This window comes from Strongylocentrotus purpuratus, unplaced genomic scaffold (assembly GCF_000002235.5).
Source record: "Strongylocentrotus purpuratus isolate Spur 01 unplaced genomic scaffold, Spur_5.0 spur5_scaffold_13, whole genome shotgun sequence".
Lineage (NCBI taxonomy): Eukaryota > Metazoa > Echinodermata > Echinoidea > Camarodonta > Strongylocentrotidae > Strongylocentrotus > Strongylocentrotus purpuratus.
This window is the reverse complement of record NW_022145598.1, coordinates 12530899-12666226: the sequence shown is the minus strand read 5'-3', so window position 1 is coordinate 12666226 and position 135328 is coordinate 12530899. Positions and strand designations below refer to the sequence as shown.

General features: G+C 37.3%; 4 protein-coding genes across 6 annotated transcripts; 2 read left to right on the top strand and 2 right to left on the bottom strand.

Annotated features, from left to right (window-relative positions):
* Positions 1 to 1039: 1039 nt before the first annotated feature.
* On the top strand, positions 1040 to 7662 carry LOC100893762 (peptidyl-prolyl cis-trans isomerase FKBP1A). Its single transcript, XM_003731163.3, has 5 exons — positions 1040 to 1211; positions 3792 to 3839; positions 4140 to 4252; positions 6228 to 6301; positions 6932 to 7662. Exons 1-5 carry the CDS (start codon positions 1175 to 1177, stop codon positions 6990 to 6992), a joined length of 333 nt encoding a protein of 110 aa, XP_003731211.1. The 5' UTR covers positions 1040 to 1174; the 3' UTR covers positions 6993 to 7662.
* A 12747-nt stretch (positions 7663 to 20409) lies between these two features.
* Positions 20410 to 36084, bottom strand: LOC762680 (N-acetylglucosamine-6-phosphate deacetylase). 3 transcript variants are annotated; one of them, XM_030982929.1, is made up of 10 exons: positions 35932 to 36080; positions 32734 to 32835; positions 31620 to 31658; positions 30913 to 31079; positions 29452 to 29618; positions 28181 to 28309; positions 27383 to 27490; positions 22428 to 22546; positions 21417 to 21573; positions 20410 to 20541 (listed from the first exon to the last, which is right to left on the bottom strand). In XM_030982929.1, exons 1-10 carry the CDS (start codon positions 36035 to 36037, stop codon positions 20415 to 20417), a joined length of 1221 nt encoding a protein of 406 aa, XP_030838789.1. In that variant the 5' UTR covers positions 36038 to 36080; the 3' UTR covers positions 20410 to 20414. The 3 variants fall into 3 exon arrangements, with proteins under 3 accessions (XP_030838789.1, XP_030838791.1, XP_030838790.1); XM_030982931.1 differs by lacking the exon at positions 20410 to 20541 and adding an exon at positions 26905 to 27001 and having other exon boundaries at positions 21461 to 21573; positions 35932 to 36083; XM_030982930.1 differs by lacking the exons at positions 20410 to 20541; positions 21417 to 21573; positions 22428 to 22546 and adding an exon at positions 26624 to 27001 and having other exon boundaries at positions 35932 to 36084.
* A 6977-nt stretch (positions 36085 to 43061) lies between these two features.
* On the top strand, positions 43062 to 73423 carry LOC577178 (fibropellin-1-like). Its single transcript, XM_030983520.1, has 38 exons — positions 43062 to 43227; positions 44885 to 45061; positions 45851 to 46111; positions 47730 to 47921; positions 49110 to 49388; positions 49752 to 49895; positions 50325 to 50522; positions 51269 to 51445; positions 51820 to 51933; positions 52238 to 52351; positions 52946 to 53059; positions 55091 to 55204; positions 55749 to 55862; positions 56592 to 56705; positions 57002 to 57115; positions 57485 to 57598; positions 57912 to 58025; positions 58445 to 58558; positions 58853 to 58966; positions 59286 to 59399; positions 60312 to 60425; positions 61167 to 61280; positions 62539 to 62652; positions 63214 to 63327; positions 63903 to 64016; positions 64300 to 64413; positions 64628 to 64741; positions 65115 to 65228; positions 65449 to 65562; positions 66407 to 66520; positions 66814 to 66927; positions 67943 to 68056; positions 68224 to 68337; positions 68538 to 68651; positions 69719 to 69832; positions 71219 to 71242; positions 72066 to 72147; positions 72612 to 73423. Exons 1-38 carry the CDS (start codon positions 43146 to 43148, stop codon positions 72799 to 72801), a joined length of 4884 nt encoding a protein of 1627 aa, XP_030839380.1. The 5' UTR covers positions 43062 to 43145; the 3' UTR covers positions 72802 to 73423.
* Positions 73424 to 74062: 639 nt separating this feature from the next.
* Positions 74063 to 115959, bottom strand: LOC577118 (transcription factor AP-2-alpha). The gene is made up of 6 exons (XM_030983519.1): positions 115918 to 115959; positions 115461 to 115569; positions 100970 to 101171; positions 92912 to 93030; positions 79856 to 79997; positions 74063 to 79241 (listed from the first exon to the last, which is right to left on the bottom strand). Exons 1-6 carry the CDS (start codon positions 115957 to 115959, stop codon positions 78905 to 78907), a joined length of 951 nt encoding a protein of 316 aa, XP_030839379.1. The 3' UTR covers positions 74063 to 78904.
* Between the last annotated feature and the right edge of the window lie 19369 nt (positions 115960 to 135328).

Sequence of the window (135328 nt, the reverse complement as noted above, 5' to 3'; positions counted from 1 at the left end):
CTTCAGCATGGCTGCCATTACGGCGCTATAGTATTTTAGTTCCTGCCATGCAGGTACCCATTTACCTCACCTGGGTCGAGTGTGGCAAACGTAGATTAATGTCTTGCCAAAGGACATTAGTGCCACGGCGCGACTCGAACCGCGGACCTTGTGATCGACAGTCCGGTGAAATATCCACTCGACCACGACACCTCTACTTTGTTCTGTGAGTTGAGAGGAGTGATATATTAAGAAAACTATCTGCTGAGGCCACTGGATATACAAACCATTAATGAATTCTGCCTGATTTCTGGAAGGGAGGCCTACCAGTATATCGCATAATCTAAATACATGTACAACTTCAGTGTATTTTCATTCAGATTATTAAGCCAAAGTATGGTTTGACATAATGAATAAAGTGAACATGCTATGATGAAAAATATAAATTGTGTCTCGACCGATTGATTGTAGAAAACCTTCTTGTTGTTTTCGTTTATGAACATGCTATCAAAGACTAAAATACTAAAAGACAAAACTCATTCAGTGAGAGGGAGAGAGAGAAAGAGGGGGGGGGGGGTGCGAGGGGTGGAAGCAGCAAACTTGAAAATGTGTTGCCGGTACAACTTGTTAAAAGGCTGATTATTGATTGAGCTTTCAAAGAAAAAAATGGAGAAAAAAAAAATTAGAAAGAGAGAGAGAGAGAGAGAGAGAGAGAAAAAATAACATGTACAAGAGTAGATTTTAAGAAACGATCATTTGTCCAAAAGGTAATCCACATTACTCTCTAAAATATATTTTTCTAATTCAATATAGACTGGGTATTACTATTAGGGGGAGGGGGCATAAAACATTTTAGTTTACTCGTACAGTCATTCCTACTATGCTTCATCTTGATCACCTAAAGTTGCATTTTTGCGCCCTTCTCTTTTACCCTGCCCTTCAAACCCGGGCTCCCATCCTGATCCACTGATATATACATGCAATGTGTTGTAGTTCCATTCTGAAGTGCAAATTTAGCTGTTTTAGCTATTTTTTATTTTGAACAAAATCCGTATTGTAAGATTTTGCTAAGTCTGGAAGCAAGACTATATAACCTTGTTTTTGTGTCGCTAATTTTGTGTGCGATTGACTTCAAAATATATCATCTTTGGGGGGCTTTTGGAGCATATTTTACACTTCAAGGGGTAAATAAACCATGGGCGTTGAGGTTGAAACAATATCACAAGGAGATGGTAAGTTTAAATCGAATATGTGTGCTCAAGTTACTGCGGTACAGCAGCACAAATGTTTATAATGGTCCCACGTGTGGTTTTTCGTGTTTGTGATGGTCGGGTACAGTCGAGTCTGAAACTGTGATCTGATCTTGGAAAGTAAAATGATGCTGATGACACTGAGGCGCTTGTTCAGAAACCTATCTAAAATGTGTCCCGTAACTCTGGCTGCCGAGATACTACTAAAACATACCCAAAATGAAGTAATTATTCATTAAATGTCCAAATAAAGATCATGAGTCAAAAGTCGTTATGAATACCTCAATAGATCTAAAGTTAGGTCTGTTTCGTGTCAAATTTCTTGTTATTTTTGGAGCATTTTTCGGATATACACTTTTTCACAGGTTTCACAGCAAACCGCTGCACAATCATACTGATGGTGGGTGTGGGCGGATGTGCGCCTGTGTGAAGTTATTTACTGTAATGTCTCAGATCCTCATATACGGTAGATAACTTCACACAGGCACGCACCCGCCCTCAACCCACCATCGGTATGCACTGCACTGCCGTGAAACCTGTGAAAAGAGTGTAGGTCTATACTAATATCAATGCTTTTCTGAAAAAAATCTCCTTTTCTCACATTCTTTCTCTCTTTACCTTTTCTTATCTTATCCTATGCCTGAGACAATTATGATGTAGATCTACCCTAACTCTTCCCCTATTGATTTTATCGGTTACAGGAGCGCCTCTGTGCGATGTGTCTCAATTTAGTGTTTCTGTGTTTATGAGTGGTCTAGGCACCGTGCGTTACAAAATAAAAAGATCAATGCGCACGCACGCCGAGTAGCCGAGAAGCCTGTTTCAAATCGGGGGCAAAGCTAGTTTTCATGCATCGAAACCGGGCTGACCAGATTGAACTATAAAAAAAAAAAAAAAAAAAAAAGCAGAAACACGAAGTTGAAAACCATCCAGAGAGACTCTGAATAAATTGCGTTACTTATTAATTAATTATTTCATTACAAATCTTTCTTCTCAGTTTAGACTTTAACTGATTTTCTTATCAAATTGAAGATATTTATGGCGTATATATTCATTACTGAATGAACGCCACTAAACATTTACCAACAACAACAACATTGATTTTGAATCACACTTTTCATGTCTTTGTCTGTTATTTCATTTAATATGTTACCTTTTAATCTAAAGTTTAATTTTCTTCTTCCTAATTTATTCATATACATTTTTGATATATACCTTCATGCTTGTTTTTTTAATTTGATGTGCAAGCTCTTTAATTAAATTTAATTTTGTTGTTTCATTTTCATTCATATATATGACACTTTTTATACTGACTTTCTGTCAATGTGTGTACATCAACATGTATTGTTATGTTATTCCTTTTTGTGTATTATGACCTTTCTCTCTTCACTTTGGTTTGTATATGTCATGTTTAAGTAGTTTTTCCTACGTATTTATATTCAGATTGGTGTCTGTATGATCTGTTTTATGTTTGTAACACAGACTTGCTGAAAAGGAGTCTTTTTAGGCTGATGTAGGCCTAAGTTTTACTGTAATTAAATAAATTCAATTCAATTCAATTCAAAAGTGTTTGTTCTTTCATAAGTCATTGAAATTAAGCATTATGGTAATTTGATTCCTTTCATTTTAATCTTCTTTTAACAAATTCTTCCTCCCTACATGTATATCATTTCTTTTCTTGTAAACCTTTAGAATCTATTTTCCTTTTTGATTAATCTAGGTCTGAAATCAGAGACCTCTAGGCTCTATTGAAAATAAGATGTTTTATTTATTTTTATGTCTAACACTAGACATAGATTTATATTCCTTTTTAATCCCTTGACTCTTCTCATTCTCATTCTTCTTTATTTCGACTTAAAAGACCAGTTATGGTCATGCGATTGCATTGTGAAAGAAACGTTGTGGAATCGATCAGAAAAGGTTGATCATCTAGCATACAAGTATTAGTGTATACTGCAAGATTCTGGAATCATCAAAATGATAAGAAATTTGGCTCAGTCTTTGTAAAGTTACAAGCACTGTACACAGAAAGATGTATATAGGACTATACGCACACGAGCGACACATGCTTTTATCTCTCACAGGCCTATAGATAAACTAATCTACCAAATATATCAATTAGTAGGCGGTTTCCCGGCAAAATTGTTATCATCATGTATTAGTCAAAACTTATTCTTCACATGATTGGTAATAAGAGCTTCCATTTCATTTTTTTTTAAATTGGGGCGTTTCCAATACTGGTCTTTATACCTCTAATCTGCTGTAGATTTTCCTTTATTTTTTAAATCTCAGTTTATATTGTGTTGTTTTTGCATTATCTTCTTTGATATTTCTTCTTAATATGCTCCTTTTATAAAAGCATGCATTTGAACTGATTTTAACATCAATTATTTATATAATTTGTTGTGGAACGTGCAGTTCTCACTCTCCTTTCCATATAAACAGTTTTTACTTTATTTCCACTTCCAGTGTCGTTATACTCTCTCTGGCCTTAACATGTACACATACAAAATGTAAAACCGTATAATATTAATCGTTTTTTTTTCTTTCTCCCATTTACAGGGGTTACACGGCCAAAGAAAGGACAAATTTGTGTTATACATTACGTGGGTAAGTTGTTGACAGTATGGAAAAATATATCTAACAACCTAAACATTTTTTTTAATGAAGAAAACAATATACACATATGCTGCAATGAACTAATTGTTTATAGATTGGTATAATACAATGACTTGTAAAACTATTTTTAAAATATTGATGTGAGATATGACACACAGAATGTAATTTTGTTCAAAAAGGGAAACAGACATAAAACGGCAAGGTTTTGATCAATCCATTGTACGTCAGTCATTTATTTGTGAAATATTGATGTTGAATATGACACACACAATGTCAATTTTGTTCAAACAGGGAAACTGACGTCAAGTGGCAAGGTGTTTGATCAATCCATTGTACGTCAGCCACTCAAGTTCACTCTAGGAATGGGTGAGGTTGTGAAAGGAATGGATGAAGGCATCGCTCAGGTATGGATGAAACAATTACTTAAAGGGATAGTTGAGTTCTTATTTTAGACCGTGAATGTCTTCAAAGTGCATGGTCAATTGCACTTATTCTTATTTATGACATTTCTAGTGCCCTTTTATGACCTAAAATTGCTATGAATAATAATAATATTTAATTTTTATATAGCGCTTAATACAAATGTCTCTAAGCGCTTTACAAATATACTATTACCCCGGTCATTGGATTCAGTGCTTGCCCCCACACTCTGTGTGCACAATCTCCACTCCCTGGGGAGCATTCCAGCCGGGCGTTACTTGACGCTCACAAGCTGTTTGACCAACAATGACGGTCGCATCCTACCGGTAATTTAGACTCCAAAATGTGTCAAATTTAGCCTATACGATCATACGGATTTAGCTCCACTTTAAAAAAATACAGTGACCGTTAATTAATTAATTTTTTATATATAAAAAACCATGGGCCGGCTGGTTGTGCGTGATATAACCAACACAGTGTCGTGGTCGAGTGGTTTAAGGCGCTTGACTGGAGATGCGAAGGTCGAGGGTTCTAATCCCGACACGGCACTAATATCCTGTGGCAAGATATTAACCTGCACTTGCTACTCTCCACCCAGGTGTTAAATGGGTACTCGGTAGGATGCGACCGTCATTGTTGGTCAAACAGCTTGTGAGCGTCAAGTAACGCCTGGCTGGAATGCTCCCCAGGGAGTGGAGATTGTGCACACAGTGTGTGCGGGCAAGCACTGAATCCAATGACCGGGGTAATAGTATAATTGTACAGCGCTTAGAGACATTTGTATTAAGCGCTATATAAAAATTAAATATTATTATTATTATTATTATTATTATTAAAAGCCAACATCGGCATTGGCTGAAATACAACGTAAAAGGCGCTATTTCGTTTTCTAACAGCTTTTTAAAATTATTGTAGTGGTGGTACACAAATATTAGAAATGGTTATATTAATGGATATTTTGGCCCTCTCTGAAACGATTTTGACCAAACAAAGATGATTTTGTCATTTGGATATTATGTTCTTTCAAATTTGACACTCAGTTTTTCATTATCTCACAAAAAAATTATTTTGTGTAGCACCCTCTGCAACAGAACTCAACTATCCCTTTAATACATTATGATGTTCAATGTTAGGTTAATGAAAAATAAATGAGATTCATGAATTGATCAAAATGGTGAAATAAATGTGGGAGTATATATATATATATATAAACCCTTCATACACAGTTTATGACATACCGGTACATTTTTTTTTCCGGCACAGGCGCATGATCAGAATGACCACATTTGTTCATAGAATGGGGATTCCAAAGGGAGTATTCAATATTTTATTTTTGATCAATGAAATCCTGTTCAGTGATTGGTCAACAGAGCATCATGTGACCAAACATAACATTTCTATGATGTAACCGTGACGTCATCCATGGTATAGTGCACTATACCATAGCACTTTACCATGGAGGACGACATATATATATATATATATATATATATGTGATCGATCAAGATCAATGTGATATCGGTCGCGGTACTGTCGTCTGTGCTGCTCTCACTGACTCTACGCTACTATTATTATTATTATTATTTTTAAGAAGGTTGGTTTGAAAAATAAAAAACGAATTGAATTGAAATATAAAACAAATATATCATGCACTATTTCAAGTCACTAGCTAAAATTATCGATTCCTCGGCGACAGAAATGGCACTATTTTCTTCAGGGCTACGGCCCTCAGAAAATAGTGCTATTCCTGCCACCTTGATCCATAATTTCAACTAGAGCCTCTCAGTGCATGGTATATTTGTTTACTTTGACATTAATTTCACAAGTACAGAAGTTCTTAGTTTTTCATTCAATGAGTGAAACAGAAAGAAAAAAATGTGATAATGTTTCATCTTGTCCGTCAGTTGATCTTTGTGTGCTAATTATGTAAAATCATGTAATAATTCCTTTTCTTTGTAGATGAGTGTAGGAGAGAAGGCAAATCTGAAGTGCTCTCCTGATTATGGCTATGGTGCAATGGGCTATCCTGGAGTATATCCTTTCACATATGAACGAAATAAAGTAATATTGTCCTGTGACCTCATTATGCGTTTGAAAGTTTAACCTTTAATGTACACCTACGTGTAGGTAGAAAAGTTATACAGTCAACCCTACTTTACTGACCACCTGTCTACAAAGACCATATTTTTTTGTTTCCCTTGAAAATGGTTTCTCATTGACCACATGTACTAAAGGAACCTGTTCAAAGACCACCAGTCTTCAAAAAGCCATTTTTGTGTTTCCCTTGGGCGGTCGCTATAGACAGGTTTGACTGTACTTAATTGATTTGGTGTCATTCCCAAAAAACTAAAAGGTAAAAAACAAAAATAAACATAAATAAAACACATTTCAGATAGATAGAGAGAAAGTCAACATCAGATTGAGATGATAATAAACATGAAAAAATAATACAATGTCATTTAGTTAACGATCGAGGGAGAATTGTCAAAGGTTCTGAGGTGAGAGGAAAGCAAGGGTCAAACAAAATGAATGATTAAGTTTACAAGACAACAGGTCTGCAAGATTTTCCATTATACAATGAATAGAGTTTGGCACAAACAATTGTCAAGCAAAAGATGTTTTTAAACCCTTTTTATCAAAAATATTCCTTGACTACCGAGCACGATACCAGGCAACGCAGAGCTGACGTTTGAGGTTGAACTGTTGAGGATAGAGTGCAAGTGATTCTCTGCTGGATGGAATACAATATATGTGACTGGGATGTCATCCTACCCCACTGTTTGCCATCCATCAGAAGTGCAAGTCAGGGAAATATTCTTATTTTTCATCAATGTTATGTAAATTATACACGATGGCACCTGAATATTCATATATGCAAGGAGAATGACGAATAGAAGAAATGTGATGAACTGACATAGTGTGGCGTAAAGGCCCAAAGCCTTAGTTTGATAGAGAAAGAAAAGATTAACGACTAGATCAGCAAGCAAAAAAAAAGAGGATACCGGTAATCTTATGTGTAGATTGATCCATTGTATTATCTTATTTTTTTAATATTTAGTCTTTGATCTGATCATTTAAACTATGTAAAACCTTTGCCAATATCAACTTTTGACCAATGGCCACATTGTCTGAGTATCCAACACAATAACATTCAATTTCAAACATGTATCTGTATTCAATTGATGCTACTTTTTAACCAGAAACTTTCGCAGCAGGAAACTTGTAAATGGTTAAAGATGGCCCTTTTGCACGTCAAGAACAACATTTTGTCATTTTGACCCAAAATATAGTGTTGTCTCAATTGTGATTCAATTATTTTGCGGCATGAAATTTTCCAATCCACTCTTGAAATTATTGAACATTTAATGCACGCAAAAGTTTCTGGAAAGAACACCAAAAAAAAAAAAAAAAAAATTCAACATGAGCACACGCACAAATTGAAAACCATCTTTAGGTTACAATATACTTGCCATTATTGTACCTGATTAATCTATGTTGTCTATTGTGTCTGTGGACATGATGTTCGTTAGGCCTTTATGAGTTAGAAAGTCAAATGACAGATTCATTTTTTATATTTGACAAATTTCTCTTCATTACAAATACAAGGTTAATGTTCAAGGGGTTGGTTTCATGATACCTATTACAGACTGTTCCATCTTTTACGACCTTTCTTTGTTATAGTGATGTATGGACAAATAACATTTATCATAACTACTCGTTAATAATTTAAACAGTTATAAGAACAGTTTGTATGCTTGTATAATACTTTTATATATCAACACCAAGAAGAACTGATCAGTAAAAGAAAGGAGTTTTAAAATGAATTTTCAGTTTTCAATTTTTCACTGCCAATAGACTAACTTGACTTGCAGTTGCCTTGAGATGGCATTCTAAGTAATGTATGACAGGTTTGGTGTCGCGGTAAATGTCCTGTCGAGGGAGTTGTTGCTCGTATTGGCAAAGATGGTTTTGTGAAACAGTTAGCGGACAATTCGAGCGTCAGCGTAGAGATGTTGTTGATCTTGTACTTCTGATGGTTTTTGTGAAACCACCCCCAGTATGACAATCAAAAAGAATAGCCAATGAACCTGCTTTTATTGTTTTGATTGTAATGGAAACACAGAAACACGTTTAGACTTTTTAAATGCTTACATTAAGCTGTTGATCTTTAAAAAAATATTTTTACATACTGATCTGATCATGGCAACTTACTTGATTGCACAACTCATTTTTATGTCTTTTTAAAGAATATATTTCTGTAGTTTTTGAGAAATTATCCAAAAGTATTCAATTATAGAAATAATGATCACTTTTTTTTGATGCATTTTTCAATTATTTCACTGACCACCAAATGGACAAAACGTTTTGTGAAGAATGTTACCTCCAATCACCACATACGTAGTCAGAAGGAAAACTTGCAACTGGAAAATCCTACTGGTATTATGAAACTTATCCATACTTAATATTGCACAATACACTTTTGTCAGATTCGCTTACAATTTACATATCTTAGTAATGGAGGCTGGAGAATGAATATCGGATGAAGGGGATTTAAACAGCACTACCTCTAGTGAAGTATCATATGAACTTATCAAATGTATTCACATCATAGCAATGCACAAACAAATTCATAATGATTTCTTTACCCATTATTTCTACATTTTGTTCTCATCCATGTTTTGCACAAAAGTGCGGATACCTCCACGCATCTATCAATTCTTTGCATTTTCAATGCAAAAGAATAACTAGAAAAGGTAAAACAACCAAAAAACCTCAAAAACTAAACAACAAAAGCCCAAAGGAGTTTGAATGCATTGATTCTAAAAGAAAAATAGGAGAAGAAAAAGAAAGAAGAAAAAGAAAGAAGAAAAAGAAAGAAGGAGAAGAAATGATTGCCACTTCTTTCAAGTACAAAGTATTCATATGTTTGTCAAAAAGAATGTCAAATTTTAAAGTAGATTATGTACTATTTGGTCAAAAGAGATTGAAACAAAAATCATGCTGCATATCAACTTTTAATAAAAATTATCTTATTGGTGAAGCTAATTGATTATATGTAGAGCCATTTGCTTTCTCAAGCTTGATGAATTGTAACATTAATTGGGATATGATGTTTATGTGCATGTACATGTATACCAACAGTCCGAAAAAAATTCATAAAAAAAGATAGAAAAGAAGAAAGTTGAAAAAATGTCCGGCCAAGAAACCATGCAGCAACAAACAAGATCGACAGCCCACTAGAGTATTAAAGGCATCGTTTAACAATGTTAAATCTGAGAGGCACGGCCCTACGTGACATCACTGTCTGTAATATGGGGTAATATTGAAGCTCTAAAAAAATCGTGCTTCAAAATGATCAAGAAGTGCCTCAAAAAAGGAATAATCTTTGAGTGACCGGTTTTACCATTCTTGTTTTCCCCACTAGACTGTAGTGTTGTGAAAACCGTTTGGCAAACGCAAAATTTAATTTTGATTTCCACTCATAAATATGAGACAGACAGGCGATCAGCTTATAAAAGTCATGGGGTTCCTGACTGACCTAAAGGTTTATAATTATCATTGCAGCATGAGCTAAATCCAGGATTTTGTTCAGAATCTGAGACAAAGTTACCGGATCCCTTTAAAACAAAACGTAAGGAATGCATGAGGGTATTAGGAAAGGGTCGATCTCTTGTGCTGCTGGTTGCTTGGGCCATTGATTTAGTGCGTCCTGCTTTCTGTAATATAAACTGGGGGTGTTTCATGAAGCTGTTCGTAAAGTTACGCATGACTTTACGAACGACTGAATATGAAGTGCCAGATAGGATGCCCCAAATTTGTCCTGATGTTTTCACAAAGTGTGACTATATTTCCAATAACCTCAATTAAATTATGGCAAAACATACACTTTGTATTAAAAAATGCTTGTTATAATAAGAATGTTAAGCTACATCTGCACAGTTCAACTTTATTTGATGCAGTTAAGAAATGATTGAGCATCCCATTTGACTTTTCATATATAAGTCGTTCGTAAAGTCATGCGTAACTTTACGAACAGCTTTATGAGTACATGCATTCCATATGCACCTCATGACCTCATACTGACCTTTCTTGATAAATAACAAACCCTCTAATAATACAATCGTTAAATGATTTCAACAATTCATTTCAGGTTTCTCAGATGTCGATACGTTGTGCCTTTAATAAAATTGAGATAGTTAAGGGCATCTTTTTAAAGGAGGAGAGGGATACCATCTGAAATTGATTCTAGACTTTGTAAATATTGTAAATAGATATATGCATGGTAAATGGTAAGAACCGGTTTTTCAAACCTGAATTTAAAAGAAATAGCAGAGTGGATGTGGTGTAAGAAATTGTTACTTTTCTTTTTTAAAATTGTAAAGATTTAAAAAAAAAGTCTATACAATCAAATGTAAGATTGGTTTCATCATGAAATTAGACATTATTTGTTGAAATTCCTGAAATAGAATAAACTAAAATGATTGTAGCAGTGCTGTAGTGATACAAAATGTCATATAAAACCTGTTTTTTGCTAAATAAATTTCATAGACATTGGATCCCTGTTAGTATGCTATGGACCATTTTTAATGCAATGTAATGGCGACCCATTGACAGAAATACATGTATCAAGAAATTCCAGAGGGTCATAAACTTTTGCAAATGACTGTATTCCAATACATGGATAAACAGAGTAATCAGGATCCTTCGTTGCTAGCAGTTTTTTTCTTCTTCTTCAAACCATGAATTGTCATTTATTTACTTGTAAAATGGATCTTCTCTTTCTGTATTTGTTTTATTTGGACAATTCATCATGCCATGTCTGAGTAGAGCTGCTTAATTCTATTATGACTGCATGCCTGTGTGCTTGTTACATGTAGCCCTGCCTATATATTTTGTTTATGGGTAGAGCATTTATGACAATACACTTTCATGTAACTCTGCATGTGTCAAATCTGTTGGGACCGCAGAAAATAGTTTGACTTAATATGCAAAATACGACTGAGGAAGTGTAAATATCACACGCTTTGCATTGTTTGGACATACAAATATTATTTGACTTTGAGAAAATTTGATCGATGCAATTTTGATTTATCCAGAGTTTAACTGTATAGTGCATTTAAATGATTTTTTATCATTTGTAATTATACACAGGCTCTTGAAAATTATTGGAGCAATGCATCATAGATAGGACTAGGCAACTTAGCTTTATTTTGAAAGAGATAATCAATAAGTAGTTAAATACTTGAAGGTTAATCTCAGGTTTTAAATTACTATTATTATTATAATTATTATTATTATTATTATTATTATTGTCATTTTTGTTGTTATTTGGCCAAGATAAAATCAAGAAAACAGTAATTACAAAATGATAGTGTGGTTTGAAGTGAGTCCCGTGGATGCCGGGAAAAGAAAAAGATTAACTAAATAAATGTAACCCAAAGTCTCCTTTTCTGATCCATGTGACTTTACATGATGTCTTGAAATAATAATTCATACAAACACGCTCAAATTGTATTTTAAATTTCTACTGTAAACTTAATAAGTTCATAATTATGTCAAATATTTATCGTTATTGTATATATTTACATTTACTGCTTTATGTGTATCAATTTCAATATAATTGTGATAGAAATCTCTTTTCAGTTTTAATGACTGCGAAGATTTTGAAAATCAATGAACCATATCAAATAAAATAAAATAAAATCAAAAATAAAAATTTCCTGTATACTTAAACTTCATGTGTAATTTATGCATAGACCATTGTACATGTACAGTGTATTGATAACTTGCATCAAGTTATAGTCTTACAGTATAATGCATGCATGAATATATTCTATACAATACCTAGTCCAGATTCTGTCCGTAATTATATGTTTGTTATTCTTTAATCATCTATGTCCTCCCCCCTAACATGCATCCCGCACAGATCGCGCGACCCCAGAAAAAACAACCGTAGAGGTAGAATGAGAGGCAAAGATTGCGTTAAGGGTGTGTTAAGGGTGTGTTAAGGGTGTGTTATTTTCGGCTCAGCTGATTGGGCGCGCAACACGGAAACAGTCTAGGCATTGGACTATACAGGGTGTATCAATAAAATGTATACCCAACTTTGGTAGCTCCTAATGAAAAAGTCATAACCAATATGCCGACTTTGGAATTGCTTTCATGATGAAGAGTAATTTGTTTTCTGTCCAATGATATCCTTTTCATAATATTTCTGAAATGGGTATAACTATTAGTTCCTCTTTACAACAAAAGTTGAAAAGTCATAACCAATGTGACTTTGGAATTGCTTTCATGATGAAGAGTAACTTTAATATGTTTTGTCCAACGATACCCTTTTCATAATATTTCTGAAATGGGATTAGTTCTCTCTTTACAACAAAATATGCTTCAAGGTCACTAGGTTATAACTTTTTAATTAGAAGCTACCAAAGTTGGGTAGACTTTTTTTGATATGCACTGTACAATACCTTGTATTCATGAGTGTCACTCAGTTGTCATTACCTCTGCCAAGTCAGGTTCCAATATTTATAGATTCATTCTAAACTTAAAGGAAATCTAACCTTGATAGCAAACTATATTCCATACAGCCAGCAGAATTACATGCACATGTCATTCATTGTATAGATAACCACTGCTGACAAAAAACTCATTGCCATTTCCGATTGTATATGTGCTAGTTTGAGCTGTAATTTGTAAAAAACTTTTCACTGTCGTACATTTATGTCAATGTTCATTATATTGATGGTGAAATGATGAGTTTTAAAAAAAAAGAGTGAGAGATTGCTAAAGCTAGGATAAAATATAAAGAGGTGGATCAACTTGATTGTTTATCTTCACTGTATCAATGAATAAAACAGAGAGAATAAAAGAGACCTGCATAATGTATGTACATTATCTTTCAGGTTACAATTCTGATTCTCTTTATCTCTTCAGCACAGCTATCCCCTTTCATTGCTCTATTTTCCATCTCCAGTCATTTTTAACATAATTTTTGTATGTAGGAATTATTAAGTTTTATAAAGGATTACCACGCCTTCAATCTTAGCTTCTGTGGCAATCCTTCTTTATGATTAATTAAAATTAGTATGACAATGCAAGTATTTAATGTTGGTGATGTATTTATTATAGAATTTGTTTATCAGGATGTATGTTGTAATTAGTTTGTTACTTTGGAAAAGGACCATGAAGAAAAATAAACAAATCAATATAAAAAAATGTAGATTGATCTATTCATCTCATTTTATTTTTCATCTAAGATCATTAGTATGTGTACATTAATATAATGTAATTCATTAATGGCACAGGCATTAGCTTTTATATGTCAGAAATATCTTGTATATATGTAAACAGGAATATCATTAACGGAGGTACCGGTAAATTGATCTTTGGCAAGTTATGCAACAAATGCCTTCGCACAAATTGTTTATTGCGTACATGTAAGTGTCTACAAAGTGATAGATGGAAGAAGAAGAAAAATTCTAAGAAAAAAAAAGACAGTTTAGGTCAAAATATATATTTTTTTAGTGGAAGAAAAATATGACACTTTTAAGTTAAAATATGTTGTGGTACAGATATGTCCATGATATAAAATAAACCTTTGAGAAAAAAAGGAAAAATCAAGTCAATTAATATTTCAATGTTAAATTAAAGAAGATTGTAAAGGTCCTTGTTGCCTGTCTGCAGTCTTGTTTGATTGTGTGACTACATACAAAGTTTTCTTTATTGTTTTTAAGAAATTTTGGTATCCTGCAGTTTTGAGGTGGCAGTAATGTATCATTTTCACTTTGTCATTTGGTTGTATGACATTTTCTCTTGCGATAACTGCTCTGTGGTCAGTGTCCTATGCTAACCCCGTTTCTGACTTTATCCCTGGGCCAAACACTATTCCTAACCCTAACCCTAATCCTAATTCTAATCTAAATCCCAAGGGCAACCCTAATCCTAACCCTAATCCTAATCCTAATCTAAATCCCAAGTGCAACCCTAACACTAACCCTGTACTCTTTAAGGAATAAGGCCTGAAGCAATTGTCATCGGAGCAATTATAGGTGCTGTGGTCGAGTGGTTAAGTCGCCGGACTGTCGATCACAAGGTCCGCGGTTCGAGACCCGCCGCGGCACTAATGTTCTTTGGCAAGACATTGATCTACATTTGCCACACTCAACCCAGGTGATGTAAATGGTTACCTGGCAGGAATTAATTCTTTGAAATGCTAGAGCGCCGCAATGGCAGCACAGCTTAAGCCGGGGTAATAATCTTCAAGTTTGGAAGCACTATAGTGATTCTAATAAGCGCTATATAAAAATTGAGTAGTATTATTAATATTATCATCAGAGCAAATGTTGGATTACTTCTCATTTATCAAATCAGACTGTTTGTAAATGATAATGCACTGCCTGTTTGAAAAACAATTATTGAACTTATTTAAGTATGTGATATGTGTAACTTTATGGGGGACTGGCATCATTATGTCTTTAATCCATTGTACAATGTCTCTGCTTTTACTATGTAAATAATTATTATTTTAGGAATAAATTTATAACCTAAAATTGTCTACATCTACCCGTGGATTTTGTTCTCTGTAGTCTGAAAGTGTGCAGTTAAAGATGATGAAATATTGTACATGTATATGTATACTTTCTATGATCTAGGGACGTACGTACATATGATGATATTGATAATAATATACAAGATTAGTAAGGTGCAAATATACATAGCGCTTAGAGACTTTGGTGGTAAGCGCTTTATAAGTAACTTTTTCCCTTGCAAAGGATATTATAGTCACCAGTGTATACCGGTAGTGAATTTCAAATGTCCCAAATTTAAAACTTTCTTATTTTCTATCTGTTCTCTAAACTTTCATAAATAAGTGTCTGCAATCCTTCTGCTTTCATCCATATATCTTGATATCAGATTGCTATTACTGTCACAGAGCTGCCAACCATTCCATTTTTACCGAAATTACTCTGTTTTTTCCTCCAATTACGGTAGTACGTTTTTTCTTCATAAAATATGTTTTTTAAATAATTTTGTTCTTTTTTTTACATACCGCACGTCAAACGACTGCCCTACAATGTTATTTTGATCACAAATTCAATAGAAAACTATCGTTAAAACACACTTGAAGAGAAAAATATTTTCTCAAAAAGAATGAAACGCTGATAATACGAAAATAACAACAAAATACCTACTTGCAAATAAACTATAGGTCCTAACATGAAAAAAATACAGCATGAGGAATGGACATTTCTGCATTGGAAGTTTGTCGTGCGTGGTTGTAAGTTTCGTTTCAATGGATTCCTTTCTTTGCTTGAAATTCCTTTTTTTTTGCCTTCATGGTTCCTTTTTTTGGTGGTACAAGGTTGGCAGCTCTGCATATAGCTTGATATCAGTTTAGTATTACTCTAAAGCCGGGGTAATAATGAATGCGCCTCGGAATAGAATTTCTAGATAGACGGCGCTATAGAAATGCCTATTATTATTATTACAGATCAAAATCAAACACTACCAGACTAAAATATGAATATACAATATTGAGTTTATTGAAATTTTACAAAGCATAGTGAATAATGTTTCAAACTCCAGACACAATTACTTTCCATTTGTTCAATATTTCTGCAAACCTTGGCATTTAAAGGGGAAGTCCACCCTGAAATTAAGTTAGTTTTAATAGGAGTAGAAAAATGAGAGAAACAAGTCAGTGAAAGTTTGAGCAAATTCCGATTAAAAATAAGGAAGTTAGGATGTTTGAAGTTGTGATCAATCAAACACAAATTGGCAACTCTATGACGTATCATGCGAGCTCAACTTCCATTTGCTCAGTACTAAAAAAATCTAAAATTTTCATTTTCCCTCAAGAAAAATTTCAACCATACATGCACCCTAAATATAATAATTGCAAATATGTTTCTATACTCCCCCTGCAAGGAACAAATATATATTCCGTCATCAATAACGAAGAAAACATGATTTTATGGAATATTATGCACAAAGCAAAGGAAGGAGAGCTCGTATAATAAGTCACAGAGTTGCCAATTTGTATTTGATTGATCACAACTTCAATAATTCATAACTTTCTTATTTTCATTCAGAATTTGCTCAAACTTTCACTCACCTGATTTTCTTATTATTCTGCCTCTATCGAAACAAACTTATTTTGGGGGTGGACTTTCTCTTTAAAATCCTAATAATGAAAAATAAATGTACATACAAAAATGCAAAGTGAAAAACTTTCATTTTAAATGCCATCACATACAATGCCATATTTGGTAATTCTTGGTAATCTGTTTATTTTATGATTGTTGCAATAAGCAAAATAAAAAAATAGCTTCCCATACATTTCTTGATACTTAAAGCCCCACTCTGCACTAGTTTGGCCAGGAGGGATTAGACCTCTCTGCAAGATCACTGACAGGTGGTTATCTCATCAAATCAGCTCTCAATTAACAAAAGAGGATCATGGGGGACCAATGGTCACCGATTAGTTATTGTTTGCTACATGTACTGTATATAGAGGGCGCAAGTAGCTATAAGTAGTGCAGTGGGGCTTAAAATACACTACCAATGGCTGCACTTCCAAAGAGTATAATAGAATCCCTGCCTCAGTACCAACATCCTTGGGCAAGGCATTAATCTACACTTTCCGCACTCGACCCAGGTGAAGTAAATGGGGACCAGATTTGATAAAATTCCTTGAATGCTTTTTATAGTGCCTCATCACTTGGCTTTGCTAAAGCCAGGGTAAAAAGTTGATACTTTGTATCAAGCGCACTAGAGTTTATTTATGTAGTAGCTGCACTACACAAAGGCATCTAATGTTAGTTTTATTTACCCAAGTTACAATCCAACATGTACATCAACTTATATCGAGGTTATGTCAAACAAAACTCAATGGTAACAAGTAATTTTCCAAAGCAATATGTGATTTTATCACCAATACATATTTTCATCCCAGTTCATATTCAGCTTGGCTTGAAAAGGTTTCTGAACATTAAATTGGAAGAAAAAAAAAACAATACAGTAAATAGGCCTACGTGGGCGTGTTTCTCAAAGATCATACGTCAAACTGAACTCTAAGTTGGACTTAAACATTATGGATAGCCATTTGCAGCCTTAAAATAAAATATACTCAAAAGCAAAAATTCAAGTATTTCAGACTTTTTATCAATTCCACATCAAGAACATGAAATCTCCTTGATAAAAGAAAATATGAATGATTTGAATCAACCTTTGATGCCTTTCAAAATAACTTTTACAAAATATTTTCCTAGATGCTAATGGCTTTCCATAATTGTTAAGTCCAACTTAGAGATAAGTTCAACTTGGGATCTTTGTGAAACACCCCCAGGTATGTGAATATTCAGAGGAATGTTTGGCAAAATTATTTGAAGATATTCAGCACTCGTTACACCTACATGTACATGTACATGTACATAGAATGGCAACATATTTTCAAGGCACATAAGTTCACCGTGTGATAATTTTCAAGTAAAACCAGTCTAATACTATTACTACTACTGCTGTACAGTGTGAACTAAACTCGTTATAGCAAGGTCCTTAAAGGTAAAGACCAGTATTGGAAACGCCCCAATTTCAAAAAATGAAATGGAAGCTCTCATTACCAATCATGTGAAAGAATGTTTTGACTAATACATGATGATAAAAAATTTGCCGGGAAACCGCCTACTAATTCATATATTTGGTAAATTTGTTTCTCTCTTGGTCTGTGAGAGATATAGGGTAGTCCCATATACATCTTTCTGTGTATAGTGCTTGTAACTTTACGAAGAATGGGCCAAATTTCTTATCATTTTGATGATTCCAGAACCTTGCAGATGCTAGATGCTAGATGATCAACCTTTTCTGATCGATTCCACAACGTTTCTTTCACAATGCAATCGCATGACCATAACTGGCCTTTACCTTTAGGACCATGGAAATTACCTTGTTATATCAGGAATCATATATCCGGGTAAAAAACACAGAATATAAAGAGCTGGGACCAGCAAAACCACCTTGTTACTGTATAATGCATACCTTGTTACACCAGAGCTCTTGATAATGAATTTCCACTGTAGTATGTAATACATGTAGGTAAAATACACGGGGGCTCGGGGCAAATTAGCCCCCGAAATGCCCAAAAGAGCCCCCGAGAGTCATAAAAGAGCCCTCCAAATTCGCATAGAGTTCGATGCAAAACAAATTAACGAGTTTCATGCAAGCAAGCTTGAGTAGCCTCCCCCCCAAAAAAAAATTGTAGGAAGTATTTTTCTCCCTGAGGTACAGCCTGTTGTAGTTGTGTATACTAAGCTTCAGTACATTTGAAAAGAATCTATGCTTACGAGTGAAAAAAAAATGATACAAAATTAGGTCAAATCAGAAGTCTTGGACCTCTTATATGTTATAATAATAATAATAATAATAATAATAATAATAATATGTCTTGTTTACCCAGGGTAGCCTCATCAGTATGCATACTGTTCTCCCTGAGGGCCCTGCGATCATTTTATTACCCCAGTCATCGGATTCAGGCTTACCCGCACACAATGAATACACATTCTCCACTCCCTGGGGAGCATTCCAGCCAGGCGTCATGTTTACATGCGCACACTTGCGAATCTAAGCACATAACATAATGCATAACATTCTTAATCAAGAGAATTATAAAAAATAATACTGTATACATGTATGTTATTTCTCAAAACTGAGAAGCTTCCAGAGAAAAGTTCGGTTTGGATAAGTTCTACATTAATACACGATGGTGAGCAATTTTACTACAACTAACATTTTCTAACCCCTGTACATTTCAGCAATTCTACTCTTTACCTTCTTAAAACCAGCTACTTACAGTTAAATTTACACAATCAGATATCTGGTTAATTTTGACTTGATTATCGCATATTGGTAGATACATACAAACAATAAACATTCCAAATTGCAAGCCAACAGATTTCATTTTTGGTCTACAACGTAAGGTACATGTATACACAGCTCATTTAAACTTTTACAATCCCACTTTAAGTGTACCAATATTCATTACAGAATATATCAAAAATGCTACTTTTACATCGGGGTTACTTTTTAATTGTCTACGCGTGCACAAGTGGCATTCCAATATAATATACTTTAAAATAAATGTACTTCTTTTGAATTTTGAGAAAAATTTTAAGTAGAATAACCAGCTTCTAAAATAGTCAAAAAAATTATTATATTTAAAGATAAACTTGAGTTCTGGTAAAAAAAGAAAATGAATTCTCACAGAATCAAACGTAACTTGTAAGATTACAAATAAATGTCATGAGCTAAACAATTTTGGAAGAAAATGTATACTGGCTGAGTAATCGGCATAGAAAGATTAAGAAATCAAGGTAAGCTAGCCCCGACACTATTTGTGTAGTCCCATATACATCTTTCTGGGTAGCCTAGTGCTTGTTACTTTACCAAGACTGGGCCAAATTTATTATGATTTTGATGATTCCAGAACCTTGCAGTGCAACCAATACTTAGATGCTACATGATCAACTCTTTCTGATCCATTCCACACCTTTTCTTTCACAATGCAATCGCATTACCAAAACTCATCTTTATCTTTGATATCAGGAAAATTCTAGGTATGTCCCATACGTCATAAAGTATTGTTGAATAATATTATGCAATCATGAACAACAAAAACAGATGAGAATCTGATATTTTATTTGATGTTTTGTCTGAGTTCAGACTCTGGTAGAGCTATCACATTGATAAATTTACCAGAAACAGTGAAATCTTAAATGTAATTGATAATGTATAGGACAAAATAGAATTGGACTTGTCGTACAAGAGTTTGGGTGGTCATAAACGCATACCGGTATATGGCAGCTAAGTGGGTATAGTATTTTGGCATAGATAAGTGAGAAAACCCTCTAGAATAGAATGCAATGATTCAAATAACAAAGAATGATAACTCTCAAATTACTGGAACACTGTAAAAACATTTGGAAAGGATTTTGGGTGGTCATATTAGAACGCACATATGGTAGCTATTAGTGGGTATAGTAGATACGTGAGAAAAACACTCTATAATAGAATGCAATGATTCAAATAACAAAAAACGATAACTCTCAAATTACTGGAACACTATAAAAACATTTGGAAAGGGTTTTCTCACGTTGCACTGTACTTGACATTACCACAGATGAATGTCTTCTTGAGATTGAGATCGATGTCAAAGAGCAGGAGATCGGCTCTCTTTCCAACTTCGATCTGACCTACCCCTTTCAGTTTGGCAATCCTGTGGAAAACAAATATTCAAGATTCAAGATAATTTATTGTCATGTAAAAAATACATAAAATTTGAATTCGGACATTTTATAAAGGTGATATGTACATAAATAAATATATAAATCCAGAACAAAATAATTACATTTCAACATAACATTTAACAATCATCACAATTTCAAGAATTTTAATATGAAGGGATAAGGGAAGAGCATTAAATATCACACCACTTACCGGTACAAGTCTTGAGTCCCTATTTGAAAATGGTATCTAGCTATGTATATATTGACATAAAATCTAGCTACATTTATTGGTATCTATTTATCTATGTTTCATGTACAGTGTATGTATGCATTTATCTGCATTGTACATGTTAACATAGATCAACATGTATCTTTCTATCTGTTCACTCAAATTTCTCTATCCATCCATTCATCCATCTATCCATCCTCATCCATATCCACATACATGCATATTTATCTATCTACCTACATGTACAGTTATCTTTTTATCTATCACTCTATCCATCCATTAATCTATTTATTCATAATCTATCCAAACATCCATCTATTTTTATATATGTCTATATATTTATCTGTCTGCCTATCTATCTATCTTTACCCCTCTTCCTTACCTCACTGGGTTCTATGCTACCATAGCCACAGTTTTGCCTAGTCCCACCTGAAAGACTTTGACGAGAGATCTGAATGTATCTTGACATGAACAGCACGAGCCTGCCATCTATCTATCTGTCTATCTGTCTGTCTGTCTGTCTGTCTGTCTGTCTATCTATCTATATATCTATCTGTCTGTCTATCTGTCTGCCTATCTATCTGTCTATCTACCTAGCTATCTGTCTATCTATTTATCTATCTATTTCACTCTTACCTTGCTGGGTTCTCTGCTACCATAGCCACAGCTTTGCCTAGTCCCACCTGAAAGACTTTAACTAGAGATCTGAAAGCATCTAGACATGAACAGCACGAGCCTGCTAGCGTGGTCGTACCGCTCACCACCAAATATTTACCATCAGGGGATACCTGCACTGTACAGAGGAAGGGAAGATAGAACATGTGTCATAATGGCATCAGGAATATTTGGCACCAATACCCCACTCACACCGCCAAACTGACTTAAAGGTAAAGACCAGTATTGGAAACGCCCCAATTTCAAAAAATGAAATGGAAGCTCTTATTACCAATCATGTGAAAGAATATGTTTTTAATAATACATGTACATGATGATAAAAAAGGTTGACGGGAAACCGCCTACTAATTGATATATTTGGTAAATTATTTGTATCTCTCACCTGTTGAGAGATACAAATGCATGTGTCGCGCACGTGTGTGTAGTCCCATATACATCTTTCTGTGTACAGTGATTCTAACTTTATGAAGACTTGGCCAAATTTCTTATCATTTTGATGATTCCAGAACCTTGCAGTACGTCTATGCTAGATGATCAACCTTTTCTGAACGATTTCACAATGTTTCTTTCACAATGCAATCGCATGACCATAACTGGTCTTTAGCTTTAAAAACCCCTCCATACCAATCAATTCTTGGTCATTCACGGTCATTTAATATTTTGTTTGGCCCGTCATCTACAATGTACGTGACTGTGGTTTTAGTCAATTTGCCACCAAGCGGTGATTAGGTTTAAAGAGTACAAACTACACATTGGACCTCTTAATAACCTTGTATAATTTCACCTCTCGAAATGTCAATGTTACCTCTTTGGTACCGGTAACTAGATTACACATTCCTATCAAATCATCTTGAAAAAATATGTCCCGAACAAATACTTCAAGCAGAAAACATTAGAGTAAAATTGAGCCATTTAGCTTTCATGGTTGAATTTGACTGAATTTTCAGCTGAGTTAGTGGTAGTAATACTTACTTTCTCTGTTGCTGTAGGACATCTTCATGTTAGGGATAGCTTCAGCTGTACAGTCTGAGACGAAGGCTACCTGACTGTAGTGCCTGGCACTGAGCACGTTGGATACAGCTAGTGGATGTCTGGAGAGGAAATAGGAAAACATAAAAACACTGTTAATAACTCAGCGCAGCCATGCCCATCATCATATAAATGATTCATATACATGTAAATGCATGATCTATAATGAATTTAAAGAGATGGTTTATTGATTTCAAACTTGACTGAATTTGGTATCATTGCAATCGAAAAATTACACTGAGTAAAATCATTACATTTGTGTAACTTGTACATTCGAGCGAAATTTATAAAACTTGATTGAACTTGACGAAACATCAACCCACTCAACGCCCCGAAAACATCGTAAGTCAGCTGATTTTTGAAGTGACGTCACAATATGAACAGCAGGCCGCTCAGCTGAAATGATTGACGACGGTGCGAGATGCAGTTTGCGTGCGATTCACATGTATTGCATTGACTCTTGAGTACCGTACCCATTTATACCTAACGCTGTTTACCTTTATCAAAATCCCCTGGAAATATAGATATGGACAAAAACATACTTGAGTATACTCCAGAAGGCTCCTCCATGGCATGGTTTTGGTTCTTAATCTGACGTTAGTCTAGATAAATGGTATATAACTTCGAAAAAGTGAGTGAATATCGTCGATGTAGCATTCAAGTTTCCCGTAGCTAGTAGCTGTGCGTGCGTACTCTGTGCATGATTGTGTGTGCAATACACTGACCTCTATGCGTGCATGACATCTAGCGCAGCTTGCTAGCCAGCCTAGCCCGGCGCTCGAGCAGCGGCTGTGAATCACGAACGGGACTGATCTGTTTCTCTCGGTTTATCAGGTCCTATACTACTTAATTTATCAAAAATGTAAATTAATCAGCCTAATCACACATTTATGTAATGAATATCTGGACAATTCTATGTAAATTTGTCGCCTATTTTACTCCAAAAGAGTCGTTAGGTCAGCATGCAAAATGTCCTTTGCCTTTCCAGATCAGACACATACACGCTGAAGTGCCCTCAGTGGGACACAAAAAAATATACAAATCAAACAAACATTTGTAGAAAGTATCATTTATTCAGTGTATCTAATTAAAAATGCCAAAAATAGAGGAAATATCACCACTGGCGGTAAATATACAAACAACGTTAACCCATATCTGAAAATTGCAATGGGTATCCAACATTTTCCCGAATGTGTGATGTAGGTTGTTCATATTGTGACGTCATCATTTCGCATGTAAAATAACGCCATCAATTCACTTTGTGAGTGGGTTCGGGAAAGGGTAACAACATTGCACTTAATTTATTCCTCACAACAGTGAGGGCTTCAAAAGTATTTTGCTCATGTTGTGTTCTCAGCAATCTGTAGAGGTGTAATTTGCCCACTTTCCACATTTCAATGAACCATCTCTTTAAAGGTACCTTCAGTTTTTGTCTCGCCTGCATAGCAAAAAGCAAGACATAGGCGCCGCTTTTCCGATGACGGCGGTGGCGGCATCGTCAACATCAACAACTTAACCTAAGTTAAGTTTTTGAAATCTTAGTATAATTTTGAAAGTATAAGTTCTCATTCAATGAAACTTGGAATAAAGGGTTATCAAGTATTCCCAATCATGTGAGTAGAATTTCAGGTCACTAAATTAAGGTCAAAGGTCATTTCAGGTCAACCAACTTAGACTCTTTTGTGGCATCAAGCCATCAACATCAAGATTTTGAAATTTTAGCATAATTTCAAAAGTGTTGTTCAAATTCCATGAAACTTGTAAACAAGGGTTATCAAGTATCACAAATCTTTTGACGCAAATTCCAAGTCACAAAGTCCAGGTCAAAAATCATTTTAGGTCAGTATGTGAGGATTATAAAAAAAAAGAAAATCATGTTTTGTTATTTTTTCATATTCCATTAAATTTTTAATCGTGGTACAATTAATAGTAAATAATTCTTCTGATGATTCTTAGTCAATATTCACTTCAAAATGCTGATTATATTCAAAGGATTTCATTTTTTGGGGCCTGCTAATAGGCCACCCTGCCTATAAATTATTGTTCCAACCTCAATTTTTCATCATATCAAATTGTGTAATGCAGGCGAGACCGTCGAGAGCGTTTCTTGTTGTTTCTTGAGAATGTGACATATTAAAGCTTACATCCAAAAATATTCAACAAAGGCCCTAATTCAATCCGTCTACCTTTAATTCTTGAGTTACAAAAAACACAAAAAACATCATATGTTCAAGGAGTCTGAACAATTCAGTTGTTAACTGTACCATATGTATTTACAGAACAGATGGATCCCAACATTTTGCCTGTATTCTTGTGCAATACTGTTTGTATAATAGTCTTTATTATATACCTCACTTAAGAAATCCAGCCATCTGATTGGTCGAAATTGCATTCATAAACTTTAACTATTCCTGTAAAATTCCCGGTAAAATTCCAAACCCATGTAATAGCTTTTAAAAATAGTTCTAAAATCCCAGTAACCATGGTTACCGGGAAAATAGTTCTAAAAATAGTTCTAAAATCCCAGTTACCATGGTTACCGGAAAAATAGTTCAGTCTTGGTAAAATGGTTTGAGCGATCGAGGATACCGTACGTGTGCGAAGAATTGGTTGGTATTTTCATACAAGACAAGACAATTCCAAACAAGACAAAAATGGCTAAAGAAACTCTCCCAAGATTTCAACTTATCAAATGCAAGACTCGCTGACAGCAAGAACAACAAAAAGAGTATGTGAAATTATCCATAAACATGTTCGTTTAGTTGCTGAAAATGCTTAGATCTAGTAGTAGTCAGGGTGTCTGATCGCGCACCCGATGTTGTGTGCTAATTCTTCCCATAGAGATTGCACGCAATGCAGTCTCTATGGGAAGAATTAGCACACAACATCATCGAGATAGAGATTGCACGCAATGCAGTCTCTATGCAGTCTACGTGCATTGCGCGACCATGCAAAAAAAGTCAAGTTTTTTTTTCTTTCAATTCGAGATTCAAACCTTTATCTGATGTGATCCTGAAGGTGATACTCAATAAGTGAGGTGTCATATGAAAGCGCAGGTTTTTCTCCATATTCCCCACAGGGCCGGCCCACCCCTAAAATTGTAAAAATATCTTGCTTAGACTAGAATCTAGATCTAGATCTAGTCTATACTCTCAAAGATACACTCATAAAAAACAACCATGCAGATAAACTAGAGAAAGGCCAAAGTGGTGTCATAAGTTGACTTTTTTTTTTGGCATATAAAAGTATTAATGACTGCTTTATTATTCGAGAAATAGTTGTTTTTATCGTATAAAAACATCTATTTCTCTCAAAGCAGTCATTAATACTATAATGTAGATTTGCTACCAACTTAAAGGTAATACAAAGTTTTGGTATGGGGTCATGAATTTGGTTCAAATGATTATATTGGAAGCATATGCGATCCAACAATATTCATTGATCGTTGTCGCGGTTGAAATCGAGTCTAAAGTTATGAAATTGTAAATAATAAACTCTTCATGTTGTATAGCTCCCTCTCAAGGCCAATAAATTAAATAAGCTATAAAACAATGTTTCTTGACTAAAATCAACCGATTAGCTATTCCTGTTTGAAAATTATATATCACAACTACATATTCTGAAATTTCCATGGTCACAGCTACCATTGTATGGCCGTAGGTGCTATTTGAAATTTATCAAAATTTACCGGGGGCACCGGTAAATGTTTATATTCAATTTTTCTCGAAAGTAGTAGTGTTTTAGGGCTAAATTTTCTAGTGCTTATAATACATCCACAGGGGCATCCAAATATATCAAAATTGTAATGAATCACTATCCAGCCAATTTTCAAAATTTCCCAAAACTTTGTATTACCTTTAATACAAAAAACACAAAAAACATCAAATGTACAAGGAGTCTGAACAATTCAATTGTTAACTCTATGTCTTTACAGAACAGATGAATCCTGACATTTTGCTTATATTCTGGTGGAGTACTGTTTGTATTAGTCTTTAAAGTAGATTTGCTACCAACTTAACTAGTCTTATCATACAGTTTGTGTCACAGCTTATTATTGTTTCTTATTCCTGCATCTGAGTACCGTATTTGCCGGCGATAAGGCCGCAGTGTTTTTGAAAGAAAAAATATCAAAAAGTCGGGGTGCGGCCTTTACGCTACAACAACAAAATTCAGCGGTCAAAACAGCACGTCAATTTGAACATATGGGACTATGAACGGTAGGATGACTAGACAATGGTACATGACAATTCTGGAATAACTCCACACAACTTACCAACAATTTTATGATGCATAGTTGACATGAAGACAAAAAAAAAAAGCATAACTTATTTTTCTAATAAAAATCTGCTGATAGATTTAGATCTAAGTCCGTACCATTGCATCGCCAAAAAATTAAAAGAAGGGACAGACCGTTACTTACGGAGCTAGCAGATGCCGCGCAACGCAACTGCGCAGGTCGAAAACACAATTCCGGATTACACCGCACATCGTGGTAGGTGTATTGTAGGATACCAAATCTGCGTGCGATACATATAAAATCAATGAAGATGTGCTAAATTACGATCATTTTTTAGGTGAACTTCTTGTAAATTTATAAGAATATTGATGAATTTGGTATCACTTTGTAAAAAAATAGAGTGTTCTACGAGAAAATTACAACTATTTTGATTGGTCCATTTTTTTTCTTCTCTCTTTTTTTTTTCCTCTACGAAATGTCAAAGTTGGGGGTGCGGCCTATGCGGCGCTGCGGCCTTATCGCCGGCAAATATGGTATGGTGCCTCTTAAGCTACTAGATTGAAATCTAAGAAATGTATAGAAAGGGCAATTGCAAACATAGTTTAGAGAAGAAAAAATTAAAAAGCCAGATACTTTCTGCACAGAATTATGGAAAACTTACACATGACAGAGGTCGCCGATGATTTCTATTGTGGGCGGAGCAAGATGATGGTATCCTGGCAACAAGGGAAAGCGATCTGTCAATCCAAAATTTACTAAACTTGGATTCCTGTAATGGAAAATTAATTATGCAAAAGTGAATTCTACCTTCGTGGAATATAGACAAGCAGTTCCTGGTTTCCAGGTGGACAAAAAATGAGAACAGTGACATTTACATACCGTTTATTTATTACAAACGTTTTGAAACCCTGCACTATATTTGGCCTGGCTTTAACTGAGCAACCCTGATAAGGGACTCTGGCATTCATGGAATCCATTCCTACCGGGTAACATCACCTGGGTGGAGAGTGTCAAATGTAGATTAATGTCTTGCCAAAGATCATCCCTCCAAAAATAAAACTGGCAATGACCAGGTCCGGTTTGAATCACATGGGTACATGCAACGCAACATTGGCATTAAAAGAATAACTGCACTGCATACCAGAAAATCATACTTGTCCAACATTCAAAAGCAACATTGTATTGATATGCACTGTAATCTCTTATCTCTTTTGAAGGTGCCAAGGCTCAGTGGTAGAGCAGTGGTCTCATAACCGGGAGGTCCAGGATTCAAAACCAAGTCAATACGCTCATGCTCTTAATAGGTAAGGCATTAATCCTCATTATCAAGTCCCTCGGAGAGGATTTAAAGCCGTCAGTCCATCGGTTGAATACTTACAAACATAGACATGCTTTCTTAGCAGTCGGTAAAGCAATCATTGAACATCATCACATCATCTTGCATCAATGAATTATTTACCTGTGATGGAAGTTGCATACATTAAGGAGATGTGTGATATGGAATTGTTGAGATGTGTCGAGTTTCAAAGCACCGAGGATTTCTGTTTCTTTGGCTACCCTGTCGTGGCCGAGGGCAGGAACGATTCCTCTGCAAAGAAAGTTAAATATATATGTTAAATACTGTTAAAGACGTCACTTCACTGCTTTCATGTGCATTGTGTCATAGTTCGCACGCACTTTACCAGAGTTTCTGATAATAAAATGGAATCACAAGTTGTTGTGTTTATAAATCTCTCACAAAAAAGCAGCAAAGTTTTGTCCCACTGGGAACTTACTGCCAGAGACTTAATAGCAAGATGTCTGTCATTGTGTAGATTCCAAATTCATAATGATGGCTATTCCTTCAGGGAGGTTCTTGAAGTGCTGGATGCGCGCATCATGTAAGGTCGTAGTTGTAAAAGTGAACCAAGTCCATTCTCTATGATTAATAACACACATTTATCAGGTAAATAGCCAAAGACCCTCAATTCCCACCGAGAACACATAACTATGGTATCTTTAAATTGGCAAAAATTTGAACTTATTCTAGGTGTTCTGCAAAGATACTTAGCTAAGAACAAATAATACATGGAATAAATAATAAATCATCAAGTATATAGCAAGGAAAATTAAGATTACAGCAGCAAAATCATATTAACAATTATTTTCTCATACACTTAGAATTCATGAGTAGCCATTTATTCCTAAACAGCATTATCTTTTTTTATATGGTTGTATGTCTCAAATAACCTCTAATTCCTGATTGTTAATGCCCTCTTAAATTTTTTGCACAATTGTAATCGTAGTTCAAGTTTTTTTTGGTGAAATACAAGTTAACAAAACATATTTCCCCAGTCCCTTAGATGATCATTAAGTGAACAAAACAAAAATGAACAAACAAAATACATAAATAAAAACACAATGGGTGGTATTCTCAAAAGCGGACTAACTTTAGTCCATTGGGTTAATCCACCGACTAAGTATGGAATGCCAAGTGTCCATATGAATATATTTTTGAATAATTTGATAAGTCCCTAAATTACCATGATAACATAATTATATCATAGTTATATTGTTGTTTATTAATTATGTTATTATATTTTATTTCAATCTAGTGACAGATTAAATTATTTAAAAACATATTCATACGGACACTTGGCATTCCACACTTAGTCGGTGGATTAAACCATGGACTAAAGTTAGTCTGCTTTCGAGAATACCACTAATATGAATATGGGACCGCACACTGACCTTTTTAGGAGTATCTTAGTTCTCTGGTAGTCATCTTGACCATCTACATGGGGACTGATGGTCATCATCTTACAGCTTGGCATGGCATCAAGGAGATGGGTGAACTTATCAATAGGCATCCTCTGCTCACCAGGGGGTAGGCCGCCAAAGTCATTCACTATGGGACCCTGAGAGAGAGAGAGAGAGAGAGAGAAAGAAGAAAGAGAGAAGAGAGAGAGAGAGAGAGAAAGAAGAAAGAGAGAAGAGAGAGAGAGAGAGAGAGAAAGAAGAAAGAGAGAAGAGAGAGAGAGAGAGAGAGAAAGAGAGAGAGAGAGAGAAAGAATCAGTAATAAATGAATATGATGATGATGATGATGACGATGATGATGATGATGGTGGTCTTGTTGGTGATGACGATGTTGACTGACGAAGATCGTGTGATGATAATGATGATGATGATAACAGATGTGCCAACCTTTACATCCAGCTATCAGAGAAGAATCATTCAGAAATCAGGAAGGTTTCTATCCATTCCATACACCGTAATAGGAATAATCTTTCAAAAAATCAGGAAGGCATTTAAATCTGTATGGAGTGACGGATATAAGGAGCCCCAATTTTTTAGGGATCCTTCCGGAAAATCAGGGAGGGGTGGCATCTCTGTGATGATGATGATGATGATGATGATGATGATGATGATGACGATGATGATGGTGATGATGGTGACAATGATGACGTGATGATGACGATGACGATGATGGTGATGGTGATGATGGTGACGATGATGGTGATGATGGTGACGATGATGATGATGACGATGATGACGATGATGACGATGATGATGATGATGATGATGATGATGATGATGATGGTGGTGGTGGTGTTGTTAGTCGTGGTGATGATGTGATGACTGACACAGATGATGATGATGATGATGATGGTGGTGGTGGTGGTGCTGATGATGATGATGGTGGTGGTGTTAGTTGTGGTGATGATGTGATGACTGACACAGATGATGATGATGATGATGATGATGGTGGTGGTGGTGGTGCTGATGATGATGATGGTGGTGGTGTTAGTTGTGGTGATGATGAGATGACTGACAAAGATGATGATGATGATGATGATGATGATGATGATGGTGGTGGTGGTGGAGATGATGATGATGATGGTGGTGGTGTTAGTCGTGGTGATGATAAGATGACTGACAAAGATGATAATGTGATGATGATGACGATGGTATGTGCGCAACATAAATGTAGCTATTATTATAACTTTGTTAGTGTTAAATGAATGGTAGTCATGATCTTTGTAAATTTAGACAATTTTGTCAGACCAGAGCCAGAAAGGTGTTACTTCTGTTTTAAAGTATATACATGTAAATCAACACCCTTCTGGCTCAAAACAATCGATACCATTCTTCCAAAACATGTAACTCTGGATTTTGCTTAAAGAAGATATCAGATTTCAACACCAACATACCTCAGCATGTATGCCTTCACACGTCGATCCCCGATCTGTCTTGCCTACGATACCCTCAAGAATCTTGAGCGTCTCAAAGACTTTGCCGCCCTCTAAGTCCTCAGGAAAGACAGTGGATGCTAGGAAGGATGTGACACCATACTTTGGCAATCTCTGCTGCGTGTACTCTGCGTATAATAGATAGTAAGAATGATTGAATCAGACTTTAATATAAGCAAACCAAAGTCCAAGTCCAAAATATAGTAACATGTATCATTTTGGAGGGGACTATTTTCCATTACGAAAACTGTTTATTGTTAGGTATTTAGTGAAAAAATTGACTGCATTTTCAAATCTAAATCTATAATTCCAAATCCTGATAGAGCTCAAAAACCATATCAACATATATACCTACATGTATAACTATTGTTTGTGTAAATAACATTCCTGGCTAAAACTTTTCCATATTGAAATGAAGATGTCTTCCTTTGCTAAATAAATTCTATCCTAGGACTTACATGTATAAGCTTTGAAGGTGAAGACTTTACCAAGAGTAACATTTTCAAAATTATTGTACATTTATAAAGCCTGTACAAAGTTTATATCTTTCACACTAATATATACCCATGTCAAAATCACATATATTCTTCACAAATGATGATTTGAAAATTAGCATTATGATTAAAAATTCAGTAAATAATAGGATTATGATGCTAAATCAGGCTTACCAGGATGCTGCCAGAACAATAAAAGATCATCTGCTCCACCTGTTGAAAAAAAAAAAAAAAAAGAAGAATTTACGAGATATACAGTATAGATGTTCTTCGGTAGCAACACTTCGGTTCACAATTTATAGTATGATCAGGAATATTACAAAAGAAGGAGAGAAAACACAAAAATTTATTGGGAACACATAGGTAGAACATGGTAGTGGATTTTAAAGAGGGTACCTGTATAAAAAGAGAGAAAAAAAGAAAACATTTCAACAACTTTATTTTTGGGAAATATAGGACACATATTCTGAATCACAATCGTTGTGGAAGATTGTACACAATAACGAAAGAGAATAGAGGAAGAGAATACAAGAATATATGACAGAGAGGAAGGTATGAAGATGACGATGATAGGATAAAACTTATTGAACAAGATGTAATAAGCAGTTTATGAGCACATGAAAATGAAATCATTCGTTCTGGAAACAGAAGTGTAATAAGTTTAAACCTAATCGTTTGAACTTAATTTTGACCCTATGTGAGGATTAATTTGGTGAGCTTTATACGATCAGGAACAGACCTGTTAAAGAGGAGGTAGAGTTCTGGGAAGAGGTGAAAAATAATTGGTGAGCGTTATCATTGTTATTATGCAAGTGTGGGAGAACATCAGATAAACATGTTCCCTGAAAAGCAAGGCTCTTCAAATGCCTTCATATGCCTTCATATTCTAAATATGACATGTAACAGCGTAAAAATCGGGACAGATTTGTATGCCACAAGTTCACGTAGTCCCATATACATCTTTCTGTGTACTGGTGCTGGTAACTTTACCAAGACTGGGTCGAATTTCTGATCATTTTGATGTTTCCAGAACTTTGCAGTACACACCAAAACTTATATGCTAGATGATCAACCTTTTCTGATCGATTCCACACCGTTACTTTCACAATGCAATCGCATGACCAGAACTCAACTTTATCTTTAAATAGCCCTCTACAAGTCTGTAGACTTAATAGTGGGTGTCATCATAGTTAATAGGTTATTCAGGTAAGTCGGTTAACAGATGCATTAGAAAACTCTGCAAAACGATACTTCGAAAAACGTCTCTGAAGCATGATTGAGAAGTTACCTAAGCCATGGTGGTGAATGTCTATGAAGCCTGGAGTGACGATCTCTGCATAGTGTCTATCTACTGCGCCCTTCACCAGATCAGTCTCTTGGTCCAAGATTGCTGTCAAGAACAAAATTCTCATTTATTTTGTCAGGAAATATAAATGCCTTTAAATACTCATTCTACCTAATAAGGGAGTTTACAGATACAACCTGCGCATTGGCAGATAAAGGTCATTTGTACCAAAAAGGTAAAACCCACCAGAGATGAATACTGGATATGTGCTCATGAAAGTTATGTAACATTATTCATTTATGCACCAACGGTACATTCTAAGATACGCAGGTGGAAGTATTCTTTTCAAGAGGGCAAACAAAAGGTATTCATGAAGCACATCTAGGACTTTGGCAGTTATTATTCTAAGATGCTCAAAGTGGAACTTCTCCATGCGTAAAAGATCTGTGGATATTTGGGGTCTTTTGTACCATGTACTATCTGTAAACTCCCTTATAAACCAGGCCAGTGTTTCTCGAAACCGTCATAACTACAAGTTCACCGACATCCCATTGAAACGCGTGTATTAAGTTTAACACGCGTTTCAATGGGATGTCGGTGAACTTGTAGTTATGACGGTTTCGAGTAACGCTGCCCAGTTCACGGTTTGCACATGTCCCAAATGACCTTGAATATCCATAGATCTTCAAAACATGAAGAGGTCCCACTTTGTACATTTTGAAATTATCACTTGTACAGCGATGGAGGTGCTACATAAGTAGCCTTTGTTTTCCCTTTTCAAAGTATACTTCCAGCTGTGTATCATGGAGTGCACTGCTTGTGCATAAATGAATAATGATTACATAACTTTAATGAGCACATATCCAGTATTTGTCTCAGTGTATTTCATAAATTTGTTCTGCAATGACCTTTATCTGCTCATGCTCAGACTGCAACCGTGAACTGGCTTATTAGGCACTTACATTGACAGTCTCGAAAAGACTTCCCTATGTAGCTGTAAATACACCCTTACTTGCTACTTTCCAGGAGTCTGCCATCCCAACTATCAGAAGTTTGCAGCCTCCTGCTGGATTTCGGCTCCTGTAAACTGAGCAGCCATGTTTTTACTTGCACATGCCACTTTTTACTGAGCATACTCTATAACTTCACTGTTCGATATTGACTGCACATGCACCCCATCCCAGAGTAGCTTCCAGAGTAAGCTGCAATAGGGATTATTGCTTCAAGGTTCAAGGGCTAAAGATCAGAGGAGGACGTAATACGAATGGAGCACAAGGAGTGGCAATGTCCGAGATATCAGAGCTATACAATACGAGACTCCACTAAATCATTAAATATAGGCCTACAAGGGGTCTATGCTGTAGCAACCATCTCGGCAGCCGGTGGGTGGGCGGCCGGCTTCTTAGTAGTCACCTTCTTAGAGCTATTCTTCTCAGCCATCTTGATATCATTTAACTTTATCATTTGTTTCCAAAGAAATTTTTGTTTTATTTATTTATTTATTTATTCATGATTTCTTTCAACAGGGTAGTTTCATTCAGTTCCACTGGAAGCCAGTGGATCTGCTTTTCAAGAAAGCCCTGCATAATACAATGACAGTATAAAAACATAAGTATAATAACACAGCAATTAGATATTGTTCTTAATCTCTAGAGAGTAAAGGAGCCGGTTTTCGGCCACTTAAGACAAAATCCTATTTTTTGGACCCTTTACTTCCTATTTATTATCATTTTTTGTTCAAATCATGAAGCAAATATTATTATTATTTAAACAAAACAAGAATCCCAGAAAAAAATCATGAATTGCCATGACAATATTCATTTCAATTTTCATTGTTTCGGAGTCAGTTTTCGGCATAATGTACCAGTTTTCGGCCGCATGTACAAAGTCAATAGGAAGCGCGCGCACGCGCCGTGCGTTTCCGCGCCGTGCGTTTCCGCGCTGATCTATAGCACTAGCGGGCGGAGCAGATATCCCACGCCGGAGCTCCCCGGAGCTCGCCAGGCCGAAAACTAGTACTGCGGTGATCGGATATTGGAATCTGAATTAGACAGAGATATCGTGTGTGCGTTGCGGTGTGCGGCTGCATTAATTTAATACATGCGATGAGATACTTTTGAGCTTGCGACTAGCACAAAATCGGGCTCTAAATCTGAAAAATACTTGAAATAAAGCTCATTTTATGGTACCCATATTTCTTACAGACACGCGTAAGATACTCAATTTTTCAGATTCGGGTAGCGGGACCGCCGATTACATCGCTAAAATGTGATATTTTAGGATATATTTTTCATTGCAAATGTGGTTCTTCAGTGACACTGGCATGGTATGGTATGTGGTATGTGTGGGATATGCGTTATGCTATTATGCGATGTATTTTAGAGGGATTTTACCTTGCATCCAACCAATCGGCCGAAAACTGGAGCTGGCCGATTACCGGCTCCTTTACTCTACATGTGAAATATCAAATTAAACATATAGATCTATCTTTTAAAAATAAGACTATTTGAATCATACAATATCTATTATCATTTTTTTTTTTAATTAAAAAAATACAGAATTATTACAATAACAAAAGCACACCTAAAACAAAACATCTATTACACCTACCGGTAAAACAAATCACCTTTTAAACTATTACACTGACATAACATTAACATTGTCAAAAAGACTCATCATGTAAATCAGTCATGCATGATCTGTTTTTTAAAATAAATATTTAATTAGTGATATTTCAGAAGAATCACGATTTCTCATAAGTTCTGATATGATGAGGACAATGATTATTTTGATTTCACTTCAATTTCAACCCAAGTCTCATGCTGGCATTTTCAACAAGAACAATTGTTTTGTTTTGTTTTGAGTTTGAATTTTGACCTTTAAAAGTTTAATGTCAGAAAGAAAACTTTTTTCTCCAGTGACAGTCCATATTTTTGGACAGTTAAACAGTCAATCACAATATCATATCCCTTCATCCAAGGTCTATTCAAGTGTAAAATTAATTCATAGTTTTGCAGCGTCGATTTTTGTTTGTTTCCTCTTTCTTTTTCTTTTAATTTGAGATAGATAGCGCTTACACAAAATGTAACATGTGGGCACGTACATTGTATATGGTTATACGTGGACACACATTACCAAATGCAAACTCAACGAGCAATTCAAGACATGTTCTTTATAATATATGGATAAAGAAATACATACCTGTGATTTTTCCATCTTCTATGATAATGTGAAGATTCCCTTCTCGTACCTCTCCTCCCGGCAGAGCCAATTGTTTACAGGAAATGCAAGTGAAATCGTCTTCCATTTTCAGGCTGAAGATTTATGGAACGCCATTCAAGTATGATAAAATATATACGAGCAGAAAAGATTAAGTGGCGTGCCATAGCGTAATAACATTCTTTCCTTCATTTTCCCCCGTTAGTGTTCTTGTTCTAATTAATGTTTGGTTCTTCGTCTTCTTTCTTTTTAACCAATTTCTTTCTCACCTTTTCTGCCAGTCTTTTTTTTTTTTTAAATTTAGATTACCGATGTACAAAAATAATGTGCCTACTGTTGTAAATGAACAGACAAAAATTACAAACAACAACATAAACAAAAATCAAATGTCTTGTCTAATCTTTAAGGTCACTGAACGGTAAACCTAATTTTTTACCAGCATGATTTGTATGGAAAACAACTTTTTCTTTAAATTTTGAATAATCCGTTATTATGATCAATACTTGTTATAATGATAATGGTTTCTACCATTCACCCGTTTGTTTTATACTTGTATTGTTTTAACGCGCAGGTGCAGGGCTTAGATAACTAAATCTCTTTATATTACATGTCTAGAACATAATACAATATACAAGTTATAGGCCTACATTATTATTGGCGTGTATTATTCATTTATGAATATTTACGCCGAAATTGTGAAGTTGTGAACAGTCTAAATATATAGATGAATTGATTTTTCTTTTTCTTCTGCAACATACAAAATGTAACAATAATTGTTTTGAACGTGAACACAATATAATAATAGTTGAAATTTTGACATTAAAACACAATGTAACTGATAACTATAGTACGAATAGTACCAAGAATTATATAGATAGATTGATAAAACAAATCAGGAACAAATACAGAGTGAGATTACCGGTATCTCAGTCAGGTAACACTTTAAGGGTTTAAGTTGAGAAGAAATCGTGAGGTTTAATCTCTTCCTACCAGAAAACGACAAATCTTTCTGATCCAATTAAGCAACGCGTGTTATTGCTAAAACAACAGTTTTCCGTTACGCTATAATTAATCTAGTCTAGGTTCTTCTTTAACATCATTAAACTAGGATCGTATTTAAATCATTTGTTGCGTTCTTATCGCCAGCAAACAACTATATTGCCCAGATCACTTATCAACTGGCAATTCGAATAATATGATTAAGATGCCCATTGGCCCCATTCCGCTATTCAGTCCGAAGGGGAGGGTTCGGGAGAGGGGGGGGGGGGGGGGTGGGAGGGGGGGGGGGTGTACACATAGTTTCCAACATGTACACTCTAAGAAAAGAGGGTGCAAAAAAAGGTGCAAAATAAGAGTTTGCACCCTTTACATAAAAATGAACCCTATTGAAGGAAAAGGGGTTCAAAAAAGGGTGCAATATAAGATGTTGCACCCTTCCCACAAAAATGAACCCTAACAACCCAAAAAGGTGCAAAATAAAAGTTTGCATATTGCATGCATATTCATGATTACTTTCCACGTGTTCACATAAAAATACATTTATCATATGATTTGTTAAGCAAATTATGACAATGCACATCAATTTTGTGATTTGTATTTTCCTTCGGCAATCATTAACCAATAGATTATTTTGTCTGATCATGTTACAATTACATTCACGTTTTAGCAATATATATATTGATTATATGATTACTAACCAAGAAACATCATGCATGTTTAATATGTATATGTGTACGAGCAAATGTCACGAGTATTCCTCGATGATGGGTGCAGGATTGCACCTTTTAAAGGGTGAAGGATTGAACCCCTTTAATAAGGTGCTGCTATTGCATCGGTTTGCACCATTAAGGGTACTAACATGTCTCCTGAAAGGTGCATTCTGGCACCCTCCTAAACTAGGGTGCAGGATTTAACCCCTAAAGGTGCTGCTATTGTTGCATCGGTTTGCACCCCTAAAGGTGCAGGATTGAACCATAAAGGGTACTAACATTTCCCCCAAAAGGTTCAATCTGGCACCCTTTTGAAGGGTGCAGGATTGCACCTTTTAAAGGGTGAAGGATTGAACCCCTTTAATAAGGTGCTGCTATTGCATCGGTTTGCACCATTAAGGGTACTAACATGTCTCCTGAAAGGTGCATTCTGGCACCCTCCTAAACTAGGGTGCAGGATTTAACCCCTAAAGGTGCTGCTATTGTTGCATCGGTTTGCACCCCTAAAGGTGCAGGATTGAACCATAAAGGGTACTAACATTTCCCCCAAAAGGTTCAATCTGGCACCCTTTTGAAGGGTGCAGGATAGCACCTTTAAAAAGGGTGCAGGATTTAACCCCTAAAGGTGCTGCTATTGTTGCATTGGTTTGAACCCCTAAAGGTGCATAGTTGCACCATTTTTTCTTAGTGTGTAGGGTCATACAAGCTTTAATTACTGCGCGGCTATATTCCTAATTAAAGCATAACCATTATGAATAAATAATGAAAAGATAATTATGAACAGTTGAATTTTTTTCTTCTATGATGAACATTAATTGTCCGTTTAAGTCCACTACATCGAAAAAGAAAGGAACGAGAAAGAAACAAAGAAGAAGGAAAAGAAAATACAAAAAAGAGAAAGAATTTAAAAAAAAAGAGAAAGAAAAGAACAGAAAAGAAAAAAAAAGGGGGGGGGGCAAGACAAAAATATATTACTGCTTACTCCAAAGCAAATCTAGGAGTGCACACAACAGCGCATTTAGATGCACTATAGATTAAATAGATCCTCAGAAGTATTGTTTAATAAGGCCATCCATATTACACCGGTCGTCGAAAATTTCAATTATTGAACATTAAGCATATCCCTCTCGGCTTATCAAACACGTGTGCTTTTTAAATAGGCTACCCTGTGTTTTTGCCAATATCTAGAGGTTTTAGGATTTTATCAGATGTTTACCAACTTGAAGGGAATAAGTATATCTTCAAATATTATAAGACAAACCTCCGAGCCCGAATCTTATTTAGATATTTTTAGTGATTAATGATAGACTGATCACTTCTTTTCAATTGAGCCATACATTCTAATGCTATAGTCGAATTTCATGTGCTGCCAGTTGCTTCATATGCTAACAACTACTTGGGTACGGGGCCTCACGTCCCCACCCCTCCCCCAGAAAATAGCGGGAAACGAGGGGGAGAGCCGGTGGTGAGGGGTGTAACGGGAGACGGCGAAACAATAAAAATATGAAGCCGGAAGACGCGAGAGCGCCACATTCTCACAGTAAACAATGGCCATGTGAAACTTCTTTTCATCAAACAAGTAAGAACGCCCCTGTGTTACCGGTGACCGCTAATGGTCTAGACCCACGGCTACGCCTCAGCTTGAATAATATAGACCAAGACATGTGACCCACACGCCCCTTCTGCTACCTTTACTAGTCCCTGATCCTCGATTTTTTTTTAGGAGCGGGGGGGGGGGGGGGATCGTCCCCCCGGGAAATGTGAAAAAAGAGAGAAAAAAAATGTATAGCAAATACTGACTGAAGACTGCGACACACTTTTAGGCTCTGGAGAGCCTAAGGGTGCAGCGTTTATACAAATAAAAATGCAAATATCTTCTCACTCGGGAGCTACGCTCCCTCGCAAAATTTCCTTCAAAATGTAGAAAAGTGAAGTGTAAAGAAAGTATATTGCTTGTTTTTATACTACAATTCTTTTAATATACACCAAAACTTCAGAAAACCTGTGAGGGGATAGTCACTTCCGTCACCTTCACCCCTCTCGTTCATTATGCTCCCTCGCACCGGCGTACTGATGGGGGGGGGGGGGGCTTGGGGCAATTGCCCCCCTCCCATAAAAGGTGGTTTATTTCTAATTGGATACCAGTAATTTACAAATGTTGCTGAATGGCATGGTTTTCCCCTGAGCTTTCGGGGGATCTGCCCCCTGGACCCCACCAAGGGCCCTAAAGCGTGTCCCTGGATGCTCATGTGATCGTAATTAAGTGCTTAAAATACCTGAGCTTCTGGGGGCTCCGCGCCCGGTCCCCACTCCACTTAGTGACCTGCACGCCAGTGTCACAAATAAGGTATCAAAAGATGGAAGCCACCAGGAGCCCTAAGGCAGCCCCCTGGATGCTCATCTGACCTTAATGAAATGCCTTAAACCACTGAGCTTGACCCCCGCCGGGGCTTTGCTCTTGGACCCCACGCCAAGTTACGCCCACTTGCTTTGCTCTACCTGATCGTAAATACTTAAGCCCCCCCTCCCCCACTTTGAAAAATGTTCCGCGGTGCCTGCATGTAACATGTAAGAATGGTATTGATGCGGATTTTTTTTCTGCCCCCAACGTTTTTGGTTATTACGCCACTGCTCCCTCGTCCCTCGCATTTCGCCCCCCCCCCCCCCCCCGGTCATGAACAGAAATCGCCGCCCCTGCCTTGATGAAACACCGTTTTTCATATTCCGATTAAGAAATTTGGTCAAATAAAATCGTAAAAACTTTATGACATAACAAAGTGATTACCACTCCTACAGATCGAGATACGAACAAATGAAAAAGATATCCTTCCATAAATTTTCTGACAAATGATCGGGTCTTTAAATATATGTGCCATATCTCGTTTCTTTGCGGGTTGATAAAATTGGTGTTTGACCTTGTTGTTATGGACAAACATGTCAACATTGATTTGTTATCTGGTAGGACTAATACCTACCGTGTTTGGTACACACGCCGATAGCACAAATACACGATTGATATCAGCCAGGGCACTTTACGTAACAAGATTAGCAAGATAACCGAAAAGATTTTAACACACTGCAAATGAAACAAAATAAGGGGTCGTCTTCGTGCTTTATCTTAAGTATATTTGGTGTGTAACATCTGACAGGACATTTGGAAATAGATGCAACGGCGCTTTCAAATTTGTTTGACTATCTTCTGCATAATAGTTGCTTAAAGTGAAAAGGATTTTTATTATGGATGACAAAGCTTCGAGAAGAATGTTTTTAAGGATAGTATAAGAAATTGTTAAGATGGAGGCAAAGGCGAAAATATTTTTGTTCTTTGTGCTTGCTTTTCTCGACAAAGGAAGGGATATCGTCGCATCTGGTATGTATAAACGTGCTTGCTTTGATTTTTAGAAGATACTGTCTTTTTGGAATACTGTATTTTGAAGAAGAAGAAAAATAACCACGACAATCCCCAAATGAGATTGTCATATCAAGTTCTGGATTAAGTATTTGTACTCAGGCTGCACATAACATTCTTATTTCAGTTGAAATATGCAACATTTTCAAGGGTCTTAGAGGTGTCTACAAAGATATGTATGAACTATGACCAATATTGCCATGATCAATGATCACAATTCCCCTCTTTAATATCATCATTATTAAATTGTATACGATGACGGCGTGGATCCTAATCAAATAATTGGTTTTAAGCGTACACGCGACCAGGCATTTATTTTGCCTAACGCGTAATTTGGATAACGACCGGTCATTTATCAAATTCTGATGACTGGTCATTAGTAAAATCATGTAATAAAACATCATTTTATAAAACAAATAAAACATTATCTTATAAAACAAATAATATTTACTTCTATATCACATTCCGAAAGGGTTATAAGACATTTGCATCAAATGATTGTAAATGATATCCATTGGGGATGTTATTAAGTTTCAGCGAGAACAAAAGTTATTCATGTCGCAGGGTTGTGTGCAGCTTTGTTTTTGTCTTGTTTTGTCCTGTCATGTCCTTTTGTATGTCTTGTCCCATCCTGTCTTGTTTATCTTGTCCTGTTATGACTTGTTTTGTCATGTCTTGTCTTATCTTTTTATGTAATTCTCCTGTCCTTTGTGTCCCGTTTTTGTCATTCTTTTTTTTTGGTATTTTCTTTGATTATTTAGATACTTTAAAATGGTTTACGAAGATATGTTATTATATTATATCTACTTTACTGTGATTATTAAGACACTTTAAAATGATTTATGATAATAATGTTCATAGTATATTTATTCTTGGGAACCTACAAAAAAAAGCTATGCTTTTCAGTTGGTTCCTGGTTCATTTAATAATTTTGATCTTACTTTGTCAACTATATTCTTTATTGTGCAAACAATTGTTATATGAAATGAATAAATAAAATCAATCAATCAATCAAAAAAGAAAAACTATGAACGATGACGATAGCCCATGATGATTGTGATTGGCACTCAGTATTCATATCAGACATTCCTATGTTTTAATTAATGTTTAATTAAATCACTATTCTCACACTATTCATTATTGCATTATGAACTTTAAAAACCCTATAGTGTATAAGAATCAGGCCGCCATCCATCTCCAGCCTAACCGCTCACGATGGTGGTCTAAATTACCTCTCTAATTTATTGAAAATATTTCACATTTCTTATCTTATTTGTATGCTTCGTACATGTTTATCGTATGATATAATAGTACATGATTTTCCATTTAATTACTTTTGTAAACATTTTATTCATTGTATTTGTTACTGTTCGAATGTTTGTACTTTGAATTTTGAATTTGTATATGTTTGAACGCAGAAATAAAATCAATCAAACAAACAAACAATATACCTGGGAATCGTATGTCCCTCCATTATTTTCTCCAAGATTATCAATGATCCCCACGTCATTAACTCCCTGCAAATTATTTGTCCTCATCTAATTTCATATGAAGTACTTTGTAACCATGATCCAGTACTGCGAATTATTGTCAATAGAATGCAAATTACGGCACTAATGTCCTTTGGCAAGACATTGATTTACATTTGCCACACTCAACCCAGGTGAGGTAGTTGGGTACCTGGTGTAGGATTATTCCTTGAAATGCGCTGTGCGCTGATATAAAAGGCTGCCGGAGCTAAAGCTAGAGTTTTCATTTTCGAAGCTCTCTGGAACCGCATAGAGATGTTATTTCATAACGTATTATGTGCTATACAATAACTGAACTATTATTATTATTATTATTATTATTATGTTGACTTTACATTGTGAGTACTGTCTCGCTAAAACAGATGATATTTTTGTGTGGAAAATTAAATCTGAAGTAGAATCGAATATCATTTCATAAGTCCTACTTATACCATTAACTTCTTAATGGAATTCACAGGCATCTGTAGTACACCGTCTTCCATTTTACATGGATCCTATGTTATACAAGATGATTACTACGCTCTCTATAACTGTGATCCTGGATACGTCATGGATGACGTCAGTGATACTACTGTTCTCATATGTGACGCCCTCTCGTTAACATGGACCGGAACATTGCCCCAGTGCAATCGTGAGTTTCACCTTTGAATATTTTTCGTTGTCTACTACTTTATACGCACTCATGTAGAATTCCATAAGCAATGCATATTATCTTATACTTAGAAACGTCTTGTTTATATGGCCTATATTAGGGACTTTTAGATTTGCACAACGACATAGTGGACTTCTACGCGTGACGTCCTTATAAGGCACTGTCAGTGCCTTAATTAGGGACTATATTAGGGACTTTTAGATTTGCACAACGACATAGTGGACTGCTACGCGTGACGTAATTATAAGGCACTGGCAGCGCCTTAAAAGGACATCACAGTGCATTATAAGGACGGCACACGTAGCAGTCCACTATGTCGTCGTGCAAATCTAAAAGTCCCTATTACCAGATTACTAGAAAACAAAATTAGTGTGTGTCCTAATACATAGAGGAGTCGTGGTCTAATGGATACGTCGTCGGACTGTGAGTCACTTGGTTTGCGGTTCGATCTCTAGCTGTGACACTAACGTCCTACATTTGCACTCTCCACCCAGGTGAAGTTAATGGTTACCTGGTAGGAATATCTTCAGCCAGTGACACCTTTTTCATTGGCCTGTATTGAAATTTGAAGGAATATTTCCTAAAGAGTGGAGATGGTGCGCGCTTAAAATCAAGTGACCAGGGGAAACAATAATAACATTTTAAATCCCACTTAAAGAAGAAGTTGAGTTCTGGTCATGCGGTTTCATTGTGAAAGAAACGGTGTGGAACCGACCAGAAAAGGTTGATCATCTAGCATATAAGAATTTGTGTGTATTGCAAGGTTCTGGAATCATCAAAATGATAAGAAATTTGGCCAAGTCTTGGTAAAGTTACAAACACTGTACACAGAAAAATGTATATGGGACTACACGAACACGTGGCGTAAAAAGCTGGCCCCCGATTTTTACGATGTTACATGCATGTTTAGAATATGAAGGCATTTGAAGAGCCATGCTTTTCAGGGAACATGTCTTTTCTGATGTTCTTCCACACTTGCATAATAAGAATGAGTAACGCTCACAAATTATTTTTCACTTCTTCCCAGAACTCAACCTTCGCTTTAAGTGTGGTAAAATGTGTTATTAAATCTCTTCTCCTTGTTAGGGAACGGTGCCCATGAGTGCAAGACATTCGGTGATTAATGTTCATGTACATGTACCCAAAATTTTTCGACAATTTATATTTAGAGTTGATCTGTATTAGAAATGTGTTTTTAAAGAAAATAGTATAATGGGTATGCGTTTATTGTACTGATGGATTGATGAATTAAATTGAAGTAATAATCTACTAAGAGTTAGATCACAGCTCAAGAGATGAATCAGGTGGATGAGCATCAGAAAAAGTAAAGTTAAATACGACTTCAAATTGTGCAAGGAGACCTTTTGAAATTAAACCATTTAAATGCAACAATAAAGCATCCTTCAATAATGACTTATGTTACATTTACCCACAAAAATATGCCTATTTTCTCAATTATGACAGCTGAATAAATGGATGTCTGAGCAAAGACACAAAATGCGGATAGGAGCACCAATTTTTAATGTTACTTCTTTCATTGACAATCTTGAGCATTGATTTTGCTTGGCACATCCGTTAGGAATTGTTAGGAATATCTTTTAGTTAATTCTCCTTGTCACGATATTTTCGTTTACAGGGGTAAATTGTCCAGAGCCTCCCGTTCCAAACGATGGCTCGGTATTCGGATCAGGGCGCTACTATGGTGACGTCATCACGTACGCCTGTGACACCAACTACCGTCTCTACGATCCGTCGGTATCGCGGACCTGTTCCGAAGATGGTACATGGTCGGGCGAAAGCCCCGAATGTTTCCGTAAGTAGCATTTTACTGCAACAACGGTGAAAGAGATATAGAAAGATAGATAGATAGATAGAGAGAGAGAGAGAGAGAGAGAGAGAGAGATAGATAGAGAGAGAGAGAGAGAGAGAGAGAGAGAGAGAGAGAGAGATATTTAGGGGGCGGCTTTATGACCCACCGATATGTTGAACGTGTTCCGAACAAGAGACCCCCCCCCCCCCCCCCCAAACCTCTCCAGACTTCACGAGTCGGACACTTAACTTGTCAGTATTATGTATATGGAAACGAATCGGAGTGAGTAGATCAAGAGAAAAGTGGGAGGGGGAGTGGGAGAGACAGTGTGTGTGTGTGTGTGTGTGTGTGTGTGTGAGTATGTGTGTGAGGGAGAGAGAGAGAGAGAGAGAGAGAGAAGGGGGGGGGGTTATCGTTGGATTGAATGACAAGGAAATTAACTGTATTCTCGTATTCTCTGATACTTCGTACTCTTCATACAATGCCAAATCTATCAGTCAAGAAACGAAATGGACAATCGATGAAAAAGAACCTACCTATAAAATGAATATTTATTTCATTCATTGTTTTTCGTCTGAAAACTTTCCTTAAAATCTCATTCAAATATCCAAACTCTATTTGAATTGTGACTTTGCTGCTAAATGAGGCCCAAATGCATCTTTAAATAAATGACATTCCTAATTAGTGCTCGGTCTTCACCTGTTCCATAATGAATAATGATCACGCTAACGAGTTTATATGTTTCGTTGGTATCTCCCTCCCGATCACAATTCTTTGAAAACTCCTAACTAGCTGATCTGAGCAGTCCTGACGTGTGTCCGTCTGGGAGTTGGCAGTACGGTAACAACACCTGTTTCCGAGCCAACAGCGCCTGGAGAACATGGAAGAATGCCCGCGATGTGTGCGCCAGCGGTAGCCCGGTAGGACAGCTGGCCACTGTGGTGGATGAAGACGTGCAGACGTTCTTGGAAGACAAGCTAGGAGAAGTGGCGGGCGTGGCCACTACGCACTGGATTGGGGGCTCTTACGGATACATCTGGTACTGGGATGATTGTAAGTAGTTACGTTAGAGTTGTTTCGAGTGATTCCATGTCATAATAATAATAATACAAATAATGATAATGATAATAATGATGATGATAATGATGATAATAATGAAACAAATAAAATAATGATAACAATAATGATAATATTGGATATTTTGATAGTGGACATATATCCACAGCGCACCTGCCCAAGACGCTCCATTATTACGCCGGCCCTGCTAGGCCACCAGCTTATAAGTGCACACACAATTCAAGGAATTCCTTTACTCCGGTACCCCTTTACCCCGTAGTTGATTAAATTGTAAGATTTTTTTTTTCGGGCATGGAAGAACAAACTTTTACATGATTGCGATCACGAACTTCGTCTCTAAAATTCCTTGGGGTGTTTCACAAAGATCCCAAGTCGAACTTAACTCTAAGTTGGACTTAAAAATCATGGATAGCCATTTTGTAGCCTTAAAATAAAATATATTCAATAGTGAAAATTCAAGTATTTTAGAGTTTTTATAAATTCCACATCAAGAACATGAAATCTCCTTGATAATAGAAATTATAAATGATTTGAATCAACATTTTATGCCTTTTAAAATATCTTTTACAAAATATGTTCATAGATGCTAACGGCTGTTCATGATTCTTAAGTCCAACTTAGAGATAAGTCAACTTAGGATCTTTGTGAAACACCCCTGGTGTCAGGTTTCATGCCAGTCCTTATATATATAGTTATACCGAGATTTATGAAATCATATGGACACGATCAAATTTGAGTGTGGAAAGGACCAGATAAGATTCCAAGCCTTGTATACTGAAATAGAAATCCTGATATTTGAGGTGGTATTTGCTCATCTGATCATGTTCATGATGTAAGACTTAAACAGTGATAATCGAAAATATATTGTGACGTAATTCGATTTTAATGTAAGAGCCGCTGGTTGAACAATAATTGCTATCATGGCCAACAACAACGTAACAGATCTGGAAAATTACCTGCTGCCTTCATTTACAGATCTACTTAATGTCGACAACATAATGGATTGCATTTTTGAAATAAAAAGGAACGAGTTTAATTTGTTGGAAAGAGTTGTTACCTCTTCTTTCCTGATCCTCTTAGTAAACTATTATTTTTTCAGACATAGCGACATAAACGAAAACATTTGTACTCCAAAGGGTACGAGTTTGATGAGTTTCAAATACCAACTTGTTAATGGCTTTTATTTCGCTCCTTCTACTTAAAGAGAAGGTTGAGTTTTGGGAAGAGGTTAAAAATAATCTGTGAGCGATATCATTGAATTATACAGGTGTGAACAAACATGAGATAAAAAATGTTTCCTGAAATGCATGGCTCTTCAAATGCCTTAGTATTCTAAATATGGCATGTAACATACAAATCGGGACGGACTTTTATGCCACATGTTCGTGTAGTCCCATATACATCTTTTTGTGCACAGTGCATGTAACTTTACCAAGACTGGGCCAAATTTCTTATCATTTTGATGATTCCATAACCTTGCAGTACACACCAATAATTATATGCTAGATGATCAACCTTTTCTGATCGATTCCACATCGTTTCTTTCACAATGCAATTGTATGAACAAAACTCAACTTTATCTTTAACCTTGCAGCTGGGCTACCACTAGATTACTTCTCCTGGGCTTGGGAGGAACCCAGTAGTACCAGTGATAACATCCAGTGTGTCTTCTTGAGTAGTCTACCAAATCCTGGTGGTGACAAGGATCATGACTATAATTGGAATGATGACGATTGTTTGGAGAATGAGGTTAGCGGTATCCCCAACTACGTCATCTGCGAGTATGGTAAGTTTGAAAGTTTTCAACTCGGTTACAACGCCAAACGGACTCCGAACATACCGAACCGGCTCCAAACTGAGCAATTCTTTTGAATCCGGACTAATGTAATTTTTGTTGTTTGGTCTGCTGTCGGTTTGGTGTCGGTTTTGGTCGGTATGACTTAGGTCTAACCGACTCCAAACTGAGCATTTCTTTTGAATCCGGACTAATGTAATTTTTGATGTTTTGGACTTCTGTCGCTTTTGGTCGGTATGACTTAGGTCTAACCGACTCCAAACTGAGCAATTCTTTTGAATCCAGACTAATGTAATTTTTGATGTTTTGGTCTGCTTTCGGTTTGGTGTCGGTTTTAGTTGGTATGACTTAGGTCTAACTGACTCCAAACTGATTCTCGGATATTCGGACTATTTGTATACATGTAGTTTGGTGCAGTCTGACGTCGGAGTGTTTAATATCTCGGCTATGTTGCCATGGTGACTGGTTTTATTTTTTATTTTTTATGTCGCACTCAAATCATATTTCTATGCCACCCTATATTCGTGAAGGGGTAATGCTACTATCTCCAAGTATATTTAAAAACTTGCAGTATGAAAATGGTTAGGTAATGAAGGGATTTTTAGTCGACCTGTTCAAGCAATTTAGACCCAGAAATAGGTTCTTAGGCAAAGCTCTTGGACTGCACAATGCAAATCATTTTGTTAATTGTGTCTTTTTTTGTTAATGCTGATCGGGTATCGGCACTCGCGGCACCACTGTGATTTAATTTTGTGGCATGTGAAAGAAAGAATGAACATAAATGTGAGCTAAATATGTTATGACTGAGTACAAATCATAACACATTACAAATAAATTCATATAATCTGAGAGCCACAATTTAGTAGGAAAAAAATGAAATGCCTGGCGCAATGAAAAGATGGTGGAGATTGTGTGTTTGATGCTTTCAAAGAATGCCCATGTACGTATACAGGCAGAATAGTATAAAACACGCTTGCTTACATTATATTTTATCACCTGACGAAGTGTTGCATCGGCGCACGAAACGTCGTAATCTTTTAAATCCCTTGTTGACCATACATTGCGAGACAAACGAATATCATTAGGGATATTTTTTTTCGATAGCATTAATGTCCTTGCCACCTTCTTTATTTCCCTATGCATTCATCTCACATTTATTTCGAACTCCTTTTGTTTCAGACATGGCTTGCTCGTCAATATCTAATCTAATCCTTTCCGCATATCGAAAATACGACTATGACGGAAAATGTGAAGTGTTCGTAACAGACCCACGAAACTGGAACGACGGGAGAGCATTTTGCAGTGGTACATCTGGTCGAGTTGTCGAGATCTATGACGGTGTCAAACAGGATTTCCTGGTCGAGAAAGCAAGAAGTGTGGATAGCTCATCGAGATCGAACTGGTGGATAGGAGCTAAAAGAAAGACAAGCGCAGGAAAGATTTGGCATTGGGTGGATGGTGCGTTGGACAAACGTATTATTTTTGAGCTGATTGTTTGATTTAATTTCAGAAGAAAAAGACAATAATATTAACACTACTACTACCAATACTACTACTACTATTACTGCTTCTACTACTACTACTAATAATAATAACTAGAAAAAGAAGAAGTAGTATCTAGAGGAGGAAGTCCATGTAGTAGTGGTAGCAGTAGTAAAATTAGAAGAAAAAGAAGAAGAAGAAGTAGTAAGAGAAGTGGTCCCAGAACAAACTTTATCTTTCACCCACTTTGTACGTGTTATAAGGGCACTAAGCTTGAATACTTCACTAGTGTTCTTTCAGTTATTAAATCAAGACCACTTTTTGTCGATTCTCCTGCAGGAAGCCCCATCACCAACTTCTATTGGGGCTCGGGCGAACCGAGTAATCCAGACACTGAACAATGCCTTGACCTCCTTAAAACTAGCAACCATAAATGGAATGATGATAGATGTAGCTCAACCGCAGATTACTTATGCCAATATAGTAAGTTCATTCAGAAAGTAAACGTTTACTCATCGGTTAGGTCGATGGCATTTAGATTAGACCCTTTTTACAACGCGAATGAATGTTGGTATATATAACATTTTGAAGCAGGAAGGAGGGAATGGCATGCAGTATAGCTCAGGCCCCAACGCCCGAATCTTGAACACATATTTCATGTATTAATGTTTGAAGAGAAGCCGTGAGAAACGTCAATTTATTCATGTTAATCGTGGCTTTTCTCCTATTGATCTCTTTCTTACGTTTGTAAAAACGACAACAAATCAACCCAAACAATGTTGATAGCCTTGTCCAACACCTGCTGAATATTAGAATGACCTGTTACGTTATTCGAAGATGATTTCTGTATGGGATATACAATGTGGTATTGTCGGAGGTCTTTGTAATCGTATACGTCGATATCTCTTTTAGCTGGTCCCAAAGAACCACAGAGATGCTACGACCCCGGTGAACCAGCGCACGGGACATACGAACCCTCGAACTCTGATTGGCTGTATGGGTCACACGTGACCTACTCCTGTGATGAAGGGTATACCCTCGATGGTAACATCACTCGGATTTATTGTAATCTCAATGGAACATACTCTCCAGGGGTTTCAAAATGTATACGTAAGTCATACATGACATTTTCCATTCTCCCTTACTTTGCAGTTGCAAATATCAAATGAAGTAAATAAAATAAAAAATGGAAGCAGAAAAAGAGGAAGAAGAAAAAGGAGAAGAAGAACAAAAGTCTCATCGTTGAATATTTAAAAACAATCGCACGATCAATACATGATCACGTGATTAATATTCCTTTGGGTACTTGAAATATATCAAGAGGGTTAGGGTAAAAGTAGTTATAATATATATTGGTTTTAGGCTTTACCTTTGACAAAACAATATGGCACGAGATATTTTTTCGTGAAATCTTTCATGTTTGTTTAGGCACAGCATTTATCAGTAAGGATGTATTGAGATGTACTTGCGTCATAATGATGTACATCGATGTCAGGGCCTTTCAGGACCTAGGGCCCTTTTTCATAAAACTTGTTATCAATAAAAATTTGCAATAGCTGTTATAAGCTACTGGAATCGTTGCATCTGATTGGCTGAGAGCGAAATTGATATAAAAATCTGATATTTGTCATTGATAACATGTTTGATGAAACGGGGTCCAGATATCGGCGCTCTACAAATTCCCGGATTGGAAAGCACTGGGTAATATGAAAATTATCTTCATCATTGAAATCCTGATGAAATATTTGTTTTGCCTTTACATTTATTTACAGTCAGTGATATATTGATGTATCTCTCCTTACTATAAAAGATATACTAAAACTGAAATTTTTCTATCCATTTACCAAAATTATTAGCCGTGTCATGCGGAGGTGTGTATCCGTCACTCGACAATTCAACGCCAAATTGTGCCGGATCCGATTTCCGTGACATCGTTTTTTATGTGTGTGATAACGGATACTACCCAGTGGGCGAGATGTCGGCGGTTTGCCAGCCCAACGGATCGTGGAGTCAAGCCAGGGGACAGTGCCAAGGTTTACACTCTTTTGCTTTTTTAAAATAGTTATTAGAAGCAATCAAGAAGATTTAAACCCAAGCCTCACATTTTCAAAATTAAATCATTAAAGTAATAACTACAACATGAGGATGAACAAATATTTATTATACCCTTAATTCACATAAACGAAAGCAATTGGAATAATGTCGGTTAAGGTTCGACGGGTGCGGAATATGTTACACCATGCTTAATAGAATTGACCAAAAGAGTAAAATACAGGGTTACCAAATAATTGCCTTTAAATAGGCTGTTTTTATAATTGCAAATAAAACTCATTAAACCGTGTAGATTGAATATGTTACAAATCTAATTATGTTATTGTAATTTTAAATACATTCTTTTCTTTGCCAGAATTCGATGAGTGTGAGAGTAGCCCTTGTTTGTTTGGCTCTACGTGCTTGGACATGATCAACTATTATCAATGCGACTGTACAGATGGTTATAATGGTACTAATTGTGAATTTGGTAAGTCCAATGTTGTGGTCTAGTGGATAAGTCACCGGACTGTGAACCATAGGTTATTGGCCAGCGGGGATTAGACTTTCCTGCAAGGTCACTGACAGGTGGTTATCTCATCAAATCAGCTCTCAAATCAGCTCTCAATGAACATAATAAAAAGGGGATCATGGGGGACCAACAGGCACCGATTAGGCATTGTTTACTATTTAGCGCCTAGAGACATCGTAGATATACTTAGCGTCATGTAAATCAAATTAATATTATTGTTAATCTGTCATATTCTTTCACCTATCATGTCAATTTTTAACAGAGATTGACGAGTGTTTCAGCAACCCTTGCCAGAACGATGCTACCTGCTATGACGTCATCAATGGATACACGTGTTCGTGTACATCAGGATACGACGGAATACATTGTGAAAATGGTAGGAAGTTCATTGAATAGACCTGCATTTTTACCTCACAACAAAATAAGAAGGTTGCATTTGACACGTTTCGTGCATGTTTTTAGTTCGGTTTATTGAAATTCATTATTATTCTATTGAAGAAAAGAAAACAGTGAAAGAAAAAGGTTGGCAAAATTTTGCTGGAAATTACAAATATTACACAAAGAAATGGACATTTGGGACTACACACCCATGTGGCAGGAAAAACGATCCAAACATTTAAGCTACTTCTCGTTCATATTTCGGATAAGGGCATTCGAAGCTATTATTTCACGACAAAGTGAACAAAATGAGCAGGCTAAGAAATAAAAGTTCATCTTTGATAGCACTTTCCAGAATTCAATCTTCTCTTCAACAAGAAGATAACACCGATACCTAGCAAATAAAATCTGTAAAACAAATGAAAACAAACAGTCCTTTTCAGGACTACACACCCCCAAGAAAGATTACCGAGTCAGAGTTCTTTCAGGACTCCTCAATCATCTCTCTCTCTCTCTCACATGGTGCACCCGCAAGCCTGCTGTATAAAACAAATGCTGTTATAAGCTTTACAATGTCACCTTGATTTTACAGAAATCGACGAATGTTCCAGCAATCCCTGTCAAAACGGTGCCACCTGTTCGGACTTCATCAACATGTATAACTGCACTTGTCTTCCAGGCTATGAGGGAATGAACTGTGAAAATGGTAAATAAACGATTAAAACCTTCACCTTTCCCCCCTTTTTTTTCTCTCTCTCTGACACTGTGACAGTAAAAGGATATGACAGTGTCACTGTTCATAGAAAATTACATATCTATTTCTTTTTTACTTTGATGGCATCAAAGTAATATAATTCTATGGAGCTTCTGTTAATAATGTAAGCATTTACTCTACCTAGTTGAATTAGATTATTCTTAGCCCTACAACAGCACCTCACAGTCTGTCACCTTGTTTATAATACCAACGATTCAGATTTTTTTAATGCTAGGTCAAATAGAGCCTCATTAATGTTATAGATTTAATTTTTAAAGTGCAAGTTTCAAGTTAATTTTTTTTCTTCAAATGTGTACATTTGTACATTGCATACCTACAATTGCGTTTAGCCATGTATAATTTGTTATATCAATAATTATATTATACAATCAAGTTTTGAAGTGCAAGTTTCAAATTATATATTTTTTCTTCACATTTTTATATTTGTACAATTAAAACAAAATTATGCTTAGCCGTATATAATCCGTCATAAATATCACATTGGCTCCTGGAACTGCATCTCTTCGTATGCTACGATCCTCCTTTTCATTTTGTTTCAGAAATTGATGAATGCTCAAGCACTCCTTGTCAGAACGGTGCCACTTGCTCGAACCACGTCGATTCCTACAACTGTACCTGCTCACCTGGGTACGAAGGTATTAATTGTGAATCAGGTGAGTCACTAATATACATCGCATACAAATATTTTTTAAAATCTACGAAAATATATATCTGTAAAATGGTATATACTATAATTCATACATATATTTACATTACTATGACTTCTACTAATGTTTAATAAGGTGTATATAATTTCGAATAAAATATTTTATTTCCAAAATGGTAATGTCTTCTTCATTGGTTCCAAACAAAAGCATGCATTGGACAACAACTTTAAATGGTCTGAAAAACGATCAGTCAGGTGCCTCACACAAAGAAAAGACATGGCCATGTATGCAGATATATTATTAATATCCGTAATAATCAATAACTGCAAAATTCGTCTTCTTTTGAACACTTTCCTAACTTTCACCCAGAAATCAACGAATGTTCAAGTTATCCTTGCCAGAATGGAGCTACCTGTATCGATTTCATCGACTTCTATAATTGCACCTGTCTGGCTGGATATGGCGGTGAACATTGCGAAACTGGTAAGAGGGGGGGGGGGGCAGAGGAAGAGAGAGGGACTAGAGAGAGAGAGAGAGAGAGAGAGAGAGAGAGAGCGAGAGATAGATACATGTAGAAGGTGAGAAATCGAGAAGGGGAAGAGAGTATAACTCTATCAAGGCTCGTTTTTTAACATGTAACTAAATCGCAACTGCGCACAATAAACGTCGTTTGCGAATTCACTGAGCTCTGTGTTTTAAAATACCGAAATGTGAAGCGTATAACACCTATACGTCATCATTAAAAGTTTACAGCGGCATATCTAGACTAGGCTTTATTGTTCACTCTGAATTATATTGAGACTTTGATACAGACAATAAGCCCTTTAAATTTAACCGTCCCTTCCTACCAATGTATGAAATAATCATTTTCCCAAAACTTGCTGATTAACATATTGTCTCAGTTATCTCTACATTTGCCTAGAAGCATAATTATATTCTGCCATTTATGCATATCACTTGTTGGTGCTTACCATTTTCTGCAGAAATCAATGAATGTTCAAGCAATCCTTGTCTAAATGGAGCTGTTTGTAACGACTTTGTTGACTTCTATAACTGTTCATGCCAGGCTGGATATGATGGGGTACAATGTCAAAATGGTGAGAATTTCAATGTATAGTAACAATACAATTTGATTACAAATTCATTGGATATCTGTTATTTGTATTTTGTATATTGTATTATTATATTTGTACATGTGTACACTGCATACACAAAATAATATGTTTAGCCGTATATCATCCGTAATGAATATCACATTGATTCCTGCAACTGCATGTCTTTTGAGGCTACGATCCCCCTTGTCGTTTTGTTTCAGAAATTGATGAATGCTCAAGCAATCCTTGTCAGAATGGTGCATCTTGCTCGGACCACATCGATTCCTACAACTGTACCTGCTTACCTGGGTACGAAGGCATTCATTGTGAATCAGGTGAGTCACTTATACATCGCATACAAATATTTATCAATTAAAATGGCGTCTAATAAGAATATATATGCATCTATCCTATTCACCGAAAAATGATGAGTTGGTCAGATAAGTCTTTCAATTTGTATTTTCACTTAATGATGTTTTTATACTTTGTTTTATATTTCAGAGATTGATGAATGTACAAGCAATCCATGTCAAAATGGAGGCACTTGTAACGACTTCGTTGATTTTTACAACTGTTCATGCCAGGCTGGATATGACGGGCTACAATGTCAAAATGGTGAGAAATTGGACGTAAACTTACATCTCAACATTATTATATTTTGATGGATTTTTTTTTATTTGTTTCTTGAAGACAGCGAGAGAATATCAAAATCTAAGGGGAAAATATCATGTGCCTTTCAAGTTTTCGTCATCTCTTTGGCATGTGATGTATCGGCTGTCGTTGCATTTGTGTTCACCGAAAAATGATGAGTTGGTCAGGAAAGTCTTTCAATTTGTATTCTCACTTAATGATGTTTTTATACTTTGTTTTATATTTCAGAGATTGATGAATGTACAAGCAATCCTTGTCAAAATGGAGGCACTTGTAACGACTTCGTTGATTTTTACAACTGTTCATGCCAGGCTGGATATGACGGGCTACAATGTCAAAATGGTGAGAAATTGGACGTAAACTTACATCTCAACATTATTATATTGTGATGGATATTTGTTGATTTGTTTCTTGAAGACAGAGAGAGAATATCAAAAGGGGTTCATATCATGTGCCTTTCAAGTTTTCTTCATCTCTTTGGCATGCGATGTATCGGCTGTCGTTACATTTATTTTCACCGAAAAATGATGAGCTGGTCAGGAAAATCTTTCAATTTGTATTCTCACTTAATGATGTTTTTATACTTTGTTTTATATTTCAGAGATTGATGAATGTACAAGCAATCCTTGTCAAAATAGAGGTACTTGTAACGACTTCGTTGATTCCTATAACTGTTCATGCCAGGCTGGTTATGACGGGCTACATTGTCAATACGGTGAGAATTTCTATGTTTAGTAACATTTCAATATTATTTCAAAGTCATGGATTTTTTTTCTTAGAGAGAGAGAGAGACAGAAAGAATGGAACTGTAATGGAAAATGCCGTGTGCCTTTCATTTTTTCTTCATTTGTTCATCATGCAATGTATCGGCTCTCGTAGAATTTGTGTGAGCTGATGATGTTGGGCGGATAAATCTGTCAGTTTGTAAAGTGGTACAGAAGTCATTGTTTGGTTGCGGCAAGACTGGTATTCTCACTTGTGTTCACCGCAATGTGATGATGTAGGCCAGATATGTCTTTCAATTTGTATTATCACTTTAATGAAGTTTCTATACCTTGTTTTATTTTTTAGAGATTGATGAATGTTCCAGTAACCCGTGTCTGAACGGAGCTACCTGTACTGACTTTGTTGACTTCTACAACTGTTCATGCCAGGCTGGTTATGACGGTCTAGATTGTCAAAATGGTAAGAATTTGGATATAACATACCTTACATCTCAACATTATTATATAGTGATCGATATTGGTTGATTTGTTTCCTGAGTGTGATAGAGAGATAGGAAGAGATATGAACGTTTAAGTGTTTCTTTATTTCTTTATCATGCAATGTATCGTCTGTTATTGAGCTTGTGTTCACTGTAAAATGAAGATGTAGGTGTGATAAGTCTTTTAATTTGTAAAATGATACTGGATCCGTTGTTTGGTCGCGGCAAGACTGGTATTCTCATGGAATGATGTTTCATGCTTTGTTTTATTTTTCAGAAATTGATGAATGTTCCAGTAATCCGTGTCAAAATGGAGGCACTTGTAACGACTTTGTTGATTCCTATAACTGTTCATGCCAGGCTGGTTATGACGGGCTACATTGTCAAAACGGTAAGAATTTCTATGTACAGTGCGTCCGAAAAAACGAAACCGAGAATTATCGATGTTTTAGAGCAATTTTTTTTTTGTCCCAAAATTTGAAATTTGGCTGATCGATATTTCAGTAAAGTCAGCTTTTTGGGGGTCACCCATTACCACAATTGTTTTTTTATATTTATTTTATTATTATAATTTTTCTGTAATAAAAAAAAAATAAAAAAATAGAGGTTTTTTTTCCTCCAAAACACCCCCCCCCCCCCCCCTGCGTACGCGCCTGGGTCACACTTACATTTTTTTAAATGAGGCTGAAGCCATTATCTTGTCACGGTGAGACTGGATTGTCATTGAATGATGTTTCATACTATGTTTTTTTTTCTTCAGAAATTGATGAATGTTCCAGTAATCCGTGTCAAAATGGAGCTACTTGTACTGACTTTGTTGATTTCTACAACTGTTCTTGTGAGGCTGGCTATGACGGTCTACATTGTCAAAATGGTGAGAATATAGATGTAAAGGTACATTTTAACATCATAATATATACAGACATGTATATTTGTTGATTTGTTTCCTTTCCTTAGTGAGAGAGAAATATAGGGACAGAGAATGAGATATGTAAGTTTCAGTTTTTTCTTCATTTGTTTATATTGCGATAAATTAGCTTTCGAAGAATATGCGTGCACCACAAAATGATGTAGATCACACTTTCATTTTGTAAAATGATACTGAACCCATTCTTTGGTCGCGGTAAGACTGGTATTCTCACTGAGTGATAACTATTTCATGTTGTCATTTCTTTTTTTCTTCTCAGAAATTGATGAATGTTCCAGTAACCCGTGCCTGAATGGAGCTACCTGTACGGCCTTTGTTGATTTCTACAACTGTTCATGCCAGGCTGGTTATGACGGGCTACATTGTCAAAACGGTGAGAATTTCTATGTACAGTGCGTCCCAGAAAAAACGAAACCGAGAAGTATCGATGTTTTAGAGCAAATTTTTTTTTGTCCCAAAATTTGAAAATTTGGCTGATTGATATTTCAGTAAAGTCAGCTTTTTTGGGGTAACCCATTACCACAATTGTTTTTTTTTTAAAATATTTTTGTATTATTACAATTTTTTTTTGTAAAAATAACAACAAAAAAAAAAAATTGAGTTTTTTTCCCCCCCTCCAAAACACACACATACAAACAGTTTGAGGAGGGGGGGGGGGGGACCCCCCCCCCCCCCTGCGTACGCACCTGGGTCAAACTTACATTTTTTAAAATGAGACTGAAGCCATTATCTTGTCACGGTGAGACTGGATTGTCATTGAATGATGTTTCATACTATGTTATTTTTCTTCAGAAATTGATGAATGTTCCAGTAATCCGTGTCAAAACGGAGCTATCTGTACCGACTTTGTTGATTTCTACAACTGTTCTTGTGAGGCTGGCTATGACGGTCTACATTGTCAAAACGGTGAGAATTTCTATGTATAGTAACATTTCAGTATTATTTCAAAGTCATGGATTTTTTCTTAGAGAGAGAGAGAGAGAAAGAAATCAAACCGTAATATTGTAAACGCCGTGTGCTTTTCAGTTTTTCTTCATTTGTTCATCATGCGATGTATCGGCTCTCGTGTAATTTGTGTCCACTGATGATGTAGGTCAGATAAGTCTTTCAATTTGTAAAATGAGCCTTTAGCCATTATTTGGTCGCTGTGAGACTAATTTAATCATTGAATGATGTTTCATGCTTTGTTTTTTTCTTCAGAAATTGATGAATGTTCCAGTAATCCGTGTCAAAATGGAGCTACCTGTACTGACTTTGTTGATTTCTACAACTGTTCATGTGAGGCTGGCTATGACGGTCTACATTGTCAAAATGGTAAGAATATAGATGTAAAGGTACATTTTAACATAATTATATATATATATATAGTTATGGATATTTGTTGATTTGTTTCCTTTCCTTAGTGAGAGAGAAATATAGGGACAGAGAATGAGATATGTAAGTTTCAGTTTTTTCTTCATTTGTTTATATTGCGATAAATTAGCTTTCGAAGAATATGCGTGCACCACAAAATGATATAGATCACACTTTCATTTTGTAAAATGATACTGAACCCATTCTTTGGTCGCGGTAAGACTGGTATTCTCACTGAGTGATAACTATTTCATGTTGTCATTTATTTTCTTCTTCTCAGAAATTGATGAATGTTCCAGTAACCCGTGCCTGAATGGAGCTATCTGTACTGCCTTTGTTGATTTCTACAACTGTTCATGTCATCCTGGTTATGATGGGCTACATTGTCAAAATGGTAAGAATTTGAAGGTAAAATTTCATCTCAACACTATTACAATATCTAGTGATATTTGTTGTTTGGTTTCCTTAGTAAGTGTGAGAGAGAGAGAGAGAGATTTTCTTCACCTGTTAATATTGCGATATATAGGCTCTCGATGAATTTGTCTGCACCAAAACATGATTTAGGTCTCACTTTCCTTTTGTAGAATGATACTGAAGGAATTGTTTGGTCGCGGAAGTCCTGGTATTGAGCATTATCTATTTTTTTTTCTTCTCAGAAATTTAGTGAATGTTCAAGTAGCCCATGCCTGAATGGAGCTACTTGTCTTGAACTTGTTGACTTTTTACAACTGTTCTTGTCATCCTGGTTAGGATGGGTTACAATGTCAATATGTTAAGGATATTGGTGTAAAGTTTAACAACCACGATTATAGTTAGTCGCGACTTTTTGTCAAATATGATCTATATAGATAACAAACCAATCAGTTAACACGTCATCATTAAACAGAGTATAACTTATAGAAGACTGGTAATGCTGAATCCCGTAAAAACCTTGTAATAAATGGTCCTTAATTTCTTAACAGAAATTGATGAATGTACTAGCAATCCCTGTCAAAATGGAGCTACTTGTTACGACTTTCTTGATTTTTATAACTGTTTGTGCCAGGATGGTTTTGACGGGCTACATTGCCAAAATGGTAAGGAAACTATTGTAAGATCATATTCTTAAATTATTACAAAGTCAAGATAGTTTTATTTGGAGACTGTTCTGAGAATAAAGGGGGGAAAAGGCCTCAATATTAGGTTTTCTTTTGTAAATCTTCAATCGCCCATTACACTATCAAATTCAACTACTTTGTATCGTGAACGCCGTCGCATGCATCATTTGTATGGCATTTTATTGAAGTTTTATTGTTTTTCCTTGCAGATATAAATGAATGTATGAGCAACCCCTGCTTTAATGGTGCTACATGCTTTGACTCCATCGATTTCTACAATTGCTCGTGTTCAGCTGGTTATGAAGGCATAAACTGTGAGAATGGTGAGACAGCCACAATTCTGCATTCTTTTATCCTATCGACTCTCTCCCTTTATCTCTATACTCCCACTCTCTGTAATCTAAATGAGTTATAATGATCATAAGACAAAAGCTTTCGGCTATTTTACTATTTTTAATGTATCACAACTGACTTATCTCCCATTGTATCTTTGTCTTTGTCAACATGGAAGGACATTTTTGCTACTCGATTATCCTGAAATTTAGAATATGCTATATCCGGGAACAGGATGGGTTAAGCAGTTATATATTTGTTTTTCTAAACCAAACAGCCAAGCATTCATTTTATCAGAAATAATTTATACCATACTGATAATGCTGAGTTTAACAGAAATAAATGAATGTACTATCAATCCACGTCAAAATGGTGCTATTTGCAATAAATTTGTTAGCTATTACAACTTTTCATGTCTGGGCAGTCATGATGGACTTCATTGTCAAAACAGTGAGCAGATTAAATCTTATAATAATCAGACAGACATGGAGAACTTACTAGTTCTTCATGTTAACCAAGTAACTGGAATCAGTGCAGAAAGGGAAAGAAAGAATACAAAATGAGCGACAAGATTCATGTATTTTCAAACACAGGTAAACCCCTATTAACATATATCCTTTTTAAAACGACACCTCCAACCTTTTCAAAGAATGTTTTCAAGTTTCTTACGCTTCCCGTTAAAAAAAAACTTTAAAAATTCATATTCAGTCAATATTTTGTTCACTTTCTAGATGTGAATGAATGCTGGAGTAACCCATGTCAGAATGGTGCTACTTGTCTGGAGTCGATTGATTTCTACAATTGTTTTTGTGCAGGAGGTTATGAAGGCATAAATTGTGAGATAGGTAAGACACTATCATGATGTCAAAGTGTGTACCTTTGAACTTGCATTTCATATAACCTCTGTAATGGCACAAGAAGAAAGAAAATTAGAGAGAGAGAGAGAGAAATAATGCATGTAGAGGCGTCGTGGACAAGTGGATACGTCGCCGGACTGTCCATCACAAGGTCCGCGGTTCGAATCCCGCCGCGGCACTAATGTCCTTTGGCAAGACATTGATCTACATTTGCCACACTCCACCCAGGCGAAGTAAATTGGTACCGGTAGGAAGGAATTCCTTGAATGCTGTGAGCACCGAAATCGGTAGCCTAGCAGAGCAGGGGTAATATTGAAGCGCTTTGAACACCTTGCAGGGTGGATATGTGCGCTATATAAATATCCAATATTATTATTATTATTATTATGGGATACGCTCCATTATTCCTTGCCAAAATAAATCTCTTTTTTCTTCTCTGTAATGAACATCATTGCAGATGTACACCTAAACTTATCTGTCCTCAGTATGGTACCAGTAAGTTATATCCTCAATCCTGTAAATATGTAGTATAGCCATCACTCCACCTTAACATATTGCTCATTCATATTTCATATTTCGTTGGTGTGTTCAGATATCGACGAATGCTTGAGCAACCCGTGTCATAATGGAGCTACCTGTACAGATTTTGTTGATTTTTACAATTGTTCTTGCCCGCAAGGTTACAATGGAATTCATTGTCAAATTGGTAAATGAAAACGATACCCTTCATATTTCTTTTACACAAGAGAATGTATTTGTCAAACGTAATGAAAACCATTATCTAAAATATGCATGAAAATGGTATATTAAAGGCTGTGAGGTGGGTAAGCATGTGCAAATTTACGTCCCTTCAAAACGTTTTCCACACCGTGGAATGGTAATATAGTATCAACGTATTGCCTACGGGAACTGGATGATCAATGTATATTAAGGCAACGGGAGTGAGATGGTCAACATGTATCTTGCCACTGTGCAATAACGTAATACACACTTCATTGTTTGGGTTAATAGAAGTACTAACTCTATTATCCACTCTATACTGAGGATGCGGAAATATCAATCCACATTTGTTTCTCTAGATCAAAGTTTGATAAAAGGATACCTGTATAAATGTCTTCTTAAAACCAACTGTGCACTGATAACAGCTACCAAACCTTGAGCCAGGGTTATTATGCCGATTTATCAATACCGTCTAGTTTATAAAGCATAACTTTTTCTTTTTTTATATCGTCATTTGTTTCTACAGAAATTGATGAATGCTCTAGTAATCCTTGCCTAAATGGAGCTACCTGTACGGATTTTGTTGACTCCTACAACTGTACCTGCCTCCAAGGGTTTGATGGAATTCATTGTCAAAGTGGTAAGGAATGCAACCGTGATAGAAGTTACTTATTTTCTTCAATCCGATATATTGTATCTAATATCAACTCCGTTACCATATTTGCTACGATCTCGAAGCACTAAATGAATACTTCGAAATAAAAATGACTATTTATTCTGTTCACTAAAAGTGCCACTTTTGCATGATAATGATAGACTTGATCACAGTGTCAATACTCAATACTTAGCAGCTCCTTCAGATAGGAATTGCCCCCAAAAAAGGAAAAATAAAATCGCCGCGTTTTCTTTAAACGTGTGAATGAATGGCAATTGCGAGCACCAATGGTCTTAAGCGATTCCACTTAGCTCTGTGTTATACGATTGGAAATGGAAAACGTAATTATACTAAATGTCTTCACAAAAGACACCACCAACAGCCTTAGTAGTTTACGGCTGCATACCCAAACGAGGCTATAATACAAATTTAACCCGCAGTCATTCAATCACTGGTACTTTCATGACTATCACCTCCTTAATTATTATGCTGTTGATATAGAACATGTTAGTAACAATTCTCGCATAATTATTGTCTATTACGTAGAAATCAACGAATGTTCAAGCAATCCATGTATGAACGGAGGCACCTGTTTCGACGCAGTCGATTTCTACAACTGTACTTGCCAAACTGGATATCACGGTATCAACTGTGAAAGTGGTAAGTCGATGCGTCTGTAGGCCTGCGTCGGTGATTTTTGTGGTGCTTAAGAAAAAAAAGTGTGCAATTAATGTGCTGAATTACTGGTGTATCCACTGATTTTCTTCATGTCCTTGATTATCGTAAGCAATAGTTCGATCGGAATGACGCTTCGTGTTCAACGGGCACTAAGGATTTTAATTATTACGTTTTCCTTACCTTCTACGCTACATTATATTCCATGTTGCTGTCCCTGTGGTTTGTTTCCAATCAGCGGACAGAGCAATGAATTCCCGTGTTCATACGTTTCATGAGGGTGTTATGGCATAGTGGTTCATTCACTTAACTTTAACTTTAGTTCCAGGATTCGAATTCCAGCCTGGCATTAACGTCCTTGTCATTGTCAAGTCTGAATTTGCCACTCTTCACCCAGGTGTGGCTGATGAGCTTTAGCGCTAGTTACGTTGGAGGCTCGGCTATAACCAGGGAAATATTGTTCAAGCTCAATGAGCATTACCATGTTACAGCGTACGTGACATATAAAGCATCCTATACAAAGTAGCCATCATTATTACTACTTTTCTTTTAATTCATAGAAGTCACCGAATGCTCTAGTAATCCTTGTCTGAATGGGGCTACCTGTAATGAATTCGTTGACTTCTTCAACTGTTCTTGCCCGCGAGGTTATGATGGGATCCATTGTCAAAAGGGTATGAAATAACCAACAAACTATCATTAAATTCCCGTTATATTATTATAAACATACTTCTTTCAACTTGCATTTCCATAAAATGAACTATTACTTCTGAAATTCTGTTTTTCTGAATGTAGCGAAGATAATGATTAACAAGGCTGTAGATCTGATAGCATTATGATATGTGTTCTAATCACAATTGAATGAAGATCACTAATGGAGATTGAATTCGTAATATTCTTGTATGTTTTAAAAGATTTCTATCAGACCCTTTCGACTACCGATAATATTCTTTACAGATATAGACGAATGTTTAAGTAATCCTTGTCAAAATGGTGCAACTTGTTCTGACGCAATCGACTTCTACAACTGTTCATGCATTCCTGGATTCGACGGTGTCAACTGTGAAAATGGTAAGTCATTGTTTAGAAGAAAAATGATCCATATTTGATGACAGTGTGGCTAAAGATATTCGTATTTGCCGTTTATCAATCTACTTTCTAACATGTCTAACATGATATGAACGTTGAAAACGAAATATCTCTATTGAAATTCTAAATTCTATTAGCGCCCGTACACATATTTATCTTAAGCTATTTCTAATTAAATGCTCAATCTTTTCTACAGATATAAACGAATGTCTTAGTAATCCTTGTCACAATGGTGCTACCTGCTCGGATGAAACCGACTTCTACAACTGTATATGCATTCCTGGCTTCGACGGTGTCAACTGTGAAAATGGTAAGTCATTATTGAGAATAAAAATGATTCCTATTTTATGACAGTGTGGCCGTGGTTATCCGTTTTTGCCGTGTATTAATCCTCTCTCTAACATGTCTAACGAAATAAGTAATTGAAATTTTAAATTCAATTAGCACTCGTTTAAATGTTTATCTCAAGCTACTTCTTGAGTTTTCTGAATTTTGATTTTCTGAATTTAGCAAAGACTATGATTAAGAAGGCTTTTTATTTGATAGCATTATGATTTGTGTTATAATCACAAACGAATACAAATAACCAATGGAGCTTGTATTCTTAATATTGTTAGGGTCCTGCAATATGTTTCAAAAGATTTCTATCAGATCTTTCGATTACTTGATAATATTTTTTACAGATATAGACGAATGTTTAAGTAATCCTTGTCAAAATGGTGCTAGCTGCTCGGACGCAATCGACTCCTACAACTGTTCATGTATTCCCGGCTTCGACAGTGTCAACTGTGGAAATGGTAAGCTTTTGTTGAGAAGAAAAAGATCCCAATTTCAATGACAGAGGATGTCCGTTTTTGCTGTTTATCAATCCACTTCTAAAATGTCTAACATGATATGAAAGTTGAAAATGAAATATTTCTTTTGAAATTCTAAATTCCATTAGCGCCCGTACATATGTTTATCTCAACCTATTTCTAATTGAATGCTTGATCGTTAACTTAATAATCTTTTCTACAGATATAAACGAATGTCTTAGTGATCCTTGTCACAATAGTGCTACCTGCTCTGATGAAATTGATTTCTACAACTGCTCGTGCATTCCGGGCTTCGGGGGTATACACTGTGAGAATGGTAAGTTAGTGATGCAAAAATGAGAAAATAACGGTGCCTTGTTGTAGATGACTAAAGCTTTGACATATTGTGTAGTTTATCGATGCTCTTATGTTTACATATTTCGTTCTCTTTTCTTACGATGCACCTGTCAAATCGACCAGATCGACGCAGACCGACACCAATCCGAAAATAATAAACAAGATACTACATGAATTAGTGTTGTAAAATTAACAAAAAGAATGCATTAACAATGATACCTTAGTCACACCGCCATACCGACTCAAGACCGATTCCAAACCGACAGATTGTGGCCATTTTGGCTGATGGAATCTTCTTTTGATCGGTAGTTGGTCAGATGTCGGTGTGACTGATGTTTTCTGGGCTAAAATCGATCGGTGTGGCGTTTGGACTGAGGTATAACGCTAAAACTTTGACACCTCAGTCACTGGCATACTTTGAATCATCAGGTCATCGCGTCCGGTCGGGTGGTCACGTTACACGACCTTTTGTAGATTCGCCTTGGGGTTTTCACAACGGGTGGGGTAAATTGGACCAGACCATTTTATGATGAGAGGGGATTACTACACAAACATTTCGTGAGGGGGTATGTTTTCACGAAAGGTTGGGTAACCCTACCACCCGACCAGACGCGATGACCTGATGATTCGAATTAAGCTTTTACACCAACGATGCCGACACAAGATATACACTGACTAGATTGAAAAAAACAATACCTTACCTTTGATGACCAAGAATCGGTCGGTTTTTAATCGCTTTGATGTCGGTTTGGCATTTTGGTTGAGATACTGCGATCACCGTCAATGTCAATGTTCCTACATGTATGTTTCTTTGACTTTTGTAGAAATCGACGAATGTGTTAGTAATCCTTGCTACAACGGAGCTACCTGTATGGAATTTGTTGACTTCTACAACTGTTCATGCCAGGCTGGTTATGATGGGCCTCACTGTGAAAATGGTAAGACATGTACCTTGTTCTATTCCAAAGTTGCATCTATGGGTACATGCTATTTGATCATCTAAATCAGAACACAGAATATCATGGCTTGCGTTAATCACAATTTGTTCCTCGCTATATCACTCAATTTGAATAATTATGTGAAATGTTGAAATTAGATTCCTATTCAACAAAATGATCAATTACAGAGTGTAGGTATTCATTACACACAGTTGACATAGATTCACAATTGCTTTATGTGTATTGATGTGATAATCTTAAGGCATTTGCCGACTTGATATTTTTTTTTACAGATATCAACGAATGTTTAAGTAATCCCTGTCAAAGTGGTGCTACGTGCTCGGACCAAATCAATTTCTACAACTGTTCTTGTATTCCTGGATTTGATGGTATCAATTGTGAAAGTGGTAAGTGTCAAAGTCGTAACAAGCAAATCGAATTTTTAAAGAGACTATTGTGTTCTGGGAGGCGCGATAGCTCAGTCGGTAGAGCAGTGGTCTTTTAACCCGGTGACCCGGTTTCGAAACCAAGGCGATGCGCCAGTGCCCTTTGGTAAGGCATTAATCCTCATCACCAGGTCCCTCGGAGAAGACCCGAATCCGTTGGCCGTCTGGTTGCTTTCTTAGCAGTCAGGTAAATTAACCTCCACCATTCATTCAAAATTGAAGAAAAAAGTGGAGCTATGTCATTCATTTTTTTGTTAGTGTGGAAGAGTATCATAATAAAATATTCCTTAGAAATGGTGGCTCTCCAAATGCCCTTATAATTAAAATATGACAAGTAACAGCTACAGGTTGTGGACCACACTTTCATGCCACATATTTATGTAGTTCCATATACACATCTCTTTGCATAGTGTATGGGACATTGACAAAATCTTGGGCAATTTCGTTTTATTTTGATGTAAAACATCACAGTATACACCGATACATATCTGCTACATGATCGAGCTTTTCCAATCGCTTCCAAACTTTTACTTTAACAATGCAATCGCATAAAACTTACCATATATGTTAACCTTTCCAACTACCATGGTAACAGGGCTCAACGACCAATCAAAATCAAAGTTTCCATGGTAGTTACCATTGATGGCAAAGTTACCATCAATGGTATGTTTTGTGCAACGGGGCCCTCCTGTACTAAATTCTATTCTTGAATTTCTGCTTTGCATTATCATTATATTCTTTTTTTGAAGTACAGTGCCATAAAGACTTTGATCTCTTTTAGAAAGCATACAATGTTTTGTGTTGGCTGAGACTAAGTGGTTGTAACAGCTATGATACAAATATAATCAATTATTCACGACCGGTAAAAATTAATATTTACTTGTACAATCTATTGCCTACTAAAATTAGTACATGAAATTTCACATTTCCAGCCATTCCAAAGTGAATTTACAATTGTTTTCACTAATTTACACAGATATCAACGAATGCTTGAGCAATCCTTGTCACAATGGTGCTACCTGTTCGGATGAAATAGATTTCTACAACTGTACTTGCAAAGCAGGATACCACGGTGTTAACTGTGAAATTGGTAAGTCAACGGTTATTAGAAAGTCAAAAGTATTACATGATGTGTCCATTAGACTTTAGGCAAGCTTAGTGGGGTCATTTCTTGTGATAACATTGCGATATAACATACATGTAATGTTAATGACCGCGCCTGTAAAATCTAACTGTGATATTCTTTTGACTTTGTAGAAATCAACAAATGTTTCAGCAACCCTTGCCAGAATGGAGCTACCTGCACTGATATTGCTGACTTCTACAACTGTTCCTGTACACTTGGCTATGATGGAATTAATTGTGAAAATGGTAAGGCTAGGATTACTGGAATTGAAAAAAATTGCGTGGTTTTATGACTTGTAATTCTCATCATAACTTATTATCTTCGTATGCCTATACTGATTTTCCATCTCAATTTAATATGATTTACTCAACTCCCAATAATAATGCTATAATAAAATGTCAAAATATGATACACATATAAACCTTCCTTCGTTTCTTTCATTTAGAGATTGACGAGTGTCTTAGCAGCCCTTGTCAGAATGGAGGGTCGTGTTCAGACTATATTAATTTATACATTTGCACCTGTCTCGATGGCTACGAGGGGAGTCAGTGTGAACAAGGTAAGAATGACTTTATTTTTCTCCAGAACATTAAATACATTAAAAGCAATATTATCTTCATAGCGCAAAGGTAGATGTTGCCATTGCGTCACTTCCTTTTTTTAAATAGTGACCCTGGAGTCAGGTGTTTAGTACCCATGGTATCTGCCAAGGCATGTCATGCCAGTAACATATCTCCTGATTGTGAGTTACACAGGCTTACTTTACTAATATTTTGTTCTTTTGTAGCTTGATGTCAAACCCCCAAACTATATAAAGGCAGCACATTTCTTTATATTACTTTATTAACCTTCCTGACGAGGACCATGGAATAAAGTGATAGAACATTTGGGAACTCGCAATCGTGACACATATTGGATTTTTCTGTTTGGTCTTGGTACACTGAATACACTTTATAATGTATGTATACCACTGTTCTACCATTATATAGGTTATCATACCAATGCATGCAATATCCCCCTCTCTCTGAAAGCATTACCACAGTTTTACCATGATAACGGACCGGAACATATCGCAAAATCTATCACCACAGATTTTCTTCTTCAAATGGTTTAGGATCACAAATGTATATTTGTAATTTCACAATGTGCACTTAAAGATAAACTTGAGTTCTGGTAAAAAAAGAAATGAATTCTCAAAGAATCTAACGAAACTTAAACTGAATGTTCAAGATTACAAATAAATGTCATGTTTTGGAAGAAATGTATACTGGCTGAGTAATGAGCATAGAAAGATAAGGAAATCAAGGTAGTACTAGCCCCGACACCCTTTGTGTTGTCCCATATACATCTTTCTGTGTACAGTGATTGTTACTTTACCAAGACTGGGCCAAAGTTATGATGATTTTCATGACTCCAGAACCTTGCATTACACACCAATACTTACATGCTATATGATCAACTTTTCTGATCCATTTCACACCTTTTCTTTCACAATGCAATAGCATTACCAGAACTCACCTTTATCTTTACGGTCAGTTAGTTTAAATAGTGATGATATACCTTCGACACAATGAAACATAAGTCTATTATAATAAATTAGTCAACTCATATATTACTATTTTTCAGAAATCGATGAATGTTTGAGCAATCCTTGTCTGAATGGAGCGACATGCAAGGACTCAATCAACATTTACAGCTGTACATGTCCAAAAGGCTACGACGGGATCCACTGCGAAAAAAGTAAGCTGGCAATGGTGATATACAGTGCGTCCCAGAAAAAACGAAACCGAGAATTATCGATGTTTTATTATAACTTAATCACAATTATAATTAATAAATGACACATATTTGTAAAGCTTAGATCCTCCTCTTTCATTTGATGCAACTCATATGATGCATGTTTCAAGTCTTTAGTCTTCTTTGCTCATGGCTGATCGTCAACGAAACGGAGTTAAGTCTTTTATCAACTTTGTCTGTTGCTACGGAAGGCAGCCAGTGAAAACGAAATCGTTTAATTAAATTATGGAAATGCAAGCATTACTTTTAACAAACAGAACTTTGCTATTCCTGGCTCATTTTTTTCTGATTGAGGTATCATATGAAAGAGCAGAGAATGAACTTTTTAGAAATGTGATTTTTGTTTTTCTTTGAAATTCAGATACCGCCCGCCTAATGACTTTTGGGTACCCTATCTTCGAATTGTTTTTAATCACTCAGGCGTGAAATATGCATCGTATGAGTTGCATCAAATGAAAGAGGAGGATCTAAGCTTTACAAATATGTGTCATGTATTAATTATACTTGTGATTAAGCTATGATAAAACATCGATAATTCTCGGTTTCGTTTTTCTGGGACGCACTGTATAGCTTTAGAATGAAAACGTACGTACTGTAAACACAGCTCCAAGCACAGAGTCATCCACACCCCATAATTATACATGAGTATTATGTAAACTGGTAGGGACAGATATTATCTTTAACGAACATTACCCGTGTTTACTGTATATTGCATTACTTCAATAGTGCACTATTCTGAACTAGCATCTCAAGTCACTCGCAATTGGCTTTCAGTTAGATTCATGTGACATTATTATATTTCGAATCCTGTCTTCTGAGATGTGGTATAAACTAAAAGGTTTCATCTACGTGTTTTTTGTTGGGTTATCCACCAGGTAAACATTATAAAGAAGGTTTATACCGGCGTGTTGGCTCAGTCAGTAGAGCGTCCGCCTCACAACCGGGAGGTCGTGGGTTCGAACCCCCGGCCGTGTCATACCAAAAGACGTTAAAAGACGGGAGTTGCTGCTACCTTGTTTGGCGTTCAACAATAAGGGATAGAGCAACGTCGATCTGGCGCTGCTCAGAGGCTGCCGGGCTCACGATCAATTGGGCGAAAAGGATTTGGAGTGGACTTTAAAAGATTATTACTAAAAAAAAAGAGATTATTATATGAATATTTCAGAGAAGAATTTCTAATATAAAGGTGGTATCCAAAGATTATATTCCGACAAACACGTCAATAATTTAAAGCTATACTCAATTGTCATTCTTCTGACTAGCTACATTTGGAAGAGGAAAAACAATCAGAGAATCGTATTACACATAATTTTTTTGTTTGTTTTGCAGAATCATCCGGTGAAAAAGCGAATGGTAAGTTTCAAAACTGTTTTCATTTAAAAGTAGTGAAATATGCCCACATGTGTATTGATTCTATAAGTATAGGTATGATATGAATATGTCAATAACTAAGTGTGAGCTCTTCACAAGGCCAATAAATATCATGTTTAAACCAAAACTGTAAGATCGCTTTATTGAAAAGAAGCAATCATATCACCATCGAAAATAATACATTATTTGGAGTTATGGCCTTCTGTGGGCATTATCATTCCTTTAGCCTCTGTAAATGCTGTCTAAGTACAAACTTGAAAAAATATAAATCAACTGGGTTGTTTTATGGGTAAAATGAGAAGTGAGAGATTTTATGGTATATTATCAATTTTCACATTGTCAGATTGTGTCGAGCTTACCACTTTTCCCTTTAATGTTTAGAGACAATGATTTCACTGACCCAGTTGTTTTAAATCGGTGATAACATTTGCAAGACCCCGACCCAGAATAAGCAGTTTTCTTACTGATTTCGCTTTCCTGGTTATATGAGACCGAATTGTTGAATCATTATTAAAAATGGGTAATTACATGAGTATCTTTATGCTATTTAGAGGTGTTGTGCTATAATAGTAGTTCATTCAATTGACGCTCAATTGAAGGGTTTAGGAGGCCAATCACAGCCGGCACTAATGTCCTTTGGTAAAACTTTAAATTCACTTTCGATCCTAAGTATAAATGGGTACCTAGCAATTACTGGGTTAATATATTTGCAGGGTCCTCTTGAAGAACAGCACTGGTGCTGATGAGGATTCCCTGGATTAACTAAATATTATCAGTATTATCATATTAATATACTTGATGACAGTTGCTCTCATCGCCAGCCTGTCCGTTCTCGGTTTCATCTTGTTGATCGCCATCACTATCGTCACTTGCTGGCTTACACACAGGTGAATATCTTTTCATATTACCCTTATTTTATTTATATTATTGTCATTGGAATGGATAATTATATGGTAGCATTCAACGCATTATATCGATTAGAAATGAGAAGTGTACCCTCTTTACAAAATTCAATTCTTTGAATGATTATTCTTCAATAACGTTTTTCCTTAAATGGGTAAGAGTTAAGTCCTACTATCTATCTGTCTAACTATCTATCTCTACCTCATGGTAGCTGGGAAGCTTGGAGGCTATTTGGGCGACAATGAAATTGACCTTGAGACGCACGTTCTGCATAATTTTCTGTCTTCAGCTATTGTAGTTTTCCTTTCGTTTTCTTTTTATTATTCTAAATATCTACCATCCCTCCTATCAAGCATATTTGTCAAACTGAATAAAATTGAAAATAACATTTAACATGGATCCCATTTTATTTTCACACACTTCTTTTAAACTATGTCCACGAAAACAGACAAAGCAAAGTTACTCCAGACGAACTCGAGCTCGACCCTACCACAAAGAACGAGACGAGGTCGACAGTAGCTTGGGATGATGACGGTGATGGTGGTCGACCAGCGTCACCGATGTCGGTCGTAATGCCAAACGGTGATCTCACGTACATTTTCGATGTCGAGGAAAGCATGTATGAAAAGTGGACCTGAAAACATGAGGAATAATGACAATATCTTTATGTGAGCCGCGCAAGAGAATTCAAATGTTTGTTTATGACGTGGTCGAAGGGGCGCAATTCACCAAGGTGGCTGACGTTTCTTAACAAAATTGCTATCAACCATCTGCAGCTTCTAAATTTCAGACCGTACAATATTATAATTATATGATTTTCACTGGTAGGCACGATGTATTCATATAGCCATTCCACGTAATTCCGTTAACAAAATGCAAGAGGCGATACAAATATACATATAAAATGTCTTGCCGTTCGAATATAAGAATGTATGTGGTGCATCACTTCCTATCCCACACTCCGTGCATCTCGGTGCATCTTGTAAATTGCTGAAGCTTGAAGATTGTAGAAAAGCCAAATACAATATATAGTTTTTTGGAATTATTATTATCATCATTATGTGGGATTATTGTCATGATTCCGGTGTTTTATATCTGGCTGTAAGCTACCTATGAAAGTAATGGGTGAGTAGTTTGGACAAGTAACGGAATTTATGAATACAACTTACATTGTTTAAATCTTTATACAAATGTATTCATCTGTTTGTGATAAGGATAAATAGCAAAACTAAATTTAAATAAACATTTAAAAAATGTTGATTGTTTGCGTATGTTTGTATGTCACAACTGTACTTTTATTTTTGTTTTATAAGTAAACAACGACTGGTCACTTATACATGTGTTTTCTTTTAAATCAGAATTGAAATTATAGGACGAATGACACAAACCATTTGTCCAATGTTATGCACCTCAAGGTCAGTTATTTGTCATCCAGCATTCGAAAGAAAAGAAAAAAAATGTACCAGATAAACCCAACTATTTAAGACATTTATTCGTCTTTACATAATTAGATATTGATAATTAAGATTGCAGCCTCTAAGGAAACCCATAGCTCCACCTCCCTGCCTTCTCTCTCTCTCTCTCTCTCTCTCTCTCTCTCACTCCCTGTGCCTCTTAATGAAATCCTTTATATTCTTGTTCTCTTTAAGTTATCTCCCCCTCTCTCTCTAACTCCCTGTGCTTCTGAATGGATTCCTTTATATTATTGTTCTCTTTATTAAAGTTATTTCCCCCTCTCTCTCTCTCTGTTCTAGCATGTCTGGTTGGTTAAGGATTGTGTAGCTCCTATCCGCATACACATTCCCTATATACAACCTCAGCATCGGTCACACATACACATCAATTCATTTTTGGAAAACAATTCCCTATCGAAATAAACGCAATGGAATCTCTGAGATATTTCGGTTTTCAACTTTTATTTACGATATCTTTCCTCAGATAGGTTTCAACTCATAATAATCTACAGAAAATGTTTACAAACTAATAGACATATCTGTCGCTCAACACAATAATAATGATGCACCTCACATATGGCCATCTGAATACAACAGAGTCAGGCGGGCGATCACCAAATTCACCAGAGTGTCTCTCCGACATCACAAAAGCAAACTCAATGATGACCCCCAAATATGATCAACTCCACCATTTTTTTCTTCAAATTTAGAGACATACAACTTGAGAGCACAAACAATCGAAGATATTAAGTTAACCAACAAAATGAAAGAGCATTATTAAAATTAGCAGAACACAAAGCAGACGCATTCAAATTATTTCGCTGATACCGCCACAGTCCTTGATCATTCAATACATTTCATTGCTCGTGGAGGGATCAGCAAAATAAGACCATCGAATCACTACAATAGGTAGAATACTGATTAGGTTGATGTAATAGTTTGCGCATAAAAGAACAAACTATTGCAGTTGGTAAAACGCAATACTTATTTCAACCAAGAAGAAAAATAAAAGATCAACGTGACAAATAGTTGAAATAAATTCATAAAACCTTCCCATTATTATTTTGTTTCAAAAGAGAATTTCTGATCCACATTGCTGATGAAATCATATGCGAAAGACAATTTGATCGATTGAACTTATTTTGCATTGTTTAAAGTACATGCAAACACAAGGTGAGGCAGGCAAACAATGGCGCAATGCTCATGCACCGATATATAATTATTTCGTGGCATTTTATCATTAAGTAATGGATTAAAAACAATTTTAGATTTGTATGTTATTTATCGTCTCTCCACAACGCTTGCTTTAAAAACGTTTTGGGTTGATTTATAAATAACAAATATCTGAGAAATGACATTAAGCTTTGTGGAATATGTCTTGGCGTTGTTGTGCATATGCTTGTGCAGACATCGAGCATTCAGTTGGCACAGATCATATTAAAACATAAACTTTTAAAAATGTACCACCTTAAATTAATAACACCTTCAAAAGGAGTTGACCACATGTAGAACTAGAAATGAAATAAGACTAAAGTGAGAGCATAGATGAGTGCAAAATGATATCGTTTTGATTATTCTTATGTTGAAAATGGGGAAATTCCTATCACTTGATTTAAGAAAATCTTTTGTCCCGAATTAGACCTGAATATGGAAGTTGCGACTTTGGCTATGTGCGGAAAATGAAAAATAATGCTTGAAGCAAGCGCAAAGTGTGAACTCTATGCTGCTTTATGGCAACTACAGTTCTTTTTTTTTATTGAGAAAAAAAAATCCAACTCAATAAATGGAGAACAACATATGAATAATCTACACGTAAAAACATTTTCTCTCTCATCAACACGTAATCTCATACCGTACAAATCTGCAAAAATGTATTTTTTGTCCTTTTTTCTAAATTCACTACGTCCATTTATCTTTAGAACATTCTCACTGTACATTGTAAATAGAAAATGAGAAATCAAGAACATTCGTATGATATGACTAGGTGTGTACCCGTCATCTGATTCAATCTAAAATCCTAGGTGGTTGAAACTTCATGGCTTGAGAAAATATCTTTAAAAATTATTTTAAAGGAATAAATTGAATTGCAAAAAAAAATAAAGGTTTTCGTCGGAGTCCATACTTAAAGGCAAGACATATATATTTATACGGTCAGTTATTTGTGAGTCGCCACCTGATTTCCTATGATAAAACATTATTCAAATGGAGGTAAACATAAACAACCATTGAGAATTCGAATGATCACCTAATGTTCTTGGTCGGTGGTTAGGACCTTAAATAATTGCCTTAAGAACATGGGTAATAACAAAACATTAAACGTAGCTTTTTTAAACTAAAATACACGTACGTATGCTAAAACGCTTATTATTTTCCACCTATGGGATTTCAAAAACACAATTACTGGCTAAATAAATGACGGTTCATTAAATAAATGAAGAAGTATATTATCGTGAATGTTCAGGACTGATTTGTTTTGTAATTTCTTGTAGTATGGCGTTTATGATATAAATACTGCGATACACCGGCCGCCATTTTTGGAAGTCACGTGACTCGACACATTCATACGGTGGGATGATTCGATACAGTCCTCTCGATTTGCATTCAATGATAAAAACTTTGGCAGTTAACAAGACCATTCACCAGTAGAACAACCATTTCATCCGTAATTATTTATACAAAGTTCTGTCTATCAAACAATGTTTGTTTATATTATTGTCCAGCCATAGAAACAGACACTGGACTAGATATAAAACACAAACAGAACGAACACGACATAAAACAAGAACACAAACTGTATGTTGTTGTGATTAAAAATGAAATAAAATTAAAATTGACTGCCCTCTTTGGTTACAAATTTGTAGTAATTTGTTACGTCACTCACTTCTATTGGAAAGGATTACATGCTTCCTGCATTTCATGTCATTTGAATTTGTATTTGGAAGATATATGAAAGGTCAGTCTATTCTTTTACAGGACGGTTAAATGTGTAAGCCTATTCAGATAGCATAATGGTTGAATATTCGGTGGCACTTATACTACGTTGCCAAAATCATTTCTCGATTGTATCATATTGCATAGACCAAGTAAAATATCCATATCATCTCATAACCTGATAATATTTTATCGAAGTTATGAAGATGATTAACTTTAGAATTATGAAAAGTAGGAGCATCGGCAATACATCGTACTAGGGGACGAAACACAGTTCTCTGTAGTATGGTTGCGTTCACACATTCACAATTTTACGAACGATACGACACGACAAAACCTTCTTCCAACAAGTGTGTTTCCCCCACATATGAACTTTATCCTTATCCACTTCTAACCAAGAAAAATAGATCATTAGCATGCGATTACAAGTTCCACAATAATTGGTGAACTTTGAGAATTATAGAGTTGGATAAGAATTTGTACCTCTCAGAAATTCCAAGGCTTTGCATACCCTGAAAATAGACAAATTTAAAGGTACCATTACGTGCCCTTCATGTGGCCAGTGGTCCTTGTTGAATAACGAATTTGACCGTCTTTAGACAAAGAGGAATTCGTAGGAGGGAAAGAAAGAAAAAATCGGTCTCGTCGCATTTTGTTAACACAAACAGGTTATTGAAACACACGCTTTGCACGACTGTTACTTAAAAAAACACGTTGTTATTTCCACTGATACCTAACACTAAACGTGGGAGCAATGTTCCCATAGCAATCTGAAAATTATGTACATTTCTACACCAGTAAAATAAAAATGATTGTCGCCAGTTTATTGTCAAGAGCTGAAGTTAACATAACATTATTTAAAAAGACACATCTTTGAGTCCAACTTGCTGTTATTGTCTTCTCGTTAATCAAATGGTTTTTGATTTCGCGTCTGTTTTTTCTCTTCTTGTGTATACCTCGTTCATTATAACAATATAAATTCACACTACTTCGACATAATTATCTACTCTTCATGATAAAATCCATAGCATGGTATTTCCTGTTCCCGGTGAATACAACTTTGAAATGCTTATATAAGAGCAAAATGATTGTCACGCTTCTGCAAAATAGTTTGATAATTTCATAAACAATGTAAACACAATCCTGTCATATAACACGAATACAATACTTTCTTTTTTTGGCACATAAATAGGTGGGCAACCACTGGTTTGTACTAACAATTTACCCGAGCGTGTTTTCATGTCACAGATTCACGGATTATTCTCAGTAATGAATTGTATCATATATCTGTTTAAACAAAATCGCTAAGATTTTTCGAGAAATCAACTCAAATGCAATTTCACTACCCTAATAAAATTCATTAGGGTTACGTTATACGTCATATCAATCTTCGAATATTAACTGATGGTGGGCATGGATTCTACGATTGCTTTGAGTTGATTTATCGAAAGTCAATGCGATCGTGTTTACACCTATTTAATTGTTACAGTAATCATAATAAAGCACTTGTAACAAAGTTCTTTTTCTATTTGATCTTTGGGTAGACGTTTGTGAGCATAAAGCTCTCGGTGGGTTGGGTATCTGGACGTGAAATAAGCACAATATGAAAATAAAACTTAAAAACTACCTTGTTTGATTGTCGATATCCTGGTTTAGGTTTCCAGGGTTGAGTTGTTTAAGCGAATTCAGCTAGCAGTGTGCTGTAGCTTTCCAATTAACCCGTACATTCTCAGAGTCCATGAACAACGTAAGATCAGCACATGGTCGAATGGAGCTACGGTGAAGAAGGGCTTAAGCCCGCTAGCGCAACGCATGCTAACACGGAACACCACAGGCAAATAAAACTGCGACCTCCTTCCGCCCCCTTAAATCTTCAGATTTGCACTTGTCCGCGATTGTCTTTGTATTTACTACCATAGGCAAGCCATTAAACGACCACCATAGGAATGACATCTATGTACATTATACCATATCAAATAACCTTTGTACAGGGAGGGTGGGCAGTCAACCAAAAATGAAAAACAACAGCAACAATCTTCTATCTTTTTTCAAAAATCCATCAAACAAATTTCTCTGACATCTTTCATACACTATATATAAACACATTTAATTTTCCTTCTTAATTTTGTTAAATGTAAAATGTATTTAACCCTGCCTCCGAAACTGTTGTAAAAACCACTCAGCACATTGCTGCAAAGAGAAGATAGTCCTTTGAACATCTTTGGCACCGTCAGCTCCTGTGCGCCACTCCAGGTCACGTGACATAGGTGTCCAAATTGTTTCTAAAATGTGTCCACGTCTGGGAAGCGATTGGCCTCTTCGCGATTTCTTTTTTTGTTCGACGGAAAATCCTTCCTCATACAATGTCCTTGCCGCGATTGTCGTTTTTATCGTCGCCTTTCGATGGGCTGCCGTCCATTTTGTTGACGACGTTGCCACCGGAGCTGGGTGCGGTGGGGTGTGGTGGAATACTGTTGGGAAACGCCTTCTCAATGTACTTAAGCATCTCGGTCAGGACATTCTGCAGGGTGGCGAAGGAGGCCGACAGGGCCGGCGTGCCGAAGCCGTGTGAGATGAGGCTAAAGTGCGTGAGACAGCGCTGAATGGACGGCTCAAGGATGGGCTGCGGTCGTGTGTTACCGATGGGTGTACGATCCTGGCATAGCACGTCCTGCAGCTCTTTTGTAATTTGTCTGTGAAAATACAGAAAAGTGATAGAGAAATTTGAAGAAAATGTGATTTTCCCTTCATTCTAATAACTCCTGGTATGAAATGTATGTTTTGTATGACTCGTGGAGTCAACTCAAGAACCATCACAATATTCTGGTAATATATAACGGCTATAATCCATTAAAAAGAAACATTCCCAAGCTAAAACTTTTAGCTTGATCCCTAAAGTGTTTCATAACTGTGGAAAGTATTAGAAAGAAGGAATAAAGATAACATAACCTTGCCAAATTTCTATTCAACAGGAACATTAAACCGACCCTTTGTAATTATGTAAAGACCGTCATTGAAGTGATGTAATCTCGTTGGAAGTGTGTTCTACTACACATATAAAGGAAACTCTTTCTGTAGCCACCTAATTGGAAACTGCATCCAAAATGTAAGAGTACATAAATCTATTTTGGAATTTTAATACTGCAGAGAGATCCAGAATGATACCAGATTGACAAAATCTGTTATTGTGTTGCCCTTCAACATATATCCTAGATGGCATGATCATTGATACCGTAACACCGATATGAAAGCGTTATCACGCGGTATCACGCGGTATCACGTTCGAGGAGCATCCCTTGGAACTTACTTGGCCGCTAGCACCATTTGTCTTCGTGTCTGAATCTCCGAAGGGTCGGAGTGTTGTCTCAGGACGTACTCAGAGACCTGCCGGGCAGGGAATTCTGTCTCGCACACGTAACCGAAATCGCGAGCTAAATGTATCGCCTCGCCTGCAAGGGGGAGACAGAAAAGAGAGGTAGAAACGGTGGTTTAGTCATCACATATATATGAATCCAATGCAAAAACAGGGTATAGTTCCATTGTTGAATAATAGCGAAACCAAAGCGGACTCGCGAGTCTGATCACTCATAAGTGAAGATTAGAGATGAGCTTCAAGAATTGGGTTAGGTTGTCATGAGCGACAACAGATACATGTTTGAAGTCAACAAGAAAATGGGCGGCATCTGTGTTTAGTCTGAATACTTGTCAATATCTGAATGATATAATCGGCAAAGAAAAAATAAATGATCAAAACGATATGAATTGTGGGTTAAGAGGTCTGTTTTATCATTAAACCAATTCTTCTTTACGCACTCTTATTATTGAAATATAAACTTACATTTGAGAAGTTCTCGACTTTTCAGCGGTCAATGTAGTGTTTTAAAGAGACATTCACTGAGAAATAGGGGTTTTCTCTCTGTACGAGTAACTGCTGTTTTTGTCAAGTGATAAATAATCATTATACTACATGTAATATCATTTTTTACTATGACCCATCTTTTGAAATGTACCTGTATCATATTTTGATACCCGTAGATAAATGTAGGCCTATATAATATAAGAAAGGCCATTATGCATGACGTATAGGCCTATACACCAAGGCGATAGATAAATATGATAGAAGGACGGAAGGTAACGTTTAAGATAAAGGTGAGTACTGGAAGTGCAATTGCATTGTGAAAGAAAAGGTGTGGAATGGATCAGAAAAAGTTGACTATGTAAAATGTATTGGTGTGCACTGCAAGGTTCTGGAGTCATCAAAATCATAATAATTTTGGCCCAGTCTTGGTAAAGTAACAAGCACTGTACACAGAAAGATGTACATATTATGGGACTACACAAATGGTGTCGGGGCTAGTACTACCTGATGTTCTTATCTTGCTATGCTCATTACTCAGCCAGTATACATTTTTTCCCAAAATTGTTTGGCACATGACATTTATTTGTAATCTTGAACATTCAGTGTAAGTTTCGTTTGATTCTGTGAGAATTAATTTTTTTTTTTTTTTTTTTTTTACCAGAACTCAAGTTTATCTTTAAGCAGAATTAAAGTACTTGAGGTAAGCGAGAGGATGAACATTTCAGAGAAAAAAAAAGATAGCATCACGATCTTCAAATCTTCTCCATCTCTCTCGCCCATCATAAATAATTCAGGCTTAGACATCTGTATCCTTTTCAGCAAGAGAAGTATTTGACAACCTACTCGCAGTCACCTAGCAATAAAAAGCATGCCTTCATTGCCGGGAATTAGTGTTAATTAAAGCTGGAATTTCATCTTGCTAATGGGTGGCTTTATCGTTGATTTCAATATTAAATCTGAAGCTATAAAGTAGCGGGGACAAATTGCATGAAGAGTGTTTAACTCCTTTTTAGTCTCTCAAAGTATCACCGGTGATAATTCATGCAGGGATTTCATCATGACTAGAAGTTTTATCAACGTAATCCTTCAAAACAGTTTTCTGAAAGAAATCTGGAATGGGATGATTATTGTACGTTGTAAAATGCCATACGCAAATATTACTGGAACACACTTCAAAGATTAGCCTACTTTACGCACGATTTTTAGTGTCCCTGTAATGTCACGCACGAACCACTCAAGATCCATCAATTAGGAATCCTCTACTAAGCATTTCACTTGCATTGTTTCTATGACAACAAATCATGCAACCTTTGCAAACAAAAATAGCATATGAATGAGTTATGCAATTTTGTCATAACATGAGCAGATAATTCTGTAGGATATCGTGATGTAATTGGGTCATGATGCTACGCATTATCCCCGAAAAGTTTGCCATCTTTTGGCATGTCTCCTTTACCTTGCTCGTACATGATTACAATGTAAATTTCATGCGTTAGCAAGGGGGTATCTCCGGGAGGATCTATCTCCTTCTTATCGCGACAACTATGCCCATCCTCCATCATCATATGGACGAGATAGCGGAATGATCCGTCTACGTCGCTCATTGTAAGGACCGAGATCGGAATTATGCATGGGGATATCTCGCTATCTTGGGGAACTGCTAATCGCGCTGTTCCCCCAAGACGCTCCCCATCTTCTCTCCCCCCCTCTCCTCTCTCCCCCTCTCCTCCCTCCCTCCAATGCTCCAATAATGATCACACAGTGAGTGAATGGATTCATCTCATTAATGAGGAATGTGAATTCATTAACAACGAATCCCTGTCATCATTTGTATGTTACTAGTGAGCATATTAGATTTCTTTCTATTTTTAACGGGAGAACAACATTAAATTGCTTTCAAAAATCACTTTTGATAATTTTGGAAGTCGGGTTAAATATCTCTCATTTTATTGCAGGTACACATTTGTGTCTTTTGAAAATGATCTATGTTTCAGAAATATCATACAAATCTGTAGAATAAAATGTGAAACGTACGGACAAAGTTGATGGCAGAGCATATAGAAAAAATGATATTCCTCTTGTATCTTTTTTTTTTTATAACGGTGAGGACGTTTTAATCGTACAATACATTAGGCGATAGAAATCTCGAATAAATATTAAGAAGGATATAGAAACAGTTAAAATGGGGCATATATTAATAAAAGCATCCCTATTCCTTACAATTTTACAATTTTGTCGGCGAATTTCAAGCATATTTTGCACACGTCTTCATGAATAATTCATTGGCCATTAATGGAGGTCTGGCCGAACATTGGCCGGTGTGGCAATCACTGGTCACTGCTAATGGTGGCCTGAGACAATACGAGCTTATAATGAGCTGAATATATATTATTCACGATAGGTAGTGTCCAGTGGCAAGAATGGCTAGCTGGAGAGAATTAGACACAGGGTGCAAGTGCACGTTTCCTTCCCGATTATCTCAGAGGCCGATTAGCGACTCGGAGTCAATTTAAGAGATTTTAATCATGATGGATTGGGTTTTTAACAAGAAAGATTTACATTCTTAGGAGAGATGGAATGAGAATGAAGGGGAGGGAGAGAAGCAGGACGGAAGAGAGTGTGTTTATGTAAGAGAGAAACACACAGAATAGAATACAAGGGAGGGAGAGAGAGAGAGTGTGTGTGTGTGAGAGAGAGAGAGAGAGAGAGAAAGATGCACATTTCCGCGCCTATAAGTTAAAAGTGCGATGTCAGGCAGCATTTTTCTTGAGGGCATTCACCTCTGCTACAGGCTGAATTAGAAAAAAAAATCATGGTAGCTAGTGAAAAGATGTTGTAGCTAGATCACTGAAATTTTTAATACCTAATTCATATTTTCGATAAGTCTATAATTTGAGTCTTGCTTTATCGTAATGTTATTCTAAAGAAAATGGCACGACATTATCGTAGCTACATCATCAAGTACTGATCTTTAATTTCGACATTTACGAGATCTGTAATGCCTTATCTCTAACCGATTTGTCAGCCCATTCGCTTCTCATCCAAAAACAATTGTCAATGAATCTAGAGATCTAGGTCGATGAAGATGACGATTAGATGGTTCAGACAAATCGCTCTAGGATTGTCTCTGTAACACAAGGGCAGTGTTAAAAAGAAGTTGTTTTTAGGAGGATCATGACTTGGATTCAAGTCGACAACTTCGGATTACTACGGATGCTACATCTAATGTGAGCTATCCCCAAACTAACTTAATTTCCCTTGTTAATTCGCCAGAAAAATCAAAGCCATATTTGAGATGAAGTGTAATAAATAATATGAATTCTTGTCCTAATTTGGCAAAAAACTGCATCATCACGGTAGTCCCGTGTTTCTGAGCCTGTTTGCAGAGGGAGGGTTCGCCGGGGTTTCTGCCCCCGGACACACCCGGAACCTTTGGGGAACGTCAACAATTTTCCTTGGCTCCCAATCGAGCAAGCCCCTTCCGAGACTAAACCGCCCTCTGGCGTTAATGACGAAGTGAACTGCAGGAATACGGTTCGCCGGGGAGACTCTGATGGTTTTGTATTAAAGACGTGCTTCTCGCGTCTGGAAAATGTAACAAGTTTGCCTTTTCAATGAAAATGTGTGTACTTAGAAGTCACTGTTTCAAGTACTTGAGCGAGAAAAGTCGCGACCTTCAGCGGATTCTTCAAGAAATGACGTAACAGTCGTGATGAGATGACTGAACGGCCATGATATTCAATGACCACACACTTGTTATTTGCTTTCAAGTTATTTTCATTGAAGACTTGAATAAACTACTGTAATGTTAATCAGTGCTTTTAAGTTATTTTCATTGAAGACTTGAATAAACTACTGTAATGTTAATCAGTGCTTTCAAGTTATTTTCATGGAAGACTTGAATAAACTACTGTAATGTGAATCAGTGCTCCACTGGAAACCTAATTACACGATTTTACCTGTTCCGTTCGCGGAGTTTAATCACTCATATAGCAGCATCGGCATGAAGTCTTGACCTTTAAAGAAGTAGTGTCCTTAAATCATTTTTGTCCTTCTTATCTTGATTAGCTAGTTCAAGCAGTATAGTGAACATATTAAAGCAATTTTCTTCCTGCACACAAGAGGCATATGCTCACAGTTATGAGTCATTCACCACACTATACGCGCGAACACAAGTTATGATTAGTAACCACCAATTCACATTGATTTCCTATTATGTTTTGAAGAAGACTTCTTCTCAACTTGAACAAAATGTCCTCCAGCAAAGATCACAGACTGAGATAAAATGCGAAGTTTACCCGAAACCCCAATTCCGGAATAGTTGTTCTCTTTAAAATACGTATTGCACGAATTTCCAGCTTTTGTCTGACAGAACTTGTACAGGCATTCATTATCAAGCATGTTTGTACATTGGTCTATGAAAATCTGTACTTTATTTTCTGTTAACATTGTACTAGGCTTATATGCATTTATTTAGAGAAGGAACTCAAACAATTGAAGTCTTGACCTTTAAAGAAGTAGTGTCCTTAAATCATTTTTGTCCTTCTTATCTTGATTAGTTTTCTGGTTTAATACGTCAAGTATTTAAACTCAATCAATATTTATACATGCGACTGACATTTAAAAAAGTGTCGGTTTTTACAAGTGTGTGTAAGTGTGTACGTATGTACCTGTTATTCGTATTTTAAGTAACCAACTTATCATCCCAACCATATTAACCAAGCTTCTCCAATCATAATGCAACTATGACTTTCGATAGTAAAAGGTCAACGTGCTATTACAGCTATCCTATCCCATACAAGTGTAAAGTAGAAATTTAAAATACATTTCTCAATTTTCTGCATGATATGAAATGTTGTATTGGAGTTCCAAACAATTGAATGCATTTTCAATGTGTGTACAAACAGGCCGTGTGGGTGGTATAGAATACACAAGGAAATATCATGAAATGTTTAAGAAGACTTCTATATCTGCGTTAACCCTCGATAGTGCAGGCTAATTTTCATCCTCGTTTTTCTCAAATTCACATGTTACCCGAGTCATCACCTCGCTCTTCCATTCATACCATGGACTACTCAAAAGAGTAAGACAATGCAAGAATATTCTGCAATAGGAAAATGTGGAGGTTTAAACCGATAAGACAAAGCTTTCAGAGAAGAGAGAGAGAGAAAGAGAGAGAAAGAGAGAGCCGATGAGAAGATGAAAAGTCAGGTCTGTTGTAATATGGCCCGGAGGGCTGTATGAATATGGAGCATGAAAATCATCCAGGGGGATTGGTGGAAGAAAAAAAATCGACGGGGAAAAAACTTTCGATAATCATAAAATCAGCACACTTGTTATTCTTAGATTTCCCTTTTTCGTTCTTCAACCGATAAGCATTACGACTTCTACAACGATTTCCCCTATTCTTCATCTCTCTCTCTCCCCGTCTCTCTCTCCCTCTCTCGCCGTCTCTTTTCTTACACTTGGCGGATTGACAATACCTTAAGGTTAATCACCGAAGGAACAGGTCAAGCGAATGGGTGTCAGGGCTTGTTAGTACGCCGAAGACAAATAGTTCGCCTGGGGGCAACGGACAAGAAAGCGTCCTACACCACCAACTTCATCATAAATGGCTTGGGTAAGCCGCTTCAAGATGCGAAATGAAGGATGAATTGGGGAATAATTTGTACACGAAGATGATTCCCCCTTTCTCATCCATCATGTTTTCCCCTTCTTTATCCGACTGCATCTTCATTTCTTCGTTTCCTCTTTTTTCCCTCAGTCCAAGAACACTTCGTTAATCCCTTACAAGAGAGCGCGGGCCTAGAAATTCGTGAAACAAAACGCCAAAATTTTGATTTTTAAAAGGCAGTGGGATTGCTTCCGCGTGTAGAGGATGGGACGGGGAATTTAGCCAGAGGCAAAACGAATCTCGGATAATGTGGATCCTCGTACGTTGCTTGTCTTCGTTACCTTGCCACGCAAACGGCTACATGATAAACCTTACGCCCGCTGCGCTCTGCGTTCTAGATATGCGGCGAAGAAGGAGTAGCTGCAGAGATGACGCGCTCCGTCCTAGCTGCTGCAAGCATAGCACCTGCGCCCGGTGGGCAATAGGCGGCCCATGATGCCTTCGAGGGGCTTCGGCTCAAGTTATCTCAAGTCTTAAGATGAGAAGCAAGATTCGAGGGAAAGAAGGAAGGAAAAGGAAGAAGGAGAAACGGAAAGGGATGAAGGAAACAGGAGTGAAGGATAAGCATTAAGCCTTTACTGAAGAGACCAGGATAGTTATGGCGTCGTATTGCGCATGTACCCCCAGGGCTTGAGAGAGAGAGGCACAGAGGCAAGCAAAATGTATATGGCGACAAATGGCAAATTTAAAACAAAATAATACATTATACGGAGGTTTATAAAAACAACTTTGTCGTCAATTTTCTCATGCCTATTTTTTCCTGCTAAAGGTCTAAATATGTTATCAGTTGCCCTTATTCCTTGCATACACAATGTACCATGTAAGGCCTAGCATACACCTCCCCGCAATAATTAACAAATTAATGACAATTAATGCAAAGGCGAAACTGCATAAAACTAAATGAGTGCCAAACAACTGTTGAACACTGAACATTATTTTCCACCTGTATATACCAGTATATATATATATGTCTTTTAAGGAATGGAAAAGACACTTACAGAATAATGTTATGATTATAATTTGCGTAATTTCTTAGTACAAACGGAAATATTATTCATTATCGACAACTCAGAATTTTGTACCAAAATGCCAAATATACCAAATTTAATAAACGTATTCACCTCACTAAACAAATATCAAGTTTACCTATCACCTACCCCCAATGTCCTTGTGCCCCTACCCTCCCTCTCCACCCCTCTACCCCTACATCTTTCTTCTTGCTCCCTTGCTCCTGTCCCCATTGATGTCGGAGAACCTGCCCTCTAACACGAGCAATAACATTGAAACTGGAGATGGGGCCCTGGCTTTCTCTCTGTAAGAACTCCCTTTTGTAGCGGGAACGATCCGGCGGAGCGGCCGCAAGGCTCACCGTAAACCCGATACGGACAGCATTCGGGTTTCTTCGACTGGAAGTAATGTTAATCACGGGCACATCCACGAAACAACATTATACATGAAGAAAAAAACACACAGCAGAGAGCCAAGTTCAGAGGGGGAAATTTGAAGAGGAAACGCTAAGTAAATCAGGGAAACGAACGATAGGATTGATTGGGGGAAGGCGAGAGAAAAAGAATAAAGGGAAAAGGGCGGGACATCGAACTAGAGAGAGAAAGAAAGAAAGAGAGAGAGAGAGAGAGAGACAGAGGAGGAGGTAGACTAAAATATTATTTTGTAAAACAATGTAAAAGGAGACGGGCAAATACTCGACTGTTGAAGAACGAAAATGGGGAAATTGGGGGGGGGGGGGTATTTGTTTCATTTCTTTTGGTGTGAAGAAAGGGTGGGGTTTATATTTGCAACAATTGACATGTTTTATTGATTTACAGTGATCTCGTATTTGGAAGAGCCCATAGGTGTATAGGAGTGGAAATTCAGCAAACATTTTATTTTTATCGTAAAAATCTCTTACACTGTCAAATAGCAAGGATTCCAAGGCAAATATTAATAACCATAAATTCTATGTTCTTAAACCAATTTTTAACGATACATCTCATCGTTAGATCGTTGTTATCGATATTAACCCATCTGAATCATTCTGCAAGGCTACCAAGGACAATGCCCATGATGACAAAAACGAAACTGTTGTGTTATAACCGAGAATGCCAGCATATCGTTTCTGATTATGGATTATTAAAAAGAGCACAAAGAACGGAATACTAATTCGTCACTTTTCTGGTTTGATTGCTGTTGTTTTATTATTTATAATAATCAACCTACTTTTTTCTTCCTCACTTTGTGTCAACCCTTCTTTGTTTCTTCCAATTTTTTTTCTTCAAACACTATTCTATATCTATCGAAATTTCGAATTGAACTCCCATTTTCTTTTTTTTCCCTTCTCAGCACTGTCTTTCCCCTCCTCTTCCTTCCTCTCCTTCAGAAATCGTCCAAGAAGCCGCAGGCTGGAAAAACTTTAGCTGGATCGAGTGATGGCCATGGAAAGGTGAGATTCGGGTAGGGAATTCGGCGAGTTCTCGGGTTACCCACGTATTCATGCGGATAGGTTCTCGGGGAAAAACCGCTCTCCTTCCAAATCCTCTCTCATTTGCCCGATTCCCCATACACTCTTCAACAACTTTCTGAGTTTTCCGATTTCCTTTTTTTTTCTTGTTGAGGGGAGGCATGTTTTTTTTTCTTCCTGCGATCCTACATTTACTATACGAATGATATATTGGTTTAGAACACACTACAATATGCAATGAATAGTTCCTCTATGCCGACACTTCCAGGCTACCCACCATCCCTGAATCGGTTTCTAAACAACTGTACAATAGACCTCGGAAGGAAGTAATTTCTTAAACCAATTAAGGTAGAAACAAGAGAATTGAGGGAATAGGTAAACCATAGCCAGGAAATTATCGATAATCAGGCCAAATAAGTTGAATTATGAAACTTATCTGAAAAATCAATATCCTAAAAGATTTGAGCGATCAACATCATTGATGCATGATGTCACATTCAAAAGCCTGTACTCTTGATAAATATGACGGATGACGAATGCAAATAAAAATGGCAATTTGACAACCGACACAATCCATGAGGTCAGAGGTTTAGGCAGATTAAAATATTACTTTGACGCTACCATTCAACAATGAATTATCAATCCCGGAAGTAAAACCACAATGAAAATCTTTTTTTGCAGCATAATCTGCCGTTAATAAGGTAATTACTTTTGTTGATTCCGATATAAGGCTCTGTACATGCAATATCAATTTTGCTTCGCTCAAAGATATACAAACTAATAAAGTACATGACATATTTTTGTTATTGTTGAGGAACAGAACATCATAATTTAGCGATTTTCATATCTTGAATCATTTAAATGATAACGTTTTGGTGTTAATAATCACATATTTTTACAAACTTGGGGAGATTAAGGCCTAGGGAATTAGCAGCGACGCAATATTTCTTGGAGGTCGAAACACCGGAAGCTAAAATGGAGTGTTAATGGCCTTTCAGTCCAATCATTACAGGAAAAGAGCGCTCATGAAGACAACAAATCTCCGTCAACAATTTTCGGAAATGGCCGAACGAGTCTACTCGAGCTACTTGAATAGCACTAAAGCTATGTTGTTTTGGCCGATGTGGTATTTTCTTCTTAATTTATCGAAATCTCCCCGTCTCAAGACTATCCCCGAGTGGGCAGAGGAGTAGGCAAGCCTCGGGCAACGCTCGGGGATGGACATGGCCAAGGAGGCGATGACTCAACCGCGGGTGAGCTAACTGATAAACGCGCACGGCGTGTTCGGGGAACCCCGAGAAACGTAATAAAGATGGCGACGGTGTCTTATCACCGTGTACTCCGATTGCTGTTAGTTGAGCATTACATTCATGATTACGCAGTGATGTCATGACCCAGCTATCATAATGTGTCGCTCTGGGCATGGCATCGTTTCACTCACTAAATACCTGGTCATGATGGTGGGGGAATTGAGGTTGTTTTGGATTCTGACTGACATTGAGTTATTTCATTGTCACTGAATCCCATTCGTGCGCCTCGAAGACGAATTGGTGGAAAATAAAATCACTTCTATCAAAATCAGGATCTTTCTACTTTAATATTCTGGACCTATTACTGTTTGAGGAAATATAAATAATAAACATCTCTTTCTCAAACTAAACAATTTTGCTTATCCCATTAAACTCTGCCAGCCAGAAGGAGATGAATACGTAACGATACCTCGATCATATTTCGGATTTTTTTTTCTCACTCCGGATCGGTAGAAAACTTATTATTCCGCTCCAGTGAATAATGGCATGGGTTACATGGGCCTAGATAGGCTTAGATAGATACCCACTTCATTTTTCGAAAGGAAAGTCAAATCACAGAAATGTTACTAATGGTATGTCTCTGGTAAAAGAAATGACTAGGGGCAATGCAATAAATAGATGAAGTTCAAAATTAGAAACATCCGTTATTATGTTTTTTTTTTTCATTCTTGAGGGGAGGGTGCCCACTTGTGTCACAGGACTGAATTATGATACCTCAGTTTACTCCAAAGACAAAAATAATCAGCCAACCGCGAAATGATTACAATCTAACGACAACAGATCACAGCTACGATAATGAGTAAACGATACTATCTAAGGTATTTGTCTCGCCCAATTAGACGTAGTCGTCGACGCACGTGACCTTGGATGCAATCGATAATGGCGGAGTGCCTTGGTATCGGTGACATACAAGGTGACGATAGCTGTGATACTGACCTTGATGTGTAGTCTTACATCAAGGCCGCGGGCGGAAATACTTTTTTTTAGATCTTTTGCTGGGAATATGACACGATTATTAATGTTATCAATCGGCCGACATTACTCGAAAGATAGAATAACATGCAGGAATACTGCCATTTCAGTCACAAGGTAAAATTATACCACGATTGGTAAAACTAAGTTGTACTGAATTTAGAAGCACATGCTTGGGTTGAAATAAAAAACGTTTAATACGTAAAAGCAAATTTTATAATGTTGATCACTTTATCTTGATTATTATTATTATATTTATCTAAGATATTGAACATAAATGAAGATTATTAAATTATTATGTATTGCTTTACGTTGTTTTGTTTAGTTTTATTTGTTATATATGTTTGTACTTTTATGTCTTTTTTCAATTTGTTTTGTCAGGGGTGTTATTATCTGATTGCTTTTCTTCTTCACCTCTCCTTCTGTCTCCACCTCTCTATAATTCATAACACTATTCTATATCCCTCTTCCGTAACTGCTGGGCAGTAAGGGGCCGTTCCGCTTTCCTCTTATGATTATTATGTTTAGAAAAGAGAAAGAATAATGAGAATAAAATACACATTGGGATAAAAATAAAGAAGAGGAGGAGAAAGAAGAGAGTAATTCTGAAGCCGAATTTTGCCTATACTCTATTTATAAGATTCAGTAACAAAATCCAAATCGCAATATCGACATCCGGATTAGCCGATCTCTTAAAAATTTAGAAGATTAAAAATATATATAGATCATCTTTTAAGGGGTTTGCCTTTGATAATAAGCTACCTATAAACCCTGCAGGGGATTACTGCATTTTAAAGGTTTCAACAACTACATGCAAACAGAATCAAATATTCCTAAAACGCAGGTGGACGGTTTGAAAGCTGGATTTTGTGCAATTTCTGCCTTGTCAGTGGCGTTCGATTTACGAATCGAAAAGTTATCCAGAAGAATGATTTTTAAAAAGATCAGAGGTTTATGAGCCCGAGAAATAAGCGTCTTTTTTATATCAAGATCAACAACGACATGTTCAAGCGACTCTTAATTTTCCTAATGGGTTTCAACATTTTTTTGTCAAACATTCGGAAAGAAAGTTGAGGCATCCAAGCGTCATTAAAAGAGATTCATTTCGAATTGAGAAATCTAACCACCTAGTTTTATTTAAGTGTAACTTTGAAATGAAAAGGGCGATATGACAGACTCATGATCCAGATGTAAAGACTGATGAAGGAATATATTGTTGAGTAGGAGACCGAGAAGGAGGAGGAGGAGGAGGAGGAAGAGAAGGAGGAGGGGAGGAGGAGAGGAGAAACATTAGCATAAGGAACAGGATATATCATATTCTTTCTTGTAAAGCGTTTTTCCCCTTCATTTCCATCTTGACTCCATTATCATGATGATAACTATTCACAATAAATAATGTAAAAACAATATTTCACCGATTAATGTGAGTTCTCAACAGCCACTTTTATCATGATTATGTCTTGGTTTTAAAAGGGAACTATACAGCCATAGACATGGGAATCCTTGTTCCGTTTAGGTTATACCATTTTATTGACGCATCATTATGAATGTGTTATGAATACAATGATGAAGGTGTTGTTGTATATAGTGGTGTGATCTATAATAGTAGTTCATTCAATTGAAGTTCATTCCAAGATTAGATGTTTCGAATCCTAGCCCGGCATTTATATCCTCCGACAAAATGATTACATTATGTCAATCCACATGAGTGCCCTTCCCACCAAGGTGTAACCGGGTACCTTGCAAATGATGGGGGTAATAATAATTACCCTGCCTGCGCAAATAAGTCACAGTTATGGTATGGTTGACCCGATCATTAATTTACAAACATATCTATTTTATCGAAAATAATATCGCTAGTGACATTCGTTTGTCTCGCAATGTATGGTCAACGACGTTTCGTGCTGACTTCGTCAGGTGATATCACCTGACGAAGTGTTTGCAGCGGCGCACGAAACGTCGTGATCTTTTGATCCAGTGTTGACCCTACATTGCTAGACAAACGAATGTCACTAGCGATATTATTTTCGATACTGTATCCGCAATGAGTAATACATTTAGCATTATATCCATTTTGTTTGTATACATACCTTCTACTAGTGAGGTAAATAAGGTGACGTTTGCAGCTTTTCGCCTTCCTGCCGGTAAATTAAGGCCGATCTTCTCCAGCCTCTCCCGGAGATATCGACCACCATTCTTTGATTTTGCTCTGGAGAAAGGAAAAAAATGGAGGAAGATGAGAAGGAGGGGGAGAAGAAAGAAGAGAGAGAGAGAGAGAGAGAGAGAGAGAGAAGTACAATAATGAGAATTGTTATATGATATCGTATTGGTTTTCTGAATCACAAAATACAAGCGTTCCCCACACACATAGCATGAGTAAAGACAAGATCTTGAAACATTGTCACCATGTGGCAATCATTATTTTACAATTGATGCTATTAAACATTTGGAGATTATATAAGCCAGCCCACACTACTGTGGTCAATGTCCTACTATACAAAGCCAAATCAAAGCGACATGTTATTTAGATTTGAATGGCTTGTTTTGAGTTAGGTAAATGAAACGATTATTTGTTTTTCGACCACACGTAATGGTTCTGATGCAGAGAAATAATGATTGAACACGATAAACGTGCATTTATTTGTCAAATAATTTTGCGACGATTACCATGATGAGCAACACGCTGTGTGGTTTTGAGATAATTCTCCCTCACACATTTTCAGACAAACACTGCTACTCTTACAAATGACACAAGGGCAAAGCCTTACTATGGCTTGCCACGAATTTTCCTTATTACAACCAATCCAAATTGAACATATAAGTCAAGAGGCACTTGGAAAAATAAGCTGTCGATGAATGGCCGTTGGGCATTGTGGCCAAGTAGGAAACGTATTTTGTCTTTCTTGCACTCTCCTCAATTTTCCGCTCATTAAGTTCACTACAATAGGAATTGCAGTTACGAACAACACTTACAAGTATTATACAAGAAAAAAAGAACAGATGAACAGTACTCAACATGCTGAGAAAAGAGGCTCAGAAAAAGAGATAAATGACCGCTCGTTATTTTGTTTCTATACCGAGCGCATTCATGTTCTTGAAGCGAACCTAAATAAGGTGCTGAAGAATTACGCGGGAAAAGGCACGCGTAACAAAATCCTATTTCGGCTCTCATCGATGGAAAACATGTAGGGGATGACGTAACGAGCTCTAGTCGCCCTTTCAAGAACCTCCTATTCCTAACAACAAAGCATCTACTAAGAACTACTTAACCTTTTTGTTTGGACCTTGTTCCGGCAATTAGGTTGCGTTTGACAACAATCTTTAAGAAATCAAATGGGAAAAGCTAAGAAGGATTTAGAAGTTTGCATAAGATGCTCATCATTTTCCATTTCCTTTTTGTAGTTGGCTTTCCACCTGCCCATTTTTCAGTTGAAGTTTCGTAAAATTGTAGCAGAAGTTAATTATAAGCCTCTCAAGATATCGTGACTTTGTCAAAGCTTAGAATTTTGTAGACGCGTGCAACCGTTGTAAATCGTTCTCGCTGGTGTCCTATACTCTAAATCTCTATGTTGTTATGAGTATTTTTGAAGGAAAAAAAGCAAACAAGATCGGTACATGTTTTTCATTTTTACATTACATCACATTATTGTTTTTGCAACAACGAACAAACCCTGATACTTTATTAGTCTGACCTACTTGACTTGGCGTAGGATCAATTCGGTAATTTAAGTGTGATAATTATTGGAAAAAATCCATGTATTTACCATTAGCACGAAAGGAGCGCCCAAAGTTCGTAGCCATACTCATCATTCTAAGCTCTCTTTGAATCAGTAGTCCTATTTCTGGAGTGTAAGCTAGGTTGCAAATTACTCAGTTTGTTAATGAAATGATACATTTCAGCTTCGATTTCCCCCATTAATATGATTTTTGCCTTTTAATGTTGAGTGTCTTCATGGTGTAACCAGGAATCCGGCAAAGATCATGCTTATGAGAATATCTATAGCATCGACGTTTGAAGTCTATCAATGTACAATCTACTATGTATTAAGATTGTACTATCTACTATGCTGTTGCCACTCTGCATCACGGTATGGTAGTGTATTGAAACATTTTAGCCCATATATTTCTCTTAATAAACTTTTACACACGTATTACGTATTCTCTATTACATTCGATCTGAATGGATCTTAATATAGCCATGTCTTGACAGAAAGCTGAGAGACGGGGGTAGATGACGCCATCTTCGATTCAGGGGTTCGGCGGACGGATAAATATGGCCTAAATTGGATACTTCGTGGGACCACTGACCGGGGTGACGAAAGTACCTTTCGGTATCTGATAGCCCTCCATGTCAATACAATTTACCTACATAGCTATAGTGTATTAATCCCCTCCCGCCTAATTATGAGTAGGATGAGGAGCAATTTACCCCGACACCTATACGGCCTGGTCACCTCTGCCAAACCTTATTCAGGTCAATGAAGTTGTTATCTTATCCCGGGGAGCGGAGGTGCTTATTGGATGAAACTCGAATCGGGCAGTGGTCTTTGGATGGTGATCGCGCTTGGTATGGCGGTGCGCTCGGGCCCGTGCAGAGACGGGAATCGGAGCCGACGAGACAGCGGGTCCCACCGGCCAGGTGCGAGTGGGATGCGCGCTCTCCTGTAACCCGATATGATCCCCGATGCCGAAGACCCGTACTGTACCTAGCTGTTAATTTAGGTCGAGGGTTTCCTCCTTCCGCCTGTAGATAGTCTGATATCAAGGCTCTCTTTCATACCCTATCCAGCAGTGGCGCATCTAGGAGTGTCAGACAAAAAATGGGGGACGGGGGATTGGACGGGGCGGGGCGGTGTCCAAAATATCTATAAAAAAAAATGAGAGCCTACTTTCTCCTTCAAACGTAACATGCAGTGTGTATTTCACAGAGTTCCCTGTATTGTAGTTGAAGCTGGAAACATTAAACAATAAACCACTTGAAATTGTGCACGCCTAATTATTAAATCCCGGCACTATCTATTGAAGTGACACCTGTCAGCAATACACATCCAAAACACAATGTTTATGTCATACAACTCGATTAATACCGGCGTGTGTGGGTATGAAAATAATAACTTGTTTAATTGCTATTGCATTTACCAATCATTAATTCAAAATAATTGACTGATACAAATCATTGAAACATATCTCTAAATAATAAATAAATTCACCAAAAAATTGGAACTGCTATTACCCAGAGTGCCAAACTTCCATTCCCTCATTCATTGATAAAACACGGTTGCATGAATTTAATGATGCCGCCCTCTAGGGACCCATTCCAAGAAAACCCTCGAAATACTGATCAATGACTATTTTCTATTAAAGAACACTGCCTGATATTCATTTTGATTAGACAACCCTTACAGAGAAAACCGGTTGTAAAGAGAGAGAGAGAGAGAGAGAGAGAGAGAAGGGGAGAGAGGGATAGAGAGAGAGAGAGAGTTAGAGAGAGGGAGAGGGAGAGAGAGAGAGAGTTAGAGAGCGGGAGAGGGAGAGATAGATGGTGCCAATAACACATTACGAGCGCACTTGGAGAAGGAGATAATGATGATGTTGATGACTCGAATCCATCGCGATATTGATTTTGACCCCTTGATAGGGTTCAAAGGTCAGGAGGGTCAGCGCGGAGTCGCGGTGACGAGGAAGCTGTCTCGCCCGTAGCGAGGTCCATTAACCCTACTCGTTCATCTACAAATGGACCGCGAACTCCCTCGATTCCGTCGATGACGCGAGTCATCCTCCTCTGCTGTGATTGCCGAATATCGAACACTGATGCCGCGAAAATATACATACATGTACCGTTAAATTCATATTCTACATTCTAGACGGAGGATGGCTTTTTCTTCAATGACTGTTACCCATTTATTAAGTGGTAATGTCTATGCGTCTCATCTAGTATAACAGCTCATTTTAGAATTTAAGCTGTGATTGCCGAATATTGAAGACTAACGCATGCCGCGAAAATGTATACTATTGTTTTCATATTCTACATTCCAAACGAGGACATTCTTCATCGTTTAAACCCCCGTATTGAATAGTAAGACTACATTGCCAATACTGGCAGTTTTAGTTCAGTTCTTCTGCTTTAATATCCTAATATTAAACACCAATACATTAAATATGATTGTGATACGAAAATCAGATTTATGGTTCACACGAAGGATACTTATGATAGTAAGCTATTCTTTTTTTTAATTTATGTTTTTATTAAAATAGTAAGCTATTCTTTACTGTTTTTAACTCAATTATTGTATATTCAAGTTTATGATCTTACATCATTGTTCATAAGCATTCATATCAGCTATCTTCATACTTCATTCTGTGGGTTGTACTGTAAAGGCTTAATAATGCGAATATATGCTGCAACCATATTTATCCATAAAAAAGCCTAGTTTGGAGGCTGATAGAACAGCCACAGTGATCAATGTCATTGCAGTCATAAGATACTCTGCACAGAGTGATAATTCGGTATTGCGCCCTCTATAGTACATTGTTTCTTGTGATCCACATTGATTTCATTGAGCTAAGAAAAATGGATGAATGAAAACAGGGCCTATACTTCATGTAACATTTGACATACATCACCAAAGAAGTTTTTTCTTTTCTTCTCTCATTACATAAACATACGCTAAATGAAACAATACCTATACCAAACATTTGACATACAACACTATCTAGATTTTATAATTATGAGATATATAAAAGAAGCAACATGATTAAAAACTCGACAATTTTCTCATACCAAAACATTTGCCGCAGAACACCAAGGGAGTATGTTTCTTTTGAAAATGATAATAACGGTTATGATCCAAAGAAAATCCAATTCCCCCCCCCCAAATTGATATTAGAGCAAACTCAAAGTTTTAACAATTGCTGATCTTGAACTGCAAAAATATAAAGAGTATTGCTTTCCAAAACTCAATTGCGCCGCGGGGCTGTAAACAACCAGATCAAAAGTTCCCTTACTTCATTTAGCATGTTTATATTTCATTTTTTTCTTGAGAAACTAATTTAATTTCATAAACTATATCTATACTTATTTATTTGTTATTTTTGGAGAGGTAATACAACAAATGAGATTATGCCCATATCATACAAGTTTGAATGAAGGTAGGTGGTCAATATTGTTGTCATATTGCATAATTAGCTCCAACGATCATCGAAATGTTACTAAGCATACACAGGGTTAATTATTAAGAGGATGTAATACATTTTGTTCTTTGCGTGATGGGGAGGTATATATGAAAGGGTTGGAAAGGGTACAGATAGTTTAAGAGTTCATTAGTATCTCTCACTTATAATGAGTATAACAATCAAAGTGCCTTGAAGGAGCGGAAACAGTGAACACTTCATAAATACCCCGCTTAATAAATACAAAAGCTAGAGTATAAATTAATTTCCCTCTGTGACATGAATACGATTTGGACCTGATTCAAGCCCTCAGATGTTTAGAAGATGCGCTCTTAATATTGCGGTTTTATTTCGATTATTAAAAGGGAGTGCACTTTAAGAACAGATTAGCGCAACCACTAGATACTTCCAAAATAATGCCTTAGTGATAATGAACGAAAGACTTTCGCATAAATCAATTATTGATACCAATACAGACAACTATTGATTCTTTGTACAAAGATGATAAATGGCTATTAAGCTTATTTCTAGCCGGGAGGTAGAAATGATCCCGAAATTGCAACAAATTCCACTCGCTATTAAAAAGCCCCTGTTTCGTTTTTTTGTTGTGCTCTTGATGTTGTAGTAAGAGCTCTCTTGCCAAAGTCTATCTAAATCAAGTAGGAAGATTCGCCAGTCAATACACAGACAGGTTTTATATTCGACTTTGATCTCTATAGTTCTACCCTCATTGCGTACATCCATCATTTTCTTTCTTTTCTTCAGGACCGATTCGATATTCAAATATTGCTGGTTAGCACGGTATTTTCGCGTTGCCTTTCATGAGAGCCACTCTAGCAAAACGTATTACTTTTGGCTCCTATTGTTCGTCGTATTGAGACCTATTTTCCACATCTCTACTAAGCCACCAAATATTCCATTTTTTCCATCATCTTTTGTCGCGAGTTCGACGCACTCAATTTGAAATGGTTGGGCGAGCTTTTCTTTTCAGAATCGAGGGTCAATCTGCGCAAATGACGGCGTGTAATCGCTGCCAATGTCATTGAAAACGATAGAGTTTACATCGTTAGTACCTCAAAGAACTTGGAATCTATTTGATCGTTGACAATTAAAACCACGGCATACAATGGGAGGGATTCGAATGTGACTCTGTTTTTTTTTGCCCTCGATGATTTTTAAACCCGCGTTCTATCAGCTGCCCATCCCACGGTCCCACCTATAAGTAATTAGGGGAGCTATTCTGGGTGATCAAACGAAACAAGATCCTTCCATAACATCCATCAAGAGGGGTAAAACCTAATGTACAATAATGATAATAACTTTCGCGTTGTCAATTTAATACAATAATCATGAGGCAATGCAGTGGCCTAGGTTTGGAAAAACATCTCAGCTATGAGTCATAATGGATTACAACACGTGCTGCTATGGCGTTTATACATCTAATTATGTAGCAAATACAGTCAGTGTATTTATTAAAGGAATTAAATGCAGAATATTAAAAATGGATATCACTGAATAACTAGCTTACATTTTCTTGTTCAGATAATTCAATGCCAATATATCAAATGCTACAAACTATTCATTAACTATGATTTACATCATCAACTGTAATTGTCTCCACTTTAACAGCCTCACCAATTATGAAACCATGGGAAAAGTCAACAAGCCTCGTCTGTCTGAAAATTGAAAAGTGTCAATTTTAAATTCACCTTGTCCAAGTTGTCTGTCCAAGTCAAGTCTGATATAAAATCATTTTTATCTCTCGAACGCTTTAAACGTTCAAGCTATGGCGCCGAATATCTTTAGGGAGCTTAGTATTTGAGGTCGTCGCGGGTCATAGGAGAGCATTTTGGGGGCGCACTTGTGAGGCTCACCGCTCCATGTTGTGGTTTTCATACGGGTAACTCTCTCATTCAGCGCGTTCACCAGCAAAATGACAAATTAATGGGACTACGCACTTGACGTAATGCAGCTGTATTATTGGAGCGGGATTATTGAATCCTAACAGGGCTGTTATAATTTAATGGAACAGGGAACTTTTCTTTCTTGTTTTGGCTTTGTGGTTTGTCTGAATAATAAGCCAATGAACCTTGCCACTTAGCATTCTTTCTCGATATTGGAGTTGTTCGACGAATGCTACACTTTCTAGTCATTTATTAGCCTTTGGAGCTCTATTGTATGTCATTCACAAAAGTACAAGAAATTCTGAACATTATGATAAGTAATTTCCGCTGAAAAATTCCCCTTGATCTATATCATATTTTTAATGATGTGCATTGCACTTCATTAGTCTTATTAATCATAATATAAAAACCGCACATATATTAATAATACCAACTGTCGAAGGCATCGTGTTTAGGAAGGTCAGTGCTCCCAGATGCTCATTGAAATATAGAACTATATTATTATGAGTAGGATTTTAGTCCTCATATTAAACATGGAACTGATACTAATTAGGCTTCAGATAGATTGAACTAATGAGCATCGTTGTATTAAATATGCCCACTATTTTGATATCTACTACTACTACTCTTAATACTGAAGATAACAAACGGTCATTATTTTTAATTCCAAAGAGTTTCTTAAATGCAACAATATTATGATGATGTACGAGCTAGATTATAGTTGTTTTTTTAAATACTGGCTAAAACAGGCCAACTTGGATTGCCGATCATCTTTCCGTGGACTTAATAGTTTGTATAATTTGTAATTTCATAGAAATGTATCTTTTCCGTACCCATTTCATGGGGGGGGGGGGGGGGTGGGGGTAGAGAAAGTTAGTACTTTGGGAATATGTCTACACCTCGTGCGTTTTTTAATTGACTTATAATGATTCTTAACCTGCTTACTACTACCGAGTCTGGTATTCTTTTTCTTAATGAGGCATATGTCAAGAGCAGGGTGGGGGAAGTGCCCCCTATAGCCCTCCTTCAAATACGTAAGTGTATACAAATTCACCACACAACAATTTATTATACCTCCTTAGGACGCCGCCTAACAGTGACGCGTTGAGACATTCTGGCGGCGATAAACGACGTTGTACTTCCGCTACGGTGACCTTGTATTTGGACGTTGAGCTGAGCAGGGAGAGACGACCCGGAACTGAACAGAAGACATCGTTTGGCGATGTGACGTTAGAGACCAGACCATCTTTCGCGTTTTCGTTCTTCTGTCTGATGCCTGGGTTAGGAAGAAATGAGAAGGAAAGTAGATAAATGGATGTGAAGCGTTGAACCTGTTGATTGCACTGACAAATGAAATGGTTGAATAAATAGCATTAGTCAGTAAACATTCGTGGTGAAAGAAAATTATAATGTTTGCCATTCTTAATTTGAAGATCGTAATATCCATCATAGCTTTGAGAAGCCTACATGTCATCATTACCGCAGTGACAGTATTTAAGCTTTGGATACCATTACCATTACTCTGTGTCTTTTAACGCATTATTTACAAGTTTCTTTTCTGCTGGGTGGAAATGAAAAAAAAAATGTAACCTCTAGCCTCGACGAATATCACAGCGATTTTTTTTTTATAATTATGTTAACATTTCTTTCCAGAGTATAGGCTCTCTTTGAAAAGGTTTTTATGCATTGATCATTTTTTTGTGGGAGGGTCAATGGGAGGGGGGGGGGGGGGGATTGGGGTCCTCGTTTTTTTTTTTTGCATGCATTTCCTACATAAGCCTCCTTGAATTTATTCATAATCACTACTTTTTGTTGGGAGGGGGGGGGGGGGGCTTTCGATAACAACTAATGCGGCCGAGTATAGCAAGCTCGTATCGTTTGTCTCGATTATGATATCACCAGTTACGGGTGATATGGATATGTTTGCCGTTCGGGCTACCCCAGTCCCAGGCCCAACTCCCGGACCGTCCCTGGGGTGGGCTGGCGTGATCGTCACGCCGTTCACGAGCAGCTCGTCTAAAGAACGAATCGATAGCGAAGGGATATAATTATCATAATGACCGAAATGGTCGTGAATGAGGGTGTTGGAGGAGTGTGGACTTGGTAAACGAGATCCATTCTTCTACCGGTCATTTGTGGAAGACCATACAGCACGCTGGATGAAATTTCGAAAAAGAAGAAGAAGAAGAAGAAGAAGAAGAAGAAGAAGAAGAAGAAGAAGAAGAAGTAGAAGAAAAAGGATAATGTTTTGATGCTCATACTCAACTTAACATAAGGTCAGGACAAGTTCATAATAAGTTGGAAACAAAAACAGAAACAAAAAAGGGTATGTTTTACAATGAGTAACATCGTAGCTTGGAGAGCCTGGTAGAAAATTTGGGAAAGAGGAAGTACTCATTGTTTGAAAAGTCTTTAATTCTTTTTTCTCCAAAGCCCAACTCTTTACCGTTTTTTCTTTAAGGTTATAAAGTCTGGGCTCTACAATAGCACTAGCCGTGGCCAAGAGCGGATAAAAGAGGGCAAAGAGTTCACGAGGGGTGCGATTTTAACCGGGGTCGCCCCCTTGCTGAAATGGTCCCGAGTATCGGTGGGCTATTGTTGGACCAGGTTTCGCCGTTGGGCAAGAGTGGAACAAAAGTTTACAGCCTTTTTCTTCTTCGACTGTGTATTATACATGGCAAAGCACATCCCACTATGAGGTTCTCATGGGATTTCGTTTTGCATTGGACTTCAACTGTACGGAATGTTAAACGCAGATAATTGTTATACCTACAGTTCAGTTAAAGTCTATTGACATTCTGCGAATATTTATAAGTAACAATGTTAACATCACTGCTCTTAATTGCAATTCCTATTAGTAGTCTTCATCGTCATCATTGCCATCGTCATACACCTGTTCTATTCGCCATTATTGTAATATTGATGTACTTTTTTTTTTGGGGGGGGGGGGGGATGATGTACGAGACTGCTTAAGAAAACAGAATTTCGTAAGTCATCTATAAAATGGTGGAAATTGGTGTATATTATGGTGAATGGAAATGGCGAGGGTTTCGTCGAGAACGGCAATAGGCTAGCTTATGACTTGACATACCGTTTGTCAAGATGTATTGCTGTTTCCTGGGGTTTTCTTCTCGTCGTACAAAAAGCAGTATAGACAGTGGAAGGGTTAAGGAAAATCACACCAGCAAAGTGAGTGATGATGAAGGGCGAGTGTGGGAGGGGGGGGGGGGCAACCGGGAGGTTAGTGAGTGAGTGAGTGAGTGAGAAGACTTAGAGGAAGGGAAAAACTACCGAACGGCGCGGAAAAATAGCTTTATGCCCAGCTTCCTTGCTCTGACCTAATTCAAACAACACTGAGGTGAGAGACATACAGTCCATTTTCATTGCAAGGGGAAAAAAAGAGTAAGCGAGGGATGAAAAGAGTCATGAAGAAAGAGATGGAGAGAAGGGGAGAGTGGGAGAGAGTGGGAGAGAGAGGGAGAGAGTGTGGGAGAGAGGCGGAGGGAAGGCAAAAATGAAATTGGAACTCGACAAAACAGGCCCCCGAGCGACGAGCTTTTCGTACCTGACCCCGGGAGCTCCCCGATAAACAGTCAGAAAGGTAAGCGTAGGTAACTAGCGGTCAAGCCCGTCACAAATATTACCAGGATGCAATGAAGCACAAATATGTTATTCCGGGTGTCAACTGTATGTAGGAGCGTTAGAATGCTGACGAGAAAGGATTGGGTCATGTCACGGAGGGAAACATAAGTATTGATGAAAAAGAAAGAGGAACTTCTCCCCCCCCCCCCCATTACAAGACATTCCATTCCCATTATTATTTTAACGTGTTATTGTGAAATTAAAAGAGCAGGTAACATTTTCGACATTGCCGACTGAAAATTTGTGTAAACCATACCAAATTCGAATATATTTAATTTTAGTTTCATTACAAATAAGCAGACTTTTTTGTTAAAACAACTGCCTGATCATTGGACCCTGTAGCTCGACTAAAGTAGATGCTCTAGGGATGATCGAGTGACGTTACTTGTGCATTCATTTCAGAAGTCAAACTACCATTTTTAATAAAACAAGGTAAAAGCGCAAATGAGTCGTTATTTTGATAAAAGTTGGAAAATGTCATTAGTCCTTCGCTTCATACTTTTTTTTCTAATTAAGTATCGTAGTTAAAATTATTTCTCGGGCCCATCCTCTCGCCGCTATTTTCAATTTCTTTTCAGGGGATCGATGACAAAATTACTCGCCTCTGACAAATTAATCTCGGAAATTTTCTGTGACATTAATCTGCGGCGATTGTTAAATACAGGGCCGCACGTTGCTAATCTTTTTAAGAACCCGTTTTTATGACATATGGCTGCCATTCGAATCTCCCCCTTCATCTTGCTTCTTCTCTTCTCTACATGCGGGTACCTTTCTCACTTTTTGGCTAACCTCTTTGGCGCCTTTCCCCCCACCTCATCCCTAAGAGAATGAGCCCGTTATTGGATTGATGGAAATTAAAAACTAGGCTTTGCGCTGTAGCTATCTTCGCGGGTGCCGGGTCGACTGCGGAGGAGAAAATTGTATGGCAGCATTGGCCGACTGCTAGAGCACTTGTCTTAATTCATTAGCACCCAGTATCAATTTCCCTTTTTGTCACCGATATAGGGTTCCTATTCACGCAATTCCAACACCCTTCTCGCCTATTTTGCTCACTTTTCCCTTTCATTTGTTCGCATCTTGGGTTTTTTCCCCTTCCAAATCCACTTCTGGAGTTGGGTATAAAGAATTCATCCGATTTTGAGTTAATCCGATTCAATATGACCTACTTGCCCGGTGAGAGGAGAAATGGGTGTAATACAAGATAGAATTATTATCGGAGAGAGATGGAAAGAAAGAGAGCGAAAAGAGAGAGAGAGAGAGAGAGAGAGAGAGAGAGAGAGGAGGAGAGAGATAGAAAGAGGTAAAGAGAAAGAGAACAAAAATATCTAAGAATGGGAGAGGTGAGAGGGTGTCAAAGAGAGGGGAAGTGAGGACAGACAGAGAGAGGGAGAGAGAGGGAAAATAAAATAATGAAGGGAGATGAAGATAGAGAGGGAGAAGAAGGGAGAGAGAGAGAGAGAGAGAGAGAGAGAGGAGGGGATAGAGAGGGACGAGGACGAGAGAGAAGTAGATAAAGAGCTTTCAGAATGAGAGGTTCATTTGCAAAAACACGAGTCGTTGGTTGAGATTGGCTGAGATACTTAGCGGCATTATCTAATTGGAGCGGCCAATGGCCCTAGAGAGGGGGTACGATTCACGCCAAAGATAGAGCTTACATCGCCCTCAACTCATTTTCTATTTCATAAATCGGGTCTAGATTGTATTGAGGAGGACGCAAGAGGGACAGCGTCCGTGTTTACATTGACGGGTGGCTTGATGAGGTTACCACGGCAAAGATGCGATTATAATAATTCCCTTGAAATGTTTTTTATCGGTCACAGATTTTTTTTTCTTTCTCTATTATTTCAAACTACGGCATTGATATAAAAAGGTGATTGGACTGAAATGAAACATAAAGCAACTGATCATGTTTGAAAATATAAAATGAATCCAAAATGTTGAGTTGTGTCAAAAAAATTCCCAAAAGTACAAACCTGGTTTTATACATTTTTAGTAAAACAACCCACGACAACAGTAATATTTAATGGTGACTAATATTTACTTATCAGCAAGCTGAATGATATTAAAGAAGTAACTATTATATTTGTGAGTTTTTTTTCTTCAAACATACTAGTTGTCTCCCATTTTTCCATGTTTATTTCTTGTTATTACTGCACGCCATTGCTTTAACAGGCACTCATATAATTAGTATAATTACATGTACAAACAGTCGTACGCAATACCAAATGTTGATTAAATTCAGTGTAAGCAAACACGTGACAGTCAACAATAATGTGTTTCCTTTTTTTTAATTACATATAACGTTTCATAATCTTCCATACGACATCTGTAGAGCCCTAATCTACTAATGATCTGGTATTCCCCGTATCACGCGCAGCAAAGCAACCCACACAAACCGCGTCTGTATTGATTACGTTAAAGAGTGGTTTCCTGAGCGTTTCATTTTGACAGCAATTACGAATAATCGAAACTAAAACAAGTGGGATTGGTGGCCAGCAAAATTGAATTATTTGATCATATTCTCCATATCTTGTGAATTGGGTGGTATCATTCTAGTCCAAGCAGTTGAACGATAACAACGGATTTGTATTGGTTGTTGATGTACTCCTCATCTTTAATTGTTCCATTACTTCATTAAATTCACCAGTTGAAAGTATACCTGGCTGTAGCACAATTTTCCTATCAGCATGCTTTTAGGGAAAATGACACATTTCCTAGACTCATTAAAAAAATTAGTTATTGGTAGCCTGGAACATTGGAAAGGAAAAATTGTCAGAATTCCATTTCAATTTAGTTGGCGATAGTAATGCTACACTAATACGTTAATTTTATCGAAGAGATACGTATCTCTTTGTTTTATGTTTATAATTATGTTAAAGGTATACCTTCCGGGAGTGGGCGATGTGCGTGTATGATTGTGTGTGCGCGCGTATACGCACAGGTGAGTGTAAGGCAATAGACTATTCTGTCAATACAGCTATCAGGTCCTAGACCTAAACAAGGGTATGACAAATGCAAATAGAGCATGTCAAGTACGAGTAAAGACAAAATCATACTGAGGATCAATTGACGACTTTTGACGCGTTTTTGGTTAGCGATACGTACAGCGAGAAAATAAAACAACATTCCAAGAAAGACTTTATTGGCAGAGATATAAATACATCACACAGGCAGCCGCGCTAATTCAACCTAGTTTCATATATCTCTAAACAATCTTTGCGACATGGACATTTTGGAGCGGATGGGTGTTCTGTTTCTCTCGTTTGGCCTTCGCGCACGGGCGGAAAATACCAGCGGCTGTCAAACAAGCCGGCGCGTTAAAGCTCGCACAAACTCAAGTTCAACTGTTGAATGAGGACTAAAGAATAATTGCGGTAGCAGCTCTACCCCCTTGTTAGGCATGATATGGGGCTATAACTCTGAAGCCCGGGGGCAACGGGGTAAAACCACAACGGCCCCTAACACCAGGGTTCCACAGCAGGGGGAGGGTGAGTGACCGGACTTAGCCCCCAGTCAGTTGAAGCGATAGATCCTGGTCTAATGTCGTGAATGATGGCGCTGTTGCTAAGGGGGTGTGCATGGGTGCAAATATCGTCACGCTCCTCAGGAAACTTTTCTAGGCCAGATTATGTTGGGGGTCGGAAAGAGAATGAGAGCAAGCCCAACGCGGATGTAATGTATCATTGCCAGAGAATAATGCTGAAAGGACGGTGGGACATGGATAGAGAAAGAGAGAAAGAGAGAGAGAGAGAGAGAACATGATGATGAGATAGATATATAGTGCGTGTGTGTGTGTGTGAAAGAGAAAGGGAGAGGCAGAGAGAGAAGAAAGGAGGATGAGATAGACAAATATATTATAGCTAGAGGTAGGGAGAGGGAGAGTGAAACTAAGAAGACTGATTTTGTACAGCAGAATGCACAAGTGAAAAGAAATAAAAACTGAATTTCCTAAGAAAACAGACTAATACGTATTTTAAATATGGAAAAGTCTTACACATGCCTTTCTGAATTAACGAATGAAGACTAAATGGTTAAAGTATAGGACGTGAAAAAGAGGAAAGAAGAGAAAGAGGGAGAGAGAGAAGGGAGAAGATTGATCAAAAAAGAATTGCAGGAATAACAGAAATCTAATAAAGGCCGAATGAAACGGATAAATTCATTTACCTTCTCAAAAGAAAACGAGCTGGAAAAGCAAACCTATTTGGTTGCAAATTACAAAGATCTAGGGTGATAAGAAAAGCGGGTGATGTCATGAACAAACTATTTTAATAAATCTACTGATTGCCTACCGTTCCCAATCCCAACTCAATCATATCGATCTAGGTCAGAAGTGTGAAAAATACCCTCAAACAGGGATAGTTTACCAGTCTGCCCTTCCCCCGTGAACTTCTGCTTCGTTCATGTGCTCTTTTTGGAGGTGATAATAGTTGACCCTCATGCTATCAATCAGTCCAATAGCATCTAAAGAATTTACAGCCATGGAGCACCGATTGTGACAGTAATCTATTCTTCGCTGTGCCTTTCACCACAAAACGACATCGCATTCTTGCCGAAAAACGAGTTATTACGGGGCTCAATTTGGCTTTGGGGCATTTATCATTTTCATTATCAGTTCTTTCAGGTTCTTCCTAAAATTGGGGAAGAAGATGCATTCAGAATTGAGAAGTCCCTGGACTAAATAATTGGAAAGCACACTGAAATAGGGACAGCTATATGAAATATTCAAAGAAATCGAAACGAAGATGTCATACGCCGCATGTCTCATTACATGAGCTTATGAAATTGCTTATTATAGATGCTAAATAAAGTCTATTAAGAAACCTTTGCGTCGGCTTAATGGATATACCAAGGATGCATGTTGAATATCTTAATTTACTTTATTACTATTTGAATACCATTCAACATCATCTCGAGATTCCATTAGTGTCACAACTGTCGAACAGTTTCTCAGGTAGACCGAACAAATGGATCCCGAAACTGTATTGAATAATAATTGAAGGAGATTAAACATTAAGTTGTGGCAAAGGTTCTACTTTTGTTGGTATAGTTACACGTATAGAGACTTCATTTGCACACCCTACTTCTTTAGAAAGGATTATGGTAACTCTCCTGGGTGACAATTACATAATTTGTAATGATGAATATTAGAATTATCGATACAATGCATTGGTCAAAAAACCTTTGTAAGAGCAAATAACTTGAATCTTCATATTTAGGGTGTATATTTTCATTTGATATCAGGGCCCGTTTCACAAAGCCTTTTTTAATGACAAATGACAAATATCAGTGACAAATCTGCTGATAACCAATCAGAAGCAAGGATTTCAGTAGCTTATAACATAACTGTCATTTATCACTGTTTTGCTAAATGGGCCCCAGATCTGAAGGTTCCAAAGAACATCTTGTGATGTCTGATGACCTGCATGATCTTTAACATGATATACAATATCATCTCATAATTGCTGCGTCATCTTCCAATTGCCAGTATACGTAACGACAGAGACAATCCGGTGTTTGTTTTCCACATTGTTGTGTCATCATCGCCTTAGACTATAGCCAAAGCGTGTGGAACAGCGCACTGTTAGGGTTCAAGTTCGGACCCTTGGGGGACACCACGAACTGGGTTCGGATCTTCCACGGTCTAGAGACAAGGGACGCGACCAGTGATTGATCCATCATAAGACGATTAATCACATTTGGAATTCGAACCCAACACACGGGGACCTGTTGACATGTCTATCTATTTCTGCACAGCTATTGGAAAGGGGGTTGGCGAGTCAGGTATATGGATGATTAGCTCGGAGTCTCACCTTACGTTCGGTCAGGAAACGTGGTATAATTCAATCTTATGAGTAAAAGAAACCAATATTGGGTGCCTGTAGGGAGACGGGAATGAAAAGGGGGGCAAGGGAAGGAGAAGCATCGATGCAGGTTCACTAACATGACACTGTTCGTGATCTTCCATTTGGGGCTGGGGTCGGGGGTTAGAGCTTCTATTCTGCTGGAAAATCATTTTGGGAAACGTTTTTAATCGTTACGAAAGAGATTAAACAAGAAACAAAATTAGGAGGGGGGCATAGGAGAAGTGTTTCAAAATAGAAAAATAGAGAAAGAGGGGAGAGAATGGGGAAGGGAATAGATGATTGCATAATTAGGAGAAGACAGGGGAGGGGGCAAGATAGGAGGATCCTACAGCAGTCACGTCGGGCATGCATCAGAAGGCATGTAATTGGATCAATTGACAGGGCTGTGCATCGACTGTTCGCGGGCTACGTTGCGCACCAGCGAAAATGGAGTTTGTGATGACAGTACTCAGGCGCCAGCCGGGAAATGTTCTCTAAGGTTTGGGGGTGCTGGCTACATATTCGATAATGAAAAAACAGGATTTTTGCCCTTTTTTAAGTATCAAAATTTGTCACAGGACGGGAGAGGAGACGCAGCAAAGTGATTCGATACTCTCGAAGCTGAGAAGGAGGTGCAGACAGAAATATGCTGAAATTCAGAGGATTTTTCAAAAAATAACCATCTAATAGACAAGGAATACCAAGTCATTTAAATAATATGAATTCTACATTACCATAGTGTTTATTATTACTATAATCATTATCATTATTAAATTATTGTTATTCGTCTTATTATTATTACTATATCATCATCATTATCATCATTATTGATATTATTATTATTATCATAATTTATATTTTGATATCTATCATTAGTAATCCCTTTTCAATGATTTTTAAAAATCAAATACATGACAGAAAATTAAAGATTTACCATGTATTTGAGAATTTAAATTATCAATGTGAATTTATAACTAGTCATTTAAATAATGAGGATGTACGATTCATGAGTTAAAATAATCTTGCAATGAGCCTTATAGTGATACATCACCCATTATGTCTAAGAAAGCCGAATGAATCATACTATTCAATGTTGAAAATGACAAGATATATAATATCCCCCATAATGGGAAATTTGAGGTTCTCCCCAAATCTGGTTCTTTTGACGAAATAACCACTAAGCTATAGACCTATACCTGATATCATATCAGATCAATGGCATCATATAGTTCATTGCCTTGGGCTGAAAGTGCATGCAACTCGTGCCAAAGCTGTAGCGTATTCACCACAAACACACATACACACACACACACACACACACACACGCACACATTTACCACACCCACACCACTAAACAAAAAATACGTTCACAAAAGAAATACGTTAGGGTGAACACAAGACTCATTCAAATGGCTAAATATTGGTCATCCCGCGACCACTTCGAACAGCCTTTTCACAAACACATTTCCTTCTCTCACTCTCTCCTCTCCTCTCCCCTCTCCTCTCTCTCTCTCTCTCTCTCTCACACTCTCTCCCTTTTTCCCCCTCTTTATCTCACTTTCTCCTCTTTTTTTTCTCTCTCTCTCTCTCTCATCTGTTTTCGTTTTTTGGTGAAAACCGCCATTGCAGTATTGACTAAAGCATGGCTGTCAAGTGATGCGAAATGACAAGTCTGGTGACTGGAAACAACCATAAAGGTGATTAATTGACGGTCATTTTCAGAAGGAATTTCAGAAAGAATCCGAACATTTTCTTTAAAAATGGTTCATTACAACTAAGAACAGTAATTTCTTGTCCCCATATGACATGATGAATCTATTTAAATAGCTTGAAAGCTCTATGCAAAGTTGCATTAATTACTATTCCCACGAAACGTGCCACATCCGGGGTAATGTTCCTCAAACCTTTTTAGATGCCGAGAAAATGACGTGATTGTGACGTCTTCTTCACTGAAAGGTAAGGTAACATAAATTAATTTCGTTTCTTTTCCTTTCTTATCCTTTTTGTTTGTTAGGCGGGGTTTTAGTACTGTCATTGTCTGTCACATTTTTGACTGAGCCATTGAATAATGAAGAAAAAAACACACTAAGATTTTCAGAAAAAAAATTCAATGGCAATTTCAATAACCTATTGTTCGTCCTTTACATATCATGTTCGCATTGTGAAATACGTCATTGACTTATTCTTAGGTTTATTTCTGAAAGTCTTTGGGAATTAGTTTAAATCAAGTCGGCAAATTCCTGTTTTTGTATAAGTTTTTACACCTATAAATATCTTGCCGTAGAGAGAAATTCAAGTATATTTATTAAAAAAACAAAATAATAATAATCTACACAAATTCAGAATTTATAAAAAAAAAAAATCATTATACGTAACAATAAGATCTAGATTATGTTGTGAAAGATAATCCATAAGAACAGCCGATTGAAGATTAAAGGGAGCGCGACCTAATTAATAGTTAAACAGCTGTTGTTGGTGAATTGATTTCCTTCTAGATCAGTAGTGAGTGGTAAGTCGGCAACCTTTGATGGGTGCCTATTGATAAACAATGCATTTTTTGAGTCTGCTTTCCAAAATAATATTGTTTTAATTAGATCTTGACGTTGTAATACTGTGGCCTTGTAGCAGCTTTTATGTCATTTTTCAAGGCCGTTATTGTCTTAGTGAGATGTGAAAATAGGCATTAGAGGCAAATCGGGCTTTTCTGATTCAAGTACCTTGTACCCAAGCGCTTATTATTCATAAAAGAGGACTCATTTACACCTGATTTAAGTTTTTCCAATGATGTATGGAACACCAGGTGTCGAGCTCTTTATTTTGTCAGACTTCCCTTGATTTTACACACATAATGAACAAAAAATGAATCCACTCATGGAATCAAATGGATAATTGATATAATAATAATTATAATAAATAACAAAAAACATGTTGAAATTTAAGTCAGTTGAAAAAGCTGACGCTTACTTTTTCATAAATCAGAAAACAAAATTTAACCACTTAAACGTGGATAAATTTATTACGATTTAATAAATACCGTCAGTGACCGTGTTCCATTTTTAATCAAAAGCCATTTGCTTTCTGTCAAATGCACCTTACCAACGTAAAGAACGAACAAAAACGAACAATTCGATACAGATTAAAGATAAATATGTGAACAAAGGAAGAAGGGGAATAAAATTCTAACCATCACAAGTGCAAACACCGCGTTCTTTGTAACCCGAATTTGAAAGTGATGGTTATGGAAGCAAATTGGGTAAATACAAAGTGAGTAAAGTTATCGGCAAATTGAAACCAACCTGGTGTCGAGTCTCGTGCACATGGTGCTGCACAATTTAGATCCCTATCAAAATTTGTAATGTCAAATGTAGATGGGTGTTATTACCCCGACTCTTTGGAATGGACCCTTGTATTCCGGGTGCGCAGGGATTAAAGAGGGTTCAATGCCCGTGGTTGAAGGGCCGAGTGGCAGACAAGACAAAAACAGACGGGGGATTTTGAAGGGAGAAAAAAAGAAAGAACGAGGGGAAAAAGGAAAAGAAAACAGGCCTTTGCTGCTGCACATGCAGTGGTTTCTTTTCATTTCTTGAAGAGCGTACATAACTTGTTTAAAATGCGCACAAATGGCCTTTCATCAATTTTCCGCCCTAAATCACGGGTATAGTGGGAGCAGAGAGTCGGGATTGTGCGGCCCCACGGAGCGGTAGGCAAAGAAAACATCACGTTTGAAAGGAGCTACGTTTACAGACATAATCATCCACCATTTTGAATAAAACATCGTGGTAAATACACGATCTGGTGACATGTTTAAACAAAAAGAAAGCCAAGTGATAGTGGGCAGTATTTATCATATTCGGACAGTAGATATTATACATTCATATGACTATGAAAATAAATAGTTTTGGGATCCTTCGTAGACCAGATAGTTGGGTGGTCAAAGACATCAGGTATAGGCCATCAACGGAAGGCATACACTTTGAGGGGACGACGAAAGCAAAAGAAATGCACTCGGGTGATCGCCGAACACTTGTAAACGTAAAAAAGACAAACATGTTATGAAATTCGAGTACGAGCCATCTATAAGATCTCTCTCAGGGGTATCACATTTTGATTAATCTAAAAGTAACCGTAGATCCTCGAAAACCGTATAGGCCTACATCTTTTCCTAAACTTCACGAGGTTGCACCGCATTGTACATCCTCTGTAATTGACTAACGTATAGGGAATCGAAATTTACCTCATCTATTTATTTTGATCGATGTTTATTCTAGATCCTATCCCTGGAAAAGGAGGTTAAGGGGACAGTTCTACACAATTCAAAGAAATCGAAGATTCCCCCCCCCCTTTCGAAACGGTGCTAAATTGCCCGAATGTCACCTCAAATTTACATACTGTCTTATTAATCAAAATGGGCATCACTAGATTTGGTTAGTATGTTTCGAAATCTTAATACAGTATTTGCGGGTGGTTGTTAAATAAATTGAAGCGCTTTCAACAGGTCACACCGTGGTGGTGTGTTACAATAATCTTGTGACCAATTATCTGATGAATTCATTCTGTCACATAGTTTTGCTGCCACAGAGTATAGGTGCCATTAAACACAAAATGACAGTGGCGTTTCAGCATGGACTAGGCGTGTTCGTCGAGGCGTTGATGACGAAGTATAATTTCATCGCCCTCGCGCGCTCTCCATCCACGACTATCCATATTTCATCATGCTCAACGCACACGCTCGTAATGATCAGAGCGAGGGAACGCCATTTCAGTGCTAGGACTGTTATAAAAAGTGTGGGCGATGGTACATGTGCGTGTGCGTTTGGGGTTGCGCACAGAATACAGGCATGACGCGCTGCGTGCATTCGTTGGTGCGCATCCGTAAGCGGCGGCCAAGTCACAAGGGGGTATTGAAGATTGGCAGAAGGTGTGTCAGTGAGAGCACACCTCGTTAGGCATTGGAGCTAGTCGAATAGCGCCAGGTTGTTTCTACAAGCGGGTAAGATCGAATCGACCCCTGACATACACGGACATTGACATAGGAGAGACTGAAGGGGAAACAAGGAGACGTGTGAATGAGGGTAATTTAGTTTAAAATCCCATTAAGAATGCCTTCTTTTAACGGGACGCACATACCTCGGTGGAGATCGTAAAGGGATTTTCTCCACCACTTTTTCCCCTTCTCCCTCGATCGACGGATTATGCGGTACATTAAAAGAGAAGCGGCTATGCAAGTCCGTGTACACTACTCTAATTCCTACGCGTGGGACTGAGGGAGCCGCAAAGCACCAGGAATAGAGAAAGGGACGGCATTATTGAGATTATAACGGCGATAATATTTCGGTCGATGTATTTATGCAGTCCGAGCTGTTTACATGTCTACTTTATTCTTTTGACGAGCTTTCATTGGCATGTCAAAATGAAAGGGGAGATGCGAAGGGAGATTGAGAATGGAAACGGAGGGGGAAGAAAACAAGGAGTAAAAACGGGATAGAAGCAGAGACAGACACACACAGAAATAGCAAGATTGGAGAAGGAAAGAGAAAGAGAGAGAGAGAGAGAGAGAGAGAAAGGGAGAAGATAAGAGGATATATAATGTATATAAAAGAGAGAGAGATAGAGATAGAGAGAGAGAGAGAGAGAGGAGGGGGGGGGGGGAGAAGAAACAGAAGGAAAGGGAATGAGGCGAAGATTGAGGAAAAAAGAAGGGTCGTTCATTTTGAGTCGTTGTCATAATTCAAGTTCAATGTCAACTTCGACATAAAAGCTGATACAAATTAGTCAATATCTAATTAAAACAATATTCTACCCCGCTATTTCTTCACACAAATTTGCGTTGTATCCTCCTTCCGAATGTTTATAGAGTACAAATCGAGCAGAATATGAGGAATAACCCACTAACTAATGATGGAATAATGTACCGTATGTATATTTAATCAAGTACTAAATAACCTTAAAAGAAAACAAATTTGGTATACATATTTATATTAGTAAGTACAACAATAAACATTACAAACAGGGTGGAAAGTGCAATGAAACATATAATAACATGGATTACATAATTGATGGGTAAACTACTATCAAAATACCTTTTCTGATGACGGAATGATGATGCTCACCATGGATATAATTTGCTGAGTCGTCATGTGCACCCTGTAAAGACAGAGAAAAAGAAAATACATAAGAAAAAGGTTTCACCTCATATCACTGCCGTTTGTAATAATGTTAAATATAATAAAGAGAACACCATAGCTACTCATGATGATGAGGAAAATCTTCGTAATTATTTCATCCAGATGCCGTTTTGTCAAGAACATACTGAACATATTTCATTCCGGAGATGGTTCAACATTTTTACAATTTTCTATACATTACTTGTCTTCTGTATAAAGCAAATAGTGGACCTGAAAACCTTAACAAGAACGAAGGAAGCGACAAAGAGAGAGAGAGAGAGAGAGATAGAGAGATGGACAGAGAGAGAGAGAGAGAGAGAGATGGACAGAGAGAAAGAGAGAGCGAGAAAGGTTTAAATAGCAATAACATTACATCGAAGTTGATATCGCCCTCTTTTGTTAAAAATGAAGACATCGCGACGGCTAAATTGTGTTCTTTTAATTCAAAGACATGGTAATGTTGAAATGGTACATTTTCTCACATATTTAAGTTAATAAATAAATTGATAATAACAATATCATAAAAGCGACTTTATTTTTCATTTCATTCTACATTAACCCGAAAGGTGAGAAGTTTTGTATTTTATATGAAATATGTAGGCTTCAGAAAAGGATCACAGGTCCACGCCCTATACCCAAACAGCTACCAATATTTGTGAATTGAAATGAATATATCTTAAAAAGAAAATGTGTGGCTTCGTTCAGCTCTAATACCACAAGACGGCTGCAGGGCAATCCTGACGAATGATGAAGCACAGAAACAAATCAAGCATCTCATTACACTTGAATGGACGACCTCCTTTTGCGCGGAAACATTTTGGGCGAATCGAGAGCAAGGATTGGGCTATTTTGGGCGATAAGAATGCAAGTATGTCGGCAAATCCGCCACTGTTTTGTTCTCGTGGTCAGAGAACTCAGTTACATGTGATTTGGTAGAACGAACTCGCGAAAAGCATAATAATGCTAGTCACTGCTAAAACAGCCATCTTGGATTTCCTTAATATCTAATTATCGATCACCAACAGTGTAACCACTAAGGCACTAACACAATGACGACAAACATAAATTGTCAATATGACGTTCATTATTAAAAGTTACGGTTTTTATTTTTATATCTTGGGCTGTGGAATATGGAATATTTGCTATTTTTATTTCGTATTAATGAGTACTGTTATCATCTGTTCATATTCAACATCCTATTTCTTCTATTTCGTCATCCTTTCCAACCATGCACATTGGATATTAGAAATAATGCTTGTCTAACTAAACCTACACCGACCTAATCTGCCTCTCCCTAATTCCTTGCCATTTCCTCAACGTCAAAATACAAAAAGAGAAAATATTTGATAGTTCAATGGAGGACACAGTGGTTACATTACATACATTTGGAAACTTTCCGGTCATCTTCGAAGTACACGATAAATACAATCCGATATGAATTCATACATGTATACCAATGCAGCCATTGACAATCCTTATAATACGATTAATGGGGCAATGGCCTATAACAGGCCCAAAGACGCCCTCTAGGCATTCTTTAATCCAATAGAGAAAAGTTATTTATATTAAGATGAAATTGAAAAAATACTAAAATAAAACACGGGCATGATAGATTGTCAACTGTCATTTTGTTTCCAGCCTCAATCTGACGGAGTAGTCATTCCCTCCTTCAAACTCAGATTACACAATTTCACCTGCGCACGATTGGAACCAATCCTTGAAGACCGGTAGATGGGGGTCTTCCAAAAAAAGGGGGAACGGAAGGTGGAAGAGTGGAGGCTTAGCATCACAAAGAAACGCCGCAGCCATGACAAGGGTACCCTGTCATTTGTGGCATTTGTCGCATTTTTTTTAATGAAACATGTACTTCATAGCATGTTAATATCCTTATTCCAGTCTCTCCTGGTTGTGACGAGGGGAGGGGGATGGGGCCGTAGATGCCCTGACTGTACCCCTGGTTTCTTTTCTCCATACCTGCGCTTCCATCGACTGACCGGAGACCGCAGGGTTTAATCCTGTAGAGAGACTTACATCGGTGTACGCTGCTAAACGGATTCGACATCAGACTTGCCCCCGTGACACGATTCATTACGAATATGAAATATTGGAACGGTGTATCAGGGATCGGCGAAGATGAAGGGCGTCAAAGGAGAAAAGGGGGACCTTTTTTAATCCGTATACACTCATCTTGAAAACATTCAAGGCTTCCTAAATGGAAAGCGTGAATATGATCAGCTAGGAATTGTTTAAGTAGTCATAGTCATGATGATAACGATGGAGAGAATATTCGGTACAGTTCGTCACAATGTGTCGCATTCCCGATGTTTAAGTTCACCCCCTTTAACTCCGAGAATAACTGGAGATGCCTCACCATTTGTGCCTATTTTACCTGCTGCAAAATTTCATTACGAATATGAAAATCAATCTTGTTGTGGGGTAATGCTATGTAGATTAAAGTTTTCTATTTGCTCCATGATGAGATAAAATGCCAAAAGGCTTCCCACACAAACATATGAATGATCTACATTTTCCCCATACAAATATTGATGTGTATAAATGTATCATACGCATCAGGACTCCAATGCTTAAGGCTGTGAATTAAGGAATATATTAATTGACAAACACGAGCAAATATGCTGTAACTCTTAAACATAAACTCATTTAACTACAAGTTAAGGCGGCACAGATGATCTATAAAGGTTTTCATTGTTGGGCTAGGTTGTGCTACTTTGGATAAACACTATTTCCTTTCATTCATTAAATCTTCTTTATTTATCGAAGGGCAGGCGGTTTACTTTCACTTAGCCTGTTGCATGGCCTCCCCGTTGAAACCGACATCGTTTCGCCATTAGTAAAGACATTCCCCAGACGATTTTGCTATTTTCCTCTCCCATTCATACCTCACTTTACACATGTTTAAATAAACGTCGGTGTTTAGACACCGCATGTATTGAGAGAGCACACAGCGCGGCAGAATGAGAGTTTATCGACTTCTCTAAAGCCCAATAAAAGCCGCGTGAAAGCTGACGCGTACGGTCAGGGTTAAATGTATGCACGCGCGAGTGTGTGAGGCTATAGAGAACCGCGCACCGCGACTCGAAAGCGAGTCGGCACCTCTGTATATTTGGTATACATAACTGACAAGAATTGGTAAACATAGCGAGCAAACATGAAGACGAGGTTGCTCAAACAATGGCGGCTGAAATACGTCGGGTATATAACACAAAAGCTGCCTCCCCTTCACGTCTAGAGTTGAGGTGCACTTTTCTTAGGTATCCAAGCTATCGAGGTTGGTGTTATCTTAGTAACACGTAGACAATTATAAATCTTTAAAACACTTCACTTCACTTTGAATGCACGTGCCTTTAAAATCCTAAAAGTGAAATATATATTGGAATACAAGGACTACTTTAAGTTTGATATTTGGCAAAACTATTTTTCTAAAAGAAATGTTAATGTCGTATTAGTTTTAAAATATATTAATACTTCTATCAATGATCTGATGATTACCCAGGATTATCCTATAAAGCGTTTGTGATATTTATGATGATTTTGACAACCATGATAACAGAATAAACCATTAATTGAATATAATGAATACGACTAGCTTTGTTAAAAAAAATAATAATCCAAAAACACATTTCACACATCTTGCAAAAATGTTACAACATTAGTTACATTTTCAATAAAGTAAATGGAAATTAAAAAAAATAAAGCAACTCCATTATGTGAGGATACAACACATACAATCTCTGTCAGAATCATACTTGAAGGAATACACATTATTGGTTCAGCTGCCGAATGCTTCCTCCAGAACATAACACCTCACCAGCGTTTAAAGGGTTAATAAAGACTCTTTCCCCTTCCTCTGACCTACGCTGGCAGGGGTTACGTTGTGTCTATGGAACTATTTGCAGACGGAAGTTTTCAAAAGGGGGGATTTGTTACTCTAAAAAGTTTGAGTAGTAAGTGTCTGATGATGACTGGTGAGGAACGATGAGTGCAAATACGAGACCAGACTTCATACTGCGTATGCACCTGTGTTGTTTTAAAGCGAAAACATATTAACCTCCTCTTCATAACAATTTAAAGTTACCATAGATTTGGTACGTGTTTTTTTTAAATAATGAATTTGGACCTTGCTGCTAGGTTGAGACTACGACACAATCGCAACTATTTTCTAACAATAAACTCAAGTGAAATTTGAATAATATATTTTTTATGCAATATAAATCATGTTTGGATGACGTAATACATCACACACATGTTCGTGTAATACTAAAATAATTATGATTTTTTTTTCTCATATTACGTAATACATCATCAATTTTTTTTTCTTCTCATATTACGTAATACATCATACACGTGTTCGTGTAATACTAAAATAACTATGACATTTTTCCCTCATATTTTCATTGAGAAATATTATGAAGAATGTAATCATAGGGGCTTTGCTCGAAATATGTATGAATAGCATTTCACTCCTAATACAGAATCTGGAGAATGCAGAGTTAGAGATACTCTTCTACGCAAAATTAATAAAATTACATAAATCAATTTGTAACCCTATTTCTTTTTTAAGAGTTCCTCTCAACTTCAAGTGACGCTTCTGTCATTCCAAGAATCTCGAAAAGATACATCAAGAAGTAAACCAACCACGTCAGCTCTCAGAATTTAAATTTAAAAAATCGGCCAAAAATATAACCTAGAACGGTGTAGATTGCATGTAGTCCCAATAACCCTTGATCATGAATGAAGGCGTATGGTTCTAATTATATTATTTCATTCTGAGTTCTGATACTGAAACGAGAGACGAAATTCCTTTTTTTTCTTTATCACTGACTTCCTCCATATTTCGCTTTCCTTATGATTTTGTCTCCTTCATATCGTAGATGATATGGAGACGACTGTATTGATATGGCATGGACTCTATTAATTAGACACAATGATGTTAACGTAGTCCCACAGGCTTCACACGGTGTCAGTGAGCAGAACGTACATGTACATGTAGCTCAGTGGTCAGTTTACGTTAGTGCTAGAAACTGGGCTCGCCGGTTCGAAACCCAACCTGCTACCCATGTGCTTTTGATAGTTTATCATATTCCAAGTAAAATAAGTACTTCGGATTAATTGTTTTGAGGCTCTAGCGCCTAAATGAAACAAAAGATAAAATACCCGATTGATGTTCCTTTTGCTTGGTGTAATGCTAATAGGCAATTTCACTTTACAACATAATTTTACGAGCAACCAATTCAACAAGAACGGCTAAGATCCTGAACATTGCTAGTTCTACTACTATTACCACTCTGAGGAAGCTGATGTTGCTGCTTGTACTACTAGTATCTGGTTTCGTTTGTAGCAAAGCTTTGTTGGAAATGAAGAGGGAAAGAAGACGATTAAAAAGGAAGGAAATGAATGGTAGAAGGTCATGATGTATATCTTCTGAGTTTATACTAATAAAAGTTATATAGGTATAACTGGATATTAACATAGAGGGAAATTCAAAGTCCAAAGAGGATAGGAGAGAGGGAAAGAGGGCATGTGTAAAAATGCATCTGAACACAACTGTAAAAGATGGTTCCTCTGTATGAATGCATTGGGCATGCCTAAGTGAGATCAGGCCTGGATTCCCTTGCATAAACCGTGGCACATCCAAAGCCTTCTTTGCAACACCTCGTGCGTATCTAGCAAATGAAATATATACATCTAGGGTCATTAACAACTACCCTTCGTGTCTCGCCTACTTTCTTATCCATTCAATCTCGGAGCTCGGGATATGCATCTTCATCCTCCCGCTTCTTCTCGCAGCATCCTCCAATGATGTAGTCTTACATCTTCGGGCTAGGGTTTCAATCACTGGCTGCTGTGTCGAGAGCAAACCAAACCCACTATGATTATCATAATACCATCTTTATTTTCTTGAAAGCGATTACAAACACGGTGGCTTCCGCATTAATATTATTGCCGGATGATTTTCTTTCTCACTTCACTGTATCTATTGAAATGCTCTGCCTTAGCTGTAATTTTGTAAGACTAAGAGCAAGGAATTGCCACTACCATGCTTACTACTATGAATATATCTCATCCAAATTGTAGGTGTGCGTTTTCAAAGTAGATAGAGGGGAACGGAGCAAAACATTGGAGATGCATTTAACTTGTCTAACTGGGAGGGATTGGCGCAACTTCCAAGAGCGTTTCAAAGGGCGTTGGGATGAAATGCCTGCATGGGGGTTAGCGTGAAAGACTATTCCTAAGATGAGTTTGGCGGGGAATACTTGGAGAGAGATAGAGGATGATATGATGAGAAGGTGGATGGTTGGGAGACGAACCCAAACCTCAACAGGCTTGGACGATCGCTAAACAGCGTATAAAAAGGGATACCTGATCCGTCCAACTTGAAGCGCGATCGCGACTTCTTCTTCACGGTGTCTTAGAAACGCGCTCTTGACATCTCAAGAAGGCGTGCTATCACAGCAGGCAGGGTTACACTTGAGCAACAGCTAGGAGAGAGCCCTGCGACTGGGAGCGGGCTGGAGACGCTCAGATGCTCCATCAGGAATGCATTTTTAAAAAGGGGAATGGGAAGCTTATAGTCTGTCAGATGAGAGACCTTTTTCATGTTAATCAAATGTCAACTGTCAGAGGAACTACAACGCGTCGCAGAGTACAGGTCATGTTTCGAGATGAAGCTAACATAAAGGTTGTTGGTTTCAAATTTAGCATATTTAGTGGTTTGTGATTTTACATAAGGTTTCTGATCATGAATTACTTTTCTATAAATGAAAAGAAACTGAAAGTGGCCTGGATGAGGAGACAACAGAGATGAAGGAAGAGATATAGACATTTTCTCGAGAGCGGGTCCTCGAAAAAGCGCGCGCAAAATAAGAGAGGGAGATTACTATCCCAACGCCATGTCCACGGTGTCGTCTGTTCGAGAGCGCGCGTGACGCGAGCATACATTGGGGAGGAAATATTTATGTCGTACGTTTATCAGGACAAATTCTCTTCACATCGATTTGCCTCTTCGCTTTCGAACGAGGAGCCCCCAAAGTGAAGACAAGATCAGGGAACGTAAGGCTACTCCAGACATTTCAAACACTCTCGCTTGTCGGAAAAACAAGACGTGAGGAATCCGTCAAACAATGGGATGAAAAGAAAACGCGGTGAAGGGGTTTAAAGTGAGATATTCGCAACGTAGGTGCTATTCACTGGGGAAGGGGGAGCCTTTTAACATAACTGATTGCGGTGCAAATCGATCTGAGCTGTATTTGTCTTGTTTGGTTAGGTATTTGTCCATTGTTCTCGGCGTGTAATCCCGTCTCACTTGGGCTGCTCATTCATAAAATCTTGTCACAAACATCTTCCCGGTTGTTGTGTTCTCCAAGTACCAATCAATGTTGGGAAGGGAAATGGCATTCCACGCGCCGCATCATCAACTAGCATCCTCACCTCTCAATTCAAATGTCATTTCAGGGTCTCCTTGTTATCCTAAAGTACTAATTGACCAAAATCAAATGACAGCCCTTCACTGCTAATTTACACCTCTAGATCAGTGCTAATTCAATCCCAGAGCAATATAACAATACCATGGCAGAAGGGGGGAGGGGTGCATGACGAAAGGGGCATGAAATAAAGCTGGTTAACCGCATGGGAGAAAGCAAAAGGAATTGAAGATCCATTATAACTCAACGAAAAATAATCCTGAAAAAAGTCGAATAGAATTCTTTGGTAAATGTGTGCTACACTAAACTCAAGTCGTATCCAACAGGTTAACTATCTATCACGTCTATAGACTATATACCTATTTTATAGTTGGCCTCTACAAGTTAGGATACACTTTGTAAAAGATCCTTAAAAACTATTCAAGTTCACCAAAGAATAGCAAGGACCTGCATGCGAAATACCTCGGCATCATTATTTCCTCTTTCACATCCAACCATAAAAGTCGAGAATGATTAATGTCGGAGATTCTTACTTTACCCTCGAAGCATTTTCGTTTCCTAGATCATGCTGATTATATATATATATATATATAGTTATATGATTGCCTTGGTCCTGCCATCGTGTTGTCACGACCTGCCGAAATTTCCGAGCTCGCAGCGACGTAAACAACGCAGAAATCACAAAGGCCAAAGAAACCTCACAATTGTCAACCGGTAAAATCAATTGTAGTCAAACGAACGATTTCTAAAGACGCCTGATTCAATAGGAAAAGAGGCAATTTGAAAGGCTAAAATGGATTGCATCGCATTTTGTAGCTTCCCAAAAGCTTCTGCTGTTATTGGAAGGTGAGCTGGATGTTTGTCGATTTAGGAGGGGAAGGGATTTGTGTAAGAAGCCGTCTATGTCTGCTACGTGTACGAAGGGCCACCTTGTAGTTAATTGTTTGTAAGATTTAGATATCCAGCTACTTATCAAATAAAACGAAGTAATGATTGAATAATAAAAGAAATGTACAACGAATGATGTAAATCGTCATAATGACATCCTTGTTGTGACTGATTTTATAGGCAACATGTCTTGCTTTGATAATTTCCATACAGCTGGGGTGGGGTTCATCATATTCATAACCATAGGCCACTATTTTTTGCAAGGAAATAGTTTATATAAACGCTTTTTCAGACTACTAAACCATTTACATCATATTAGAGACGAGAACGATGTTCTGACATTCTGTCTGTATACACCGACTATCATTTATTTAGCATATCTTGAATATCTCGTTCATGTTGGTCACTAAACGTGTTCTCAATCTGTTAATGCCCGGGTCATGATTTATCAATCAAGGGGTTTACATGTCTCCGGTTTTGAGCAAGTATAATCAATAAAGTGATGCTGAAAGAATTTCTGACAATAGACCAACATACTATCGCGAAGGAATCTTCTGTTCCATGCAACTGTTCCATGCAAGTACCAAGAAAATATGACTTTATCCCAAGGATTGATCGCGCTGTTCAACGGACCCACTTTTGAACCAGTCCTACCATTGACCCTTATCACCCCTCACTGCATGTTCACTGCTACAGTCAACCACAAACCTCTGGGATAATTTAAGAGACAGTAATAATCCATAGTTACTAACCACTAATTTTAAACAACATGGCCGAATATAACCTAATCATAATTACGTGTGCGGTCCAGAATTGATACGCTTGGTTGGTGAGGTGGCCCTTGGCGGGAATTTGCGACGCTCGATTTACCAACATTATCCAATTGGTTGTAAATATACTGATTAAGCTGGGTGCCCGGTTTTAACACCCTTGTTATTATGATGAAAAGGATGATTCTGTCAGTAGTTGAGGTAATTTCGACTGGTTGTGTACTTAAATAAATTTAAAACCATTTTGAAAACTCCCACAAATTGTATTTAGGTTTCAATGATTGTCAATGTGATAGTAAAAACACTAATTCAAACATTCCTTTGCTGCGTTCTTTTTCGGTAAAAAAGTATTTACAAAACTCTAGATGAATAACTTGGATCCCCGCGTAGTGATTTAAAAAGGCAAAAATATTTTGATTTTGTAAAAACTAGTGAAACATATCTACCCAGTCATGCCAGTAGAGTCCAGGAAATCGTCTTTAAAAATTGTCTTTATACGAAATATTTAATGGATCACACAACCATTCTTGTTATCGCGACGATGGCTTTTGGAATGACTCTAAAAGGGCTATATAAACAATTCTAGTTAATGCAGACAAATGCAATGAGGTCGCAATGTGAGCTCACCTACAAACATAGTAGCCTATATATACACTTAATAATTTGCAACCACAGCTTTAAAAAAAGGTAATCAAGAGTGTACAATGTAATAACAGAGATTTAAAACAACAACATGTCAAATAGAAATACGGAAAAGGTAGGAGAGAATTATTGCACTTTAACTGCCCTTCTATATTAAATTGACGTTGAACAAAATTAAATAGTATGGGAAGGAGGAGAATCTTGGCCATAGGAGAGATTAAATTATCTCTAAAAAAATGTATTGTCAAACCCGCTATTCTATTTAATCTCTCTACTCCGTATACCTTTTCAAGTCATGTCATCTTACAGCATCCAACCTCTTCTTTTTAGGCTAATGAAAAAAAAACCGCATCGCGTTTCCTAAAGCGCGCCCATCCGATCTCCTCTCCAACAGATGGACATCGCAGAAGTTTCCATTTAAAAATGGCGCGGCCCACGTGACCACAAGCTCGCACCGAGTCTTGCGCTACCGATATCAAATCGGCCTACATATTGAAGTTCATGTTTACTATCACCCGTCTGCGCAAAACTAGCCCCAAGCCAACTAGAAAACCCGCTTCGACCGACCACTAATAAACAATGACAGTTCCCTATTTGCTCTCTCCATGTAGGTTGACGATGAACACAATTGAATGGGAAAACTACTTTTTGGCCTCTTTTCGACGAATGTAAAGAATGACCACTTTTTCCCTCGGACAACCAATATGATACGGTGCAATGTTAAACAATAATTGAATATACACAATCAAGGGGAAAATATATTATAAACAATCCTAGATTGCAATTTCCCTAACAACTTAACACATCTATTTTAGCTTACAAGTGTAACACTATCATTAAAGAATACCACTCTAACAAAAATTCAATTCTTCAAAGCTAAGGCATGTTTGTTAATTTGAAAGATCATAGGGAATTTCCCATTTGAAGTCAAGATCCTACATCCCATCAACAATTAAAAATATAATAGTAAAGCAGGAGAGTGAAATATTTCTCCGATGTAAATAGTCATGGCGACAAGAAGACCTCGATGTATTTCTTACATTGACGTCACAATAGCATTTTAGGTGTTTGTACATTGCAAAAAAAAAGCTTGTTACATAGAATACGAAATGGGGAACAAGCAATGATTGTGTTTGCAATGTGAGAAATAGCAATTAAAGCATTCGCCAAGCGAAGACCTTATTTCATATTCTATGATTTTTACGATCGAAACTTCGCTTCGTTTTCTTGTCAGCATGAGTGATCTGTGGTGGACGTAATAACACAACGACGTCTTTTCTCAAACATTCGCCGAGGATGAAATATTCATTTCGATTTCTCGTTGCCCGCAACAGCCGTCTGATCATGAGATTGATTTTGAGGAGCATCAGCTCGCTGTGAACGGATAAATCAACGTCTGTAGAAAAGAAAATATTCATCGGACTGCACTGATGATCGTACTCGACCCAGCCAAAATGTCTGTTGGGCTGTGAATTTACCGAAACGTTATCCTCAATCTCGCACGGAGTCCTGAGCGAGGCTATGTCCGCCGCTGTGTTGTGAACATCAACTAACACGGTAATTAATATGTGGGACTAGTCGTGACGTACGGTGGAGCGCAATCAGTTCTGGAAAATCTCGATTTCGCGCGTTGTTATCTGTTTATGTGTCTCAAATATCTTGCAATTTGAATAAATATTGAGACTAATCATTGCGGGAGAGAAGGAGACTCATAGACGATGTTCCGATGGTGTAGATTTACAAATATTGCCATAGTTAATAACCATAAGAGTCATATAAAATGCTGAGGTAATCAGTCTCTGCCTGAACATGTTGTTGGGTAAATGAATGAATAGAATTCTATATATATTAGGTGAGACAAAGGAGAATATGGAACAAAGAGGTCGAAAATATAAGGAAATGTCTATGGAAGAATATCTTCCTTTCAATTCCATTCCTTCCTTTAATTTTCAATCATAATTCATATACATATGCAGAGCTATGTCTAAAGATCGTTTAAAACCATTACTGGTCAATCAACATTACTCCTCTGCTATGTATACATGTATCAGTATTATTTTTTGCATTGCATGATTGTTCATAATTATGTACTGTTATTATTGCGATGTGTTGTTGTTAATACATTCATATTCTAAATTTAAAATCAAATTCAAATACTGGATCAATTCAGAAAAATGTTTTTAGTCCTAATTGCAACGTGTATGCTAATCAGCTGCTAACCTGACTTGCGATGAAAACAAAATATTCCTCATTGACAGTGATTTAAGTTGACTGCTGGAATCAATATCATCAACATTTACAGGACAATACCCGTTAAACCCCTGTTAATACCATCCCCTGGACCTTTCACTTGTGAGGTGGATGCCAGATATATCATTGTCCCATCAGAAACCCATCAGAGAGAAATGAAATTAATCTAAAACCAATTCCATTTTCTCCCCCTCTTGTTCTTCTTTCGCGCAGTTTGGCGACTCGGGGCAATCTCTCCTTTGTTAATCTCTATGACACTGCGCCCCTCCATCATCAGGCCAAAGGATAATTTGCAAGTCAAATCTGGACTAGATACGTCCTAGAGGGAATTGGAAGTGACCGGGGGTCCGGACAAGACAACCTCCTAAACACCACTCAAATTCGAGAAGTCCAGTATGACCAATGTCCAATGTCTACGTTGTTCCACTGGATAGACGTTAGGTACACGAATAACTGGACAAGGAACTTAAGAAGCATGGATTTCTTCAAAAGTAAAATTGCTACAAAATTATTCGTATCCAGATCATCTTCCACTTGAATGTGATGAGATCTCTGATCCACTGTTGATCGGATACGTTTATTGAAGTAATTTTTAGATTTGAAAATGAGGCGACTTTTGGTAATTGGTTCGAATTAGACCCGTCCAGTATTTCATCTGCAATGACCACAATTTGTTGTCAGAATATTAATGGTATATAGAACACCCTCAAAAATAGCGCACTCCGATTTTCTTTCCATTGCATGTTTAGAATACTATCCTAAAAATAGAAATTAAACAATGGCTAAGTTTTCAATTAAATAATTTAAAAACAAACTTATAGTTACACCTTGACTTCCGGTTTGTCTTCCATGAATAATAATAACTGAAGTTACTGAATAATTTAAAGTGACTACAACCTTTCCCCACTTCCTTTATTCAAAATAACTAAAACACTCCTGCTGTAGCAAAGTTTTGACATATTCGAATGATCCTCCAGACTTTCAACTATTCCATTATTCTTGATCGTGGCCTTACCAATCAACGCATCTTCGAAGAATTACCGATTATGTCCGATTATGTCATAATTCTTTTACTTAAAATGACAATTATACAAGTCATAATATTCACCTCAAATTTGCCGTCATATTTTGTTTGGTCATCGTCGCCGATCATAAAAAATAAATGTAATTCATGGCTCGGACTCGGAGGAAAATACACAATACGAAAGCCCTTATCATATCCCTTTAAACCAAGGTAACCTAGCTCTGAGCGTTGGTCGAGGCATCGCGGGGAAAGTAGCGGCGACATGCAGTAGGATCGGCGGTTTCATCTTAATTAGTTGGGATGCGTCGTGGAGGTGAAAATAGGGTGAAATGGATACGCCTTGGTCGAAGGGACGATCCGATTCATTTTGAACCTCTTTAGCTTGCTTTATGTTTACCACCATTTTCTATTTGGAGTAAAGAAGGGCGCTGACCGGTCGCATGGGATGAAGGTGTCCATTGCCACAACAGCTTGCGACCAAACCAATTCTACTTATGGGATATTTGAGACGAGGTGATCTGACCTCTCACCGACCGGATGAAGTATCCGCAAAGAGCCGATATCATCTAGAATAATGCAAATTACGTTATTATCCTAAGAGAGAAATAGAATACGAGATTTCGTGTTGGAAAGAGGTGGCCGTGTTCTGGTATCAATTACACAATCATGCTATAATGGTAGAGATATGCAAAGCTTTCATATTCATTAATCGCCAAAGGGGGTAACCATCTTTCATTTCTCAAAATCGTGCCTTGAAACGAGGTTCAAGGAAGGTCATTTGTCTTCAAGTATGTCTTATCATGCTTTGGAGATCGTTATCATGATTATGGACATGCATATTTCCGTATTCGTTTGTTTGTGTACAGTCAACGTCATAACTTTATCAATCAAGATGAAAGTGATTCCGCTATGAAAGCAACAATTTATGTTGCTTATCGATGCATTGACATGTATTTCGTTTACGCTGAAGGATTTCTATGTAGCGGTCGTTCTTTTTGCTTTGCAGCAATTTTGAAATAATACAGTTAGAAACAAAGCAATGTTCCTGATTGAAAAGTGACCACTTTTAAAACAACGAAGAATCAAACGAAAAATCAACGTCATGTCATTTCAGTATGCTTCTGCATCACTGTCTTATTGACATGACAGGGAACATTACGTAATGGAAATGATTCCTATCGGCGATACAATAGGGTATTGGAATTGCCTTATAGTCGAGTTCTTGAAAATCTTTCCGATCGTGTTTTAAATATGTTATCACCGGTATGAGATAACCATACATAAGAATGGACATCTTTTTTAATTTCAGCATCATGATCTGCTTGAATGAAATCCTCAGCTGCAGCAGGACGTCAACAAATGGTCTACCCTGATGCGGAAAATTCAATAAGGCAGCAGGGAACGGATGGGGGAGAAGACTAGACGTGGGGCTTGATGGATGCGTGAAGATGAGTGAGAAGACGTGATTGAGGTAGACGGGTCAGTGTCTCTGATAGTCATTTGTAGAGAACGCTCCACAAATCACCCTCTGTACTCACCGAAAACGTGTTTATTATTAACATAATCAACGTTTGGCTGCCGAGCTAAACACCGTCATCAGGGCAGGCAACTGCCAGGAATTGGCAACAAATCCACGAACACACTGGCTCGGGGAGGCGAGCTGGTAGGATGACATACGCTTTCAGCATCGTTGTATGCTACAACTAACAACATGACAAAGCAAACACGACGTAAGAACATGTGTTAGTCGGTTTGGAAGACATTGATAAATTCCATAATATTTCATTGTTAAGGTCTCACTATTTCACAATATTCCACTTCACAATATTTCACCCGAAGTCCCTGCTTATGCTATTTAATCGTCGTGCTATCCTAAAGCAAGGTCATTTAGCATGATTAATTCTGTTATGCAATCGTAGTGATTGTTTGAAACATATCCCCATTAACTGAGTTTAACATGATTTTCCAACACGTAAATAACTGAAAAAGTGTTAGCTCTGGACATTGGGTTAGTATGAATCGTACCATAAATCAACGCACATCTTCCAACATGCTACTGATAAAAGTCATGGCCAAATTCCTTTTTGCGTCAATTATATAACAAAACATTTGGTGTCTCTGTGAAAAAAAGACGATTGATCTCAAATGTTCAATGTCTTCATCAATATTTTAAATATATTTATTTACTTGTTTATAATTTTCTAATGATTTTCCTTTAGTTTCGTGCTTTGTTTGTAATCTGCATGTGCTGTTTCATTATGATGATTGTGGTTTTTTGGAAGCCATGGGCTTTTAAAGCGATTTCCCAGGCGCACTTCCTTTAATATATCATATCTTTGTTTTTTTCTGAAATTAATAAATGGAATCGAATTGAATATGAGAGTATCCTTTTTTGTATCACCGTCAACACGATGTCGTAATCTTGAGCTGACATCTGCATCACGTGGCATGAAATAAAGCAACACCCAACCGGCGTAAAGAAATCAGGAGACACGGAAAGGAAAAGGTGATGTGTCACTTCGGCTAATGTATGAAACTTCGGACGGATTTAACTCCGTCTACCGGGATTTACTTAGGCATCTTATTCAATCTGATGTGGAGTCGCATCTTGCGGCTTGACAATGCTAACACGACGATGACTTGTTTTATTTCCAAGCGAAAGTGGGAGGAGTGGGATGGGACTGGGAGAAGAGAAAGAGAGGGAGGGAGAATAATTGGGGCAATGTCCTCTGCCGTCAGAGTTCGCCGGACTGCCTTAAGTTTGAACTGGATCGTGCTGAAGCCTGGGCTTGTCTGAGGGATTATTAAGTAACAAGCGACGTTGTCAGTCATCGCTAATCGGGTTTTATGCATCTACACCTTCAACGCGCGGGACACGGGCGAATAAATTGATAACTCGACATCAACAGGGCCAACCAAGTGGGACATGCATGGACTTGAGAGAGACGAGGCGAGGAAAGTCAAGGGAGACATCCTCACAGATATATATATATATATATATATAGAGAGAGAGAGAGAGAGAGAGAGAGAGAGAGAGAAGGGGAGACAGAGAAATTAGGAGAAAAGAGGAAGAGAGAAAGAGAGAGAGAAAGAGAGAAGAAGAAGAAGGAGTATATAGAAAGGAATACAAAGCGACACTTATAAAGGGAGTTAAAGAGACAGACTGGGGAGTGAGTGAGACATGAAGATAGAGGCAGACGGAGAGTGAGAAAGAAGGGGAGTGGAATGGCTGGTGCACACCAGGGCAGAATGAGTAAGAATGGATGGATGAAAGGAGGGGTGACCATAGTGACGAAAGAGGATGACTTGGCTCATACCACCATCTGCTTCGTCACACTTTATTAGTGGTTACTGACTGCTATTAATGACTCCAATGTCTTACGCACTGACTGCACCAACGGGTGACATGTCGACAACAGGCAGTTCTTACTTTCCACTTTCGTCTCCAGAACAAACAGCCCATAACGATCATGTCAATGTCAGAAGTATTAAGATGAAAGATGGAAGTCTTAACGAAGTTAATTATTCTACTCATCATCTAATTTTTTACCTCCAAATTAATCCACCTGATAATCGTAATGACAGATCGGGAGTGATTAACGGTAGGTGTCTGAAGGATAATTTGAAGAGGAAACGTCCATCTAGTTGACAACGTAACCAGGTTAATTTGTGAGCTGATGACCAGACATGGATTTGAATGCGTCGGACTGTTGACGGAGATGGGTAATTAATGACCCGAGCTGGACATGATTCAATCATTAGAATAAGGTAGAGGGAGTTGCCAATTTGAGCTCGTAAGCGATTACATCGGTAATACAAAATAGAAAAGAGAAGAGGAATAAATGAGACAATGGTAAACGGAAATTATCTCTCAGACGGGTTTAGCCTCAGGTTCCAGGGGAAGGGATTGCCGAAGGTTGTGTCCAGTGTTTGGCATGCACTCTTGCATTGCTGCAGTGCGGCACACCTGAGTAGACCAGGTGTCATGTTTCACCGAATGGACACGGGCAGGTAGAAGGTCACCTGACCTAGCCGTCTGATGCAAACAATTAAATCAGGGGAGATGTGAGTTGGTCTACCGGTGCGTTCACGTGGTCAGCTCTTTGTCTTCGCCTACAAAACAGTACCTTAACAGATCGGTCCCTAGACACAAATAATCATATAAGATCGATAAATGTCTGTAAAAACCCGATTACTCACACATTAGATCAGTAGGCAATATGACATGAAGATATCTTTCACTCGTGAGTACAAACTAAACTTTACAATTCCAAATGAGACAGCGGAATTAAAAAGGGGGACAATGTGTAACATGTTTATGACACTGGCACCTGCTTTTGAGATGTAGAAATTGAGCTTTTAGCTTGATTCGTAGTGCGTAATTTTGCAATACCAAAATGAGTGAACTCAACGGACTAGATGACTAAGGATGTTGCAATGTGCCACTTCTTGCCAAGTGTTTTAGGAAAAACAGGTATGAGCGTTTACTAATCCCATACCATGGCAGTTGGCATGACCACTTTCCTGCGCACCTATAAACATGCATTCAAAGTGGCATCAAATAGGCTACTTCCACAAATTTCAAGATGGTTCAAGAATAGTCCGAGAGCCAACTCTAACATATACGTCATTCAACGGAAACGGAACTAGTCGGCCAACAACTTGACCTAGCATGACCTCGCACTGCTGGGAGGCATTGACCTCTTGTAACGGTCCGATCTTGACATTAGCTAGGCGTTACTGAAAGGTAACTCAGACCTGGAGACATCACTTTCATTTTGTGACATCTTTCCAGCGATACCATCTAGGGAAAACATTAATAGGTTGTTGAAATGATAAGAATGCATCTAGTAACCAATCCGTATACAGTCGAGGTAATTCAAAAATGTCCTCTGCAAACACGTTTACTGTTCAGTTTTCGAAACATCATGAGGTAACCCGACAGTATCGAGCTAAGACTAGTCTATCGCTGAGTCGCTATGTCGGCAATGTCGTCGCTAACTCGTCCCCAGATAATTCGGCCTAGGTGACGACACATTCGAAAACACCAACACCACATTTTAAGAATTCCTGTTTGATCACTGGCTTAGTATTATTTTCATTCCCGGCGTATTATTTTCCTTCCCTTCTCCGTCGTAATAGAGCATCTCCTATCCTGCTACCACGGATGACCGTTGCCGTGTCTTAAAGCGGTCGTGTTGTGACTCTCAACAACACCAAGCTTTTAGTCCTTTCTGGAAAAATACGAAGCAAATTTTGATTGCAAGAAATGAATCGGAACTAAAAATACCCTTAACCCAATTTTCTGAAATATTTCTATAAAGACACACGTGCATCATAATTGGCAAATGACTAAATAGCTATTAAAATGAATATTCAACGGCAATGTTTTGTTCTTTTAATCATAATGCACAAAACAATTAAGAGATCATGATCATCATAGTGAGGCAGCGATTTCATATTGGGTTGAAATAAGACACCCCTAACTCGCTAATGAGCGATTGACTACCTTTATTTGCACCAAACAAAAAGAAGAAAGAAAAAAAAAAGGCTATCCATCAAAACTTTCTTCAAAATTATCTTCATGTTATCGTGGATAGATTGAATGAATATGCGCTGAGTTTCTTCTGTTTTATTCACCAGTATGATACATAGTCATTATCATTATACTGAAAGCTCTTTATGAAAGTAATAATGGGGGATTAATGGTGAAAGTGAAAGTTGAGAGGTAGGCTCAGAAGGAGAGGGGGTTATGCGTTGTGTCCGAGCAGCTAGCAGTAGCAGATGATTCTTCTAATACCCCTATGCTAGTGATGCCTTTGTCCTACAACCCCACGCAGGTGGAGCTGGCCTACATCGCATTGGCGGCTAACATTCTGAGGATTTCCGCCTTATTCATCTTCACGAGGGCTTCGTCGTCTGCCCCGTCGTTTCACCAACCTTAAACCCCCAATAGAATCTCGGTAAATATTTTATGATGACCCCTTTACTATTTCCAGGATGCATGGTAATCAGATTTTTGTCCTCACTTCATGTCGATTCACTGCCATGTCTTTAAATCATCTCGCATGCAGTAACTGGGCTTCCTCGCCGAGAAAAAAAAATGTGTTGCTATTTATAGCATTCATCGGTGTTTAGGTCTTAATAATCAAGCAATGGAAAGTACCTAATAGGACGTAAGCGCTTCAACATTTGCATTTCAAACTATGCTCATAACTACAGGAACAACCAGTTTTAATCACTAAAAATTATTTCGATTATCACATAAAGAAAAAAAAAATATTTCGATTATTTTTTCATGGTCGAATAAAGGGAAAATTTATTTATGAAAGTGTATGTGTGTGGTGGGGAGGGTGGGGGATCGAGGGGAGGGGCTTAGACGCGTGTATGTGTAATTGTTTATATTTATTCTAACAGACTTCACAGACAAAAAATAATGAAAACGTAGTGTGCAATCATAGAATTTGGCAGATTGAACAAACAAAAGCGCACATGAATTAACATTTACCATGGTAACCCCGAGAAAGCAACAAATCTTCAATCATGTGCATTCGACATCGGAATTTTGTTGACATGCAGAAGTGGGTCAAATGCTGAAAAATATGAAAAAAAGGAAGATTTTTATCATGGGTTCATTAACCATCAATGTTCGGTGGCGGCACCTGATCCCTCCCCGTGTTTATCACACGTTTTGAAACGCTGATTTGTGCTGTAAACAATCCATCACTCGACATCACTAACAAGGTTATTCTCTCACTCAGTGTAGCC

What these genes read in the sequence shown, in the direction of transcription:
- LOC100893762 (XM_003731163.3), top strand. Translation starts at nt 1,175, where the DNA reads ATGGGCGTTGAGGTTGAAACAATATCACAAGGAGATG. An exon ending in AACAATATCACAAGGAGATG is followed by an intron (nt 1,212 to 3,791) that starts GTAAGTTTAAAT and finishes TCCCATTTACAG; the next exon opens with GGGTTACACGGCCAAAGAAA. An exon ending in GCAATGGGCTATCCTGGAGT is followed by an intron (nt 6,302 to 6,931) that starts ATATCCTTTCAC and finishes ACTACCGAGCAC; the next exon opens with GATACCAGGCAACGCAGAGC.
- LOC762680 (XM_030982929.1), bottom strand. Translation starts at nt 36,037, where the DNA reads ATGGAAGACGATTTCACTTGCATTTCCTGTAAACAATTGGCTCTGCCG. An exon ending in ATTGTTCTGGCAGCATCCTG is followed by an intron (nt 31,080 to 31,619) that starts GTAAGCCTGATT and finishes TATTATACGCAG; the next exon opens with AGTACACGCAGCAGAGATTG. An exon ending in ATCGGCGACCTCTGTCATGT is followed by an intron (nt 22,547 to 27,382) that starts GTAAGTTTTCCA and finishes TTTCCTCTCCAG; the next exon opens with ACATCCACTAGCTGTATCCA.
- LOC577178 (XM_030983520.1), top strand. Translation starts at nt 43,146, where the DNA reads ATGGATGACGTCAGTGATACTACTGTTCTCATATGTGACGCCCTCTCG. An exon ending in AGGCATAAATTGTGAGATAG is followed by an intron (nt 61,281 to 62,538) that starts GTAAGACACTAT and finishes TTGTTTCTACAG; the next exon opens with AAATTGATGAATGCTCTAGT. An exon ending in ATCCGGTGAAAAAGCGAATG is followed by an intron (nt 71,243 to 72,065) that starts GTAAGTTTCAAA and finishes ACTTGATGACAG; the next exon opens with TTGCTCTCATCGCCAGCCTG.
- LOC577118 (XM_030983519.1), bottom strand. Translation starts at nt 115,959, where the DNA reads ATGTCTTCATTTTTAACAAAAGAGGGCGATATCAACTTCGAT. An exon ending in AGGGCGATATCAACTTCGAT is followed by an intron (nt 115,570 to 115,917) that starts GTAATGTTATTG and finishes CAGTGATATGAG; the next exon opens with GTGAAACCTTTTTCTTATGT. An exon ending in TCATTCCGTCATCAGAAAAG is followed by an intron (nt 101,172 to 115,460) that starts GTATTTTGATAG and finishes TTCCTAACCCAG; the next exon opens with GCATCAGACAGAAGAACGAA.